This window comes from Sinohyriopsis cumingii, chromosome 6 (genome assembly GCF_028554795.1).
Source record: "Sinohyriopsis cumingii isolate HCF-2022 chromosome 6, ASM2855479v2, whole genome shotgun sequence".
NCBI lineage: Eukaryota > Metazoa > Mollusca > Bivalvia > Unionida > Unionidae > Sinohyriopsis > Sinohyriopsis cumingii.
In genome coordinates, this window is record NC_142966.1 from 50,955,748 (window position 1) to 51,080,904 (window position 125,157).

The 125,157-nt window shown below is 36.1% G+C and overlaps 2 protein-coding genes across 9 annotated transcripts in view; both read right to left on the minus strand.

Annotated features, from left to right (window-relative positions):
- Nucleotides 1–23,992, minus strand: part of LOC149796913 (uncharacterized) — a 64,675-nt gene extending 40,683 nt beyond the window's left edge. For 2 of the 4 annotated variants that reach the window (XR_016421752.1, XM_089961590.1), the window contains exon 1: nucleotides 20,839–20,978. The gene's annotated coding sequence lies outside the window, so the exon portion shown is untranslated. Of the gene's footprint in view, nucleotides 1–20,838; nucleotides 20,979–23,863 lie in introns of those variants that run through there. The other 2 variants (XM_089961591.1, XM_089961592.1) reach the window with 2 other exon arrangements.
- Nucleotides 23,993–41,002: 17,010 nt separating this feature from the next.
- Nucleotides 41,003–114,123, minus strand: LOC149796914 (uncharacterized). 5 transcript variants are annotated; one of them, XM_089960301.1, is made up of 12 exons: nucleotides 114,024–114,123; nucleotides 102,375–102,526; nucleotides 95,880–95,958; nucleotides 90,109–90,260; nucleotides 82,681–82,759; nucleotides 79,858–80,009; nucleotides 72,377–72,455; nucleotides 66,596–66,747; nucleotides 55,175–55,253; nucleotides 53,561–53,816; nucleotides 50,054–50,212; nucleotides 41,003–41,183 (listed from the first exon to the last, which is right to left on the minus strand). In XM_089960301.1, exons 2-12 carry the CDS (start codon nucleotides 102,524–102,526, stop codon nucleotides 41,146–41,148), a joined length of 1,377 nt encoding a protein of 458 aa, XP_089816427.1. In that variant the 5' UTR covers nucleotides 114,024–114,123; the 3' UTR covers nucleotides 41,003–41,145. The 5 variants fall into 5 exon arrangements, with proteins under 5 accessions (XP_089816427.1, XP_089816426.1, XP_089816425.1 ...); XM_089960300.1 differs by lacking the exon at nucleotides 41,003–41,183 and adding an exon at nucleotides 47,599–48,533 and having other exon boundaries at nucleotides 53,561–53,750; XM_089960299.1 differs by lacking the exon at nucleotides 41,003–41,183 and adding an exon at nucleotides 47,599–48,533 and having other exon boundaries at nucleotides 53,561–53,813.
- Nucleotides 114,124–125,157: the final 11,034 nt, after the last annotated feature.

The window sequence follows — 125,157 nt, forward strand, 5'->3', positions numbered from 1 at the left end:
CAATAATGAAAGAAACGACAATTTAGAATGAACTAATTTATCAAATCTACGCCCTTATATATACCCTTATGGCTCTACATCACAATAATGTCCTACTCGATCCATGTTGCAATACTTTCTACGTAACTGATGTCAAAATAACCCACATCGTAAGAGAATCCACGTGACTGAATCGTCCATCCAACCCACACTTGCACACATGTTCATCATTATGATTAATGTTACAAATAGTAAACACCTATTTTATAATTTAAATACAATCAACAATGATTCTATTTTTCGCATTTTCATTTAATTCCCAAATGAAAAAAGACTTAATCATGAAAGCATAATTCTGGCTTCCCGATTATATACCTCAAAGCAAAATTTTACCTTTCTTGACCTTTTACAACAGTCAGCCAAATTGGTACTCGTCAATGTGACAGTTACAAAAAATATTTTCCTGGCGGAAGTGCTAGCAGTATTTGAGAAACCTAAATATTATTATTCCAAGACTATGTATGTTTGCCACTACACTTGACCATGTATGGACATGTATATAAAAAGCCTTGGAATATAATTTAAAATGGCGTGGGTTTCATATTAGCTTATTATAGGGATCGAGCACATGCATGTTTTCTCAACAGGCTCTTGACTTCAAATTTGAGATATTTTATTTACTTGCGAAGTGTGTTCGGTGGCTTAATCAGTCGACTCTTTTTTAAACCCGCGTTTACCGGTGGACCCCAACGGTCCGACAAACGTGAACTTCATTTATCCACGCCGAATTCATGTTCCGGTAATTGAAGCTCTTCCATTACGTGTTTGAACCCGCGCTGGATTTGCAGCACATGTTTTCGTGTGGCATCTCACACAATGTGAAGACACACTTGTGTTATACAACATGTGATATTTAAATGTGTGTCCCAACAACCAACAAAACTTGTATGGACCAAGTGGGTATACGTGGAATTTACTGGATTTAAATTTGCTACTGGCGAGTTGTTTGACTTTTATAGTAGAGTAATTGACACAAATGAAGCTGGAAAACAGGACGAAGATCATGAACTATTCAAAGATTTTATGCAACTGCAAAGCATGGACCTCCACCTCCACTTAAAGAATTCTTTCCAACCCATGAAGCAGATAAACATGCAGAGGCGACAAATCCACATGGGCCTGTACCTGCACACGAATGTACGTGGAGAAAGAAATTTGAAATGCTTCGAGAATCAATTAAAGTTCGTAGGACACCTGCACCTTCATGGGGACCTGAACCCTCGAATAAATCCTCGCCCGAGTTTGAAGAATTTGCTACAATAATGGAAGAACAATAAAAGAAAGGAAGATGCCTTGATGGACTATGTGACCCACAACAAGGCACCAGATCCATTAATGAGACCGCATCAATTTTTCGCGGTTGCTCGCTAATGACACCATGAACCCGGAATGTTTCGCGCGTTGATACATGAAGAAATCGATGATGTATATAACAAACGCGCATACACCGATGATGAATTCTGCTGCACTTCGTATTTTACGCGAAAGTGCTGTAGTGCAGTCTTGTTGCAAATACAACCCAGAGCCTTATCTCTATGATCTTTATCTCATCAACGAACACTGAATTTTATGTGACGTTTTCAACACGAATCACCGAGGCTGGAATGTCGCACGATCAAGATCTCACTAGCATAGAGTTGCGCGTTTATCTCAGTTGGCCTAATATTCTATCGCAGCCATTTGTAGGTTTCCCGGCAAATAACTCGCTTGTGATTTTGGCAAACAGTGGTGCCACCAAAGAAGAACGTTATTGGACTTCTCACGGGTACATGGAACTGGAATCAATAAATAATGAGATTCGATGGAGGATCGCACTGATGGCTAGAAATGAACCTACCATTAAAATACACACACACGAGATCACACCAGATCACAATCAGCTGTACCATCTTGATTAAATCTTAAGAGTATGCGGTTGATACCGCACAGTTGTCATATAGCACAGTTGTTGGTTGACCTGAAGATAGTAATGAGATTTCCCTAAAGGAACGAATTTTTTGTGCAGGTAACAACGATACCAGTTAACATTTCGCTCCAGATATTGTCAGGATCGTCACCACATAACAGGTCAATCTCACCCGTAACGCCATAGTAGTAGTTATGAAGCATACCATATTTGTGTATTATTTAGGGTTTTCTCCGAATGACGCTTCTAGTCATCTGACATCAATTAGTTCCGCGGCTACCGAGTATCATCCATCTTATAAAGGTTGGCTGACATAATCGTTTAACCTTTGTGGACCAAGATAAGCAAACTGTATATTAGAATTCGACTTGATATTTAAATACATTAACAGTCACAAGTGGACGTGTGATACCAGTGCGTTCTGTAAACAAGATGAATCAATTTATACCACATCTTAAGTAACTGGTCTAGGAGATGTTGTTTGTGGATTATTTACAGGCGCACCAAAGATGCTTGCGGAATTATCATCGCCAGCCGCACCAATAGCCAAGCAAGTTGTAAAGCGAATCATTGATAACATCATAAATGTTACTGCGCATGGTTTGAAAAATCTAAGATTGCATGCGATTTAATCGCTTCTAGATCGACTACAGCGATTAATGACTCGACATTCAAAGGCGGTTACACTGCCATCAACAGCAACAATGCTATCCCCAGCTAGTAATATCATCCATAAATCCGCTCAATGAAGTATAGAGGATTCAGCGATTGCCAACATGATAATGAGAAGCGGATCGTCTAGCAAAAGGTATTACACGAATAGAAATCGAGTGAAAACTGATACAGGCGGACAGAAGCGATCACTCCGTCTATATCTGGGTTGGATTTGTTAACACTGTCATAGCAGCAGGGAGGGCGAACAGACCTAAGGGTTCCGACAAAAAATAAAGCTTCTATAGAAATCTAATCCGTAGAAAGACTCCGTTTATCAAATAAAGGCTTCCTGGGAGAGTTTTATTTTTGTTGGACCCCAACCTGGAAATGAACTCTTAGTTCGAAGCATAGCTGCAGAATAAATTATATATGACTTTATTTATTTTTTGTTTAGATTTTATACGACCAGCTGTTGGTAGCGCCCTCCCTGCTGCTGTAGTGTTTAAATGAAAAATTTAACATGATCAGTATCAAAATATCCTATCTAGACCGATTCGATATCTGGTTCTAGGATCACATAGATTTACTGTCACAAATCCATACGGAGTTGATTGAGCTCGGCCAAAGAAATTCTTGAATTTATTTAGATCCATATCGCCGCTACACCAGGTTTGGTGAATATTTCTTAGTGTATGTGTATCAACTCCGTTAAAGACAGCTAGCATATTACAATTATCCCTGATCACTTTAGGAATTTGAGTATACCTCTGAGTTACATAAATGACATCGGTGTTTTTATGTCGTCCACGTGAGAAGATTCTGGCTGGGTTGGATTGTTTATCTAACATCACATCGTCGTAGACTACTAAATTATTAGTCGAACCATCCAGAGCATCAACGGAAGGAGCTTCTTCTACATCGGTGATAAAATCGATTATATTTTCTCCGTTATTTAGCAAGGCTGCGTTTTCATTAAACTCTTTTAATACCTGATAACATCGTTGATCATCTACAGATGGTGCAACCAAATATAGTTCATCCCATTTTAGCCATCTCATTATTAAATTCAACAACAACTGAGTTTTACCTGATCCAGATGGGCCAATTATTATCATTCTAATTGAATTTGGTAACACAGCATGATGTTTGACTGGTACCGATTTTTTTTGTAGCTGAAAAATCAATTACATTCATGATATAATTATATTATGGATTTATATTGTGTGAGATGTAAAACGCGTACACCAACGACAAACTTGACTACAGTTACCACACGCAACAATAGATCATCTGTTACTGGTACATGTGAAATATGTGGCACAAAAAGGTTTAGATTCACCTCATCAGGTCAGAAATCAACTAAATCAGAAACAATTTAAAAAAACGAAGAAGATACGGAGGTGATGTTGCAGCAAAGTTAATGTCAGTACCAGGATTTTTTTGGTCTAAATATCCTGGAGAAAAGCATCTACCGGGATATAATTATTGTGGACCAGGAACACGACTCGATATCAGATTAAATAATCAGGATCAACCGAATCCTGGTGAGGATCCTATAAATGCAATTGATCGAGCGTGTTTAGCTCATGATATCGCTTATAGAAGTAAAGATCTACAACAACGACATCTAGCTGACGTAAAATTGATTCATACATTAAATTCTATAAAAAATAAAACCGTCAAAGAAAGATTGGCTAGTTGGATAATTAATACTGCTATGAAAGGTAACTTAGTTCTAGGTGCTGGTAATTAATATTATGGAAGAAATTTATTATTCTCCTGTTGGATTTTGGAAGGGTAAATCAGCAATTAAAAAACTAGCAAAGGCTGCTAAGGTAAAACCATCAGTAGCTGCTGCGTGGTTAGCTAAGCAGGCAATTTGGCAGATTTATTTGCCACCACCTAAACGAATAGAATACGCACACTTTGATGTTAGCGTACCAAATGAGGTTCATCAGGCTGATATAATGTTTCTGCCATACGATACTGTCAACGATAAAACCTACAAGTATGTACTAACTGTGGTAGATATCGCTAGCAGATACAAAGAAGCTGAGCCGCTAATAACTAAAACAGCAACTGAGGTTGCTAAAGCATTTGAGAAAATATATCAACGAGGTCCGCTAACGTGGCCAAGATTACTTCAGGTTGATTCTGGAAGAGAGTTTCTTGGTGCTGTTACTTTTTTAATGAAACAGAAAAATACAAAAATAAGACGAGGAAAAGTTAATATTCACAACGATCAAGCTATTGTTGAGAGATTTAATAAAACACTAGCTGAGCGGCTATTTGGTTATCAATATGCTATGGAGTTTATTCAAAATAAAAGATCCAATGACTGGGTTATTAGGTTACCAAGTGTTATATCAGCAATAAATAATGAAACAACAAGAGCAATAAATATGAAACCGTCGGTTGCTATACAAAAAGATTTTATACCAATCCGTAGAAGAGATTTTTCAACTCGACCGGTATTAGGTGATGTTATTGTTAGATATTTATATAAACCAGGTGAAGCTGAGGGTGGCAGAAAAAGAGCAACAGATCCTATTTGGAGTGTAACAACACACAGAATAGTATCTGTAACAAGATCATCAGGTAGACCAGCAATTTATATGCTTGATGTATTTGCTCCTCAGCGCGGTTTTACACGTGAACAATTACAAGTAATTCCAGTTGATACTCAGTTACCTCCTCGATCACTTAAATAATCAACTCCAAGTCGATTGCATTCTAAGCATGCTAGAGTAACATTTTTTTCTGTTGTGGCCTAGATTATTATTTATTCTGTCTACGGTGAATTGTCTTGAATAATTTTTTTGATAACTCTAAGTCATAATACAATTACAACCACTACAGTGGTTATCCTGTTTCTCTTTCAGTGATAAAATGAAATCCACATCCAAATCGAATTCATGATCATTTTTTTTTATCAAATTGTTTGTAGCTAAATAATTTTTTTATTATCACGTACTCGTTTGTTTCGTCGTTGATAATCAATCTATCTAGAATAATTCTACCTAATTGAGATATTTTTCTCACTCTAGAAACAACTAAATACACCAAATTAGACTACTCGATGTAGTCATCGATAATCCAGACTCTGGTATCAGAGATAGTTAATCCCTGTGAGGAATGAATAGTCATAGCATATCCCAGGGTCCACGGAGATTTTGTTGTGTTTAGTGCTTCTTCAGCTAAATTAATATCGACGGTAACGATATCATTTAATACTAAATTCTGCTTCCCTCGTCCAGGTATATCAACATCAATATTTTGCAATCTAGTATCAGTTGGTCTATAACATAATGGTACAGGCGTCAATGGAAATTTTTCTTGATGTAGCTTAAATAATTTTTGTTGAAGTACATCTCTGATTATTTTTCTGCTAGCTACTATCAGATCATTTGGAGTCCACGTTAATAAAAAATCTTTCATTGATGTTTCTGGAATTACTTCTCTCATCACATCACATTTAATTTTATTAGATTTTAATCGAAGTAGTTTTTTTAAATTCACTTAATCTACCGTCGAGTGATCTGTAATCGGTATCAACCTCTTCATAATAGTCAACAACATTCTTTAGCCATTCATGAGGTGATTCTCCATCAATAGGATTTGGTTGACCGTGATCGCCGCACATTATTATAGCAACATTTTTTGTTAGCAACCAGTCTAAGAACATTTTAATACACCAACAAATACAGTACAAATCTCATCCCAGATAATAACTTTATTTATATATTTTTCTCCCATTCGAGATGGACTCCATGCACCACCGTTTTATTTGAAAAAACTGTGATACGTGGATGAATTAACTCCTCGCTGTTTCATCTCCCGCGCTAACCGATGTGTTGGCGTCAGAACAATTACATCAGAGTTCTTAAAAAATTCTATCATTCTAGTTGTTTTTCCTGATCCACCTGGTCCGTTTATGTAGACTATTTTATATCTCGCAGCAGGGTCATACACATTTGGTGCTGTTGATGTTTCTAACACACTATCTGAGTAGTATTATTCTTCAGCAACTACACCAGCGTCTTCACAGTAATGTAAAATGCATTCATCTTTCACTCGCCATGTTCCCCATGAACCATTTCCTGTTAATTTTTCTAACTCTGGTAGGTATTTTTTATCAATATAAAATGAATCAGTAGCTACTCTGACTGCGGTATCAGGGAATCTGTTTATCATCGATAATAAATTTATACTTGCATAAGCTAACATTGATGATCTTAAATGAGTATACTGCGGTGACTCTCCCTCGAGATAGCTAACCACGGTACCTAATTTTGTTCCATCTGCGATATAAATATCTTCTCTGCTACAAAATATTCCTCTCTCAGCGGTATCAGCTATTGTAAAATCCAACTCAGCTTCATCCATAATTAATCTACAATGATGTCGTTGATGATCATATACACCACCTTGAGTAAACTTACCAATAATTTTTCTACCTAAATCCTTAGGGTCGTCGTGCTCCGTTGGTAGCCAAACATCAAATTGTTTCTGATATGAAATGATTGCTTCACTAACTGTTAACGACGTTAACATCGCAGAATCCAACATGTACCTCAATAGCACTATTGGAACCCATCTTTGTTCTGAGAAATGTTCACCAAACCAAACGTAGCATATTTTATGTAACCCTGCAGCAAATTCATATGATACAACTCTAGCAAATCCTGTTAAAATCAACTCTAGCAACGGACCGTTAATCGATACTCTTGTCATCTCGTCGGTAGGATGACCAAATTGAGTGAAATATTTATTGCACTCGCCGTATCCTAGAAAACTACCTGGATAGCATGCTATCATATCAAACGAAATCATATTAATAAAATTATAATCTGTGTTCCATAATCCTCCATGACCGTATTCAACACAACTCTGCTGAATATCTTTAAGATATTCTTTTCTAGTTGGCTTCCACGAATTTTTCTCTCTTGCTGCGTGAGCAACAACATATGGAATCGTGAAACAACTAACAAGTAAATCTTTATTTACTGAGTATTTTTATGCTATTGCTGTCATTGAGTCGTGTAATTTTTCACTTCGATACATGTCTCCGTTGGGTCTGACAAATTGATCGTATCGCTCATCACTAGAAAATAACCAGACAGATACTGGATCTGATTTACTCACTTCATAAATAAAATCAAACATGTTTCCCGTAGATTTATCTACGGAATAGAATTTAATATTACGATCTCGAGGAAAAATAGTTACTGATCTACTCCAAGCGTGAGAGTTGTGATCAATTATTTCGATACGAGTTCCTTTCGATTTATACGCAGATGAATATAATATCTCACCCGATAGAGTTTTTACCGTTATAGGGAATTTTAATTTCGCTGATAATGCAGCAACATCACTTATTGATGCACCATCAGCAACTGATTCGGCCCAATTATTTATTTTTTCTAGCCGTAAATCTGTTAAACCGTTTCCACGTTTTATGTTTGTAAAGTGCTCTATGACTCGCTCAGCTACACAGTTTATTTTTACCAACATTTTCATCTTAGCAAGATTCTCAGCAATAGGTTTATTTAATCTGTAGATGCCATAAACAACATCTGCTACAGGATAAGCTCGTACATAATGTGGTTTATCAATACCTGTTAGTAATCCTGGTCTAGAATTATTACTCACAGTAACAGATTTTTTGCCATTAATTACTGGATCGCGTTTATCACGTGTGATCCAAACGTCGTTTTCGTTGTTCACAATAAATTTTATTCTGAATATGAATTTATCGTTACTGAGTTAATCAATTATCTTTTTAGCTCGTGTATCATTCATTGTGTTATCAATATCTGTTGTTTTCCACGTAGACCACACATGAGCTGCTCCATCATCGTAGAATTCTTTTTTAGCTTGATCTACTTCAGGAATAATATACTCTGCCTCATCGAGATCAAATAACATTTATTATATTTTAAACAAGTATTTGTTTAAATAAATAATGAATCAGTGCAAATGGCTCATGGTTGGCTCGTTTACTTGCTGTGGTAGATCGTGTAAAAAAGAATACTGTGGGATACATCTAGCTTATATGCGACGAGGTGGAGTTGGTCCAACGAGATGTATCAGATGCAACATTGGAATCAGAGGAAAAACCAGAATCTGTGCAGGATGTGGTGGAAAAAAATACAGAGAACTGAAACGACATTACGACAAAAAAATCTCCTGATAGTGATACTGCTATCAAGTGTGAGGAGGATTATTTAAATAGGTTTTCAGACAAACTTTGATTTAAACAAATGGAATATAGTATAATGAATCCCATATACAGGAAGCATCCTATCTATGATAACTACGAGGCATCAGCTGATGGTACGGTCAGACACGTTAGAACAAAAAAAATCTGTTGGTAATGTTAATCAACATGGTTATCTTAGATTTACGGTTGGGAAAACACATTGTTATAACCACAGATTTATTTATGAATGTTTCAATGGACCAATCAAAGATAATCTTGTGATAGATCACATCGATGGAAATCCACTTAATAATTCCATAGATAACCTTCAAGCAATAAACAAAGTAAAAACCTACAGAAAGGCGATGCAGGTGGACGCAGAGTTTCTAAGGCGGTTACATCAATCAACATAGAAACAAATGAAGAATTATATTTCCAATCTATGTATTCGGCTGGTAAATACTTTGGTATTAATTCAGCTATGGTACGAAATGTTGCAGAAGGAAAATATAAATCAGCCTTTTCTTATGAATTTGGTAGCTGGATCGAATTTAGTTATTATCCACTTATATTAGATAAATAAATTATTTATAAATAATGAATCAGAAAAATATTGACGAGATAATTAAATCTATTGAAATATTAAAAATCAAAGAAATACCGTTATCAGATGATCTAGATTCTGATAAAATTGCTGCGGATTTTGATACCATAATACAACACAAACAACAAGGTAGATACACTCTGTCGTCCGAATACAGATTCATAAAAAAAGATTCAATCTGCTATGTATAAATCACTGATTAACATTGATGAGGCTGAGATAGCAGATTTTGTTCCGTTAGCTCGTGCTGTTGAAAAGATTCGATCGGTATTATCTGATGAATATGAATCTAAATAAATGATTGATACACGTGCAAGACAACTGAGAAAGCTGATAGAAAGTGAAAATCAATAAATTTTATTTTATTTTATATAAATTTTTTTTTTTTTTTTTCTGTAATTTTCTGTTTTTTTGACAGAAAATTTGACTGTTTTGGTCGATTTTTAACTATTTTGGTCGATCTTGCCCATTAAATAGGTTGGGTAAAACTACCTGATTCTCTAACTGATTCAATTAAATAAAATACCAAAACCTATAAAAACCAGTAAATCAGCGATTTTTTGAGCTAATTTTACTGATTTTTTAGTTAATTTTACTGATTTTTGAGTTAATTTTACTGATTTTTGGTGATTTTTATCGGTATTTATTGACTTTGGTATTTTATTTAATTGAATCAATTAGAGAATTAGGTAACCTGCCCAACGGATCTAATAGATAAAATCGACTAAAACAGTCAAAAATCGACTAAAAAAATAAAAAAATCGACTAAAACAGTAAAAAAATAGACTAAAACAGTCAAATTTGCTGATTTTTTCAAGAAATTCACTAAAAAAGTAAAAATCAATAAATAATATATTTTTTTTTACTTATGATTTTATCAATAAATTTATGCTCAGAGTCTCTCCACGCAGATCAAGTAAATGTCCAGATTGATCAGTTAGTGAAAAATTTACTCGCTGTATCAAACTATTATGACATCTAAGATAAACAGGATTGATTGGTTCTTGTATGACTAAAAATCCTGGTGGATCCTTTGGTGAAAATGAATACAAAACGAACCCCTGCTTAGCTTGATCTGATACTGTTGCATCAGCGACGTAGCTGTTTTCAACGATATCACAATTGAGATTAACCGCGATAACATTGGTTATATTAACTATTTCAGGTGAAATATGCCGTCCGGTACCGTCTTCAGCGTTATCACGTTTAAAAATATCTGGTGGTGGTAATTTTTCTTTCCATGCGGCGTGTAATTTAGGAAACATTTCATCAATGGTTTTAGTGAGAGATGTTTTCATTTCATCTACGTTGTATCCAGGTAATTTAAAATTTGGTAATGTTTCTTCAGTTAATGAGTACGCGGCTAAAAATCTATCTTTACTTCTTCCCGTTACATCAGCACCATACATTATCATCTGAATTAATCGTGTATTAAGACGTCCATATCGAGCGCAATTTTATTCAGTATTTCTATGTGTTTGATAATTTCATCACATGAGTTTGATACATCAAAACACACTCAGTAAAAGTTGCAACTAACATTTTTAATTGTTGCTCATGAATTTGATTCAGATATTTAAATACCTCAATAACATCATCTAAAGTAACCGATATCACTGTCATCTAAAGTAACCGATATCACTGTCATCTAAAGTAACCGATATCACTGTCATCTAAAGTAACCGATATCACTGTCATTTTTCCAATTTTTTATGCTCATCAGTAAAAGTCCATTGAAAGGTAGATTCATTTTTTGTATTTATAAAACTGTAAAAATCTCCATCAGATAAGTGTTTTATATCAAATAAAACTGAGATATCTGCAAAAGTATTGGTACATGAGGATATTTTTTTAGTTATGACGTTAAATACACCAGCCAGCGTAGTGGTTGCAGAAACAATTATGGTAATAACCACAGGAGCTGTCATGGTTACCGCAGATAATATTCCAGCACCAGCTATTACAGCTGAAACAGAATAAACGGTAACATCAATGATATCTAATCGTCGTTGATATTTTTTTTATTTTTACCTGATAGACGTCGATGATACTCTTCAACGACATCTGCCATGCACGAGCCTGATTATATCTGTATTCTGCCATTTATTTTATTAACTAGAAATTCTAACACGTATGAGTAAGTTGCTCCAAATAAAATATTATCAATTGGCTGTAATTCAAATGCTACTTCAGTATCATTTTGTAATTCAACTGTTACTGGGTGAGGAGATTCAATTGATAATCCAGCTATAATTACTCTAAATTTCATTGGACTAATTACTGATAATCTGTATATGCCAGTAACAGCTGGAGTATATTTTATTGTATTATCCGCTCTTGTCCACGTTGCAGATGAAGATGATTCTACCACACGAACCACATTATCAAGTAAATTTTTAATTTCTGCGAGCTTTATACTAACCACAGGTGGTTTTCCAAAAAATTCAATAGTTACTTTGTTTAGTTCTAAAGTATTTCTTCTAAAACTTGTAAAAGCTGCGTATGTGCCTAGATGTTGATTATATTCTTCTTGTAGACCACGTAATCTTAAATCTACATCATCAACGTATTTTGTTGTCACAGCATCTTCACCTGCTGTTGGATCTCCTAGTGAAGATATTTTGTTTTTATTCATATTAATTTCTCCTAACATTATATCACCGGTGATTTTCACACGATTATTAAGTTTTACATTAATATCACGAACCTCTCCATCATATAATAATATATCGATTTTTTGACGCACTAAATTATTTATATTCCCTGTTAAATTACTTAAAATTTCAATATCTTCATTAACCTTTTTAATATTTTCTTTAATGACATTAAAATCACCTACGTGAGTATCATATTCATTTCGTTTGATTATATCACCTATTTTAATGTTACTTGTTTTTAGCTTGCCGTGTTCATCCTGAAGAACAGCAACCTCACCAGGATCTGCTTCTGCTAGCGATAAAAGATTATTAATATCATCCTTTGTTGCGTATTTAGATAAATCACCAGCATCAATTTTTTCTTTTTCTAATATTTTTTTTATTGTTCTTGTTAGTAGAGATCTACCGTAGATGTCAACCATTATACTTTTGTTTTTGATTTAATTTATCTGACGTGTACTCGTGGACTGTTTTATGATATGGTTTATTCGACCTAGATATCGCTGCAAGAACATTTATTGCTTCAGGGCCACATATCGGAGGATCAGTTAGTGTTTGTGTTGGTAGCGTAGAATACCACGTTGGAATATTTAACTGAGATACATAATTTAAAAATTCTCTGGGTGGAGCTAATCCATACGAGTCAGCGTAGATAACCTCGTGTGGATTTATAGCATAAGCTACCCAGTGAGTACCCGGTCCGGTATTGTTATCAAGATTTATAATTCCTGTTTCATATTTATTTTGATGCGCTGGTAATTTATCTCGCATAAATACTCCTCTGAAAAACTTTATTTTTAGTTTTTTAGCAGCCTTAATTAGATCATAATTTGACATCGGTGTCATTATTTTCTGTACCATGACGGGGGTGTTCCTGGTAGTCGAAGGCCTTTTCCGTACCATGACGGGGGTGTTCCTGGTAACCGGTAGCCTTGTCCTTTTTTTTTGCTATATCTCCCACCAGTGATTTTTTCGAAAACTTTTTTACCCGCCGCTCCAGCAGCACCTAATGCAGCAGCTTTTGCTAACGCCGGTGCAGCAGCAGCTGCTATCGCAGGTAACGCAGCAGTTTTTGCTGAAAGTAGTGCTGGTATTGCAGCTAATAGTGGGAAAAATCCGCTTATTTTAATCATATCTTTTATAGCGGCCGGAGATAGTGTAATTTGTACTCCGGTATCAGATAATTTAGCTTTACTGAACTGTTTTTGTTGCGTTTTAGTTATAGATAATTTATTTGGTCCACCTTGAATCTGATCATGCTTTAGCGTCAATTTTGTCCCACATGTTTTTGTTGTATCCGATTGAAGCTTTTTTTTATCTGACTCGGAGTCAGAGTCACACTAACATGCTCGTACATTTTATAGATAACGTGATTGATTTAAATTACATTTTCTCTACAGGAGCATCAATGATTCTCATTCTGCTATCGGTACCCTCAAGTATCATGGTTCTTTTACTGAGTATAACAGCAATAGCTCTGTATGGAATAACTACATTTGGATGAGCTGGATTAACTGGATTAACTCTGGTTTTAAAATGTATATCAACAACAGATTGTTTTAGCAGATCCATGTGTTCCAGTGAAAAGTAATAAACTGGATAATAATTTTTAAAATCTAACTGAGATATCTGCAAAACAGTATCAATATTTTGATCTCGTCGCATATAGCTCCATAAACGATGATAACCACGTGCTACTGAATTATTTCTGTAATCTAGTGATATCTCTTCAACTGGTTCTTGATGTCCGTTTATTCTGATCGAGATTTCGCAAACATTGAAATGATCAAAAATCATATGAGTTTGAAGTTGATTATTTAATCGCTCAGCTTGCTGAAGAGCTACAAAGATATGTCTTGGTGCAGAAACACCCTGCTGAGATGCTATATGCCAAGTAAAATTACCGTTGATGTTGCTCTGAATGCTATCTGTGAATGTTGTCAACCACGACATCACTGATTTACCAGCCTGATTCATGAAAGATAACAAATTTCTTTCTTCTTCTATCGATAGCGTCATCGAAGGCATCTACAGAGTCAGTTTTTCTAATACAACTTTACCGTTATTATCTGCAGCACCCGTCCTCCAGATAGCATCGTTGCTATCACCTTTTCGATAAAAGACAACAGTGTGCTTGGCTCCAAAAATGACTTTTCTAAAATCTCTGCCGAATCCAAATATGTGCGACAATGGGATAGCGCATGAGAATCTTTTATTATCACCTGATAACATATCTTTACGCGCCCTAAATCCAAGATTATAATTAGTATTAGAATCATAAGCCACCGGGAAGGCTGCAGTTGATTTATCTATTGTTACTCCAGTCACCGCATCAGCAGCAGCACCAACAACTAATTGCACGAGTTTAAATGGATTAACATCAGCAACATCGGAATTATCCTTGGTAAATATCATACTAGGACCAGCTGATCTAGTAAAATCATCTGAGTATCTTGCTAGGCCAATAATTGTTGTTGCTACGTCAACGTTATCACTAATTGATTCGATTTCTTTTCCATCAATCATGTACGCGGCGCTCTTGAATAATGCCATGATACCATTGTTGACAAATCCAACCTCGACATCTGCAGCATGATTGGTATTATCATTTTTTACAATCTTACCAACAACCTCGATAAATGCTTCATGTGGCAAAAAATATCTTTTTGTATCCTGTACTTGTAACTCAATTCTACTGCTGCTGTTTGGCGTTATCGCGTCATACGAATAATACTGATAGTCTCGTACTGAATCATCTCTCTCTGCTGGTTCATCTAATCTAAAAGCGTCATTAGATATCCGCGAGAACATTTTTATAATAAAAATATTTTACCGTCTAAAACGAAGACGACCTCCGTATGCAGAGTTAATAATTATTTCTTGCTGTTGTGGTAGTACCCGCACTCAGGGTTGTTCTAACGCCAACGATGCTAATTTTTGATTAGCTGCGTTATTTATTATCATGCTAATATCACCAGGCATCTCAGTGGTACTCGGTAATTTAGCAGCTGTTTTTTTCGCCTTACTAATCTTAGTATTCTATCTTTGATGGCATCATATGCTTTACTAGTAGAAGAACCAACAGTATATATAACCTTATCGCGATTAACCCCTATAGCTTTCATTGATAGCTGCTTAGCTATAGGACCAACCTTAGGAGCTATTCGCGTGAAAAATTCACCTAATCCCGATCCGTGTTTAAATTTATCTACAGGTAACCTTGAGTTCATGATACGAACCTGTATCGGTCTCTGATGACTTTTATGCACGATCATTTTATTTATAATCTAATTATTTAATCGCTGTAGTCGTTCGAAGCTCATCAATAAGATCGCGATAAATAGCTACGTCGATAACTTTTCCTTGAAATAATCTTCGGCAGATATCAGTTGCCTCATAAATTATTTCATGCGAATTATTTCCAGCTCGTTTCCCCCCAATAAGGACCTCCAATCGAGATACATCATTAACAACGCTATCAGGACAGATAGAATTATATCCACTACCAGTGGTTTCAGGTGCATCTTGAAATTCTTCTGGTGATTCTGGTCGCTGAGTTCCAAAAAAGACTAGAAATGCTTGGTTACCATGAGCTACTTTTTGCCGGTGGAGATTGTTGTACCGATGAGGGTTGTCTATATCTATATACTTCTTTTCTGAATTCTATATAATCTTTATTAGTGAGATCAATTCTAGCATTTTTTTGAGCAAAAAATACTGCAGGAATCCAATCAGCCTCAGTAATATCAGTTGATTTTTTTTCTCAAATATTCACCTTTATTATCATATTCAAAATGCAGCAATACGAGTTCCATGTATACCAAATTTTTTTAAAGCATCAGCAAGACAAAATTCTCTAGGATTTATACCCTGCATCGTTGATTGATCCACTGGAATATCTGTAGATTGAGATGATTCTGGATCTCCTGGAGATAATTTTTCTTCTTCTACCTCACTAACAAATTTGTTATAATCTGGATCATCCAGATTTTGTTTTTTATTATAAAAAGTAAAATATAACGCAGGAATCCAGTCAGACTCTTTTACATGATCAACATAGTCCTGTGACAGATATTTTTTTCTCTCACTATAATCATGTGCAGCGATCTGAGTAACTCTTTTACGATCTACAGGAAACTTAGAAATATCTGGTCTAAATATCCATGAACTGATTTTAGGTAATTCCACCTGCACAGGTTGAGATTTTAATTCCTTAAGAAACTCTAAATAATCTGGATCTTCTCTTTTTATTTCTGATCTTTTAGAAGCAAAATATAACACAGGAACCCAATCATCTGATGAAATTCTTGTAACATACTCGGGTTTCAGATATTGATTCCTTTCATTGTATTTTTTGGCAATTTCAATTAATTGATATTTATCTTTGATGATATGAAGAGTATCTTCGGTAAATACATTATGTGGCATAAATGCGGGTTGAGGTTGCTGCACAGGTTGAGGTTGTTGTCTTAATTCTTTTATTATATTAAGATAAGCAATATACCTAGGATCCTTAGTATCAGCCCTATCAAGATTATATAATGTACATAATAGATCCATTTATACCACTTCTCACGACCAGTAACATCATCAACGTACTCGGGCTTTAAAATATTTCTTCGCCGAAGAAATGAATTAACAGCAAATCCAGCAAGAGTGTTAACATCCCTGGCTGCTTTTATTGTTGTTATTCCATCATCGGTAAATTTATCAACAGCACGGATCCTAGCAGTAGTTTGTTTCTCAATTCTTTTCAACACAGGAAGGATTCCCTCTCTCTTTGCCTCAGGATCTTTTATATCACCTAAGAAAGCTTTCTCAGTTGTTTCTGTTACTGGTTTAAATAATTCTTGCGCCGTTTCAGCGAATCCTTTCTTTGCTTCTTGAGCGGCTCGTATTTTTTTCTTAACTGACTCTCTCACTGGTAGATATTCTTCTATCGCTTTTAATCGTTCTCGTGCTATTCTACTTCTTAATGATTCTCCTACGTCCATTGATTATTATTTTTAATTTGTATCTTGAAATCAAAATCCAAATTTTTCATTTAAACACGATAGCAGCAGGGAGGCGCCTACCCACGGTTGGTCGTATAAAAATAAATAAAAAAAATAAATAAAATGGTATACAATTTATTCCGCAGCTATGCTTCGAACTAAGATTTCATTCCCACGTTGGGGTTCAACAACGATAAAACTCTTCCAGGAAGCTTTTATTTGATAAAATAAACCTTTCTACGGATTAGATTTCTGTGGAAGCTTTATGTTTTTGTCGGAATCCTTAGGTCTGTTCGCCCTCCCTGCTGCTCTGACATCTTGACGTTCTTCTCTTGTACACATTTTTTCATCGATGGAAAGGAAATCAAAACAATTCTCGACAACGTTGTCACTGCCACGATTATTATCGGCCTCGCCAGATACAGCGACAATTATGCGATGTCTGCTGACCCGTCCGTCATGTTTCACAAGAACTCCTATCGCTCAGATCATACACTGTATACAATAGCTGTTGTTGATCATAATTATTTTAAGTCGCCTTGTTGTTCACTCCGCCGTAGTCCTTAGTAGCAGCCCAAATTTTAACCTTGGATCTGAACAGCGTCGACAACAACTTCATGGAGGTTCATATAGGTTTTCATATGCAATTCCCCTCATTCGCATATTTATGTTTTGCAGAGATCTTCGCAAAGTTATTATCAGGGTTAAAGTTCAAGTTGTCTTGTCATTGGTAACTTTGTGGATACCTGTGTTAACCCTTCAGGAATGCAGCATACGCTTACTAATTGTACCTTGTCACTTAGAATCTACTCATCTACTCTCAGTAGTATACAAAATGACTGTTGATATTTAATATTTACGGACTCTCAACCGCCTGACAACGCGGCCTAATGTGCACCTGCCATGGTTTTCCACCAAAGCGAATTATAATGAGTTTACCAGTCTGGTGGATGTCGACGCCCACCACGGCGAGCTTGTGATTTTTGAAGGTCGATCGGGAAAACTTACAACGTATAGCTACACATTCAAGATATTACAACGCTGCAAAGCCATGTAGAAAAGAAGTTGGTAGAAATCAATGAAATCGGAGGAACCCGAAACTCTGGTATGCCGATTGCATATATTAAGATTTGCACTGAAGCTGCAGTAAAGCAATACATGGATACAAAGCTGCATCCCCCACGTAAAGGCGCGTGAGTCTTATCATATAGATTAATCTTACATGGATATAGATGTAGGTGGTGTAAGATGACAGTATTGTATTGGCAAATGGTCATCTGCGCATTGTTACATCAATAACACATGCTGATGCAGACACATAGATTCGAACAAATTTCATACCGGAAGGGTATTCAACCGTCCGTAATGTTTGTGTTTAAGAATACGTGACGAGGCTGCAGAGTCTGCAGATGGAGTGTCAGACAAACGGAAAGCGGATGCTAATATGGGTCGCAATTATTTGTTCCGTTTGTCAACGAATATCTGCATCACAGTGGTGTTACCAGACCCTATTATACACTCAAATATAATTTACGTGAGGGCAAGATAGAAATAGACCGTTGGAACTACCCTTATGTACTACTACCAACTCGAGGAAAGCTGGGAGTCATGTCATTAGCACATGAAACACTCTGTCGAACAATATACAGCCAGGTGTAAAACATTCAGGGATTGTTTCTGCAACAACGAAGTGGAGTTCACCAATTGATAATGTTCCACCAAAATTGAAAAATCTCGACTATTAATCAACAAAAGCGCTAGTATCATAACTCTTGTGTTATACTGCTAAGGTATATTAACTTTGGACCAAAATCAAAACATGATATAACTATTTCATAAGTTTTAATCGCCATATATATTATTTTAATAGACCTATAATATACAGCTTAAGAGTTATAATTGTCTGCGCTGCTCCTTTGGCTATTGCACGCGCTAACCTATGGAGCCTTTAGCATGTGCAACCTTTTGCCGGCTTGGTGAAATATTATTAACTATTTTCTCCACTTTTATTCTAACACTGTTTTGAGGTACAAGAATCTATGAAACTGAAAATGTATAGTAACACATTTAGAGTGTTTGACTCGACTGGAATATGCTTTTATTTGGAGTAAATCAATGGGAGGTGTTCTCTAATGTACTATCGGGTACGATTTATCCTAAATAAATATACATAAAGAAAAATAGGGATACATGTTGTTAGCTGCTTTAATTCACTTGTTCAGGGTATGAATATCACAGCATTTATTTAGTTTAACGCATTATAAGATGTTGCCAGTCTGTGCTCGTAAGCTAAGTAACAGAAAGAAGCAAAACATACATTTTTTTAAAAAACTTCATAAATAAGTTCATTATCAACATTATTAAATAAAAATGCAAGAGAAGCATACTGTGTTATGAAGTGAATCAAAAATAACACTGTTCTGTTCAAGTTAAAAAGAAGGCAAAGTTAGGTATAAATTTTAGATGCACGAATCTACTGGTCCGCCAACAGTCCTGACGTGTCAAAACGGCGTTGTCCAGAACTTCTTTGAATAATACAAATAGTTCCAAAATAATATTATAGTTCAATGAACAATTTCTATTTCCACTGAATAATCCAAACAAATGCTTTTCCTCTCAAAGAATATATGAATACAACATGAAATAGTCTGCAGACTTGATGTTACAACAAGAAGACAAGAATTAAGAATGAGAAAAATGACCAGTCTTAGCAATGTATATACATGCGAAAAGGCTAAAACACGCATATTATCACTAATCCCACATGACAAATCGCACATTTCCAGCACAATAAAATAACTGCCATGATGTAACCCATCCAATGGGAATTAACTTAATTCTTCAAATACACCACCTGACCGAGCAGTCCAATGGAAAAAAGGCAGAAACTTCTAAACATATTTACTAATAATTTTATTATTATTAACTGTCAACACGTACGTAAGCATCATGAAAGATCCGATGCAATTTCACATTCTCTAATGTCTTGCACGTACAAAATTTCAAATAAAGATAATACTACAATTTACGACACGAATACAAATTACAAAATTATCGATATACATAGCAAAGAAATGTTTTCAGTTCTGACATGTTTGAAAATTTCCCATTTGTTGAAGAGAAAACCGTTGATTTCCTAATTATTTAAGTTATATACCTTGATTATTTTAGATTTTAATTTTTGGTCAGTTTCTCAAAAAATAATTTAAGAGTTATGGCGGGAAAAAAATAAACATAATGAGACCCGGGTAAATCAGAAAAGCACATAGTACTCCATGAAAATGCTTTATCAAAATACCCAGCTCCTTGCTAACGATAAACCAGATGTGACGCATTGCCGAATCGAACTTGTTTTGTAGTGAAAAAAAAATAGATTAGGTCATCCAAATCCTACCGCTCTCTTATGTCACTGATATTTATATGATCTTGAAGTGAATTTACGAAAAGGGTGGGGTGTGGTGCAGAGGAATTAGTTTCATGCTCTAAACTTCGATTTTGGAGCAAGTGTTTGGTTATATAATTAAAGGAAAAATTTCTTTTTGTGCGTAAATATCGCATATCTTACATCGTGTGGTACCAGAAACGATATAGTTTAACTCGTGGCTCAGTACTTCATAGCCGTGACGTAAGCAGGCAAGGCTGAAACTTTGGACCTAATGGCAACATAGATCGATCAACATGTTGTTCTCCGCCTTCTTCTGACCACCATTCATGTTAGTAACAAAGGCGGAGAACAACTTGTTGATCTAATGATGACGTTGATTATATATATGTATACTTACTGCTTGAAAGAGTCTGCAGTGATTCTCACCTCTTCTCAGTTACAATTCCAGTACCAAACTGCCCTTTTCCTCTCATAGGTCGGTATCCTACCAGGTATATGAGAAATGCTCATCATTAGAAACATACGTATTCATGTATCGCTTTACGTAACGAAATGGTTATTTTTAGACTACAACGCATGTGCCTTATTTTAAAATGTCACATGACATGCTCTATCATTAGTTTTACTTTTACATAGGGATTGAATAAAGTGAATAAAATGTGTATACTCACATCAAAAGAACGAATAAACAAAATAAGGTGTGCAGATGAAATAATTGTTTAGCTACTTGAAATAGAGGTTTACAACCCTATTACCTCCTCTTAACTGAAATTTTCCACCTACAGAGGACAACAACCAGAAACGACGTACATTTATCCCCAAAAGAGAAAGTAGATACTTCTTGTTGACAAGAACTCGGGGAAACTATGGATGGGGAACTGTTTGATACAACGCTTGAAAACGAATTTAGTGTTCAGTCTTATATTGTGTTAGACAACAAAGAAACAGCCTCTGAATCATCAGACTTGACTGATGATCAGCAACACAGGAACGATTAAGTAAACACACAAGCATCTGATTATATAAGTTTAATGGGAGACGATACCATCTGCTACTGCTAATCAACGCAAGGTAACTAACTCTCGCAGTTCCCAACCCTGTCCTAAACCAACAAGTAGTTGTCTGCACTTTTTTCAGACATTACTGTGGCGGAGACCAACGGTGCTTAGCTCGATATGCCCTAGTAATTAATGAATTAATTTCGACTGACCTTTGAATGCCGACGGCAAGTAAAATCCCTTTTCTTTTGAACCAAGGCATTCAATCCTACAGAACTCTCACTTTTTAGTATTAATCTCTGTAAGAACAGAACAAATGTATATCCACCGGTTAATGCGTGGAAAGCAGCATCACCTTAAGGTAAGAGAAACTTCAGCTCAAATAAAATTTTCATCAATGTATTTCGGCCTTGACATTACTCCATGGATACCAGCAAGATGCATTTTCGGATGTATGTGTGTGAAGAAATGCACAACAGCAGGGTCAAACATGTTATTTAATTTCCCCAAATGACGGGTTTCCACATAGCGTAACTGAATAAAAAACGTTAAATTTTTATATTCTTCAATTGTAAGCAAGAATAATCTATGCTCCTATTAGTTATTGTTTTCAGAATGAGATTAACTGGCAATGCCAAAGAGGTTATACAATAAAATATTAACCATTATAGACGCCGCACATTTTCTGTATACCTTTGTCTAAATCCCCATTTGAGCCTCTCCAAAAATATTGAGCCATGTACACAAGGCAAGCTAAACTTTTGAAACGTTACAAATGTTAGACAGAAATGAATAAGATTGTTTAAAATATCTTTCCGTTGTTTTTCCTGAATATTTTGAGTTCAGTACTGGTAGGAATATAATAAACTGATGTGGAAGCTGCAGTACTATATATGAAGACTATTGAAAACAACACCACTGAACACGTATTCATTTCATTATTTGCCGGTACAAATACATATTTGCCACCAAAAAATATCCAGAAACAGATTCAAATTTAATCTCCTGTAGATTAATTTACTAATTTTTTCCTGTTGTGGGCTGTTTATTTGTCTGATCTGGCAATATCATGCTGTGTCCCATTAGAAATGGTCTTGCCTATAAGTATACAACTCATGACAATCTATCAAGCTTAACTGTATTGCGACAGTTGGCTGGACGCTGTCCGAACTTCTGTTTTGCAGGATGAGATTGTCTTTTTATTCTGGTGCCCCGGGTTGTGCTTAGGCTTTTGTGAAGTAAACATTAGCCTACCTAAAACTGAACGTTTCAATCCACATAAAGTCACACCAGACACTCAAATGTCTGCCATAAATCATAGAATTACTATGTCCTGGCTTAGGGTATTTTCTTGTCCCCAACTCAAAACAGCCGAAATCTCTTTCCAAAAAAACCTACAATATTAAGAGGCACATTTAGATAGAAATAGCAAGCTGATCTGGCAAGAGGATATAGAGCTGTATCTGAAAGGGATGGGACAAGAAGCAGCGCCACACGTAACTATTATACTTTATCAGCAATTATTTGGATGACAATTATCCAGATTATTTCATTGTATGGATGACTACCGTATCTCCCAAATTCGTACTAATTACAATGCACATGTATCTGTAAATGAATCTAATTTGCTCATCATGACACCAACTAGAACAGAGTAACAGAAGTCAGAAAAAAATAACATAATTCAAAACCACAATTGAATAGTATCTCGTACACGTATAATAACAATGTAATTATGAATAACTACTATTAGTTTTAGAATATAAATGAACATAATTAGGTCAGAGAGAAATGCAAAGTTTACTTTACAACCAGTTGCTAAGTGAGAGCTGTAATAGTAATAAATACTTTGCATGCAGAAATACTAATCAAATCAATCATATCTAAAGGCTCGCAACGATCCCATCAAAAGGCTTCTGTAGTCCAAGCTAATGTAATTAAGCGTTAATCAGAGATTAATAGCGACTTTTTCGGTGATAAAACAGGTGATACACAAAATGATGACGTACCAATATGGAACTTATCAGATCATGCAACTTTAACAAATAACCAAACAAGAATACTAGTATGGGCCTTTATAAAGAAATGTCATTGATGTGTCGATTTATCACCATGGACGATCAATGCAGATATTTTATCAACAAATATAAACAAAAGAATCATTTTATTACCGAGGGAATCGAACTATGAAAATAATACACGACCATGAACAATGTACGATTGCGTCACCAATAAATAGAATTTGTGAAAACTTATGACATAATGTATGTTTCATCGGCAAGTAGGATATATGTATTATTGATTTCAAACAGAGTGATATTAGAAAATAATAATTCAAAATAGGAAAAATGTATCTCGACATTTGTTCTCTTCCACAGCTTTTGTCTAATGCTCTAGGAGCCTGCATGTATTGCCTTGCCGTACCAGTCTTCCTAAGGATCCCTCCAAAGCCTCCTTATTCACTGTAGACCCCTTGGTCCCAAAAGTTTGGTCCATCACTGTGAGTAAACCAATAATTCGTCCGAGTTGACGTCAACATCGACCTGCAGCATACGGGTACAAGAAACCCCTCTCAGAGTTCTTCAGCTCCCCGTCACCAAAAGCAGCTAAAAATATAACGACTTTGCAGTGTAATGGATGAGACACGGTTAAATACAAATACAATATACATTACGCATGTGCGCACATAAACTGGCTTCGTCACACGTAAACAAAATCATCATTTCATGGGAACTACTGTACACTATTATTATTATTATGATGATGAGATGAGTACATCTGTACACGAATCTATGAAGCCCATAGTTAGTACTTGGTTTGGTTGGGCTGAGCCAGCTGTAATATATTTTACCTAAAGAACTTTGTTTGGTCAGGTAATTGATGTACGTCTTTATCAAAACACAGTCAATGACTAGTTTGGTTGGGCAGAGTCCCTGTAAGATAGTTTGCCGTACAGGTCTTCTCGTTTGTTCCAAAAGCCGTTCAATAAGATTTATTGGTGTGTGTCAGAAACACGTAATCCGTATCTGGTTTGGATGGGCATGTATTTATTGTTCAGGAACCTCTCCGTTAAGCTTATTGGAGTATGTATTTTTCAAACACGCAATCAATACTTGGTTTGGTTTCGGCAAATCACGCATTAAGATATTTCGCATTAAGGGCTTTTTCTTTTGTTCAGGAAGCCATCTGTAAAGTGTACAGCTTCTTACTACAACATTGTATTAGATAAGACCCACAATTCCATGACAAACGGCACGGGTTTGTGCAGAATCCATGTCAAGGTCATACATGACCATAGAAAACAAAACAAAAAAATTAAAAAAATTGTGAATGTTTAAATTTGTTTGAAGGTTAAGCTCTGGATTCTCAACTTGATACACATGGTTTAAAATCTGAAGACAGTCAATTGACCTGCCTTTTCCCCCACTCATAATCCTGGTTGTAATAAAAGAAATAATCCTACGGGAGGCATAAAAAAAGAAATTTTTCCGTATTTTTATATCTTATTCATCAGGGTCAGTTTGTGTTTGAAAGATTACACAGTCAGGCTTACTTCTTATATTCATGTCATAAAAGATCCCATGCTCTATATAACCATGTTCACATTCTGAAAGTTTTTTTTTTAAATTATTGAAACATAAGACAGTAATAAAGAAATACCAACATCTGTGAAAAGTTTTGTGTTTCAAAGAGAAGCCACATTAGTGTACTTTATGTTATTTCCAGTATGCTTCCTAAGCACAACAACCAGAATTATTTTTATCAGCAAGGGTATGTGAACTTGATATACATCGTGAGACTTGCAGAACAAATAATTTTTAACCTATACCGTCCCCGCTTTCACTGGTGCTCCAAATTGCTGGAGCTGAACCTTACATGGAATTAGAAAGTGTTCATGTCATTGTCTTCTTGTTGCATTACCATTCTGAAGATCACTAGAGGGAAACTGTGTGAAAGATTGTACTCGCCAATTCTGAAATTTTATCCACAAGTGCAAGAATATTGGTACTCCTTGGAGCACTGAGTAGTTGTTATGAAATAAACATACTTATTTAATTTCTTGTATAAAGATTGAAAAGAAATTTTGGAACTACAGAAACAAGTAATTGTCTGCAAGTCTTAACCCTTGAAGAACAATGGCATACATCACATCAGGATTTTTATAAAACATTCCTATATTGTTCAATGTACAATTAAATATTACTGAATTCTACTCACTTATGTCAGCAAAGAGAATAATAAGTATACATTTTCAGGACAATGGAACCATTTTACTTCATTTTACTCCCTGATATTCTTGTTCCCTAGTAAGACTTAATTTCTATTGATTTATCAAAATAACTCTAATTTTATTCTGAAAATCCTAAATATCTCCCACAATTGTGATACTATCATTTTATAATTTTTATTACGTACATTGACTTTATAACAAGGTTTATAAACATTTTTAATGTCTCATCCAGCTTGTACGAATATATATATATATATATATATATATATATATATATATATATATATATATATATATATATATATATATATATATATATATATTAGAAACTTGAAAATTATTAATATGGGATAACGTAGCGTCGGGGCTGGTGGGACATGTACCTATATAACACGTACAACATATAGACATAGATTGATCAACATCAAAGACATATATGGCAAAGAGAATGCCTATCTTTTCGAGGCATATGGGTGTCCCTGAAAAGGGAGTTTTTTTATGTTAACACAATTTCGTTAACACAGAGGGAATCGCATAGGTCTTCTTCTCTTCCTCAAACTTCTTCTGACGTTTGGTCCGTAGATGAGAACTCGCTTTATACAACCTTGTCTCTCCACATAAATTCTTATTTTCCCAATGCTCGTATCGGTGATCCGGATAATTGTCCATGATGATTCCATATACATTTGTAATTCCGTACGGAACAGCATCGACGATACGAGAGTAGATGATTCAACATTAGCCCACATCTTGTGATAAGAACAGCTGAAGGGAATGAAGTGAACGGGGTTATTTATAGTGGAATAGCTGATCGAAATGGACTGAGATTTTTCACCAATCCCAATACGCGTCACAAACTTCAGTCACGGTACGGAGTCTCCCAATCCAAAGAGAGCTGCCTGTGACGTCACATTCCCTATATAGATACGCTAGCGTCTGTACGCAGTGAACCAACACGACAGAGGTTTCAACCATGACGGAAGCTAAAATGCTGAGTTGAGGTGCACCGGCCGTGGGGACTACTAAAGTCGACACAGTCCTATTTCCAGCAGAGACAATTTTAATTGGGATTTAGTCGAATTTCTCTCTTCTTTGCAAGAATTTGTTCCGGTACCTTCTCCATCTTTACCACACATTGAGTATTTTAAACAGAGACAGAAAGAAGAATTGGAGAAATTAGCAGAAAATAGCAGAACAAGCTTTTATCCTTCAACAGCAAAAGCGAGAAGAAGAAGAGGCAAGCGGGAAACGAAATGAAGATGAAACAGCTGAGACGAAACAATGTCAAAGAGAGGAGGACAGGGAAAGACGAGCGGTGAAGGTACTCGTAGATATTTTGGCAGAGTTAAGGAGTCTGAAACAAATGTATCAGACTTCTTTTATACGACCCAAAAGAAACAGACCCGAGCCAAACAACCCAACTCTATTACTACACCTGATAAAACACCCCTAGTGATTTCTACCAAATCATTGACAGGAGCATGTCCAGTAATAGGCATTGGCCGTGGCAAAGGCTTAAGGCAGTTAAAGCTCAATACGTCCCGCTAAACAAAGACCCAACGGTTCTTTTCATTGCCACTCATGTCTCTCGAAAAGAAATAGCATTAAATTTGCCTAAATCAATTAAAACTCAAATACCTTTTTTGGCCTATGATGTACCTATGCGAGTGCGTGAGTGTAGATTTATATTCTAAAAAATTAAAACCAAGAGACACTTACGTTTTCTGTCTGGTCTATTCTGGTACAAATGTTACAGTCTAAATCACAACACAAAACTTGAACAAATTCATAGACTTCTTGTGTATCCTTTTTCTCTCCCTCTCTGTCTTTTAAATTTCTTAACTTTTACAGATTTTCCTTCCTCTTTTTCCTCACTTTCTTTTGGGAAGGTACATCTTCTTATTGTTCGGAAGCCCTTTCTCCCGTTTTCTCCTGTTGTGTTTTAGGACATTCTGAAGACCAGTGTCCGTTCTCTTGACAATGATAACATGTATCTTGACTTCTGTCTCTTCGCACACCTGTCTTGCTTTCTGGACGGTCTGGACACTCTGTAGCACAATGCTTTTTCTTCTTACAGATATAGCAAATATCTTGACTTTTATCTCGAAATAAGTGTGAGTTGTCCGTCTGCTTGTCTGAGAAAAAAAACTTTAGTATAGTACCTTGCACAGCTTTGATCAGAAGTTCTCTCTGTGTTGGTTCTTCCATCATTCCGGTCGGTTTGAGAGTGAAATGAATACTGGAAGGGAAGAAACTGACCTTTTATATAGGGAAGACACTGGTTCGATATTAAGTTAAGTGAAAGGATTGACTCTCAATTATCGCACCAGTCGAATGGTGATCTTTGGCATATTGAAAGAAGCTTTGCAGTCTGGACAGGATGGAAACTTTAAAGTGACCACCTAAGAACCCTACAAAATTATACGTTTACCCACACACCAAATGTTCAGTCGGCCGTTGGATAAAGTGTATCAAATGGTGTACCAGCAGCGAAAGCGGCTTCCCATTCACTTCACTTTGCCGTACGGACACATCGATATTAGGCATCATATAAAAAGGGACAACGTCCAAGACCGATAGTTCATTCTAACTACCATGACCAGGAGAGAAAGTTGAATACGTTTAAACAGACATCATTCAAATTCAGTGATTCTCAAGTGGAGTGGGATGTTGTGCCTTGCGATAAGAGCGATGCCGTACGCTGTGACCTCACCAATTCAGTACCACATCATGGGAACTTTGCTGTGACTACTATTACTACTACACCTACCATGGAAAGTGATGATGTGCGTGTCAAATCTGACGTATGTCAAAGCGAAAGCGATGCCACTCCTTATCACTTTACTGGTTTTCATTGTCAATGTCACCTCCACGTGAAACCATGAAGCAACCACCCTACATATGTCATGTAACCCTAAGTAAACTACTGTAGATTTCACCGTACCCTTATCAAAATGAACCCGTGAAAGACTAATATTCGTTCCTTGTGCGTTTGCCTGAATACTGCGAATTTGAAAGTCGATTCCAAACGTTCTAAGAAAAATGGCCTAAATATATGAGAGGACCTACCCCGAGAGAATTATCCAGAGTCGGAATGCTCTACTTGATAAAGTCAAGTGCTTCAGTTGCGGTGTGTCACTTCACGAGTGGATCAGAAACATTCAGCTTACCTGGAACATGCTCTATGGTCTCCGCACTGTCAATACCTATCTTTAGTGTGACCCTAGTCATTGGAGTGGCATTCCATGTCGTTTAAGAAACCAGCTTGGCTAGGAGTCAAACGTTGGACAACACCGAGACAAGTATTTAACCTCCTTTAGAAATGTAATATTCAGGGATTACCAAACGATCTGCAGGAGCAGATCTCAAGGATGTTTGTTAGGGATTTGACAGAGCAAAACCTCAATTGGTGACTGTATAACTATGATGTCGAGAAATTCACAAGAGGAAAGTGAAAAAAGTCAACAAACTCGTCAAATTTCTCTGGATCAATTCTGCGTTAATCCCATTATTTCGCTTTAGACTATTTACATTAGAAGATTTTATTGACATTCTTGACCGTTACCCTGAATGTCCATTACTTTCGCTCTAGGAGAAGAGTTTGAATAAAATAAGGATAATTTGAAGTGACCCCTAAGGTGGGTATACATATTGACTGACATGATCATGGAATCTTTACAAGCGAACATTCATGGTTCGCCTGTGGAGTTGAGAGAACGTATTTGCCGAGAGCTAGTCAAAACGCAAGTGAAACGCAAAGAACAACTGCATCCGTCACGTCACCGAAGTTTAAACCACTGGTACCCGAATGCTATAAGAAAACTTATTCAGATGAAATTGTTCCAGTGGTCAGACATTGTTAAACTGGATGTGGGTGATAAAAATTGGTTTGTTGTTTCTGGTTCTTTTTACTACAAGGTAGACATACTGCAACGAATTCCGTAGGAAGAGTGAGAGGGCTACAAAAATGTTTTACACAATGTAAACTTGGTGGAAGAAGACACTTCTGAACTGTGTGTTGTGATGTGCAAAGTTAGTGTCTAAACCATTTCGATTCGTCGCTGGTGTACAATCATCTCACTACAGAACGTAAACTTATTGTTTCTGACAAAAAGAGATATAAAAACGACTTACCGTGCTACGACATTTATCAGTGGTAATACAACAGATTCCGTGGAAGAAAATCAACGAGAGTATTAAAACGGTGAAGGATTATCAACACTTATTACGAGAACTGATTCCCATGAGTTGGGGTCGACGTGTGCTATGTGTCTTGCTTTCTGCGATTTCGATTAGCAGTCGATTCTTTGTGGACTCTTGACGAACAGTACTTGCCACCAAATAAAACATGAAAGTGATCCCTTTAGACGAACACGAGAAACTCGTTCTGCTAAAAGCACTGCGTTTTCAACTGGATACTTCTCGGCTTCAACGGAAAAAAAGATTCGTCAACTTTTAGGTACTGAAGATGTGTACAACGATGTGTGTGTAACTTGTGACTTACCCCCTCACTGGAAAGATGTACGCGACTGGAAATATTGCTGTTTCGAGGCATGGACCAAAGAAGTGGCCAATTGTTTATATTCTGCTTTGACCATTGTGATGTTTATTTTTTTGTGAGCAAAATAAGAGCAACTGAGTCAAGACCCAGTCAAAGCTTAGAAAAACAAAAGCACACAGAAAAAGAAAACAAAGTCCCCAGAAAAATAAAAGCTCATAGAAAACAGCTTCTACCCGCAAGAGAGACACTTAGGCCAGGACATAACCTTACATTCACAAACCATGACCTGCAACAATGGTGACCGCGTCTCCACTTCTCCGTTGCTGGTGATTCCTGTCCAAACCAATTTGACACCCATTCTTCCTCCAGCAGTGACACCCTCCTCCTCTTTAGCTGCAGTGGCGGCTGCGCACAAAGTACCTGCACTCAAAATCAAAGTCCAAGGGAGATCGGGCATTTTATAGAGCTTAATGGATTTGTCCAAGCAAGAACTCCGTTGCGTACCCCTCTATGACGTGTGATGCCTGTCATCAAGTTTATACGAAGTAAAGACAATCAGTGGATACGCTTTTTTTTCCAGTAACCATTGAAATCGAATGGAAGGACGAAACCTTGCTTTAGTGCATTACAAATGATGCATGGAATACCATCGTTGGCAAGAACAACGGACACAGCCTTTACGACCAAATCCTCATTTAACCGAGAGTTCCCAGTTACAACACAAATTATAATCGTTATTAGATTGCAACAATTTGTCCGAAACAGAAAAATGCAAAAGTACGGCCAACTACTGCAACGTTTGCATCTCATTCACCAGAAAGATGAAACAGCTCTGCCAACTCTGAAAGATTCTACGACCCTGTTGAAAAGTCCATCACCACCACCACCACCACCTCCAGAAGTCAAGATAGACGCAGCCCCACGAATACCTGAGGAAGAAGAGGTACGATAAGTCTTTCAAACACCTTCAGCAACTCCTATTCATAGTAAGATTGCAGCGTCCTTGTTGACCCCTTCACCCACTCCACAACGAGAAGAAATTAAAGCTTGGGTTAATCTTTTGTATGTCCACTCCTCCTTCGACAGGAGTAAAAAAGAAGGAACTGAAGTGTAAACAAAAATAGAATACCATTGCCATTCCATTTCCACTTTCAACAACGACCATTACTTTCAACTCCTACTCCCGTGGCACATCGGACACTTAAAGCCTTTTCCAAACCACCAGTTTTAACCATCCAAAGTAGAATCAGCGAAGAGTGGGTCACTTATTAAAAATTGATAAGGTGTTAGCTAGCATTTACTAATATTCACCTCACCCTGCAGGTTATGGAGGAGTTCAGAAATTAAATCGTGCTGCCAAAACTCGACTGAAAAGTCTCCGTTTACCTCAAATGAAACTATGTTACAAGAACAAGCCACGGACACTTGACATAAACCCATTAGATGAACATTTTCCAGAAGTCGCACCCGAGTGGAGGGCATCGATCGTCAATGGCAAGCCCATTTAGCCGAAGTCTCTCAACCCTTGTGAGTGTGACGTGGAGAACGTGTGCCTAAAACGCAAATCGTCTTTTTCTGCCTAATCTTTGTAGAGTATTGTGTTACCCAGTTTGAGTTAGAAACAAGGAGAAAAACAATTGTTGCAGTATGCCATCCAAAAATATCGTTCATATTTATAGGTTACTGCGTTTGTATGGGAAAATATGAACGAGTTCTGGGATGCAATACTGCACGAACTTGTGAGTGCAGTATATCCTTCCAACAAAACGAGTTCATATTTTCCCATACAAATGCAGCAACCTTTTTATTATATGGTCATTTTTTAATTCTACCAAAGGTTTAATTATATAAACAAATACACCACAAGAAACAACATAAATGAATGAATACCGTATTCCAAACTAAATACACAAGCATAGATTTTTCATTAACTCCGCCCAGATAAATTTGAACTTAATCGCGCGCTCAACAATTCTTTTGAAAGAAAATGGCGTGTCTAGTTAAAATTGAAATTTGCAGTCATATTGTGAATGAATGCGCATTGCAACAACTTTTCCATTTGATCTGGAATGACTATATTTTGGTATTTTGTTTCGATTCGACAAAAGTTGGTGATTTTGGACTGGATTTATCTGTGCAAATTATACATGAAATACATCAGATTGAAGTGTGTTTACGTCTGCAAATGTGTTTCTGTTTCTGTCATTAACTGTTTGAAATCAAAACGTGGGAAAAATATGAAGTCTTTCAATTGCAATTATCAAAAAGACGCTATGGAATTTAATGCTTATTTCATTTTGAGTGCAGTAAAGAGGATGCAATCGCACTTATCATTGAAATTACAGCACAATTTCGAAATGTGTAATCCAGATTGAAAACCTATGACGTGGCTCATGTAATTCGGATTTGCAGAATTAAGAAAAAACATTTTGAGGAAATTCAGGATGTAAAACTGTAAGTATATTTTATTTTGCCATTCCTATCACCAGATAAAGAAGACAGTATATGCCTTGTCACTTGTATGTTACTTGTAAGGACCTAATCGTATCAACGCGGAATGTGCTAAAACAGCTGGGTTTTTTGCAGTCCACGAAGCATGTTTTAGTTCATTCAGAAACAAATTTAAACAACCACAACGTAAAGAGCCTCTTACGCGAGTCTATATGATTTGTTTACAAATCAAAAGTGCTGGCGTCTGCGTCATTGTTTGTTTACAATAGAAAATAGTTCCTTTATTCACGTGAATGCTATATGTGTATTGTCGCTCGCGTTCAGTATCGGGGAATATTGAACGATTCTGACAATGTAAAGTTAACGGGAGAAAAATGAGCATATAATAATTTCCCATACAAATGCAGTAACCTATAAATACCACAACAAAGGTTTCATTTTATATGGGAGATAAAACTGACGGCCACAAACAGTGCACTTTAGGGAAGTGAACCATTCACAACCCCTTGCATGCATGTACGCTCAAAAAAGAAGTTCTTTAGTGATTCATAATTTCCTGTACAGTTCATTCATATTAATTCCTATGTTTCCATTAGCAATATTAAATGAAATGAAAACACAAGGCTGATAGTTAACATTCAAAATATTGTTAATAATATGCATGCAAACATTGAATTTGCAGCGTTCATTTTCATGAGCAGTATCAGGGCGGCCATTTGCATCTATAGCAACAGTACGATTCGAGCCAAAAACATCAAAACAAAGAAGGAACAATAGGTAATTAAACAATTTAACCGTAACCACCTTTCATTGATGTCCATATTTCGCTATTCCTACTGACTGTCAGTGTCTCCTACGTTTCCGCTGTTTGGCCTATGTTTGAAAATTCGCCTGTTGAAAGAAGCTGACCCCGTTAGGGATCTCGTTCATGTTTTCCATTAGGTTCATAACAAACATATTTTGTACGGTGATGTTTGATCCGTAAAATGAGTTGCTGATAATCTGATTCTGCTGAATATTACACTTTTGGGAACTTGATATACTACAGTCTGTTGCTGTGCAGTTGGAGATTTCTTTGTTGTGGGGGTGGGGGTTGACAGCATCATTACTTGGGTGGCCGATATTGCTCAGGTAAATGGAATACATCTGTTGTTGTTTTTCACTAATGTTTGAGTAGCTTTTTATAGACTTTACGTCACTGTGGCCCGAAATTTGCATAATATCAGTTGGGGGAACGCTTTTGTCTCTTAACGTCTGAATTAAGTATTTTCGGCTACTTGTGCTTGTTAATTTCTTTTTTTCTGTAATATTTGCCTTTTCTTTCATTTTTTTCATGATGCATCCAAGTTTGTTAATTCCAAAGACTTGTTTCCTAAACCATTGTGGGTCTGTCGCTGAGACTGGCATATTGATGAGCGCAAAATAGAAAGGATCTTAACGTTGACAAAAGTCTGCTGGTCTTAGCTCTGCATACCGTTTGTAGATAACAAATGGATCTCTCTCTCTCTCTTTGTTGTTTTTGTTTTCATACATCTTAGGATTAATATCCCTGATGTCCTTGACATTGTCTCCTGTTCTTGTTTTTGTCTGCCTTTCATTGAGTTCAAGATACTCGAAGCCATTCACATCTTTCTTTAGTGAAACATCCCCCCATTTCAGATTGTAATGTTCGGTCACTCCCCTCAAACCAAAATGCACAGAGTTGTTAAACCACAATGTGTCAACAATTACTTCAGGTGTTTCCATCCCCATTAGTTTTTTACTATACAAGGGATTTATTTCTTCGTCTGTGATCGGTTGACTCCGATTGGGTTTATTTCCTTTTCCTTTAGATTTTACATCTCTTTGCTTATCCCGAAGAGGTTCCTTTGGTAATGCAGTATTTGTGTCTGTTATTCTCATGATTGTACTTGCATATTTCTTGATTTTAAGGTGGCGATCAATGGAGCTGATGATCCTTCTTAAGCTGTTCGGTTCAAACTCAGATCTATCTTATCTCCTAACACTGAGTATAAAACCAGCCAGGTGCTGATCCAAGTCAGATGGGTGTATCATGTGTAAATTTCTGAATTCATTTTTGACTGCAAGATTTCTGTCACTAGCCTTACATCAAAAAGTGTCTTTTCTAAAGTGTGTGCATTCTGCTTACTTTCTATTAATTTCAGTATATCATCAGGCTCATGGTGTACAAATCTGTCTTCCCTAACACAATGATCATTTTCATATACAAATATCTCAGCCATGTCTCAATATCAAACTCTCCAATTGACTCACAGTTTAATAGGTTAATGTTGCTTCATCATCTTGCTCCTTATCTGATGTCATTGTTTCCTTTTTTCCACAGATTTCCAGTGTTTGAATTTTACAAGAGGGAGAGACAGGAAACAGTAATGTTGACAGAGATGACAGCAGACGACACAGGGTGGAACTCAAAAACATTTATTTCCTGGAATGAGAATGGTTCGGTTTTTTGTATAAAAATTTTAGTTTCTATAAAATATATTTTAAAAGAAAATCATTTTCTTGTTATTTTTTCCTTTTTAAATGTAATATTACAAGAAATTCATATCCATGTTTAGAGAGTATAATAGCTATAAAAACATGTTCATTGTGCGTATTCATACGCCATGGGCAAATCACAATTTGATATACAAATACTAATGGTGTATCAAGTTGCTTTATACCAACACTTCAAAGGTCATGTTATTTTTAATATATGTGGTATATATATATATATATATATATATATATATATATATATATATATATATATATATATATATATATATATATATATATATATATATATATATATATATATATATATGTACACCACTTCCATCTAACTAATCTGCAGTCGACCTTCCGGACCTGTTTGCAAATTTCTTCCGTGACAAAGTACAACCCATTAGAGATTAGCTTGATAGCACAATTTCAATTGACTCGTCGTCACCATACAGCTGCGATACAGAATTTTAGCGGTAACCATTATTAGCATTTGAACCTGTCTCTATGAATTTAGTACGTACAATCCTGATGAAGAGTGAACCAAAGTCATGTGAACTTGATCCAATTCCAACATCACTGCTGCTTGAGTGCTTAGATCCAGTACTGTCTACACTAACTGATGTTATTAATACCTCTATCTCATCAGGGGAATTCCCATCATTTTTGAAAACTGCCACTGTAAAGCCTCTACCGAAGAAACTAACACTCGATCATAAGGATTTAAGGAACTACCGCCCAGTTTCTAATCTCCCATTCATATATAAAATCTTAGAAAAAGTTGTTCAAGAACAACTTGAATCTCATTTGAATTCAGACAGTATTTTCAGCAATGTACAGTCTGCATATCGTTCTTGCCACAGTACTGAAACTACTCTTCTGAAAGGAGTTAATGACATTATCTCTGCTTTGGATAGCGGAATGATTACAGTCCTCACCTTCCTTGAGTTGTCTGCAGCATTTAACACAGTAAACCACGATGTATTACTTTACCGTCTCCAGCATGTATTTGGCCTTCATGATACAGCCTTATTGTGGTTCAAGTCCTATTTGGTCAACAGGACATACATTGTGTCCGCAAATGGAATACGATCTATCCCAGGTGATCTATGTTGTGGTGTTCCAAACGGGTCTGTACTTGAGCCCGTTCTCTTCGTTATATACACTCAGCTTCTCTCAAGTGTCATAGATCATCATCCAGTGTCTCACTAATCGTACGCTGACGACAACCAAATAAACAAATCTAGCAACCCAACTGAAGTTGATGCTACCATACAAGGTGTAGAGAGGCGCATTTAGGCTGTGAAATCATGGATGACAGGTAACAAGCTGCAGATGAATGCTGATAAAACTGAAGCCATTCTGATCACAACACAAATTGTTTATCATTCACATCCTTTACCTCAGACAATAAATATCAGCAACACCAACATTAAATTCACACAGCCAGTATGAAACCTGGGTGTTACTCTGGACTGTACTCTCACATTGCACCGACATATGAACATATGCAAGGCTGCATGTCTTGAGCTGAGACGCATCAGCTCGATTCGCAATATCTTTCAGTTGATGCCACTGAAACACTTGTATGTTTATTAGTACTTTCAAGACTGGACTATTGTAACTCAGTTATGTCTGGTTCTTCTCAATAACTACTCCAGAAACTTCAAAAAGTTAAAAACACAGCTGCTCGGATCATCAGAGTACCACGATCAGAGCACACCTCCCCGCTGCTCTGGCTATACACAAGCCATCCATTCGATCCAGAATCAAATACAAAGTTTGCTCTCTGTGCTACATTTCACTGACGGACTCCAGTGCAACATATCTATCCGACCTCACCCATTTGCACACACCAGAAATATACTTACGCTCCTATTCTGACAATCGTATACTCATTATTCCCACTATGAAAACAAAGTCATATGGACAAGATTCTTTTGCATACAAGGGCCCAGCAACGTGGAACGAATTGCTCACTGAACTTTGGCACAAAGACACAGTGATCCCATTCAAGAGTGCTCTTAAATCTCACCTTATTCGACTGCGAGAACAGACTTAAAGACCTAATAATGTTTCCTGCCTTAAATATTCAGCCTGTTTTATGATTTCTAATTTCATGGTGTTTGTTTTTCGTAATCATATCATTATATATGCTTTTTATGTTCTAGGCGTTGTCTAATGTCGTATAGCGTGCCTTTAACTAACTCTTTGCAAATATGACAACATTTTCCAAAAAAATTTTAACAGAGGAATATGACCTTGGTCTGACAATGATTTGTTTAGGTCGGTGTTGACAGTGGTTTCAAGGGTTCCTGAGAATTATATATTTTATGTGTTTAGTATCAGGGCTCGGGCTCGGGAAACGCGTTTGATTAAATAACCTACGAACTGACTGGGTGATTGGAATCCAGTTTGCGCTAACATCCGCACCGTGTACTGCTGGTGAGTTTGGTAGGTTGATCATGACAATAGCTTGATGCGTTCCTGAGGTATTCGAATTTGTGTGTTTAAATAGGGTTATTGTTAGAGTTACGCATTTCGTTGAATGACGGACGAACGCATGGGTGATTATAGTACGGTTTGTACAAGCATCTGCGTCTCATTATAACGGTGATTTTGGTAGGTCCATTATGAACATAGTTTGAAGATACACATGGTTCTACTTGCATTGAAAAATGGGTACCAACCTTGAAATGGGTGAACGCAGAATAGAATATATACGGATTTGACTGGCCAGGATTGAATGATAATGAAAGTTATTTTATGGGAAGAAAGAATCTTTTGAGAGCTTATCCTAGTTGTAACTGAAACAATAGAGACACTGCTTTCTTGATGAAATTTTACTTTTATAGCAGGCGTGAGTTTGGAGCACTCATTACTGAAATTAAATTAGCACCTGACCCTTTGGTGCGGAAATGTAAGCACATGTTTCAAACACATTTAGGTCCAGAAAATGCCTCGACTCAGTTTTCATCTATAGTGATAGTATAGTTTTGATCATGAGCACTCAGAAATTTAAAATTTGTGCATTTTTAATAGCATGGTCTTTGCAAATGTTAAGTATAGGAACTGAATTAGTACCTTAAGTCCTGAAAGGTTCCTGAGATAATCTATTTTGCTTAGTTAGGATTAGGGTTAGGGTTAAATCTGTTGTTCGGTGAATAATGTACGAACGTACAAGGTGAATGGGATGGTTTTCTTTGTCGGATGTGTCTCCATGAATCATATCACTAAAGGTTCGTTCGTCTGTGTTTTGGACGTATAGCGTAGTCTACAATGGGAAAATGGGAAATTAATGTCTTGTACCGTAGGGATGGGAGGGATGATCCGACGTGGACAATGTCTATACATGTGGAAGCGTTGAAAACTTCGACTGTGACCATGATACAAAAGTACAGAAAAGCGGGCGGTATTTATTTTACTCGAACTATTCAATTGTCTAAAAATGTCATCCATTTGAGACATTGATTATGAAAAGAAGAAATGCTATTAGCCTGCCTTATGTCTCTGGGAATTTTGTTCCGTACCAGTGGACCAGTATATTGAAAACCTTTCTTCTCTCAACAATTCCTTCTTTGCCTTGGTATAATGTACTTTTTACGTCTTATCGACCTCGTATTTGGTGTACCATCATCATCTCTTTTGCACTTTGCATAAGAAGTAAACCAGTTTAGGGAGTTTTCACTGTATTGATAGATTTTAAGTTTTTCAAGCAAAATGTCACTGTCTACAAGATCAACAGCTTTACGAAATCAACAATAATATTTATATAATAGTGTACCCCTCCTTTATCTAATGCTTTCAGCCGTTTATCAATCAAATATATAAATCCAGTTTCACAGGAATGATTCTGTCGAAAGCCAGACTGATTATCATGAATAAGATCGTAAGTGTTCAAATAGTTGAAAAAGGAATCATCTACATGTTTGTGTATTAAAAAAATTTGGAGAGACAAGGAAGGCTATGGGTCTGTAGTTATTTGCATCATCTTTTATTCCAGCTGCATGCAGTGGTGTAACCTTGGCAGTTTTCCATGTTTGTTGAAATTTATTAGAACTAATACTTTCATTGCAAATGGAAGCAATACTGTCTGCTATTGCAGGTGCAGCTACCTTTAGTAGCCTTGGTCCAATCATATGAAGTCCTGTAGCTTTACAATCCTCCATTTTTTGAATATATTTCAACACAAATTCAGGACTCATTTCAGAATTTATATTGTTTGGTAGTTTTGTTTTAGCACAAGAAGGTTTGGGTTCCAAATAATTAGATGAAGCGCTGGGTTCATTACGTTTTCCTCAATTTGAACGGAAAAGTCATTAAAAATATTTGAGATGTCAGTTGGATTATGGGCATAAATGCTCTCATGACTGAGGGAGAAACTTTCAGTTTTACTTTTTCATATTCCTGTACAAAACTCTGTAAACACCGACCAGATAGCTTTCGAGTTATTTCTGTTTTCATCCAGCAGTTTTTTGTAGCGCGCTTGTTTGTCTAGAAGTATCATTTAATTAACTTAATTCCTCCACACTCTGTATTCAGCTTGATTTCCTACTGATTTTAGTTGGTCTCTGAGCTTTATTGCTTCTAAATTTCTGGAGAGATCCAGCCTGGCTGGTGGCCTTCCTTTATCCTGTGTGCCTTTAAAAAGGTATGATTGTTCACTATTCTGATGAGCAAAATGGTCCCAATATCTTAAACATCATCAATATTTTCAAAGATTGTGATGATGGGGTCTGTACAAAAAACCAACTAAGTAGGACTTCGCTTTCTCTGGAGCGATATGTAGCCAAAGGATTATATTTCCTCTATACCTAGGTCTTCCCCTCTTTTAGTACCAGTTCTAACATACACAAGAAGCCCACCGCGTCCTGCTTTCTTATCCCTACGATAAGGTTTGTCATAGTCGTTGATATACAAGAAATTGTTATCCTGATTTTCTGACAACATTGTTTCCCAGAATCCAAATAAATGCATATTAATATTTGGAGAGGTTAACAGTAATTTGTCTTTATTCATCTTTCCACGAATTCCCATGAAATTCCTAAATTCATGAGATTAACATCAACGTCACTAGATGCACTCAAGGAGGCATTAACAATATTAAAACTACATTTACAATAATCATAGCTGAAATTATTATTACATTATAAAACTATGAAATTATCATTACATTATAAAATATCAGTCTTTATACAATAGCGTTTTCTATATTTTCTTAAATATCTTCTTAAATATCAGAAGATTACTGATATATATATATATATATATATATATATATATATATATATATATATATATATATATATATATATATATATATATATATATATATCCCCATTTTTTACCACCTAATTTATCCAACGATAATCTCACAGCACCAATCCTTCTTCCAAGACAAAACCCCATGCCCCGGTTAACTTATCTTATAGATGCAAGAAAAAAATATGTTTCCTAATTAAACTTCAGTGAGTTGTGGTGGCTCAAGAGTTGGGGGGAAAAGCTGAGGCAGGAGTTGGACTGGGACATGAGAACTCATAATCTCAATGGAATATTTAAACATCCAGCCAACCTTACAGGCACTAATGTACAACAATAAGCAAGAATTTAGTCACATCACTATCAAGGCCATCTCTTCTGTGAGGTGTCAAGACACACTCTCAAAATGGTGGCTGATAAATATAGACTCATGGACATCTTTAAGTTTCAGTATAATAAAAAATACATTTTTATGTGAGCTGGGTTGATCAGATGAGGTGATTAATCATACCATAACCTAGATATCACAAAAATCTATATGTTGTAATAATTTTAGTTTTTACAAAAAAATTCTTTATCTGGAAAAAATGCTACCAGCACTTCATGACCAGAAGGTTTTGATTGATTCCTGAATGGGCTTTCTTCAGATGGGGCAGTCATTCAGAGGGACAGGCACAAGCAAAACAGCAGGTAAAATGACCACATGGCAAGAACGTAACTCAAATTTCCTCATCTATGCAGATTTTACAGACGCTGATCCTATAGGCTTTGGTTATCTTGGAGAATTGTGTTGACATCTGTATTGGAAAGAAAGCCATTGAAAACAATTACTATAGGGAAAATTCCACAGAATGGGTACTTGGATTTAACCTTGTCCTTTTTAAAATCTTGTAATTTAACAACAGGCCTAAATCTGTTTTTAATGGAATTTAAACGATTCTTCGCTCTTTTTATAATATGACAACATAAAAAAACCCACAATATCACAGTGAAAATTAAAACATAAGGAAATACTGTTGTATTTGTGTTTTTTTTTTTAAAAACCCTTTCATTTTCTATTAATTTTTGTACCATTAAAGCCAATAGCCGATAACTGAAGATATAAAAAAATAAGTACATAAAGAAAGGTATGTTAATTTGAAGAAAAGGAAGGGGCAGAATGTATGTATCATTAAAAGGCATTGACAGACATGCAAATATATCGATAGATTAGCAGAGAGATAAGGTTTCTGATAAAAACTGAAAAATTAAACAACTATATTTCTTTGAAACAAGTTCATCAGAGTCTTTATGAAAATTTAATTTTGATTGTATAGATATGCTACTGGGCTCGTCTCTTCCACAATCTTTATACTCACAAATGAATGATTCATAAACATTTGTTTTGTTCATTTGTTTAACAGTGATGACCTAGTCACCCTGAAATCACTGACATGCATAGTAACAACCTCTGACAAGCCGGCTTTTCTGAAAGATTTGTGGACACTTATTTGTATCCTTTTAATTATTTGACAAACATGTAAGCAGTTACCTCTCTCCTGTAATTATCACATAAACAAGCAGACAATAAATGATAGACACCACTTGGGAGGGCTAGATTTTCCCTAGATCAGTCTCAAATGTAATGAAATCCAAGTGGCTAATCAATGTCAACAGGTGCTTTATTTCCAAACACCTGTCAAAGAAATCACACAAAAGTTATATTATTAACAATTATTACCTAATCACTATCAACTTGGTGACATGCATCAAAACAATATCTGAGAAGCCAGTTGTTTAGAGCTGGGAAGCTTGGCACATATCAGGAAGTCAAGAAATGCGCAGTGCTAAGATTTGGATTTGGAATTTGGTGAATTCAATACATACATGCATATATTTCAATTCAAACATAACTGATAAGTGAAAGATATAAATATTTGTCAAAATTTGCTTCCAATAGTAAATATTTACATTATCAGGTCGGTGTGAAAAAATGCGAGACTTATCGCAACAGTGACTACCAAATGGAAATGACTGATTTTGATAGCATAATTTTGAAATATGGGATCAACAGATGAAAAAGACTGCATACAATTATGTAAAAGAAGAATGTGCTACATGAAAACCCTAAATATATGAGCTGTGTCAAGATTGCAGAGAATACAACTTGCAGAATATAAAGCATTACAAATGTATAAAATGAACTCGACATTGGTCTCTCTCAATTTTTTGGTCCTGCCTGTGTGCAAATACCTTGCAAACTGAATCTTGCTTGAGTACATTTTGAGATTGTCCTAGGCATGAGGCAAGTGAATTTTTAAAGCCTTGGCAAGGGATTGGTACTAACAGAGATGCATACAATCGGTCACCAGTCAGTGAATAATGAAATGTGAGTTACAGTAACGATTTATTTTGGTGATTACACAGTACTCATCAAGATGCACTGCCTAACCACTTTTCATGATTTTAGATGTAATAGCATGCATAGAAGGTTCAAGAAACCTATTTGGGTATGATCTAATTATAAAACTTGCACTAAGAGAGTAAAATGTGAAGTGGAAGTCAGATATTTTCTTTTTTGTTTTAAGGGTGTGGTTCAAATATGGAACAGATGCATGCAATGATTTAGTTTGATAATTAGTATGAATAGAGCATGAGAAATACACTTAATATATAAAACGCAACCAGTGCCAGAAGGAGAAATTTGGGTCACTATGACCAACTTTTATGATTAATCTGTAGTCGTCCTCAATACGCTTTCTCTTAGGCCGATAAATCAGGCCTTCACCCGTGATGATATTGATTTTCCGGTATGGGGGTTGATATCACCTATTCATTAAGAGCTGCCATTGTCTGCATCCAAAATTGGCTGCACACATCGGTGTACATGTCATACACGTGCCAGTATTTCTCGTGGCTGTGCAGCTACCGCCGGCTGAAGGTTCTTTTGGTGAAATGTAGATTATATTTTTTGAGCAACTCATATGTTAGGTGACTTGAAAATCCACTTGGAATAACACAACCATATGTCCGGTGACCATTTTGAATTTTGCACTTGATATGGCCAATTACCATTATATTTCTAAAGTATACGCGGGTTTGTTCCGGAATAATTTGCATGCAGCAAAAGTACACATTTTAATGAACAGGTAACATCAGACCCACAACATCGTCCATCACTATCAGCACAGATTTGTGGGGTTGATTTATCGGACTAGCATTCTCTCAGCAAGCTTCATAATTGCATGTACTGCATTATTTATACATGATGCAAACAACCTAAGTACAAAAGTTTAACCAATCAGCACGGAGGATGAACACACAACGTTTTAGAAGAGTACGTTCGCGAAAAAATAGCTTCCTACGTGAAAATATTGTTATGGCCGAAGTCAACAATGTTTATCGGAGCTCCTTTCGATTCGTACACAATCTCTCCGGTTATTGATTTATCATTATTGGAAATTTTAATTTCTTTCCTAGTTCAGCGACGTCTTTGATAGACGCTCCAGTATCTTTAACTGTTTCTGCCCACTCATTTTTTTTTACGTCTTATATCTGTTAAACCTCTTCCAGGTATCGCGTTTGTGAAATGTTCAGTAATTTGCTTGGCTACACAATTCAGCCTCAAATATTTCATCGGTCTGAGATCATCAACGCTAGGTTTATTATGCAGCGGATTTATCGCATATATAACTGCATACGCAGGATACGCTCGTTCATGATTCGGTTTGTCAATACCAGTCAACATTCCTAGTTTGAAATTTTTATTAAACGTTAAATATTTTCAACAGCGTTTCCAACGTCCTTGTGTAATCGAACATGGTCACGTTTGTCACGGATAATCGAAGTATCGTCTGGCTCCGCAATAACTTTTTATTCTACAAAAATATCTTTGATTGTCGAGATAATTACTAATCTTCGCCGTTCGTTGGTCACTCATTGTAGCATCGATAACACCTTAGGTATTATGCATGATTCTGAATGTTGACCACACATGAGCTGCAGCATCACCGCGAAATTCTTTCGTGGCGTCATGAAAAATTTTAATCAGAATTTTCGTCGGATCGAGAAGAGCTCGTCTTGGCAAGTCATGGGTTTCTGTCAAGATCGAATCTAGCTTTCATGAAGGTTCGATTGTAGATAGTCTCTCAAACTCCTCCTTATTATAATTAAGACAAATATATATTTAAAATGAAGTATAAATATATACATAATGATTCAAACAAAACGGAATAACTGTAAATGGTTAATGATCGGTTCTTCTGTTCATTGTAACAAAGCTTGCGTAAATGAATTATGTGGACTTCATGTGCAAAGCGGACGAAGAGGGAGTCTAGGATCGAAACCGTGTTTGAAGTGCGGTGTTGGGGTTAGAGAAAAAATGCTATTGTGTGTGCAATGTGGTGGAAAAAAATACAGAGAGCTGAAACGCTATTATGATAAAAAATAACGGCGATGAATCTCCCGTAAACAACGATGAAGACTATCTCGCCAGAATTTCAAAATAAATATTTAGACAAAAAATATTATCATTTAAAATGGAACAAAATGAGTCTCAGGGACCAACTCAACCATTTTACGATTCATTTCTTAACTAAATCATAGTCTGTACTTTACTGTAGTGTCAGTGAATTGTAAATATCACTAGCTTTATCAGTAAGTATACATTGTAATAATAGAGTCCAATGCTCCCTTGGCCATTTCAAATTTTCATCAATTTTTCAAACTGAGGAAAATAATTGTCTACTTCTTTTTCTCTACAAGGAGGCACAAGCTTAATATTCTTTGCAACATCAAAACTCGAATTTTTATGTGAAGTGGGAATTTGCATTTCACTTGCCAGCTCAATTTCTTTTATTCTAAGTTGATAATCCCTCTCTTTCTTCTCTCTTTGCATTTGCATTTGCATATGCCTCTCTCTTCTCTGTCTGAAAAAGTAACTCAATTTGCGCTTTTCTCTCTTCTCTCTGTAACTGCAAATGTTCTTTCTATAACTGCATTTGTCTCTCTATCTTCTATATGTGCTTGTAACAGCGTTTGTTCTTTCTGTAACTGCATTTGTATCTGCTTTTCCTCTTTCTCCAATAACATTTGTTCTTTCTCTTTCTCCAATTGCAAACGCATTTGTTCTTCTTTGTCTTTCTGAAGTTCTAGCTTTCTTAAGTCTAATTCCATCTTGTATTTTAATTTTAATTCCTTTACTTTTATGTCAGAGTCTGATATAGACTTCCTGATCGAAACCAAAACACTTTTATCCAAAACATTCTTTTCCACCAAATACTGGACCAAAGTATGTATTATTTCTTGCTTCATTAAAGAAGCTTTTGCTTCAGAAAGATCATATTTTCTGGCAAGTTGAATCAATTCACCTTTATCCAAACAGTCAAACTGCTCCTGGGAAGGATTTGGAAGAAAGATCTGGACGTTTGATGACATTGTATAAATTTCCTGTTGATTTCAATAAAGATTTTTAAAATGTGAATTAATACTTTGGATCTAAAATACTTAAAAAAAGCTAGGGGAATTTAAATTCAAAACAACAAAGTTTTCTTGAATATTTTAGCCCAATATTCATATATCCCAAGGGCATGAACCCCAATGTTCTTGTTATGAGTCTAGTCTCTTACAAAAAGTAACAGGAAAAAGTGAAGACAACAAGCTTTGTAAAACTTCACAACTAATTTATTTCCCTAGAATATCAAGTGAAAAATGAGGCAAAAATATATTACGGTTTTACAAATCAAACCCAAAAGTAATCAAAGAATTAAAATCTAGAAGTCCTAGTAATAAAAAGTCCTGAATGAGACTGAGTTCGAGTGCTGCAGTTTCAATTGTCTCTTGTAGAATCACAGAAAATATTATTCCAGTTTTGAATTGTTTATAAATTTCGACAAATGTCCTTATCCAAGAATTTAATTTAGGGCACTTAAGTATTTCCAGGGAATATAATCACATGAAATCCATTAATTAGAAAAAAAAAATAAATCCACAGCTCAAACTGGTGAAAACAGCACAACTTAACGTGTCAAAAGCTTAAAGCTCACTGACTACTTGTATATAAAACATTAGGTATAAGGCTAACTTAAGACGCAAAACAGATTCCCGAGTCATATGGTAATCCTTCCAGAACAAAACAGAAGCTTTTTACATGCCTAGCATCACGTACTCCCAGTATGACCGTAACTAAAACAATGGTTCTTACTCTGAGAAAGAATATTTATTAAAACAAATAAAACAGTTATTTACCAGAACTCCACTGTTTCTGAATTGAGGTCAGAAACTAGATACATTGTTTCTAGTATTATAGCAGTCAGATCATACAGAACTGAACTGAATTTCTGGAAAATGTCCAATCCAGTAAATAAGGTTACCATACAGTAGCATATAATGGAATAAAAAAATTAAAAAACTAACAAACAAATAATTAAATTAAATATACATAACACAATTAAATATGTATTGTCAAGTGATATCTGTGTTTTAGTTGTATTTTTTAATTTGGTTTCAATGTAATGATAAAAGAAATATGTAATGATAAATGAAATATGCTCTACTGTATTCGCTCATGAAAAGTCCCAATTGACCATCACTGTAATACCCGTGAGTGTTTCTATGACAACCTAATCAACCTAATCAAGTACCAACTGCGTTTCGATCTCTGCCTTGTAAAAGTGTTGGTTTAATTGTTACAATCAATTAATAGCTGACCTTTAATGTATTATGAAGTCAATATTTTTTGTGTGACGTCAACAAAAGGGGTAGATAAAAGGTATAAGAAGGTATTCAGTTGATTAACTGTGACCCTTCTTCACACTTGAAATGTCCATCCCATTTCTAATTTTTTTAAAGAGTCTCTCGGTAACTTGTGCCTCCTCATTTGCATCAGTCTATGCTTATGAGATCAAATGAGCACCAGTTATCGAGGGAGAGATTACTGTGAATTCTCTTTTGATTGTGGCATATCAATATTCATGGACGTGTTGGTTTCTTCAAACCAGGAATTTAAAACCCACCAAATATTCTTTCTGTGGAAAATATAAGAACCATTTCTACGCACAAAAATGTAAGTACCAACAAAAATTATTTTTGACAAAACCATGAAAACTGATACTCATGAAAAGATAAATTCACATTACCAGTACTTGGTGTTTACTTAAAATTAAAAAGAATTCCCGAAGAAACATCTGCTCACTATCCCTATCAGTGTTGTGTATGCAACTCATTTTATAATCCTATTTTAAACAAAGTAAAACGAGTGACCTTGAGAAATGAACGTTTGGGTCAAATAGATATACATTGTCCCTAGCTGATAAGAATCTTCTTTTCATCTCTTTTTCAACATACTTGTTCTATGGTCCAGTTTCATCAAATGATTTACCTCCCTGGAAGAACAGCTGCAGTGTTATAATTCTTGCTTTCTGAAATGCACATCCATCAGCCACTTCAGGGGCATGCAGTTTCACCACCACCAGCCACTTCCATGGGAGCTTAATAACTCTTAAATGCGACATAAGAGTTTATACTTATTGTCACGTGCCCCCTACGGAATTATTACTAACCCCGGAGAAGGACGGACAATTCAAAGGTTAAATAGCTCCGAGCCCCAAGTCATCAAAGCCTACGGTCTAGGTTTTAAAATATAAAATGAATAAGGTGAAGGTATTGTAGTGTAATAAACTATATAAAAGTATGCCCAATTACAGGGCAATTTTAAATGCAATTGGTTCCAATCAATCCACGAACTATACATTTCCAATTATTTCATCCCGCAAAAGTAAAGGTGAGAGTGTTTCCTTCCCGTGTCCCTTCTACTCATCTGTAACTTCCACCTTGTATTCCTTGCCCTGCTCTCCTTGTCGATACTTCCGGTACCCTTGTTTCTGTTCTCTTGTCCTCTTCGGTATTTCTAGTACCCATGTTTCCGTCTTTGGCCCTCCTTCCAGCACAACAGCCTATCTTTGCCTGCTCTCCATATCTTCTCTCTAATCTTCATGTGGCATCAGTTCCCACCTGGAGAGCTTCCTCAGAAGACTTTGTTCCAGTCTCATCGGAAGTTCCTATAACTAACTTCCTCTTATTTTTAACGGGCGCAAAACTTCGGCACTCGGAGCACTGTCTAGTCTCTCCAAGTTTCCTATGAGCTGCACTCTTCAATATCCAGACATGGACTTGTTAAAATACAAAATACACAGAATGGAAACTGTCTCTTAAAATTTATATAATATTTCTTTGCACATGAAGATGATATTTATGCTAATTTCACATCCCGGAGAATGCGCCCACTTTCTCACGTGCCCCCTACGGAATTATTAACAAATTTTCTCCCAAAACGTAACACCCATATACCTAGAAAGAGGCTTGCCACACCATCATTATATTAACAAAAGCTACTGTCTAACAATTTATATCCTTTTATTCATATGACAACCATAAAGAATCAAACATTCTTAAATAGGTATTGAAATGGTCAATGGTCTTGAACATTCCATGTAACTACTACCAAAAACGTCCTTAATTATGCAGAGCAACTGAATCCTAATCCTATTTATTAAAATGTAAAGGCATTAAGGAAGACAAATTGGTCAAGTACATGAAAATTATTTCAGTTATCACGTGATATTTCAAATATTATTTTTGAGCAAATACCTTATATTAATTTTCTTTCCATCTGCAAAAAAAAGTATTTCAATGGAGCCATTTTTGTAATGAATTATCAGGTCGACGTGAACGACTTAAGCATTTTACATGTTTCAGATCAAGTGTCATGATTTTCTGTGATGTCAAAAATGAGTTTTGGGTCTCTTGGATAAATACAGTTAATATTATGCATAAAACGTAGCATAAAAATGTTAACTCTCTGTAACTCAATAACTGTACAGTAATAAATACAAATATTTTAGGTTTAGTCTTAATTAAATTATCTGCTACGACTATGTTTATTTTGGGGGAGTATAACATGTCAAACTCAATGAGCAGTCCTACTCTTTTGCACTCATAATAAGTTTCGTTTACTGAGTTTTCAGTCCTTACAATTATTTTGATGCATTCTATGATATATAAACTTATTACCATGATGGACTTTATACAACATAAACACTGCCTTTCAATATTCACTTGCAAATTATATAATCTTTTCTGAAATTCTTACATTTACATGTTTCATGTCAGAGACTAATGTTGCAGAAATTTGAATAAACTGTGCAGTAATCATTAATGCGTCTTTTCTTGCTTGAACTTGGTATATTAGCTATTTTTGGGTATTACCCCCAGGAAGTGTTAATATATTATGTTCTTACCTTCGGCAGCAGAACGCGTGTAAAGGGATATAATTTCAAGACATGTTTACTAAACTGGGCCTTAACTAGTAGCTGTTCTTTAGTTATTGCTGGGATATTGTTCTAATGTGCCTAACTTGCCAAACTTTGTTTAAATAACCTTTCCAATACTTCAGTCAAGTACATCAGGGTAAGAACTGCATCTGGATAATGTGATGGTCTATTACGAGGTTTAGAGAACTAAAACTAGACGATGTACATGTCTAACCAATAAACATGTATTAACTATCTTCATGTAGTCTCTTTTTCTTCTGATTTTGTTCACGCCAACAATGGCCTCAAAGTATTTTCTTAGAATGAATAATGTAAATTAATTAACTGATAATTTGAGAGCTACATAAACATCAGTGTACCAGAACATTCTGGATGTACTTGACAGTTCTCTTCCATCATCGAGATGACATAGCCACATGCAGGGAACCACTTGACATGCTCTTCCCAGGGGTCATCCTGTGGATCCCAGTCATACAACTCTCCTCCACACCAGAAACATTTTACTCTATCTTCCTTACCTGATGTAAGACAAGTAAATACACTAATTACCACACATTAAATTTTCTTCTCAAGGTAGACAGCAGTTATTGTTTGAATTACGAGTTGACCATAGCCTGCATGTCGACCTGAGCCCCCAAACCAGTTGTAAATCAGACCTTCCAGCCCTAGAAAGACGTAAGTAAGGAAGTCAATGGTCTGCATTTCAATTCAACCCCAAGCTGTGATAAATCAGACCTGCCAACCATAGCAAGACCTTCTTAGGCAGTCAATAGCTCGCATTTAAACCCAGCCCCTAACTAATGGTAAAACAGATCTGCCAACCTTTGTTTAAGTACGGCCATGAATAGCGTGGATTTCAAACCAGCCACTAACAAGTGGTAAAATAGGTCTGCCAACCATAGCAAGATTTAATTACGGCCATGAACAGCATGGATTTCAAACCAGCCCCTAACAAGTGGCAATCAGATCTACCAACCATAGAAAGATCTTAGTAAGGCAGTCAATGGCCATCAATTCGACCCAACCCCGAACTAGTGATAAATCAGACCTGCCAACCATAGCAAGACCTAAGTAAGGTCATCAGTAGCCTGCATTTCAATCCAGCATCTAAAGAATGGTAAAACAGATCTGCCAGCCCTAGCAAGACCTAAGTAAGGCCATCAATAGCCTGCATTTCAATCCAGCCCGTAACTAGTGGTACATCAGACCTGCCAACCCTAGCAAGACCTCAGTGAGCTAACATATATGTTTATAAAAATTATAAGAATTTTTAGGAAGGTGTAATGAAATATTATGTCTTTCTTTGTTGGCTTAGAAAACATGCATTTGAAAAGTTCACAAATATGTTCAGATGCAATGAAGGCAAAAATGATTTAAAGCTAAAAGGTTTGTAAAGTACACTTAGACCTTAATTACCTCCAGCACACTTTCAGAAGCTGGAGTTTCAAACATCAAGGAGTTCAATAAATTCCTGCTTTATTTCTTAATCTGACAAATTTGTTTTTTTAAATTTCACACAGTGATGGCAAACATCTCCCGCCACACAACATGCTCATGATGTCCAATAAAGCTAATATGAAATCTGGATTAAATCCAGAGAAGCCAAGACCAAATTTGACTGCAACAATCATATATTCACATCATTAGGTATAATTTCAAAAATCTTTAATTTAAGGGCCATTTTAGTAAGACTTGCTGTCAAACTGTAAGTATAAGTGTGGCAAGTCTGATATCAGTAAATTTACACATCAAGATGTAAACACATACCAGGTACCATGATTGTGGCCTAGTGTAATTAAGAAACTGATTCAGTCATTTGTCAAATACTGAATCGCCTCTAGACTAGATTGTTTTCTGTCAGAGTTGTTTACTTCTGTTGTTGTTTTCTTGTGATAAAGTTCGATAAATGTTTTTCTTCCAATGTAAAGATCACCATATTTAAGGGTCGATTGGGATCAGTTTTATAAACGTAAATGCCATGGAAAAACTATCCCTTCTGACAAATTCTGTCAAATCATTTTCAGGAGCTTCAATGAAGTTCTAAAACATAATTTGTTTTTAGCAGCAGCCATATTTGAAAAATTGCAGTTTTTGTACAAACTTAAAAGCACTTCATGCAAATATCCTTTCTGTCAAATATATTGGTCAGATACTGTTTAGTGGTTTCTCAAAAGTCATTAAAAGAATTTTCAAAGTTTTGTAATGGTGGTCATATTTAATTAAATTAAGCATTGTGTGTATATCTGAAAGTCTTTCTTGCCAAAATGTTTTTGTTTGTTAACTATAGTCCACTCCTGATATGCTGTTTACGGGTGTGTACTTGTGTATAGACGTGCACACTGATTCAAAAATAATCCTTAAGTTAAGCTTCTGGCATAGTGGGCTGTACACAAATCAGCACCAGCACTCACCAAGCAACTATTAATGTGCAGATGATAACAAAGTTTTCAAGTAAAATAATTTCATCAGTCATGGATTATAATTATTGTTATTATACTGCAATGGATCCATTGAGCTTCACATTCTGAGTTTGTCAAATGAAATCTCATTATTTAGAATAATACTCAACACTGAGGTATACTAAAAAGAATCAGTGAGATAAACAAACCCGGTGAGATACTGATCTGCATGTTCCATTTCATAATCAAAAGTCTGTATCAATATGTTTCTAAATGCACACAGTCTGAATTAGAAGGTTTGAGCAAAGCAATTTAAGCAACTATATTTTACGAGCATTAATACATTGAGCATAAATATGAGGCTTTATTGCCACATTATGATGCCAAAGGGAAGATGCCAACATATTTTTCTATACTTTTGGAAATACTTTTCACATGCAAAATGCTGCCAACTTTCATTTGAAACAAACTGTAAGCACCTGAGCAAATTCCCATCAATTGTTGCACAATGGATGCTGTTGTACTCTATGTTTAACGCAGACAGTGATGACAACAACTGACTGGTTGAAATCTAATTGGTAATGACACAGAAATGTTCCAATTCTTTTGTTTTTTTAAGCAATTGTCTTTTATATGGTGCCCGTATACAGCTCTCTAAAACTTAGGTTTGACCAAAATGAATCACTTAGTATCCAAGGTGAAGGAAACTGAGATTGTTAGAATTCTTCTTTTAAATGCAAGTTACTGACATATTTGTGTGTGAAACGTAATTGCATATTTTATAAATATCTCCTGTCATCATTACTTAACAATGGCGTAACAATGAAAATATTGGTGATCTAAAGGCAGGCATAACAATGTCTACCAAGATGAGAATCATAAAATACTGACATTTTATCTTAACTTCTCATGTACGAAAGCTGTAAATATGTGTGATAACTCACTGAAAAGGTAAATTATAACAACCAGTTCACTACACTGTGTCACTGTTAATGCGAGTATCACTAACAGTGGCCATTTTTACAGTTACAATTTTACAGTTACAGGCCTTGTCTATTTTTTATCTTTACCTATATGTAGGAAGCTATGGAGTAGAACATGATATTTTTTTATGACTTTTTCCCAAGTTAGTATAAAGTTTGCATTAGGTATGTACCCAAGTTAGTATATATTTTGCGTTAGCTAGGTACCCAAGTTAATATATATTTTGCTTTAGATAGGTACCCATGATTCTTCAGAAAAGGCATAAATAATGAAGTATATCCATCCAGACTATAATGAGGATAGGGATGAGTGACTTGCAACTCACTCGTCCCAGGGATAAGAATCTGAGAAAATTTGTCCCGATCACTGTGCCACTTACAAAGTAAAAGAGCATTCTGTATTATTAACACTATGACAACCCTATTAATCCTTCAATACTATTAATATCTCTGTAACACATCTGTGTTACATTTGACCACGTACCCATGTAGAAAAATCCTGCTTTAGCCAGTACCTGTGGTTTCTGGTTAAGTTGGGAAGGCCAGGAACTGTATGTAGCAAGTCGAGTTGATTCCAGGTTCAAGTCTTGATACTTAGCTTGCCTGTGCTGGAGAGCATTTGAACTTGCAAGGGCGATATGTCCATGAGCATCTGGTGGGTGAAGATGAACCACCTGGTCAAGATCACCAGAACCATTACAATAACTGCCGCTTTGCGTTCTTGGTGCACTCTGATTCTGCTGTTTAAAATGAATAGTCTAGAATATTTTCTTATTCTTTGCTCCTGTCACTTTTTGTGACCTACATATGCTACCACAATTGACAATTCAGTTTTATAGACTTTATTAATTAATGAATTTTGAGTTTAAATCTCAAAACACTTGCTTGGTTTTCTCATAATGGGTCCATGGTAAATAAACTATATGCGTGTAATGTGACTGTCAGTCATAGGACCAGGTTGATTGAAAGAAGACTAATATGGCTTCCCCCATTACATGGAATTCTGATATTTGCCATGTGAAGTGTAAAACATGGCCCAGTGTATATGAAATATGTAATACTCATTGCATTTTGGAACAGGACAATTGCAATGCAATAACTCTACAGGGCAAAAAACTGCAATATCAATATGAGTCTTTTCAGTTAATAATTTAGAACTATTCACTTATTACAGACTATAAATATCATCAAATAGGCCTATTCTCATTACCATTAGGCTTAAACTGTTTCTGCAAGGTATGACTAAGTGTTTCATTAATTTTCAGTCGGATATATGTGTACATTAGTAGTGATAACTGGTAGGGAGAGCATGATTTATACGTAAACACTCCACTCTTCTTTCTTCTGTATCAAAACTGGTAAATGGATAGAAAAAATAACTACCAACAGTGAAAGTAGAGACATGGATCTAAATATGCAATTGATCCATCTAATATTCAGCGAAATATTCTAAAAATGATTTAAATCTTTTTTTAATATGTGCCGTATATAGATAAAGATCATTTAATGAATATTTAATTGAGTTTTTGGAAAGGTGGTAATTAATAGAATCTTGCATGTGGGTTCATGCAGTGATGTAACATGAAGTGCCTATTTGAACATAGCTGCACTCATGAAATTGACGAGAGTCACGTTTTCTCTGGTTTCTTCTACTGGGATTTAGTTGTTGTCTTATTTTGCAGATAATTTAATTTTTCTATAACTTAAATGACTGAGAGATGTCAACCTTTCATTAAGTAGACAAGATATTCGGGAAGAGTACATCAGTTATAGTAGAAAACCTGTTCCATCGAAGGTAAAACGACAAAAAGAAGATTAATAATAATAGTTTATTTATGGAGGGTAGCATAATTTGAGATACAAACATTGAAATCACAGTGCGGCCTATGAAAAAAGTAAAGTTTTTCTTAAATCGTAATTTGAGATACAAACATTGAATTCACAATGTGGCCCATGAAAAAACCTCAAATTTAATATGCATGCAAGCTTATAGAGTTTTGCTGAAGTGTTTACTTGTCATTTATCGTAAAGATTTTGCAGTATGTAAAATTAATCAAGATGCAAATGCATCTAAGTATTCTGTATTCAATAATCTTACCTGTTCCTGTGAGGCTTGTGATGTAGTTGTTCCAACTGTAGAAGTCTGGGATGAGGGTTGATCCATGTTCAACTCCAACCTATATGTGAGAAAAAGATAAACAATGAAAAGATGGATTAATGAGTGAGGTTTATATAGCCAATACAGGTAAACAAAACAACATCCCCCTAGAAACATTGTTACTTAATATGGGTTCACTTGTGCATAAATCTGGAAAGAAGAGCATTCATTATATTTAGGTATGAAGGGTCCTCACAATGTTTGGGTATGAAGGGTCCTCACGGTGCTTGGGTGTCTGGATATGAATGCTCCTCGAAGTGTTGATTATTAAAGATCCTCGCAATGTTTGATATGAAAGGTTCTCAAAGTGTTTGTGTATGACGGGCTTTCGCAATGTTTAAGGCAGTTTATTGCTTACTGTGTATACCTGCTTGAAATGCATGTCTAATGGCAATCACATAATGCACAGTCAGATCTGAGTATATGCAGTTGTTAGGACTAACTTATGGAACAAATACAGAACCTAATTCACTGAAACGTATGCAGTCAGATCTGGGTTGTTAGGACTAACTTATGGAACAAATACAGACCCTGATTCACTGAAACGTATGCAATGGCAGTTTCCAATTGGACTGGATAAACGGGTGATTATGTATGGTAACAAAAGGATATGAAGAACAGTTTTGGCTATCTTCAAAATTATTTCAATATTATCCTTTGCTTTTATCCATGGGTCTGGACAAAATGTTTTGTTTATATAACTTGGGCATGTCTTAAAGCTTAATAATCAGACATCATATCATGCAACATGCTGATTTTATGTTAATTAACAATTAGCTTAGATAATAAAAAATAACAAGACAAAAAGATGAGAGAAAAAACACCCCACTGGAAAATATAAATATATATGATTAATCACAAAATCTTCTTAAAATAGTGTAATTCATTCCGAAGAAAGTGGAGGTTATATATCTGTGAAATTATAATATGAAAACATTAAAATTAGGTATAACAAGTTGAGGCCAAAAAGAAAACATTGATATACCTAATTATTACATGCAGGGTTCATCAAATCCCACAGTGTTCTGGAATATTCATTTTCGAAGTTTGAAAACTAAACGTTTCCACGCCACTAATCTGGAACAAATACATTTTTTATTTTTTTAAAAAAGGCAGACAAGTAGTTTTTTATGATTAATCAGTTTGCCTTTATCTGGCCATTCATGTAGTCTAGGTGTACTTACTGTATGTTCGATTCAACTCCTGTCTATGTATACCTTACATCCTGTATCACACCTACTGCTGGTAATTGACAACTCTCACATGTTTTATTACTGCTTGACTACGTATTCATTTGGCTACTTAAAATAATAATAATAAGAAGAATAATGAGGACTTTGTATAGCGCATAATCTTTAGAAGCTCTAAGCGCTTTACAACTTTAGACAACACCTATAAGATAAAAAAAAACATATAATGAGATGATTAAAAACACAAACACCATGAAATTAGAAAGCAGAAAAAAACATGCTGATAATATTTAAGGTAGGAAACATTATTAGTTCTTTACATTTGTTCTTGCAATCAAAATAAGTGGGTTCTGAGAACACTCTTGAATGTGGTCACTGTGTCTTTGCGTCTAAGTTCAGTGGGCAATTCATTCCACGTTGCTGGGCCCTGGTATGTAAAAGAAGGCTGTCCATATGACTTTGTTTTCATAGTGGGAATAATGAGTATACGATTGTCAGAAGAGGAGCGTAAGTATCTTGCTGGTGTCTACACATGGGTGAGGTCGGATAAGTATGTTCGACTAGAGTCCGTCAGTGACACGTAGCACATATAACCAATGTTGTGTTTGATTCTGGATCGAATGGATAGCCAGTGTAAGGTACAGAGCAGCGGGGAGGTGTGCTCTGATCGTGGTACTTTAGGTGTGATCCGAGCAGCTGTGTTTTGAACTTTTTCAAGTTTTTGGAGTAGATATTGAGATGAACCACACAGAATTGAGTTACAATAGTCCAGTCTTGAAAGTACTAATGAAAACACAAGTGTATTAGTGGCATCAACTGAAGGATCTTTGCGAATTGAGCTGATGCGTCTCAGCTCAAGATATGTAGCCTTGCATATGTTCATGACATGTTGGTGCAATGCGAGAGTACTGTCCAGAGTAACACCTAGGTTTCGTACTGATTGTGTGAATGTTGGTGTTGCTGATATTTATTGTTTGAGGTAAAGGATGTGAAAGAGAAAGTCTTTGTGTTGTAATCAGAAGGGCCTCAGTTTTATAATCATTCATCTGCAGCTTGTTACATGTCATCCATGATTTCACATCAGAAATGCACATCTCTATACCTTGGATGGTAGCATCAACTTCAGTTGGGTGGCTAGATTTCTATAGTTGGGTGTCATCAGCGTACAATTGGTGAGACACTGGATGATGATCTATGGCCCTTGAGAGCGGTTGAGTGTATATAATGAAGAGAACAGGTCCAATAACAGACTCCTTTGGAACACCACAACATATATCAACTGGGCTGGATTGTATTCCATTTGCAGACACACTTTGTGTCCTGTTGACCAAGTAGGACTTGAACCACAGTAAGGCTGAATACCAAATACATGCTGGAGACTGTGAAGTAATATATCATGGTCTAATTTGCAAAGCAAAGAGAATGTCATTAACTACATTTAGAAGAGTAGTTTTAGTACTGTGGCAAGGGCGATATGCAGAATTTACATTGCTAAAAAGACTGTTTGAATTCAGATGAGATACAAGCTGGGATAAAACAAACTTTTCTAAGATTTTTTTATATCAGTGGAAGATTGGAAACTGGGCGGTAGTTCTTTAAATCGTTATGGTCTTGTGTTGATTTCTTCACCAGAGGCTTTACAATGGCAATTTTCAAAAATGATGGGAATTCCCTTGATGAGAGAGAGGTATTAATAACATTAGTTAGTTAAGGCAATACTGGATCTTAAGCACTCAGTCAGCAGTGATGTTAGAATTGGATCAAGTTCAAATGACTTTGGTGCACTCTTCATCAGGATTGTACGTACGAAATACGTAGAGACAGGTTCAAATGCTGCTAATGGTTGCCGCTCAAATTCTGTATCCCAAATGTATGGTGACGATGAGTCAATTGAAATTGTGGTGTCAAGCTTATCTCTAATGGTTTATACTTTGTCACGGAAGAAATTTGCAAACATGTCGGAAAGTCGACTGGAGAGAAGGTAGCTGGAAGTGGTGTAGATTTGTTCCTTGACATTAGCTTCTTAGTATTCTTGAAGAGCTCTTTGCAGCTGGAGCTTTCCATGATCTTAGTAGTGTAGTGGGCTGATTTGGCTGCATGAACTATATTTGTGACATTCTTTTTAGTGGCTTCATAGATTTGCTCATGAATAGTGAGTCTGGTGGAAAGTCAAAGCCTTTCAGCATTACGGCGATCTCTTTTAGCAGTGCGAAGCTGGTCCCTAACACTGCTATACCACGGAGAACACGATGAAACTGATACTCTGCACTTGGTAGCTATGGATTGTTTGTCGAGTAATGAACGCAGGCAGTTATCGAGTTGTTCTGCTTTAGGTGGTAAGCAAATTGTTAGGTTTCCTTGGATGTCATGCATTAGTTTGGTTCTATTTATCATACAGAGGTTTCTCTTAGTAGCAGATAAATGTGGACGGTTAGGGACTTATACGTCAAGATGGCATATAATGCAGAGGTGATCTGATGCAAGTTCATGGGATACCAGGGTGGACCGCAGAATGTTATCATCAGGTCTATGAAGAATCCAGTCTAAAATGTGACCATGTGTATGGCTGGGTTGGTTAACTCAGTGTTTGAGGTTGAAAACATTAATCCAATCTATGATTTTTGATGTGTTTGGTTTTTCGGTACAGTCAAAGTGAATGTTGAAATCTCCAAGAATAATCAGGTTGCCACCTATCGAATTTCCATACTCCAGAGATTCGGAAACTGCCCCAAAAAGAGAGATTTAGTCAGCTTGTTTTGTCTACTAGAAGGAGGGCGGTAGAGGCAGCAAAAAATGGATTGACCTTTGCTCCAGTGTGAGTGTGGTTTGGACTACTTCAAATGATGTGTAGTCGAAATTGAATATTGTGGTGTGGTTAAGACGTTTGAACATGCAGTTCTTTGTGATGACAGCAATTCCACCTCCGAGAGATACGGGGGAACGACTTGATGGAGTAACCAGTGGGTGTTAGATCCGCACATTTGGGCTCATCGCATGATGTTTTTAGCCATGTTTCTGTCAAGGAAAAGACGTCAATAATATGGTCGTTGATAAAATTAACTTTTTCTGTGCGCTTGTCCGGTGATCCTACGGATTGGGCATAATACAATATGCAGAGGTATCTCTTGGATAGTTGCCACGAAGGTTGACTAATTAATACGGATTTGAATAAGGCTATCTAAATTAACGGTCGAATTTTTAAATTGTCGAGCCGGAAAGGGCATAAGGGAGATAACTGGAATTCTTCTTCCTGTTCTACGCCGGCCAGCTTTGAAACAACGTTTCTTTTATCACTTTTACATTTAGCTAATGATGAATGTAGTCCCAGTTGCTTTAGTCTAGAGCACAATGTAGTGTGGTCATTTAAAGCAATTAATGAGGGTCCGTCATAGCATAATCTGGTTGACTGGCGAGTATCACGTGATGGCGGTTTGTTCAAATGGAAGTTGTAGAAGTGGAGCAAAACAGCCGAGAAAAAGTCTAATTGTTCTCGTTTCCAAAACAAGGAGAGGAAGAAACACATACGAACTGAAAAGCCAATACATAATGAACACAAAAACGTAGACGAAGAGAGGCAACAAGCACAAATATCATGAAAAAGGCACAAAAAACGGAACAACTGCATCAAGCCGGTTAAGCGATAGCTGCCATCTTATTTTTTCAAAACACATCGATCAAAACAAAGCCATTATGATTAAATTAGCAGTGTTATAAGCAGTTATGTTGTAATGTGTTTACTCAAATAATGAACGTTTCACTCTGATTTTAATTCACTGAGTCAGTTAAATTAAATTAATGAAAGGTACTTTGCTGAGTGTCAGTTTCCTTTATGAATTGACTAAATTATCGTAGTGATTGTTTAATTTTAATTGATTATCAAGTGAATTAACTTAAGTGTGCTAAAATCCCTGTATGTGCCAGACATCAAAGATCCTAAAACCCCTGTATTTGCCAGACATCAGGGACCCTAAAATCCCTGTATGTGCCAGACATCGAAGATCCTAAAACCCCTGTATTTGCCAGACATCAGAGATCCTAAAATCACTGTATTTGCCAGACATCAGAGATCCTAAAATCACTGTATGTGCCATACATGTCCGATCTATCCAGCACATCAGTCATGGGAGTTCTCATTTTTCATTATATCTAAATGTTTCTTTCCCAGACAATCAACAGAAGTGTTGCTGATTAAGATTGTTTGGCAATTATGTTTTACCCAATTGTGCTGACACAATGCAACACAAACCCCATGATGTCAAGGTCAGGCACAATGTCTATCGCAATTCAGGCAAACATTTAATTATAAGGTTTTGATAACTTCAGCAGACATGCTTTCACATCTCTTTTACCCTGTTTTGTAGCAATATATTCTGTGAACAATTTGGAAAAACATTAATTACCAAAAGAAACTTAATCTTGAGGGTAACTGCTGTAGTTGACCAGGTAACCAGAATAATCTGCTGGACAAACAGATTTTCAGAGCGACAAGCATACATGTTCGAAATTATTCCATACCTAATAGTACGGTTTTCTGAAAGAAACATATTATTTTATAAATAATTGGTTTCAGAGGAAGCCAATTCATCACTCAAGGACAATAAAATCAAACAGCAGCAGACTCTGAAGAAAACTTTTGATATATATTAGGGTTTGTCAAAATTGTTTTCATCAACTTGTCCAGGACAATCTTTTCAGAACATTTACTTTTCCTCACTTACTTTTCACTTACAAAGCCTTGTTCAGAAAGATGCACTATAATCCGTTGTAAGAACAAGCAAAATAGAAAATAGCTTACGACATAATCACTTCTTTGTCAATTTAACTTTTAAAATCACTGATTGGTCTTATACATTTGGCAACAGAGGTATGTTTGTTTCAGCCGCTGGATATGAAAAAATGTCCAAGTACATGTCTTCCACCTGGACCAGCACTAAGCCAACAGATGATGACCGTGTCTGATCTGAGCTCCTTAAGCTCTGATCCATTTGTCTGGTTTAAAATACACGAATCTCTCACTTCCACTAAAAAAATATAATGACTGAATTTCCATCTTCTATCTCTGAGGGATATTGTTTGCAATAAGTGCAAAACATATTTCCTTCCAAGTCGTATAAAATCAAGCCTGGGGTAACAGTCACTCCTATGCAGCTGAAAATGCATATCTCTTAGTAGTGTCGTATTTGACACTGTTAGGTGCAAAATATTCTGGATTTCGTCTCTTTATTCTTTCACTTTCATATAAATTAACCTTCGCAGAATCTTCCTCATTATCTTCCTTGCGAAATAAATTAAGCAAACTCCATTTCATCAACAAAGCTTGCTTAATAACGACTTCCAAAGTGGTCATAATATATCTTTGTCTTTTAAATATGAAAAGAGATAGTACATTAATTAGTACGATTGTTACACTTCAAGCACAATATTGCACACTTAAGTTAATTCACTTGATAATCAATTAAAATTAAACAATCACTACGATAATTTAGTCAATTCATAAAGGAAACTGACACTCAGCAAAGTACCTTTCATTAATTTAATTTAACTGACTCAGTGAATTAAAATCAGAGTGAAACGTTCATTATTTGAGTAAACACATTACAACATAACTGCTGATAACACTGCTAATTTAATCATAATGGCTTTGTTTTGATCGATGTGTTTTGAAAAAATAAGATGGCAGCTATCGCTTAACCGGCTTGATGCAGCTGTTCCGTTTTTTGTGCCTTTTTCATGATATTTGTGCTTGTTGCCTCTCTTCGTCTACGTTTTTGTGTTCATTATGTATTGGCTGTTCAGTTCGTATGTGTTTCTTCCTCTCCTTGTTTTGGAAACGAGAACAATTAGACTTTTTCTCAGCTGTTTTGCTCCACTTCTACAACTTCCATTTGAACAAACCGCCATTACGTGATACTCGCCAGTCAACCCGTTTATGCTATGACGGACCCTCATTAATTGCTTTAAATGACCACACTACATTGTGCTCTAGACTAAACCAACTAGGACTACATTCATCATTAGCTAAATGTAAAAAGTGATAAAAGAAACGTTGTTTCAAAGATGGCCGGCGTAGAACAGGAAGAAGAATTCCAGTTATCTCCCTTATGCCCTATCCAGCTCGACAATTTAAAAATTCGACCGTTAATTTAGATAGCCTTATTCAAATCCATATTAATTCGTCAACCTTCGTGTCAGCTATCCAAGAGATACCTCTGCATATTGCATTATTCAATGCCCATTCAGTAGGATCACCGGACAAGCGCACAGAAAAAGTTAATTTTATCAACGACCATATTATTGACGTCTTTTCCTTGACAGAAACATGGCTAAAAACATCATGCGATGAGCCCAAATGTGCGGATCTAACACCCACTGGTTACTCCATCAAGTCGTTCCCCCGTATCTCTCGGAGGTGGAATTGCTGTCATCACAAAGAACTGCATGTTCAAACGTCTTAACCACACCACAATATTCAATTTCGACTACACATCATTTGACCTAGTCCAAACCACACTCACACTGGAGCAAAGTTCAATCCATTTTTTTTCTGCCTCTACCGCCCTCCTCCTAGTAGACAAAACAAGCTGACTAAATCTCTCTTTTTGGGGCAGTTTCCGAATCTCTGGAGTATGGAAATTCGATAGGTGGCAACCTGATTATTCTTGGAGATTTCAACATTCACTTTGACTGTACCGAAAAACCAAACACATCAAAATCATAGATTGGATTAATGTTTTCAACCTCAAACACTGAGTTAACCAACCCAGCCATACACATGGTCACATTTTAGACTGGATTCTTCATAGACCTGATGATAACATTCTGCGGTCCACCCTGGTATCCCATGAACTTGCATTAGATCACCTCTGCATTATATGCCATCTTGACGTATAAGTCCCTAACCGTCCACATTTATCTGCTACTAAGAGAAACCTCTGTATGATAAATAGAACCAAACTAATGCATGACATCCAAGGAAACCTAACAATTTGCTTACCACCTAAAGCAGAACAACTCGATAACTGCCTGCGTTCATTGCTCGACAAACGATCCGTAGCCACCAAGTGCAGAGTATCAGTTTCATCGTGTTCTCCGTGGTATAGCAGTATTAGGGACCAGCCTCGCACCGCTAAAAGAGATCGCCGTAAAGCTGAAAGGCTTTGGCTTTCCACCAGACTCACTATTCATGAGCAAATCTATGAAGCCACTAAGAAGAATGTCACAAATATAGTCCATGCAGCCAAATCAGCCCACTACACTACTAAGATCATGGAAAACTCCAGCTGCAAAGAGCTCTTCAAGAATACTAAGAAGCTAATGTCAAGGAACAAATCTACACCACTTCCAGCTACCTTCTCTCCAGTCGACTTTCCGACATGTTTGCAAATTTCTTCCGTGACAAAGTATAAACCATTAGAGATAAGCTTGACACCACAATTTCAATTGACTCATCGTCACCATACATTTGGGATACAGAATTTGAGCTGCAACCATTAGCAGCATTTGAACCTGTCTCTATGGATTTCATACGTACAATCCTGATGAAGAGTGCACCAAAGTCATTTGAACTTGATCCAATTCCAACATCACTGTTGATTGAGTGCTTAAGATCCAGTATTGCCTTCACTAACTGATGTTATTAATACCTCTCTCTCATCAAGGGAATTCCCATCATTTTTGAAAATTGCCATTGTAAAGCCTCTGGTGAAGAAATCAACACAAGACCATAACGATTTAAAGAACTGCCGCCCAGTTTCCAATCTTCCACTGATATAAAAAATCTTAGAAAAGTTTGTTTTATGCCAGCTTGTATCTCATCTGAATTCAAACAGTCTTTTTAGCAATGTACATTCTGCATATCGCCCTTGCCACAGTACTGAAACTACTCTTCTAAAAGTAGTTAATGACATTCTCTTTGATTTGGATAGCGGAAAGATTACAGTCCTCACCCTCCTTGATTTGTCTGCAGCATTTGACAAATTAGACCATGATATATTACTTCAGTCTCCAGCATGTATTTGGTATTCATGATACAGCCTTACTGTGGTTCAAGTCCTACTTGGTCAACAGGACACAAAGTGTGTCTACAAATGGAATACACTCCAGCCCAGTTGATCTATGTTGTGGTGTTCCAAAGGGGTCTGTTATTGGACCTGTTCTCTTCATTATATACACTCAGCCGCTCTCAAGGGCCATAGATCATCATCCAGTGTCTCACCAATTGTACGCTGATGACACCCAACTATAGAAATCTAGCCACCCAACTGAAGTTGATGCTACCATCCAAGGTGTAGAGATGTGCATTTCTGATGTGAAATCATGGATGACATGTAACAAGCTGCAGATGAATGATTATAAAACTGATGCCCTTCTGATTACAACACAAAGACTTTCTCATTCGCATCCTTTACCTCAAACAATAAATATCAGCAACACCAACATTCACACAATCAGTACGAAACCTAGGTGTTACTCTGGACAGTACTCTCACATTGCACCAACATGTCATGAACATATGCAAGGCTACATATCTTGAGCTGAGACGCGTCAGCTCAATTCGCAAAGATCCTTCAGTTGATGCCACTAAAACACTTGTGTTTTCATTAGTACTTTCAAGACTGGACTATTGTAATTCAATTCTGTGTGGTTCATCTCAATATCTACTCCAAAAACTTGAAAAAGTTCAAAACACAGCTGCTCGGATCACACCTAAAGTACCACGATCAGAGCACACCTCCCCGCTGCTCTGTACCTTACACTGGCTATCCATTCGATCCAGAATCAAACACAACATTTGTTATATGTGCTACGTTTCACTGACGGACTTTAGTCGAACATACTTATCCGATCTCACTCATGTGTAGACACCAGCAAGATACTTACGCTCCTCTTCTGACAATCGTATACTCATTATTCCCACTATGAAAACAAAGTCATATGGACAGCCTTCTTTTACATACCAGGGCCCTGTAACGTGGAATGAATTGCCCACTGAACTTAGACGCAAAGACACAGTCATCACATTCAAGAGTGTTCTCAAAACCCACTTATTTTGACTGCAAGAACAATGTAAAGAACTAATAATGTTTCCTACCTTAAATATTATCAGCATGTCTTTTTTCTGCTTTCTAATTTCATGGTGTTTGTGTTTTTAATCATCTCATTATATGTTTTTGTTTTATCTTATAGGTGTTGTCTAAAGTTATAAAGCGCTTAGAGCTTCTAAAGATTATGCGCTATACAAAGTCCTCAATATTCTTATTATTATTATTATTTTAAGTAGCCAAATGAATACGTAGTCAAGCAGTAATAAAACATGTGAGAGTTGTCAATTACCAGCAGTAGGTGTGATACAGGATGTAAGGTATACATAGACAGGAGTTGAATCGAACATACAGTAAGTACACCTAGACTACATGAATGGCCAGATAAAGGTAAACTGATTAATCATAAAAACTACTTGTCTGCCTTTTTTTAAAAAAGGAAAAAATGTATTTGTTCCAGATTAGTGGCTTGGAAACGTTTAGTTTTCAAACTTCGAAAATGAATATTCCAGATCACTGTGGGATTTGATGAACCCTGCATGTAATAATTAGGTATATCAATGTTTTCTTTTTGGCCTCAACTTGTTATACCTAATTTTAATGTTTTCATATTATAATTTCACAGATTCATGACCTCCACATTCATTTTCAAGAAACAATGTCAATCAAGAGCCATTGCAATTTAGGATGTCTGCTATATAGGCGTCTAAATTATTTTTTATATACATTCTTACATTTTCAAGAAGGATGAATTCAGAATGAAACCCCTGAGTTCACATGTCATGATTTCATCATACTTTTGTTCTGTACGTCATAAACCTGATTCAACATCAATGCTTGGGATGACTTAAACATAAAAGTGTTAATCAGGACAAAAATGTAGTCTATTAAGACGGCTGGTCTTGTGGGAACAGGTTTGTTACCTGCATTTATTCATTGATATTTCACCATTGTATTTGTGTTGGCATAAACGTTTAAACTGTTGTCATTCCATATCCGCATAAGACCTGATGTTTTTGACTTACAAGACTAATGCAGGCTAAATTGTAGATCTAATTTAACCAAGCTTCAGATGAAATATGACATACATGTACTCAACCACATGTGTAAAGAGGAATGTTCAATATTACCCTGATTCATCGGCCACCTGCTGCATCAAGCCTTGAACTTCATGTTGTGGGGTTCTTAATGTAGAGGCCTTACCCATGGTGTCGTGCATCACCTGTGACTGAACATTCAGGTTCTCAAACTGCTGCCCACACAGGTCCATTGACTGGGACATCTACAGAAGAATTGAAAAACAGAGCACTTGAAAATAAGCACCAGCAAATAATGAGCATTACTAAAGGACCAAAAATGTCAATCATTGCAGAAGCTATGTTCTGTAGAACCTTGAGTTATAACCATTGAATTGTTGAGTGAAAAGTGGTTTAATTACAGAGCACAAATTTGCTCATTCATATAAGGAATACGAATAAAACAGATGTTTGCTATTGCAGAGTGGTCTCATTATACAGGTGATTATGGATGGGATAGATCGTTACATAGCTATGAATGTGAACTGTTAAAGGATCAAAATATTGATAAAACAACAGAAGTAAAGTACATGTACTGGTGGACTTTACAGAGCTTGCTAGGAACATATTCTTGTCAAGGTTCTCAAAACGTAGATTCTGGAATTTACTTTTGCATTTTTCTACCCGTTGGGGCGTTTTAAAGAAAATTAGATGGGTAGTAAACAACAACAACTTTGTAATGCCCTCTCTGTACAATAGATGACAAATAAAAGGGGAAAAGACATTTTATCAACTGTTACAGAACATGTTGTAGACAACTAATTAAATAGATTGCAAATGTATTTCGTCCATGGATAATGGAAAGTGAACATTATTTTGTGATCCACTAGTTTGTAAAGATTTGGACAGACACTGCTGTTACTTATGAAATCACTTCTAAACAAATGTTGCATTGTGAAATAGTTATCCCAATTCAGTGCTCAAAGAAATGATTTAATAGATAGGTCCTGGGCTGGTGACTGAAATAAACTCACCAGCCCTGACTGAAATTCTACAAGTCCGGACTCAAATTTCCACATGCCCAAAAATTTCCCCTTTTTTCAAATTGTCAGACGAGGTTGCAGTAGCTACAATTCGAAAATAAATTCAGTAGGGTTTAAAAGGAGTTGAAGCTAACGCATGTGTCGTTAGTGTTCATCGTTACGCTGGCGTGCTTCACAGAGTAAAACTGTCAACCAAGAGTTCGGAAATTTAACGTTGTTGGGCTTTAGTTTGCTGATAGGTAATAGCTTCCTATATCGGCTTTAAAAATGAATTAAATTTGAACACCATTGCGATAACCAAAATGATCATGCTTTGCATTCCATATATGCAGTAAAATCCGACTTCAAAGAAATTCTGCCGATGTTCACATCCTTGTCAAAAATATTATACGTATGGCTTACAAATTCTCATTAAAGGCAGAAATATAGAACTTTTGTTCTTTTACATGCATCTAGCATCTCTGCGTTACCCATAATGGGTTGATACACTTCTGACTTCTATCTATGCAAATTAGCACAATGGGCTCACCCATTGCAGCTTTCAAACAAATCTCATTAGGTATTGTCAATCAAATCAAATGTCACAAATCAACACGATATGTAGTGTTATCCCATTCCACTATCATCACTGTTAGTCACTAATTCGATACACAGAAAATTAACAACTTTTGTTCAAACTTCACTTATAAGTAAATAGTTAAAGACATGTACCACATAAAATGTTAAATTTTAGTGACTTGGTTCTAGTGAAAGCCTTTAACAAGATCGCATGAATTATGTTCACCAATAACTAGAAAGGAGAAAAACCTAAACCAAGCAGGCCCCTCAACAAACACATGATTATCAATTTGTGTTCAATGAGAAGAAATAAAAGTCCTTGCATCAACAATTAGTCACACATTACAGCACCATACTGACAGTCTGCTTATCTCTCTGACGGCTTGGGGCTTAATCGTTACATCAACTAGAGATGACGAAACTGGTCTCTGTGTTCCCTTGCTTGTTAACCTGCAGCAGCAATCCAGTACTATGTTTCAAAATTTTGATAATCTTGAAAATAGCAACCCTAAATGTAATTTGTCTACCTTAATAAACTATGGAGGCTGAATTATATATAGATATCATTTCACCACCAGAATCCATCAAAGAGATCATCCAGCTCTTCCTCTGGTGTTGTATTGTTGCTGTAAATCACTGATTAAAGTTGCAGGGATATGGTACCATAATTGTATGAAAAGACTTTGAAGTTTAGACTGATAACGTTTAAGACTTACAGCCCAGTTACCAAGTAAGTCAGAACATGAATACCATCAGTTTCATTTTTGTCCAGTATAGGAGCAAATGTTACTCATAAAAGTCACCATATACCAGCGTAGCACAATATATGTGCGATGTATGACTTTATACGTTGATAAATATAGAATCCTTCAACTAAAAAAAAAACGAAATTTAGTATAATATTGAATAGAAAGCTCAGCTCATATAGAAGCATTATGAATAAGTGTACGCATTAAGAAGAAAGCTGAGCAGAACTGATGTACACAAAATTCCATCTTTCTTCCAAAATTGACTTTTGGAGTACGAGCACCAAACTTTCATGTGTGAATTAGACTATTCCGAAATGAATTAGACTAATCCCAAATGAATTAGACTAGTCCCAAAAGAATTATTCGAATCCCAAATGAATTAGAGTAATCCCAAATAAATTTCACTAATCCCGATTCCTTGAAGGATCAACACCAAATTTTAATGTGTGAATTAGACTAATCCGAAATGAATTACGCTAATCCCAAATGAGATTGACTAATATCAAATGAATTTGACTAATCCCATATGAAATAGACTAATCCCAAATGAATTCGACTACTCCCAAATGTAACTCTTTAATTATGCCTACTTAACTTTCAACCGGGTCTAACAACTTGGAAGATATCTTTTTAAGGGACAGAAGTGCAATAAACATTTTAAAAATTTGATGTTTCACATCCTTAAATAGATTTTCATGGCGTCAAGGTAAAGGAGTTGAAATGTCCAAGTTATATGCATTTTATATATCCTTGATGCCTTTCTTTTCTAAACTCGAAAAGGGGCTACAAGCTGCCGGGTGCAGGCTAAACAATAGCTTAGTTCAACATCTTTTAATTGTCAGTGGTATCAGGTACATATATATGTTACTTCCAAGAAATTTGAAAAGAAAGTTCGTCTGTAGCACTTATTCAGTTCGAAACTTGAGTTTACGGCTCCTTAGTCAAACATACTAGGGTAATAGTATAATCAGACATTCTTAATTACAGATGACTATCTACGGTTCAGCACCCCACCCCCTGGTTTCCAGGAATGTAAGATGCTGTAACACATATTGATAAAGGATGCTGTCCATTCTTCTCGGTTTCACTCAGACGATTTTCGAAACTTGGAATTTTGACTCCTCATCCTCTAACGCAGGATATTAGACTGAATAAAGAACAATCTATAGCAATAAATGTATACACCTTACGGTATGACTCTTCCTCAAGTGACTGTTGTTGTTTTACGCTTTTCACGATATTGAATTATGTGGGGTTTGTTTTTGTTTTCATTAGGAAGAAGTGATGATGGCTTCTAAGTGGAAAATCTTTAGTTTTAAATTTCTTGCGAGAGAAAAAGCTTGGCGCTGAGGATGCCTAAAAAGAAATGTGCTTTCTTAGTTAAACAAGAAAAGGGGACCAGGTACTGTCTTGTAAGAAGAGACGGTGTTTAGTGCTAGGACGCACAATTTCTGAAAGAGAACTGCATTAAGGTACACAATTTTAATTGGCCACAAATTTTTTAACTTTTTGATTGTTTGCTTTTTACAAATGTGGTAATATGAGTGGGATTCATAGTATGTAGCGTTTATTCAATTTCATGGAAATCTGTTCATGCTAGAGTTGTTATGATCTTTATATCTTTAATTTTAAAGTTACTAGTTCATTGACAGAATTGACGATTGCATACTATCCAAGTTTTCATATGTGTAGGATTTCATAGGGTTATATAAAATAATTTTCTTTGTCTGTTAGGACGATTTTGATCATCGTAAGTTAACGATAATCGCATATTTATATCTGATTTTGTAATGTTTAAATAATCTTATATGTTAGGGATTGCTGTGAGCTAGAAAGGTTTGAATTTTGTGCAATAGTAATCGAGCATTTGGTAGCGCAGGTAAAGAGATACATGGCAACGTTAGGTATACCGATAATGTGCTAATTTTGGACTGTTGCTGTGAAGCGAGGTTGATCTTCTATCGGATTAGTTCAGAATTTATGTCGTGTGGATAGCTATTATGCTTCTGAGTAACATCAGTGAGGGAATTTTATGTACATGTAGAAAGTGGTACGTACAGAGATCATGGGGTAATATTGTCCTTTAAGGAATATCTTTCTGTAGATAGACGGGACCGTCCGAAGAAGGAAGTCTGAAAAAGGGGTGACGAGTTCAGAATAAAGGACTAGACGTTCAGGAAGGGGTCAAGCGTAGAAAATAGGATTGTTCAACGAAACAGGAAGACGTTGATACGGTCAAGGAAGAAAGGTGATACAACCAGTCATGGACATTGCGCTCTTTTCACCACTCTTTATTACGATGAAATAAATTCAAATTAGACACTGCTATTGCATTCTATTAACATAAATTAAATTGAATAGGAATTGCCGCTATTAATTTGTTTTGATTAAATTTATTATTTTTCTTGTCTAAGGGGGCTCGTATGGTATTATTTCTTCCCAATTTTCTTGCTCATTACTCCGTTGAAATTCTATGTTCCACTCCCACAGCGCTGTAATATCGAGGGAGACCATCCTCTTGATAACGCCAACCAAATCCAATTAACCACCCCTCTAACTAACATGGCAACGTTAGAAATTGGGGTCTATTGTCCGGTTTATTTACAATCGTGTGAAGTAGGATATTGAATAGAAAGTAAAGTACCATAGAAGTGATAAATTTGGTTACTGTTTAAGAAAGCAATTACGAGAGTGAATCGAATAAATATTTATGCATTCTGTAGTTTGTGCATGTCATTGTTTGATATGTCTTTAATATATGTTATGACATTGTACGAAATTAAAATTCCGTACCTGAACCTCTTTCATAGCGTGGCCGTTGTCTGCATTCAAGTTATTCAGAAAGAAATATTGCCTTTAGATACTCATTGCGTGAAGAGATATTTAAGAAAGTCCCGAGTGAATAACTGCACATTGTTGGTGCGAGCAAGCTAACTTTGGGGAGATCATTTTATGAATATTTAATTGAGTTTTGGGAAAAAGCGGTAATTCGTAGAATCTTGCATGTCGCGTCATGCAGTAATGTAACATAAAGTGCATATTTTAGCATAGCTGCACTCATAAAAGTGACATTAGTCATGTTTCCTCCTGTCGCTTCTACTGGGATTTAGTTGTCTCTTTATTTTGTAGATATTTTAATTTTTATATAACTTAAATGACTGAGAGATGTCAACCTTTCATTAAGTAGACAAGATATTCGGGAAGAGTACATCAGTTATAGTAGAAAATCTGTTCCATCGAAGGTAAAACGACAAAAAGAGTATTAATAATAATACTTTATTTATGGAGGGTAGCATAATTTGAGATACAAACATTGAAATCACAGTGCGGCCTATGAAAAAAGTAAAGTTTTTCTTAAATCGTAATTTGAGATACAGACATTGAATTCACTATGTGGCCCATGAAAAAACCTCAAATTTAATATGCATGCAAGCTTATAGAGTTTTGCTGAAGTGTTTACTTGTCATTTATCGTAAAGATTTTGCAGTATGTAAAATTAATCAAGATGCAAATGCATCTAAGTACTCTGTATTCAATAATCTTACCTGTTCCTGTGAGGCTTGTGATGTAGTTGTTCCAACTGTAGAAGTCTGGGATGAGGGTTGATCCATGTTCAACTCCAACCTATATGTGAGAAAAAGATAAACAATGAAAAGATGGATTAATGAGTGAGGTTTATATAGCCAATACAGGTAAACAAAACAACATCCCCCTAGAAACATAGTTACTTAATATGGGTTCACTTGTGCATAAATCTGGAAAGAAGTGCATTCATTATGTTTAGGTATGAAGGGTCCTCACAATGTTTGGGTATGAAGGGTCCTCACGGTGCTTGGGTGTCTGGATATGAATGCTCCTCGAAGTGTTGATTATTAAAGATCCTCGCAATGTTTGATATGAAAGGTTCTCAAAGTGTTTGTGTATGACGGGCTTTCGCAATGTTTAAGGCAGTTTATTGCTTACTGTGTATACCTGCTTGAAATGCATGTCTAATGGCAATCACATAATGCACAGTCAGATCTGAGTATATGCAGTTTTTAGGACTAACTTATGGAACAAATACAGAACCTAATTCACTGAAACGTATGCAGTCAGATCTGGGTTGTTAGGGCTAACGTATGGAACAAATACAGACCCTGATTCACTGAAACGTATGCAATGGCAGTTTCCAATTGGACTGGATAAACGGGTGATTATGTATGGTAACAAAAGGATATGAAGAACAGTTTTGGCTATCTTCAAAATTATTTCAATATTATCCTTTGCTTTTATCCATATGTCTGGACAAAATGTTTTGTTTATATAACTTGGGCATGTCTTAAAGCTTAATAATCAGACATCATAACATGCAACATGCTGATTTTATGTTATTTAACAATTAGCTTAGATAATAAAAAATAACAAGACAAAAAGATGAGAGAAAAAACACCCCACTGGAAAATATAAATATATATGATTAATCACAAAATCTTCTTAAAATAGGGTAATTCATTCCGAAGAAATTCATTTAGATATTATGCTTTTTAATTTATCTTTACTTCAAAATCTTCATACAGATGTGTTCCTACTTGATTCTTTGGATTTGTATTTTTAACATAACTTTTGTAAAAGAGTGAAACTCCTTCTGCAAGCAAAATGCACTCTCTCAAGACTGATAATCCCTTATTTGAAGTAGGCACTTTGTATAAGAACCACACCAAGCAAAACATTCCATATAAATACAATATATTTTATTTATTGATAATGTGTAATATCAGAGGTCCTAAAATCCCTGTATGTGCCAGACATCAAAGATCCTAAAACCCCTGTATTTGCCAGACATCAGGGACCCTAAAATCCCTGTATGTGCCAGACATCGAAGATCCTAAAACCCCTGTATTTGCCAGACATCAGAGATCCTAAAATCACTGTATTTGCCAGACATCAGAGATCCTAAAATCACTGTATGTGCCATACATGTCCGATCTATCCAGCACATCAGTCATGGGAGTTCTCATTTATCATTATATCTAAATGTTTCTTTCCCAGACAATCAACAGAAGTGTTGCTGATTAAGATTGTTTGGCAATTATGTCTTGCCCAATTGTGCTGACACAATGCAACACAAACCCCATGATGTCAAGGTCAGGCACAATGTCTATCGCAATTCAGGCAAACATTTAATTATAAGGTTTCGATAACTTCAGCAGATATGCTTTCACATCTCTTTTACCCTGTTTTTGTAGCAATATATTCTGTGAACAATTTGGAAAAACATTAATTACCAAAAGAAGCTTAATGTTGAGGGTAAATGCTGTAGCTGATCAGGTAACCAGAATAATCTGCTGGACAAACAGATTTTCAGAGCGACAAGCATACATGTTCGAAATTATTCCATACCTAATAGTACGGTTTTCTGAAAGAAACATTAATTTATAAATAATTGGTTTCAGAGGAAGCCAATTCATCACTCAAGGACAATAAAATCAAAGCAGCAGCAGACTCTGAAGCAAACTTTTGATATATATTAGGGTTTGTCAAAATTGTTTTCATCAACTTGTCCAGGACAATCTTTTTAGAACATTTACTTTTCCTCACTTACTTTTCACTTACAAAGCCTTGTTCAGATATATGCACTATAATCCGTTGCAAGAACAAGCAAAATAGAAAATAGCTTACGACATAATCACTTCTTTGTCAATTTAACTTTTAAAATCACTGATTGGTCTTATACATTTGGCAACAGAGGTATGTTTGTTTCAGCCGCTGGATATGAAAAAATGTCCAAGTACATGTCTTCCACCTGGACCAGCACTAAGCCAACAGATGATGACCGTGTCTGATCTGAGCTCCTTAAGCTCTGGTCCATTTGTCTGGTTTAAAATACACGAATCTCTCACTTCCACTAAAAAAATATAATGACTGAATTTCCATCTTCTATCTCTGAGGGATATTGTTTGCAATAAGTGCAAAACATATTTCCTTCCAAGTCGTATAAAATCAAGCCTGGGGTAACAGTCACTCCTATGCAGCTGAAAATGCATATCTCTTAGTAGTGTCGTATTTGATACTGTTAGGTGCAAAATATTCTGGATTTCGTTTCTTTATTCTTTCACTTTCATATAAATTAACCTTCGCAGAATCTTCCTCATTATCTTCCTTGCGAAATAAATTAAGCAAACTCCATTTCATCAACAAAGCTTGCTTAATAACGACTTCCAAAGTGGTCATAATATATCTTTGTCTTTTAAATATGAAAAGAGATAGTACATTAATTAGTACGATTGTTACACTTCAAGCACAATATTGCACACTTAAGTTAATTCACTTGATAATCAATTAAAATTAAACAATCACTACGATAATTTAGTCAATTCATAAAGGAAACTGACACTCAGCAAAGTACCTTTCATTAATTTAATTTAACTGACTCAGTGAATTAAAATCAGAGTGAAACGTTCATTATTTGAGTAAACACATTACAACATAACTGCTGATAACACTGCTAATTTAATCATAATGGCTTTGTTTTGATCGATGTGTTTTGAAAAAATAAGATGGCAGCTATCGCTTAACCGGCTTGATGCAGCTGTTCCGTTTTTTGTGCCTTTTTCATGATATTTGTGCTTGTTGCCTCTCTTCGTCTACGTTTTTGTGTTCATTATGTATTGGCTGTTCAGTTCGTATGTGTTTCTTCCTCTCCTTGTTTTGGAAACGAGAACAATTAGACTTTTTCTCAGCTGTTTTGCTCCACTTCTACAACTTCCATTTGAACAAACCGCCATCACGTGATACTCGCCAGTCAACCCGTTTATGCTATGACGGACCCTCATTAATTGCTTTAAATGACCACACTACATTGTGCTCTAGACTAAACCAACTAGGACTACATTCATCATTAGCTAAATGTAAAAAGTGATAAAAGAAACGTTGTTTCAAAGATGGCCGGCGTAGAACAGGAAGAAGAATTCCAGTTATCTCCCTTATACCCTATCCGGCTCGACAATTTAAAAATTCGACCGTTAATTTAGATAGCCTTATTCAAATCCGTATTAATTCGTCAACCTTCGTGTCAGCTATCCAAGAGATACCTCTGCATATTGCATTATTCAATGCCCATTCAGTAGGATCACCGGACAAGCGCACAGAAAAAGTTAATTTTATCAACGACCATATTATTGACGTCTTTTCCTTGACAGAAACATGGCTAAAAACATCATGCGATGAGCCCAAATGTGCGGATCTAACACCCACTGGTTACTCCATCAAGTCGTTCCCCCGTATCTCTCGGAGGTGGAATTGCTGTCATCACAAAGAACTGCATGTTCAAACGTCTTAACCACACCACAATATTCAATTTCGACTACACATCATTTGACCTAGTCCAAACCACACTCACACTGGAGCAAAGTTCAATCCATTTTTTTTCTGCCTCTACCGCCCTCCTCCTAGTAGACAAAACAAGCTGACTAAATCTCTCTTTTTGGGGCAGTTTCCGAATCTCTGGAGTATGGAAATTCGATAGGTGGCAACCTGATTATTCTTGGAGATTTCAACATTCACTTTGACTGTACCGAAAAACCAAACACATCAAAATCATAGATTGGATTAATGTTTTCAACCTCAAACACTGAGTTAACCAACCCAGCCATACACATGGTCACATTTTAGACTGGATTCTTCATAGACCTGATGATAACATTCTGCGGTCCACCCTGGTATCCCATGAACTTGCATTAGATCACCTCTGCATTATATGCCATCTTGACGTATAAGTCCCTAACCGTCCACATTTATCTGCTACTAAGAGAAACCTCTGTATGATAAATAGAACCAAACTAATGCATGACATGCAAGGAAACCTAACAATTTGCTTACCACCTAAAGCAGAACAACTCGATAACTGCCTGCGTTCATTGCTCGACAAACAATCCATAGCCACCAAGTGCAGAGTATCAGTTTCATCGTGTTCTCCGTGGTATAGCAGTGTTAGGGACCAGCTTCGCACCGCTAAAAGAGATCGCCGTAAAGCTGAAAGGCTTTGGCTTTCCACCAGACTCACTATTCATGAGCAAATCTATGAAGCCACTAAGAAGAATGTCACAAATATAGTCCATGCAGCCAAATCAGCCCACTACACTACTAAGATCATGGAAAACTCCAGCTGCAAAGAGCTCTTCAAGAATACTAAGAAGCTAATGTCAAGGAACAAATCTACACCACTTCCAACTATCTTCTCTCCAGTCGACTTTCCGACATGTTTGCAAATTTCTTCCGTGACAAAGTATAAACCATTAGAGATAAGCTTGACACCACAATTTCAATTGACTCATCGTCACCATACATTTGGGATACAGAATTTGAGCTGCAACCATTAGCAGCATTTGAACCTGTCTCTATGGATTTCGTACGTACAATCCTGATGAAGAGTGCACCAAAGTCATTTGAACTTGATCCAATTCCAACATCACTGCTGATTGAGTGCTTTAGATCCAGTATTGCCTTCACTAACTGATGTTATTAATACCTCTCTCTCATCAAGGGAATTCCCATCATTTTTGAAAACTGCCATTGTAAAGCCTCTGGTGAAGAAATCAACACAAGACCATAACGATTTAAAGAACTGCCGCCCAGTTTCCAATCTTCCACTGATATAAAAAATCTTAGAAAAGTTTGTTTTATGCCAGCTTGTATCTCATCTGAATTCAAACAGTCTTTTTAGCAATGTACATTCTGCATATCGCCCTTGCCACAGTACTGAAACTACTCTTCTAAAAGTAGTTAATGACATTCTCTTTGCTTTAGATAGCGGAAAGATTACAGTCCTCACCCTCCTTGATTTGTCTGCAGCATTTGACAAATTAGACCATGATATATTACTTCACAGTCTCCAGCATGTATTTGGTATTCATGATACAGCCTTACTGTGGTTCAAGTCCTACTTGGTCAACAGGACACAAAGTGTGTCTACAAATGGAATACAATCCAGCCCAGTTGATCTACGTTGTGGTGTTCCAAAGGGGTCTGTTATTGGACCTGTTCTCTTCATTATATACACTCAGCCGCTCTCAAGGGCCATAGATCATCATCCAGTGTCTCACCAATTGTACGCTGATGACACCCAACTATAGAAATCTAGCCACCCAACTGAAGTTGATGCTACCATCCAAGGTGTAGAGATGTGCATTTCTGATGTGAAATCATGGATGACATGTAACAAGCTGCAGATGAGTGATTATAAAACTGAGGCCCTTCTGATTACAACACAAAGACTTTCTCATTCGCATCCTTTACCTCAAACAATAAATATCAGCAACACCAACATTCACACAATCAGTACGAAACCTAGGTGTTACTCTGGACAGTACTCTCACATTGCACCAACATGTCATGAACATATGCAAGGCTACATATCTTGAGCTGAGACGCATCAGCTCAATTCGCAAAGATCCTTCAGTTGATGCCACTAAAACACTTGTGTTTTCATTAGTACTTTCAAGACTGGACTATTGTAACTCAATTCTGTGTGGTTCATCTCAATATCTACTCCAAAAACTTGAAAAAGTTCAAAACACAGCTGCTCGGATCACACCTAAAGTACCACGATCAGAGCACACCTCCCCGCTGCTCTGTACCTTACACTGGCTATCCATTCGATCCAGAATCAAACACAACATTTGTTATATGTGCTACGTTTCACTGACGGACTTTAGTCGAACATACTTATCCGACCTCACCCATGTGTAGACACCAGCAAGATACTTACGCTCCTCTTCTGACAATCGTATACTCATTATTCCCACTATGAAAACAAAGTCATATGGACAGCCTTCTTTTACATACCAGGGCCCAGCAACGTGGAATGAATTGCCCACTGAACTTAGACGCAAAGACACAGTGATCACATTCAAGAGTGTTCTCAAAACCCACTTATTTTGACTGCAAGAACAATGTAAAGAACTAATAATGTTCCCTACCTTAAATATTATCAGCATGTTTCTTTTTCTGCTTTCTAATTTCATGGTGTTTTTGTTTTTAATCATCTCATTATATGTTTTTGTTTTATCTTATAGGTGTTGTCTAAAGTTATAAAGCGCTTAGAGCTTCTAAAGATTATGCGCTATACAAAGTCCTCATTATTCTTCTTATTATTATTATTTTAAGTAGCCAAATGAATACGTAGTCAAGCAGTAATAAAACATGTGAGAGTTGTCAATTACCAGCAGTAGGTGTGATACAGGATGTAAGGTATACATAGACAGGAGTTGAATCGAACATACAGTAAGTACACCTAGACTACATGAATGGCCAGATAAAGGTAAACTGATTAATCATAAAAACTATTTGTCTGCCTTTTTTAAAAAAGGATAAAATGTATGTGTTCCAGATTAGTGGCTTGGAAACGTTTAGTTTTCAAACTTCGAAAATGAATATTCCAGAACACTATGGGATTTGATGTATCCTGCATGTAATAATTAGGTATATCAGTGTTTTCTTTTTTACCTGAACTTGTTATACCTAATTTTAATGTTTTCATATTATAATTTCACAGATTCATGACCTCCACATTCATTTTCAAGAAACAATGTCAATCAAGAGCCACTGCAATTTAGGATGTCTGCTATATAGGCGTCTAAATTATTTTTTATATACATTCTTACGTTTTCAAGAAGGATGAATTCAGAATGAAACCCCTGAGTTCACATGTCATGATTTCATCATACTTTAGTTCTGTTCGTCATAAACCTGATTCAACATCATGACTTAAACATAAAAGTGTTAATCAGGACAAAAATGTAGTCTATTAAGACGGCTGGTCTTGTGGGAACAGGTTTGTTACCTGCATTTATTCATTGATATTTCACCATTGTATTTGTGTTGGCATAAACGTTTAAACTGTTGTCATTCCATATCCGCATAAGACCTGATGTTTTTGACTTACAAGACTAATGCAGGCTAAATTGTAGATCTAATTTAACCAAGCTTCAGATGAAATATGACATACATGTACTCAACCAGATGTGTAAAGAGGAATGTTCAATATTACCCTGATTCATCGGCCACCTGCTGCATCAAGCCTTGAACTTCATGCTGTGGGGTGGTTAATGTAGAGGCCTTTCCCATGGTGTCGTGCATCACCTGTGACTGAACATTCAGGTTCTCAAACTGCTGCCCACACAGGTCCATTGACTGGGACATCTACAGAAGAATTGAAAAACAGATCACTTGAAAATAAGCAGCAGCAAAAAATGAGCATTACTAAAGGACCAAAAATGTCAATCATTACAGAAGCTATGTTCTGTAGAACCTTGAGTTATAACCATTGAATTGTTGAGTGAAAAGTGGTTTAATTACAGAGCACAAATTTGCTCATTCATATAAGGAATACGAATAAAACAGATGTTTGCTATTGCAGAGTGGTCTCATTATACAGGTGGTTATGGATGGGATAGATCGTTACATAGCTATGAATGTGAACTGTTAAAGGATCAAAATATTGATAAAACAACAAAAGTAAAGTGCATGTACTGGTGGACTTTACAGAGCTTGCTAGGAACATATTCTTGTCAAGGTTCTCAAAACGTAGATTCTGGAATTTACTTTTGCATTTTTCTACCCGTTGGGGCGTTTTAAAGAAAATTAGATGTGTAGTAAACAACAACAACTTTGTAATGCCCTCTCTGTACAATAGATGACAAATAAAAGGGGAAAAGACATTTTATCAACTGTTACAGAACACGTTGTAGACAACGAATTAAATAGATTGCAAATGCATTTCGTCCATGGATAATGGAAAGTGAACATTATTTTGTGATCCACTAGTTTGTAAAGATTTGGACAGACACTGCTGTTACTTATGAAATCACTTCTAAACAAAGGTTGCATTGTGAAATAGTTATCCCAATTCAGTGCTCAAAGAAATGATTTAATAGATAGGTCCTGGGCTGGTGACTGAAATAAACTCACCAGCCCTGACTGAAATTCTACAAGTCCGGACTTAAATTTCCACATGCCCAAAAATTTCCCCTTTTTTTCAAATTGTCAGACGAGGTTGCAGTAGCTACAATTCGAAAATAAATTCAATAGGGTTCAAAAGGAGTTGAAGCTAACGCATGTGTCGTTAGTGTTCATCGTTACGCTGGCGTGCTTCACAGAGTAAAACTGTCAACCAAGAGTTCTGAAATTTAACGTTGCTGGGCTTTAGGTTGCTGATAGGTAATAGCTTCCTATATTGGCTTCAAAAATGAATTAAATTTGAACACCATTGCGATAAACAAAATGATCATGCTTTGCATTCCATATATGCAGTAAAATCCGACTTCAAAGAAATGCTGCCGATGTTCACATCCTTGTCAAAAATATTATACGTATGGCTTACAAATTCTCATTAAAGGCAGAAATAAAACTTTTGTTCTTTTACATGCATCTAGCATCTCTGCGTTACCCATAATGGGTTGATACACTTCTGACTTCTATCTATGCAAATTAGCACAATGGGCTCACCCATTGCAGCTTTCAAACAAATCTCATTAGGTATTGTCAGTCAAATCAAATGTCACAAATCAACACGATATGTAGTGTTATCCCATTCCACTATCATCACTGTCAGTAACTAACTCGATACACAGAAAATTAACAACTTTTGTTCAAACTTCACTTATAAGTAAATAGTTAAAGACACGTACCACATAAAATGTTAAATTTTAGTGACTTGGTTCTAGTGAAAGCCTTGAACAAGATCGCATGAATTATATTATTTCTTCCCAATTTTCTTGCTCATTACTCCGTTGAAATTCTATGTTCCACTCCCACAGCGCTGTAATATCGAGGGAGACCATCCTCTTGATAACGCCAACCAAATCCAATTAACCAACCCTCTAACTAACATGGCAACGTTAGAAATTGGGGTCTATTGTCCGGTTTATTTACAATCGTGTGAAGTAGGATATTGAATAGAAAGTAAAGTACCATAGAAGTGATAAATTTGGTTACTGTTTAAGAAAGCAATTACGAGAGTGAATCGAATAAATATTTATGCATTCTGTAGTTTGTGCATGTCATTGTTTGATATGTCTTTAATATATGTTATGACATTGTACGAAATTAAAATTCCGTACCTGAACCTCTTTCATAGCGTGGCCGTTGTCTGCATTCAAGTAATTCAGAAAGAAATATTGCCTTTAGATACTCATTGCGTTTAGAGATATTTAAGAAAGTCCCGAGTGAATAACTGCACATTGTTGGTGCGAGCAAGCTAATTTTGGGGAGATCATTTTATGAATATTTAATTGAGTTTTGGGAAAAAGCGGTAATTCGTAGAATCTTGCATGTCGCGTCATGCAGTGATGTAACATAAAGTGCATATTTTAGCATAGCTGCACTCATAAAAGTGACATTAGTCATGTTTCCTCCTGTCGCTTCTACTGGGATTTAGTTGTCTCTTTATTTTGTAGATAATTTAATTTTTATATAACTTAAATGACTGAGAGATGTCAACCTTTCATTAAGTAGACAAGATATTCGGGAAGAGTACATCAGTTATAGTAGAAAACCTGTTCCATCGAAGGTAAAACGACAAAAAGAGTATTAATAATAATACTTTATTTATGGAGGGTAGCATAATTTGAGATACAAACATTGAAATCACAGTGCGGCCTATGAAAAAAGTAAAGTTTTTCTTAAATCGTAATTTGAGATACAAACATTGAATTCACAATGTGGCCCATAAAAAAAACTCAAATTTAATATGCATGCAAGCTTATAGAGTTTTGCTGAAGTGTTTACTTGTCATTTATCGTAAAGATTTTGCAGTATGTAAAATTAATCAAGATGCAAATGCATCTAAGTACTCTGTATTCAATAATCTTACCTGTTCCTGTGAGGCTTGTGATGTAGTTGTTCCAACTGTAGAAGTCTGGGATGAGGGTTGATCCATGTTCAACTCCAACCTATATGTGAGAAAAAGATAAACAATGAAAAGATGGATTAATGAGTGAGGTTTATATAGCCAGTACAGGTAAACAAAACAACATCCCCCTAGAAACATAGCTACTTAATATGGGTTCACTTGTGCATAAATCTGGAAAGAAGAGCATTCATTATGTTTAGGTATGACGGGTCCTCACAATGTTTGGGTATGAAGGGTCCTCACGGTGCTTGGGTGTCTGGATATGAATGCTCCTCGAAGTGTTGATTATTAAAGATCCTCGCAATGTTTGATATGAAAGGTTCTCAAAGTGTTTGTGTATGACGGGCTTTCGCAATGTTTAAGGCAGTTTATTGCTTACTGTGTATACCTGCTTGAAATGCATGTCTAAGGGCAATAACATAATGCACAGTCAGATCTGAGTATATGCAGTTGTTAGGACTAACTTATGGAACAAATACAGAACCTAATTAGCTGAAACGTATGCAGTCAGATCTGGGTTGTTAGGACTAACTTATGGAACAAATACAGACCCTGATTCACTGAAACGTATGCAATGGCAGTTTCCAATTGGACTGGATAAACGGGTGATTATCCTTTGCTTTTATCCATGGGTCTGGACAAAATGTTTTGTTTATATAACTTGGGCATGTCTTAAAGCTTAATAATCAGACATCATATCATGCAACATGCTGATTTTATGTTAATTAACAATTAGCTTAGATAATAAAAAATAACAAGACAAAAAGATGAGAGAAAAAACACCCCGCTGGAAAATATAAATATATATGATTAATCACAAAATCTTCTTAAAATAGTGTAATTCATTCCGAAGAAATTCATTTAGATATTATGCTTTTTAATTTATCTTTACTTCAAAATCTTCATACAGATGTGTTCCTACTTGATTCTTTGGATTTGTATTTTTAACATAACTTTTGTAAAAGAGTGAAACTCCTTCTGCAAACAAAATGCACTCTCTCAAGACTGATAATCCCTTATTTGAAGTAGGCACTTTGTATAAGAACCACACCAAGCAAAACATTCCATATAAATACAATATATTTTATTTATTGATAATGTGTAATATCAGAGGTCCTAAAATCCCTGTATGTGCCAGACATCAAAGATCCTAAAACCCCTGTATTTGCCAGACATCAGGGACCCTAAAATCCCTGTATGTGCCAGACATCGAAGATCCTAAAACCCCTGTATTTGCCAGACATCAGAGATCCTAAAATCACTGTATTTGCCAGACATCAGAGATCCTAAAATCACTGTATGTGCCATACATGTCCGATCTATCCAGCACATCAGTCATGGGAGTTCTCATTTTTCATTATATCTAAATGTTTCTTTCCCAGACAATCAACAGAAGTGTTGCTGATTAAGATTGTTTGGCAATTATGTCTTGCCCAATTGTGCTGACACAATGCAACACAAACCCCATGATGTCAAGGTCAGGCACAATGTCTATCGCAATTCAGGCAAACATTTAATTATAAGGTTTCGATAACTTCAGCAGATATGCTTTCACATCTCTTTTACCCTGTTTTTGTAGCAATATATTCTGTGAACAATTTGGAAAAACATTAATTACCAAAAGAAGCTTAATGTTGAGGGTAAATGCTGTAGCTGATCAGGTAACCAGAATAATCTGCTGGACAAACAGATTTTCAGAGCGACAAGCATACATGTTCGAAATTATTCCATACCTAATAGTACGGTTTTCTGAAAGAAACATTAATTTATAAATAATTGGTTTCAGAGGAAGCCAATTCATCACTCAAGGACAATAAAATCAAAGCAGCAGCAGACTCTGAAGCAAACTTTTGATATATATTAGGGTTTGTCAAAATTGTTTTCATCAACTTGTCCAGGACAATCTTTTTAGAACATTTACTTTTCCTCACTTACTTTTCACTTACAAAGCCTTGTTCAGATATATGCACTATAATCCGTTGCAAGAACAAGCAAAATAGAAAATAGCTTACGACATAATCACTTCTTTGTCAATTTAACTTTTAAAATCACTGATTGGTCTTATACATTTGGCAACAGAGGTATGTTTGTTTCAGCCGCTGGATATGAAAAAATGTCCACGTACATGTCTTCCACATGGACCAGCACTAAGCCAACAGATGATGACCGTGTCTGATCTGAGCTCCTTAAGCTCTGGTCCATTTGTCTGGTTTAAAATACACGAATCTCTCACTTCCACTAAAAAAATATAATGACTGAATTTCCATCTTCTATCTCTGAGGGATATTGTTTGCAATAAGTGCAAAACATATTTCCTTCCAAGTCGTATAAAATCAAGCCTGGGGTAACAGTCACTCCTATGCAGCTGAAAATGCATATCTCTTAGTAGTGTCGTATTTGATACTGTTAGGTGCAAAATATTCTGGATTTCGTTTCTTTATTCTTTCACTTTCATATAAATTAACCTTCGCAGAATCTTCCTCATTATCTTCCTTGCGAAATAAATTAAGCAAACTCCATTTCATCAACAAAGCTTGCTTAATAACGACTTCCAAAGTGGTCATAATATATCTTTGTCTTTTAAATATGAAAAGAGATAGTACATTAATTAGTACGATTGTTACACTTCAAGCACAATATTGCACACTTAAGTTAATTCACTTGATAATCAATTAAAATTAAACAATCACTACGATAATTTAGTCAATTCATAAAGGAAACTGACACTCAGCAAAGTACCTTTCATTAATTTAATTTAACTGACTCAGTGAATTAAAATCAGAGTGAAACGTTCATTATTTGAGTAAACACATTACAACATAACTGCTTATAACACTGCTAATTTAATCATAATGGCTTTGTTTTGATCGATGTGTTTTGAAAAAATAAGATGGCAGCTATCGCTTAACCGGCTTGATGCAGCTGTTCCGTTTTTTGTGCCTTTTTCATGATATTTGTGCTTGTTGCCTCTCTTCGTCTACGTTTTTGTGTTCGTTATGTATTGGCTGTTCAGTTCGTATGTGTTTCTTCCTCTCCTTGTTTTGGAAACGAGAACAATTAGACTTTTTCTCAGCTGTTTTGCTCCACTTCTACAACTTCCATTTGAACAAACCGCCATCACGTGATACTCGCCAGTGAACCCGTTTATGCTATGACGGACCCTCATTAATTGCTTTAAATGACCACACTACATTGTGCTCTAGACTAAACCAACTAGGACTACATTCATCATTAGCTAAATGTAAAAAGTGATAAAAGAAACGTTGTTTCAAAGATGGCCGGCGTAGAACAGGAAGAAGAATTCCAGTTATCTCCCTTATGCCCTATCCGGCTCGACAATTTAAAAATTCGACCGTTAATTTAGATAGCCTTATTCAAATCCGTATTAATTCGTCAACCTTTGTGTCAGCTATCCAAGAGATACCTCTGCATATTGCATTATTCAATGCCCATTCAGTAGGATCACCGGACAAGCGCACAGAAAAAGTTAATTTTATCAACGACCATATTATTGACGTCTTTTCCTTGACAGAAACATGGCTAAAAACATCATGCGATGAGCCCAAATGTGCGGATCTAACACCCACTGGTTACTCCATCAAGTCGTTTCCCCGTATCTCTCGGAGGTGGAATTGCTGTCATCACAAAGAACTGCATGTTCAAACGTCTTAACCACACCACAATATTCAATTTCGACTACACATCATTTGACCTAGTCCAAACCACACTCACACTGGAGCAAAGTTCAATCCATTTTTTTTCTGCCTCTACCGCCCTCCTCCTAGTAGACAAAACAAGCTGACTAAATCTCTCTTTTTGGGGCAGTTTCCGAATCTCTGGAGTATGGAAATTCGATAGGTGGCAACCTGATTATTCTTGGAGATTTCAACATTCACTTTGACTGTACCGAAAAACCAAACACATCAAAATCATAGATTGGATTAATGTTTTCAACCTCAAACACTGAGTTAACCAACCCAGCCATACACATGGTCACATTTTAGACTGGATTCTTCATAGACCTGATGATAACATTCTGCGGTCCACCCTGGTATCCCATGAACTTGCATTAGATCACCTCTGCATTATATGCCATCTTGACGTATAAGTCCCTAACCGTCCACATTTATCTGCTACTAAGAGAAACCTCTGTATGATAAATAGAACCAAACTAATGCATGACATGCAAGGAAACCTAACAATTTGCTTACCACCTAAAGCAGAACAACTCGATAACTGCCTGCGTTCATTGCTCGACAAACAATCCATAGCCACCAAGTGCAGAGTATCAGTTTCATCGTGTTCTCCGTGGTATAGCAGTGTTAGGGACCAGCTTCGCACCGCTAAAAGAGATCGCCGTAAAGCTGAAAGGCTTTGGCTTTCCACCAGACTCACTATTCATGAGCAAATCTATGAAGCCACTAAGAAGAATGTCACAAATATAGTCCATGCAGCCAAATCAGCCCACTACACTACTAAGATCATGGAAACCTCCAGCTGCAAAGAGCTCTTCAAGAATACTAAGAAGCTAATGTCAAGGAACAAATCTACACCACTTCCAACTATCTTCTCTCCAGTCGACTTTCCGACATGTTTGCAAATTTCTTCCGTGACAAAGTATAAACCATTAGAGATAAGCTTGACACCAAAATTTCAATTGACTCATCGTCACCATACATTTGGGATACAGAATTTGAGCTGCAACCATTAGCAGCATTTGAACCTGTCTCTATGGATTTCGTACGTACAATCCTGATGAAGAGTGCACCAAAGTCATTTGAACTTGATCCAATTCCAACATCACTGCTGATTGAGTGCTTAAGATCCAGTATTGCCTTCACTAACTGATGTTATTAATACCTCTCTCTCATCAAGGGAATTCCCATCATTTTTGAAAATTGCCATTGTAAAGCCTCTGGTGAAGAAATCAACACAAGACCATAACGATTTAAAGAACTGCCGCCCAGTTTCCAATCTTCCACTGATATAAAAAATCTTAGAAAAGTTTGTTTTATGCCAGCTTGTATCTCATCTGAATTCAAACAGTCTTTTTAGCAATGTACATTCTGCATATCGCCCTTGCCACAGTACTGAAACTACTCTTCTAAAAGTAGTTAATGACATTCTCTTTGCTTTAGATAGCGGAAAGATTACAGTCCTCACCCTCCTTGATTTGTCTGCAGCATTTGACAAATTAGACCATGATATATTACTTCACAGTCTCCAGCATGTATTTGGTATTCATGATACAGCCTTACTGTGGTTCAAGTCCTACTTGGTCAACAGGACACAAAGTGTGTCTACAAATGGAATACAATCCAGCCCAGTTGATCTATGTTGTGGTGTTCCAAAGGGGTCTGTTATTGGACCTGTTCTCTTCATTATATACACTCAGCCGCTCTCAAGGGCCATAGATCATCATCCAGTGTCTCACCAATTGTACGCTGATGACACCCAACTATAGAAATCTAGCCACCCAACTGAAGTTGATGCTACCATCCAAGGTGTAGAGATGTGCATTTCTGATGTGAAATCATGGATGACATGTAACAAGCTGCAGATGAATGATTATAAAACTGAGGCCCTTCTGATTACAACACAAAGACTTTCTCATTCGCATCCTTTACCTCAAACAATAAATATCAGCAACACCAACATTCACACAATCAGTACGAAACCTAGGTGTTACTCTGGACAGTACTCTCACATTGCACCAACATGTCATGAACATATGCAAGGCTACATATCTTGAGCTGAGACGCATCAGCTCAATTCGCAAAGATCCTTCAGTTGATGCCACTAAAACACTTGTGTTTTCATTAGTACTTTCAAGACTGGACTATTGTAACTCAATTCTGTGTGGTTCATCTCAATATCTACTCCAAAAACTTGAAAAAGTTCAAAACACAGCTGCTCGGATCACACCTAAAGCACCACGATCAGAGCACACCTCCCCGCTGCTCTGTACCTTACACTGGCTATCCATTCGATCCAGAATCAAACACAACATTTGTTATATGTGCTACGTTTCACTGACGGACTTTAGTCGAACATACTTATCCGACCTCACCCATGTGTAGACACCAGCAAGATACTTACGCTCCTCTTCTGACAATCGTATACTCATTATTCCCACTATGAAAACAAAGTCATATGGACAGCCTTCTTTTACATACCAGGGCCCAGCAACTTGGAATGAATTGCCCACTGAACTTAGACGCAAAGACACAGTGATCACATTCAAGAGTGTTCTCAAAACCCACTTATTTTGACTGCAAGAACAATGTAAAGAACTAATAATGTTTCCTACCTTAAATATTATCAGCATGTCTTTTTTCTGCTTTCTATGTTCATGGTGTTTTTGTTTTTAATCACCTCATTATATGTTTTTGTTTTATCTTATAGGTGTTGTCTAAAGTTATAAAGCGCTTAGAGCTTCTAAAGATTATGCGCTATACAAAGTCCTCAATATTCTTATTATTATTATTATTTTAAGTAGCCAAATGAATACGTAGTCAAGCAGTAATAAAACATGTGAGAGTTGTCAATTACCAGCAGTAGGTGTGATACAGGATGTAAGGTATACATAGACAGGAGTTGAATCGAACATACAGTAAGTACACCTAGACTACATGAATGGCCAGATAAAGGTAAACTGATTAATCATAAAAACTACTTGTCTGCCTTTTTTAAAAAAAGGAAAAAATGTATTTGTTCCAGATTAGTGGCTTGGAAACGTTTAGTTTTCAAACTTCGAAAATGAATATTCTAGAACACTGTGGGATTTGATGTATCCTGCATGTAATAATTAGGTATATCAATGTTTTCTTTTTTGCCTCAACTTGTTATACCTAATTTTAATGTTTTCATATTATAATTTCACAGATTCGTGACCTCCACATTCATTTTCAAGAAACAATGTCAATCAAGAGCCATTGCAATTTAGGATGTCTGCTATATAGGCGTCTAAATTATTTTTTATATACATTCTTACATTTTCAAGAAGGATGAATTCAGAATGAAACCCCTGAGTTCACATGTCATGATTTCATCATACTTTAGTTCTGTACGTCATAAACCTGATTCAACATCAATGCTTGGGATGACTTAAACATAAAAGTGTTAATCAGGACAAAAATGTAGTCTATTAAGACGGCTGGTCTTGTGGGAACAGGTTTGTTACCTGCATTTATTCATTGATATTTCACCATTGTATTTGTGTTGGCATAAACGTTTAAACTGTTGTCATTCCATATCCGCATAAGACCTGATGTTTTTGACTTACAAGACTAATGCAGGCTAAATTGTAGATCTAATTTAACCAAGCTTCAGATGAATATGACATACATATACTCAACCAGATGTGTAAAGAGGAATGTTCAATATTACCCTGATTCATCGGCCACCTGCTGCATCAGGCCTTGAACTTCATGCTGTGGGGTCGTTAATGTAGAAGCCTTTCCCATGGTGTCGTGCATCACCTGTGACTGAACATTCAGGTTCTCAAACTGCTGCCCACACAGGTCCATTGACTGGGACATCTACAGAAGAATTGAAAAACAGATCACTTGAAAATAAGCACTCAGCAAATAATGAGCATTACTAAAGGACCAAAAATGTCAATCATTACAGAAGCTATGTTCTGTAGAACCTTGAGTTATAACCATTGAATTGTTGAGTGAAAAGTGGTTTAATTACAGAGCACAAATTCGCTCATTCATATAAGGAATACGAATAAAACAGATGTTTGCTATTGCAGAGTGGTCTCATTATACAGGTGATTATGGATGGGATAGATCGTTACATAGCTATGAATGTGAACTGTTAAAGGATCAAAATATTGATAAAACAACAGAAGTAAAGTACATGTACTGGTGGACTTTACAGAGCTTGCTAGGAACATATTCTTGTCAAGGTTCTCAAAACGTAGATTCTGGAATTTACTTTTGCATTTTTCTACCCGTTGGGGCGTTTTAAAGAAAATTAGATGGTTAGTAAACAACAACAACTTTGTAATGCCCTCTCTGTACAATAGATGACAAATAAAAGGGGAAAAGACATTTTATCAACTGTTACAGAACACGTTGTAGACAACGAATTAAATAGATTGCAAATGCATTTCGTCCATGGATAATGGAAAGTGAACATTATTTTGTGATCCACTAGTTTGTAAAGATTTGGACAGACACTGCTGTTACTTATGAAATCACTTCTAAACAAAGGTTGCATTGTGAAATAGTTATCCCAATTCAGTGCTCAAAGAAATGATTTTATACATAGGTCCTGGGCTGGTGACTGAAATAAACTCAACAGCCATGACTGAAATTCTACAAGTCCGGACTCAAATTTCCACATGCCCAAAAATGTCCCCTTTTTTCAAATTGTCAGACGAGGTTGCAGTAGCTACAATTCGAAAATAAATTCAATAGGGTTCAAAAGGAGTTGAAGTTAACGCATGTGTCGTTAGTGTTCATCGTTACGCTGGCGTGCTTCACAGAGTAAAACTGTCAACCAAGAGTTCTGAAATTTAACGTTGCTGGGCTTTAGTTTGCTGATAGGTAATTGCTTCCTATATCGGCTTTAAAAATGAATTAAATTTGAACACCATTGCAATAACCAAAATGATCATGCTTTGCATTCCATATATGCAGTAAAATCCGACTTCAAAGAGATGCTGCCGATGTTCACATCCTTGTCAAAAATATTATACGTATGGCTTACAAATTCTCATTAAAGGCAGAAATATAGAACTTTTGTTCTTTTACATGCATCTAGCATCTCTGCGTTACCCATAATGGGTTGATACACTTCTGACTTCTATCTATGCAAATTAGCACAATGGGCTCACCCATTGCAGCTTTCAAACAAATCTCATTAGGTATTGTCAGTCAAATCAAATGTCACAAATCAGCACGATATGTAGTGTTATCCCATTCCACTATCATCACTGTTAGTCACTAACTCGATACACAGAAAATTAACAACTTTTGTTCAAACTTCACTTATAAGTAAATAGTTAAAGACATGTACCACATAAAATGTTAAATTTTAGTGACTTGGTTCTAGTGAAAGCCTTTAACAAGATCGCATGAATTATGTTCACCAATAACTAGAAAGGAGAAAAACCTGAACCAAGCAGGCCCCTCAACAAACACATGATTATTAATTTGTGTTCAATGAGAAGAAATAAAAGTCCTTGCATCAACAATTAGTGACACATTACAGCACCATACTGAGAGTATGCTTATCTCTCTGACGGCTTGGGGCTTAATCGTAACGATGACGAAACTGGTCTCTATGTTCCCTTGCTTGTTAACCTGCAGCAGCAATCCAATACTATGTTTCAAAATTTTGATAATCTTGAAAATAGCAACCCTAAGTGTAAGTTGTCTACCTTAATAAACTATGGAGGCTGAATTATATATAGATACCATTTCACCGCCAGAATCCATCAAAGAGATCATCCAGCTCTTCCTCTGGTGTTGTATTGTTGCTGTAAATCACTGATTAAAGTTGCAGGGATATGGTACCATAATTGTATGAAAAGACTTTGAAGTTTAGACTGATAAAGTTTAAGACTTACAGCCCAGTTACCAAGGAAGTCAGAACATGAATACCATCAGTTTCATTTTTGTCCAGTATAGGAGCAAATGTTACTCATAAAAGTCACCATATACCAGCGTAGCACAATATATGTGCGATGTATGACTTTATACGTTGATAAATATAGAATCCTTCAACTAAAAAAAAAAACGAAATTTAGTATAATATTGAATAGAAAGCTCAGCTCATAGAGAAGCATTATGAACAAGTGTACGCATTAAGAAGAAAGCTGAGCAAAACTGATGTACACAAAATTCCATCTTTCTTCCAAAATTGACTTTTGAAGTACGAGCACCAAATTTTCATGTGTGAATTAGACTATTTCAAAATGAATTAGACTAATCCCAAATGAATTAGACTAGTCCCAAAAGAATTATTCTAATCCCAAATGAATTAGAGTAATCCCAAATAAATTTCGCTAATCCCGATTTCTTGAAGGATCAGCATAAAATTTTAAAGTGTGAATTAGACTAATCCGAAATGAATTACGCTAATCCCAAATGAGATTGACTAATATTAAATGAATTTGACTAATCCCATATGAAATAGACTAATCCCAAATGAATTCGACTACTCCCAAATGTAACTCTTTAATTATGCCTACTTAACTTTCAACCGGGTTTAACAACTTGGAAGATATCTTTTTAAGGGACAGAAGTGCAATAAACATTTTAAAAATTTGATGTTTCACATCCTTAAATAGATTTTCATGGCGTCAAGGTAAAGGAGTTGAAATGTCCAAGTTATATGCATTTTATATATCCTTGATGCCTTTCTTTTCTAAACTCGAAAAGGGGCTACAAGCTGCCGGGTGCAGGCTAAACAATAGCTTAGTTCAACATCTTTTAATTGTCAGTGGTATCAGGTACATATATATGTTACTTCCAAGAAATTTGAAAAGAAAGTTCGTCTGTAGCACTTATTCAGTTCGAAACTTGAGTTTACGGCTCCTTAGTCAAACATACTAGGGTAATAGTATAATCAGACATTCTTAATTACAGATGACTATCTACGGTTCAGCACCCCACTCCCTGGTTTCCAGGAATGTAAGATGCTGTAACACATATTGATAAAGGATACTGTCCATTCTTCTCGGTTTCACTCAGACGATTTTCGAAACTTGGAATTTTGACTCCTCATCCTCTAACGCAGGATATTAGACTGAATAAAGAACAATCTATAGCAATAAATGTATACACCTTACGGTATGACTCTTCCTCAAGTGACTGTTGTTGTTTTACGCTTTTCACGATATTGAATTATGTGGGGTTTGTTTTTGTTTTCATTAGGAAAAAGTGATGATGGCTTCTAAGTGGAAAATCTTTAGTTTTAAATTTCTTGCGAGAGAAAAAGCTTGGCGCTGTGGATGCCTAAAAAGAAAAGTGCTTTCTTAGTTAAACAAGAAAAGGGGACCAGATACTGTCTTGTAAGAAGAGACGGTGTTTAGTGCTAGGACGCACAATTTCTGAAAGAGAACTGCATTAAGGTACACAATTTTAATTGGCCACAAATTTTTTAACTTTTTGATTGTTTGCTTTTTACAAATGTGGTAATATGAGTGGGATTCATAGTATGTAGCGTTTATTCAATTTCATGGAAATCTGTTCATGCTAGAGTTGTTATGATCTTTATATCTTTAATTTTAAAGTTACTAGTTCATTGACAGAATTGACGATTGCATACTATCCAAGTTTTCATATGTGTAGGATTTCATAGGGTTATATAAAATAATTTTCTTTGTCTGTTAGGACGATTTTGATCATCGTAAGTTAACGATAATCGCATATTTATATCTGATTTTGTAATGTTTAAATAATCTTATATGTTAGGGATTGCTGTGAGCTAGAAAGGTTTGAATTTTGTGCAATAGTAATCGAGCATTTGGTAGCGCAGGTAAAGAGATACATGGCAACGTTAGGTATACCGATAATGTGCTAATTTTGGACTGTTGCTGTGAAGCGAGGTTGATCTTCTATCGGATTAGTTCAGAATTTATGTCGTGTGGATAGCTATTATGCTTCTGAGTAACATCAGTGAGGGAATTTTATGTACATGTAGAAAGTGGTACATACAGAGATCATGGGGTAATATTGTCCTTTAAGGAATATCTTTCTGTAGATAGACGGGACCGTCCGAAGAAGGAAGTCTGAAAAAGGGGTGACGAGTTCAGAATAAAGGACTAGACGTTCAGGAAGGGGTCAAGCGTAGAGAATAGGATTGTTCAACGAAACAGGAAGACGTTGATACGGTCAAGGAAGAAAGGTGATACAACCAGTCATGGACATTGCGCTCTTTTCACCACTCTTTATTACGATGAAATAAATTCAAATTAGACACTGCTATTGCATTCTATTAACATAAATTAAATTGAATAGGAATTGCCGCTATTAATTTGTTTTGATTAAATTTATTATTTTTCTTGTCTAAGGGGGCTCGTATGGTATTATTTCTTCCCAATTTTCTTGCTCATTACTCCGTTGAAATTCTATGTTCCACTCCCACAGCGCTGTAATATCGAGGGAGACCATCCTCTTGATAACGCCAACCAAATCCAATTAACCACCCCTCTAACTAACATGGCAACGTTAGAAATTGGGGTCTATTGTCCGGTTTATTTACAATCGTGTGAAGTAGGATATTGAATAGAAAGTAAAGTACCATAGAAGTGATAAATTTGGTTACTGTTTAAGAAAGCAATTACGAGAGTGAATCGAATAAATATTTATGCATTCTGTAGTTTGTGCATGTCATTGTTTGATATGTCTTTAATATATGTTATGACATTGTACGAAATTAAAATTCCGTACCTGAACCTCTTTCATAGCGTGGCCGTTGTCTGCATTCAAGTAATTCAGAAAGAAATATTGCCTTTAGATACTCATTGCGTGAAGAGATATTTAAGAAAGTCCCGAGTGAATAACTGCACATTGTTGGTGCGAGCAAGCTAATTTTGTGGAGATCATTTTATGAATATTTAATTGAGTGTTGGGAAAAAGCGGTAATTCGTAGAATCTTGCATGTCGCGTCATGCAGTGATGTAACATAAAGTGCATATTTTAGCATAGCTGCACTCATAAAAGTGACATTAGTCATGTTTCCTCCTGTCGCTTCTACTGGGATTTAGTTGTCTCTTTATTTTGTAGATAATTTAATTTTTATATAACTTAAATGACTCAGATGTCAACCTTTCATTAAGTAGACAAGATATTCGGGAAGAGTACATCAGTTATAGTAGAAAACCTGTTCCATCGAAGGTAAAACGACAAAAAGAGTATTAATAATAACACTTTATTTATGGAGGGTAGCATAATTTGAGATACAAACATTGAAATCACAGTGCGGCCTATGAAAAAAGTAAAGTTTTTCTTAAATCGTAATTTGAGATACAGACATTGAATTCACAATGTGGCCCATGAAAAAACCTCAAATTTAATATGCATGCAAGCTTATAGAGTTTTGCTGAAGTGTTTACTTGTCATTTATCGTAAAGATTTTGCAGTATGTAAAATTAATCAAGATGCAAATGCATCTAAGTATTCTGTATTCAGTAATCTTACCTGTTCCTGTGAGGCTTGTGATGTAGTTGTTCCAACTGTAGAAGTCTGGGATGAGGGTTGATCCATGTTCAACTCCAACCTATATGTGAGAAAAAGATAAACAATGAAAAGATGGATTAATGAGTGAGGTTTATATAGCCAATACAGATAAACAAAACAACATCCTTCTGGAAAGGAAGTTACTTAATATGGGAAAAATTCTGCATACATCTGGAGAGAAGATCATTCATTATGGTTAGGTATGACGGGTCCTCACAATCTTTGGTCATGAAGGGTCCTCGTAGTGTCTGGGTATGAATGCTCCTCGAAGTGTTTGGTTGTTAAAGACCCTCACAATGATTGGTATGAAAGGTCCTCAGAGTGTTTAGGTATGAAGGGTCTTCATAACGTTTAAGGCAGTTTATTACTTACTGTGTATATCTGCTTGAAATGCATGTCTAACTGCAAACTGCAGATCCAGATTGGCAATCACATAATGCACAGTCAGATCTGGGTATATGCAGTTGTTAGGACTAACTTATGGAATAAATACAGACTCTGATTCACTGAAACGTATGCAGTCAGATCTGGGTTGTTATGACTAACTTATGGAACATATACAGAACCTAATTCACTGAAACGTATGCAGTCAAATCTGGGTATATGCAGTTGCTAGGACTAACTTATGGAACAAATACAGAACCTGATTCACTGAAACGTATGCAATGCCGGTTTCCAATTGGACTAGACATACAAGTGATTATGTATGGTAGCAGAAGGATCTTCAGAACAGTTTTGACTATTTTCAAAATTACAGTTTATTTCAATATTATCCTCTGCTTTTATCCATGGGTCTGAACAACATGTTTTGTTTATATAACTTGGGCATGTCTTAAAGTTAAATAATCAGACATCATATCATGCAACATGCTGATGTTATGTTAAATATCAATTAGCTTAGATAATAAAAAATAACAAGACAAAAAGATTAGAAAAAAACCCACTGGAAAATATAAATATGTATGATTAATCACAAAATCTTCTTAAAATAGTGTAATTCATTCCGAAAAAATTCGTTTAGATATTATGCTTTTGCGTTAATCTTTATTTCAGAATCTTCATACAGATGTGTTCCTACTTGATTCTTTGGATTTGTATTCTTAACAAAACTTTTGTAAAAGAGTGAAAACCCTTCTGCAAACAAAATGCACTCTCTCAAGACTGATAATCCCTTATTTGAAGTAGGCACTTTGTATAAGAACCATACCAAGTAAAACATTCCATATAAATACAACAATATATTTTATTTATTGATAATGTGTAATATCAGAGGTTCTAAAATCCCTGTATGTGCCAGACATCAGAGATCCTAAAACCCCTGTATGTGCCAGACATCAGAGATCCTAAAACCCCTGTATTTGCCAGACATCAGAGATACTAAAATCACTGGGTTTTTTTTTTTTTTTTGGGTGGGGGGGGGGGTACCAGACAGATCCTCCCCCCATCTTGTCCAAAAAATGAAAAGTGTTTATATGTATGTGTTTTCCCCCAGGTGTGTTGTATGTTTTTTTAAAATAAAATAATTCCGATCAAAAATTTATTTTAAGATAATTTTTGATGGGGTATTTGTTGGATTTCCTAGTGTTTTCTACAGGGTGGTTCTTCTGAGTAGGTTTCTATCACCTTACTCGAAGTCCCATTCCTGATTTTCTAGTTGACCTTGGCTAGAGGTCACCTATATCCCGTGTTTGCTATGTGTATATTGCTATATGTATGTGTGCTATATATAGTTTTCTTTGTAGGGATAACCAGTTATTTCAAATTTTGTCCCATTTGTCTTACAGTCTTATATTTTATTAATGGTTATATTTATTTCAAATTTGGAATTTGGCGAAGAAACGGTAAACTATTGGTTTTGAAAGAAAAAAGAAGCTATTGTTTTATGTGTTTGTTGGTCTGTGTCGTTCTTCGCTTAAATTAATATGATTAGGTCGGTTGGGCTCGGTCATGGGAGTTCTCATTTATCATTATATCTAAATGTTTCTTTCCCAGACAATCAACAGATTGTTGATACAATCCAACACAAACCACATATGTCATGGATTGGCACAATACCTGTAGCAATTCAGGCAAACATTTAATTATAAGGTTTTGATAAGTCCAGGAGATATGCTTTCGCATCTCTTTTGCCCTGTTTTTCAGAAATATATCCTGTGAACAATTAGACTAAACATTAATTACCAAAACAAGTTTAATCATGGGGGGTAACTGCTGTAGTTGATCAGGTAACCATACAAATCTGCTGGACAACCAGATTTTCAAAGGGACAAGCATACATGTTCGAAATTATTTCATACCTAATAGTACGGTTTTCTGAAAGAAACATATTAATTTATAAATATTTGGTTTCAGAGGAAGCCAATTCATCACTCAAGGTCAATAAAATCAAAGCAGCAGCAGATTCTGAACCAAAATTTTGATATATATTAGGGTTTGTCAAAATTGGTTTTATCAACTTGTTAAGGAAAATGTTTCAGAAAATTCACTTGTCCCAACTTACTTTTCACTTACAAAGTATTGTTCAGATGTATGCACTATAATCGGTTGCAACAACAAGCAAAATAGAAAATAGCTTACAACAGAATCACTTCTTTGATAATTTAGCTTTTAAAATCACTGATTGATTTTTATACATTTGGCAACAGAGGTATATTTGTTTCAGCTGCTGGATATCCAAGTACATGTCTTCCACCTGGACGAGCACTCAGCCAACAGATCATGGCCTTATCTGGTCTGAGCTCCTTAAGCTCTGTTATATATGACTGGTTTAAAATACACGAATCTGTAACTTCCACTGAAAAATATGATTTAATTTCCATCCTCTATCTCTGAGGGATCTTGTTTGCAATAAATGCAAAACATATTTCCTTCCAAGTTGTATAAAATCAATCCTGGGGTAACAGTCACTCCTATGCAGCTGAAAACGCATCTCTCTTAGGAGTGTCGTATTTGACACCTTATGGTGCAAAATATTCTGGATTTCGTCTCTTTATCATTTTACTTTCATATAAATTAACCTTCGCAGAATCTTCATTACCTTCCTTGCGAAATAAATTAAGCAAATTCCATTTCATCAACAAAGCTTGCTTAATAACGACCTCCAAAGTGATCATAATATATATTTGTGTTTTCAATATGAAAAGAGATAGTACATTAATTAGTACAATAATTTATCCAGTTCATAAAGGAAACTTACACTCAGCAAAGCACCTTTCAATAATTTAATTAAACTGACTCAGTGAATTAAAATCAGAATGAAACGTTAATTTAATCATGCCGTTTTTGTTTTTATCGATTTGTTTTGAAAGAACAAGATGGCCACTATCGTGTAACCGGCTTGATGCAGCTGTTCCGTTTTTTGAGCCTTTTTCATGATATTTGTGCTTGTTGCCTGTCTTCGTCTATGTATTTGTGTTCATTATGTATTGGCTGTTCAGTTAGCATGTGTTTCTTCATCTCCTTGTTTTGGGAACGAGAACAATTAGACTTTTTCTCAGCTGTTTTGCTCCACTTCTACAACTTCCATTTGAACAAACCGCCATCACGTGATACTCGCCACTCAACCTGTTTATGCAACGACGGACCGTCATTAATTGTTTTAAATTACCATGCTACATTGTGCTCTAGACTAAAGCAACTGGGACTACATTCATCATTAGCTAAATGTAAAAAACGATAACAGAAACGTTGTTTCAAAGCTGGCCGGCGTAGAACAGGAAGAAGAATTCCAGTTATCTCCCTTATGCCCTATCCAGCTCGACAATTTAAAAATTCGACCGTTAATTTAGATAAGCTAATTCAAATCCGTATTAATTCGTCAAACTTCGTGTCAGCTATCCAAGAGATAACTCTGCATATTGCATTATTCAATGACCAATCAGTAGGACCACCGGAAAAGTGCACAGAAAAAGTTAATTTTATCAACGACCATAATATTGACGTCTTTTCCTTGACAGAAACATATCTAAGCACATCAGACGATGAGCCCAAGTGTGGTGATCTAACACCTACTGGTTACTCCATCAAGTCCTTCCCCCTCATCTCCCGGAGGTGGAATTGCTGTCATCACAAAGAACTCCATGATCAAACGTCTTAACCACACCACAACATTCAATTTCGACCACACATCATTTGACCTAGTCCAAACCACACTCACACTGGAGCAAAGGTCAATCCATTTCTTATGCGTATACCGTCCTGCTCCTAGTTGAAAAAACAAGCTGACTGAATCTCTCTTTTTCGAGCAGTTTCCGAATCTCCTGGAGCATGGAAATTCGATAGGTGGCAACCTGATTATTCTTGGAGATTTCAGCTTTCACTTTGACTGTCCCGGAAACCCAAACACATAAAAACTCATAGATTCCATTAATGTTTTCAACCTCAAACACTGAGTTAACCAACCCAGCCATACACATGGTCACATTTTAGACTGGATTCTTCATAGACCTGATGATAACATTCTGCGGTCCACCCTGGTATCCCATGAACTTGCATCAGTTCACCTCTGCATTATATGCCATCTTTATCTGCTACTAAGAGAAACCTCTGTATGATACATAGAACCAAACTAATGCATGACATCCAAGAAAACCTAACAATTTGCTAACCTCCTAAAGCAGAACAACTCGATAACTGCCTGCGTTCATTGCTCGACAAACAATCCATAGCTACCAAGTGCAGAGTATCAATTTCATCGTGTTCTCCGTGGTATAGCAGTGTTAGGGACAAGCTTCGCACTGCTAAAAGAGACCGCCGTAAAGCTGAGAGGCTTTGGCTTTCCACCAAACTCACTATTCATAAGCAAATCTATGAAGCCACTAAGAAGAATGTCACAAATGAAGTTATGCAGCGAAAACAGCCCACTTCACTACTAAGATCATGGAAAGTTTTAGCTGCAAAGAGCTCTTCATGAATACTAACAAGCTAATGTCAAGGAACAGATCTACACCACTTCCAACTACCTTCTCTGCAGTCGACTTTCCGGACATGTTTGCAAATTTCTTCCGTGACAAAGTACAAACCATTAGATAAGCTTGACACCACAATTTCAATTGACTTGTCGTCACCATACACTTCGGATACAGAATTTGAGCTGCAACCATTAGCAGCATTTGAACCTGTCTCTATGGATTTCATACGTACAATCCTGATGAAGAGTGCACCAAAGTCATGTGAATTTGATCCAATTCCAACATCACTGCTGCTTGAGTGCTTACGATCTATTATTGCCTTAACTAACTGATGTTATTAATACCTCTCTCTCATCAAGGGAATTCCCATCATTTTTGAAAATTGCCATTGTAAAGCCTCTGGTGAAGAAATCAATAGAAGATCATAACGATTTCAAGAACTACCGCCCAGTTTCCAATCTTCCATTCATATAAAAACCTTAAAAAAGGTTGTTCTATCCCAGCTTGTATCTCATCTGAATTCAAACAGTCTTTTTACCATGTACAATCTGCATTTCGCCCTTGCCACAGTACTGAAACTAATCTTTTAAAACTAGTTAATGAGATTCTCTTTGCTTTGGATAGCGGAAAGATTACAGTCCTTACCCTCCTTGATTTGTCTGCAGCATTTGACACATTAGACCATGATATATTACTTCACCGTCTCCAGCATGTATGTGGCATTCATGATACATCCTTACTGTGGTTCAAGTCCTACTTGGTCAACAGGACACAAAGTGTGTCTGCAAATAATGGAATACACTCCAGCCCAGTTGATCTATGTTGTGGTGTTCCAAAGGGGTCTGTTCTTGAACCTGTTCTCTTCATTATATACACTCAGTCGGTCTCACAACGTTTAGTTTTCAAACTTCGAAAATGAATAGTCCAGACCACTATGGGATTTGATCAACCCTGCATGTAATAATTAGGTATATCAGTGTTTTCTTTTTTGCCTGAACTTGTTATACCTAATTTTAATGTTTTCATATTATAATTTCACAGATTCATGACCTCCACATTCATTTTCAAGAAACAATGTCAATCAAGAGCCACTGCAATTTAGGATGTCTGCTATATAGGCGCCTAACTTATTTTTTATATACATTTTTTCGCTTTCAAGAAGGATTAATTCAAAATGAAACCCCTGAGTTCACATGTTATGATTTCATCATAATTTAGTTCTTGACCTCATTAACCTGATTCATCATGAATGCTTGGGATGACTTAAACATAATAGTGTTAATCAGGACAAGAATGTAGTCTATTAAGACGGCTGGTCTTGTGGGAACAGGTATGTTACCTGCATTTATACATTGATATTTCACCATTGTATTTGTGTTGCAAAAAGCGTTTAAACTGTTGGCATTCCATATGTGCATAACACCGGATGCCTTTGTCTTACAAGACTAATGAAGCAAAAACTGTAGATCTATTTTAACCAAGCTTAAGGTGAAATATGACATACATGTATTCAACCAGATGTGTAAAGAGTAATGTTTAATATTACCCTGATTCATCGGCCAACTGCTGCATCAGGCCTTGAACTTCATGCTGTGGGGTAGTTAATGTAGAGGCCTTACCTATAGTGTCCTCCATCACCTGTGATTGAACATTCAGGTTCTCAAACTGTTGCCCACACAGGTCCATTGACTGGGACATCTACAGAAGAATTGAAAAACAAAGCACTTGAAAATATGTGATGTGTTGTGATTTTGTTTTTTTAACGTAGCTTTAACAATTTTTCAGTCATATCGCTACGATGTCCGCAATGTGGCAGTTTATAGTGATGTCTAGCACTGGGGCATCATGCCGCAGACATGTAGCATGATGTCCCACCCAGTCACATTATCCTGACACCAGGCCGACCAGTCCTAACACTAACCTCTTAATGCTGAACGCCATGCGAAGCAGCTGTTAGTACCATTTTTTAAGTCTCTGGTATGACTCGGCCGGGGATCGAACCCACGACCTCCCGCATCCGAGGCGGACGCTCTAACCACTAGGCCACCGGAGCGGTTAGCACTTGAAAATAAGTACTCAGCAAATAATGAGCATTACTGAAGTACCAAAAATATCAATCATTACAGAAGCAATGTACTGTAGAACCTTGAGTTATGACCATTGAATGGTTGACTGAAAAGTGATCTTTGCAGGAGGTGGTTTAATTACAGAGCACAATTTTGCTCATTCATATATCGACTACAAATGAAATATATGCTTGCTACTGCAGTGTGGTCTCATTTTAGAGGTGATTATGGATGGGATAAATCGTTACATAGCTATGAATGTGAACTGTTAAAGGAGCAAAATGTTGATTAGTCAACAGAAGTAAAGTACATGTACTGGTGGACTATAAAGAGCTTACTAGGAACCTATTCTTGTCACGGTCCTCAAAATGCAGAATCTGGAATTTACTTTTGCATTTTTTCACCTTTTGGGGGCGTTTTAAAGAAAATTAGAAGAGTAATAAAAAACAACAACTTTGTAATGCTCTATCTGCACAATAGGTGACAAATAAAAGGGAAAAATACATTTTATTAACTGTCACAGAACATGTTGTAGACAACTAATTAAATTCATTGTAAATGCATTTCGTGCATGGATAATGCCAAGTGAACATTATTTTGCGATCCACTAGTTTGTAAAGATTTGGACAGACACTGCTGTTACTTAAGAAATTACTTCTAAACAAATGTTGCATTGTGAAATAGTTGTCCCTATTCAGTACTCAAACCAACTCGATACACATACAATTAACAACTTTTGTTGAAAATCAACGTATAAAGTAAATAGTTAAAGACATGTACCACATAAAATGTTATATTTTAGTGACTTTGTTCTAGCCTTCAACAAGTGTCATGATTTATGGTCATGAATAACTAAAAAGCAGAAAAACATAATCAAGCAGGCCGGTGAACAAACAAGTGGTTACTAATTTGTGTTCAATGAGAAGAAATAAAAGTTCCTGCATCAACAATTAGTCACACATTACAGCACCAGACTGAGAGCTTATGTCTCTGACGGCTTGGGGCTTAATCGTCACATCCACTGGACATGACAAAACTGGCATATATGTTCCTTTACTTGTTAACCCGCGAAAGCAATGCAATACGATGTTTTAAAAGTTTGATAATCTTGAAATAAAAACAACCCTAAGTGTAAGTTGTCTACCTTAATTAACTATGGCGGCTGAACTATACACAGATGCCCTTACACCAACAGTATCCCTCAAAGAGATCAGCCAACACTTCTTCTGGTGTTGTTCTGTTGCTGTAAACCACTGACAAAGTTGCAGGGACATAGGACGAATAATTCTACGAAAAGACTTTGATGATGAGACTGATAACTTTCAAAACTTACAGCTCAGTATGTCAGAAAATGAATACCATGACTTTCATTTTTGTCCAGTATAGGGGAAAATGTTACTCATAAAAATCACCATATGCCAGTGTAACATAAACCTTCTACTAAAAAAAGAAGAAACTTAGTTTAATATTTAATAGCAAGCTCATATCATATGGAAGAATGCTGAGCAGAACTGATGCTAAAGAAATTCCACATTTCTTCCAAAATTAACTTTTCAAGGAAGAGCACCAAACTTTCATGCATGAATTAGACTAATCCCAAATGAATTAGACTAATCCCAAATGAATTAGACTAATCCCAAATGTATTAGACTAATCCCAAAAGAATCACACTAATCCCAAACGTTTGAAGGAATAGTATCAAACTTTGATGTGTGAATTATGCTAATTCCAAATGAATTGGACTAATCCCAAATGTGATAGACTAATCACAAATGAATTAGGCTAATACTAAATGAATTAGACTAATTCCAAATGAATTAAACTAATCCCAACCTTTTGAATGAAGAGCACCAGACTTTCATGCATGAATTAGACTAATCCCAACTAAATTAGACTAATCACAAATGTAACCCTTCAATTATGCCTACTTAACTTTCAACCGGTCTCACAACCTGGAATACATTATTTTTCAGGGAAAGAAGTGCAATAAAAATTTCAAAAATTTGATGTTTCGCTTCCTTAAATAGATTTTCATGGCGTAAAGTTAAAGCGGTTAAATGAAGTATAGTTAAAACTTATAAATCAATGAATGAAATGTGTAAGTTATATGCATTTTATATATCCTTGACATCTTTCTTTTCTAAAATCGGAAAGGGGCTACAAGCTGCCGGGGTGGAGGCTAAATTATAGTTCAGTTCAACATTTCTTAATGTATTGCCGGTGGTATCAGGCAGATATTTGTTGCTACCAAGAGATTTAAAAAGAAAGAACCTCTGTAGCACTTATTCAGTTCCAAACTTGAGTTTACTGCTCCTTAGTAAAAAATACTAGGGTAATAATATAATCAGACATTATTATTTACAGATGACTATGTAACATACGATACCCCACAACATCTGGTGTAAGATGCTATAACACATATTGATAAAGGATATTGTCAATCTTCCCGGTTTCACTCAGACAACTTTCGAAACTAGCACCTTTGATTCCTCTTCCTCTAAGTCCGGTTAAGTGACTGACTAAAGAACAATCGATAGCAATAAATGTGTACACCTTACGGTATGATTCTTCCTCAAGTGACTGTTGTTGTTGTACGTTTTTATGATATTGAATTCTGTGGGGTTTATTTTTGTTTTCATTAGGAAGAAGTGGTGGTGGCTTTTTGCCCATCCCTCAAGTAGTTAGTCTACAAAAACTTCAAGGCAATATATACATAATGTTCTTAGAACATTTGTTTGAAGAGTTAATCTACATGTAGTATTGAAAAATAATAAAGTTTTATATTCTTTTAGTTATATACGCTTGTACAGAGACAAGAAGTTTTACAACTGATTTCAAAGTAGAAACGTTTATCAATTAGTAAATAAAATGCTATCCTGAAATATTCATGATTTACAAGATGAGTTTGGAAGTTGAGTAACTCAAATAATTTGAACAATTTCTGATACCACAGGTTTTAGGCTTAGTGGGAGTGTAATACCTATGACCTTGAATTTTTTCATTCGCTCATTTGCTCTTTCAACGTGAATAAGAACACGCGCAATGCGCTTGGTAATAATTTGTCATAATTTCTTCTTGAGGTGTCAATCAATCTCTCTCCCTTGCCAGTAATGGTGGAATGTTCAAATCAAACTCTGCAAGACATTAAAACATCTTAAATAAAAAATCCTCCATCCGCAATCATCAAATATCATGCCTCAGGTAAATCTGCCAGTGCAGATTGAACAAAAACAATTGTCCGAAATGCTGCTTTCCTATACTTTTGACAGAAATGTTATTGCTCCTGTCGGTTCAATTCCTACAAAGTATTTTAGTGTAGCATGATTTTTTTTTATAGGAAGATTACACGTTCCCTTGTTAAGCAAAGTTCCTAGATGACTAAACAAATATTTCAAAGCAGTCTCTGATACTCTTTCATTTTTTTTAATGATTTGAAACAGGCAAAGGAGAGACGGAGGAGGAACGTTTATGGATCAGACCACTTGATGCTATGCCAGTAACTTAATGGTCATTCATGCTTTGCACACATTTTATTAATCAATATTATAGAAATAAATTGTTTTTCCTGATAATATTATGTTGCTCAAATGTGAACGACATATAAAAGCTATCGATAAAGTTATACATAAATGAATCGTAATTTAGCTTCATAAATATAACACACTAGCGGTGACAAAAATAAAGGTATTGCATACTTGCTATTAATCAATATTATGAAACTAAATTGTGTTTTAGATATAATCTTGTTAAGCGTACATGATAAATATATATAAAATTATAATTACATTATCAATCTATTTGTTTGTTTAGTAAATCATTTTAGAGTCATGGTTGTCTTCGTCAACGTCACGGAGAGGTGTAACAACCACATTTTGTAAAGCAAATGACAAGGTGTGGTTGGCTAACTAGGCTCATGTTCGTTCCGTACCCAAGTCGTTTCGTACCCAAGTCGATTCGTACCCAAATGAGTCGTTTCGTACCCAAAACAATGGTCGTTTCGTACCCATGGTGCTGGTCGTTTCGTACCTAGTGATGTAGTCGTTTCAAATGTAACCACAAATATCATACAAAGATATTTCATAAGCATTTTCTATGTTGCTTTTTTCCTTTGTGATAGATATACATATAAATAATAATAATAATAATAATAATAATAATAATAATAATAATAATAATAATATGACTTTGTATACTTTAACGAGAATCATATTTTTTTCATTTTATAAGGATTTATTTAAAGGCAGATTTGAGGTTAAGACAATTATTACGTTTCTTACAATTTGATCATAAATTGTTTTCCAAAAGCATTCCTGCATGTAATATCATCATCGATTGGATATGATGATCATATAGTTATAGTATTCAACACAGTTTATTGTTATTATAATAGTAGTAGTAGCAGTAGTAGTAATAATACAATAATAATAATAGTAATAATGTTATTATTATTATTATTATTATTATTAATATTATTATTATTATTATTATTATCATTATTATTATTATTATTATTATTTCATGTTGTAATGTTGCATATTACAGTAATTTATCTCGGTCTTTTTCATTGTTTGCAATTATGTATACAAAGCGCTGAAGCGACTTCTCCCGTCTCCTCCCACTGTCAAAGGTATTGTTGCAGACTTTGAAGCAGGTTAGTACAGTGGCATCACTAGGGTTGGTGTCACCCAGTGCGGCAACTCATGATGTCACCCCCATGGACCTCCTTCCAGCACAAAAATTCTAAATGTTTATAGACAGTCATGTACAATAACTCATGGTGTCACCCCCATGGAACACTTCCTGCACAAAAGTCGAAAATTTTATAGACAGTCATTTGGGTGTCACCCCCTCTGATGGTGTCATCCGGTGCGGTCCGCACCCCCCTCCCCCCCAGTGACGCCACTGGGTTAGCACAGTAGTAGTAGTAGTATAAGTTATAAGTAGTAATAGTGGCTTTAGTTGTTGTTGCTACTCGCGTAATATTAATATAAAGAATTTTGTTATTCTTCTCCAATTACTAGCCAACTAAATATTTTTTTATTTTTACCGATGAACTATTTTCAAGATTCTGACTAGCTGTAGCCAATTTATACATTTGTATACCCTCTTTTCATGTTAGCTTTCGGTATTATTTCATTGCACCTTTAAATTGAAACATAGTTGCAAACAATTATTTATGTATATTAATTAACACACGCACAGAGTTCTTCATCATCATCACATTCAATTTTTAATTATTTAGGTATCTGACTAGCATTCCGGCGTGTGTATCCAGGAGTGCCTATCCACGGCTGTGCATTTCACCAGGGGCAAGCTATGTGGCGAAAACTTCAAGAATTGGGGTTGAGAACAACCAACATTCAAGAAAAGAGTGTTCATCAGTTTTGCACGAAGGTAAGAAATAATACCGACACTCGAATAAATTCGCTAATGTGTTTTTTAAATTATATATTTGACATTATTATGTGCTATCTTATTAATAAATTGCTTTCATTATGTGTCTCTTTTTCAGGCGAATGCGTTACCATTTTTGCCTGCAGAACATATAGCACCTGCCTTTGCCCGTCTTAAGGATCAGTCCAAGATGATTCCCTTGTTATATAGTTAGATTGACTATGTAGAGTCAACCTGGATTACGAACATCACATTCCCGGTCGACTCATGGTCTGTGTTCCGAAAATCTGTACGAACCAACAACGATGTAGAGGGTTGGCATCGTATCATCAATGCGAAAGCCGGCAAAGTCATTCTTCCATTCTATGCGCTAGTCAGTCTTTTATATGACGAAGCCACTTCAGTTATAACACAGATTCAACTGGCATCGGAAAAAAAGCTAAGAAGATACCAGAAAATAATAACAAATGCAGGCGAGAATATTCTCGGTGTGGGAAGAGTATCAGAACGGAGTCATCTCCTCCTCAAAATTACTGAAACGTTGCAGCAGTATATATGGCCCGACAACTGAATAACAAGGCAATTTAATTGCATTATTATACCAAGCATATTGTAATTGTATTTTCTTCATGTATGCATGTAATAAAACTCTAGAATGTACATTTCGGAATAATGTTGTTAGTCTTTTGTTATTTAAGAAACCTTTCCGAGCTATTCTTTCGTCTTACTGAGACATCTCCTTCATTCATTCTTTGGATGGTAACTTACTGTTCTAATCTGGGAAAAATATATGCCGTATTACATAGGGTGCTGTATTGAATACGGTTCAATACTGGCTCAATCAAAGCATGCATCCATATCTTCGATTATTTAAATAATCAAATCTGTTTTAAAACAACAAAGTAAATATATGTAAAATGCAGTGCCAAATTAAATCTCTCTCTCTCTCTCTCTCTCTCTCTCTCTCTCTCTCTTATTTATGTGGAGGAAAACAAAAGTGAGCAAATATGTGCACAAGTATGCCAATGATATCGGCTGTCTCCCCCTCCCCACCAAAATGGCTTGGTTGCCTGTATAATATATTACGTTCAACACCTTTAAAAGCAGGCGACAAAATTTGTTTGCCCGGATATGCTTTGTTTAAGTTAGGAAATGGGAGCTGTAAATATGAAAATACTTGTACACTTGTAAATTAATTGGTATGAAACGACCAGCACCTTGGGCACGAAACGACCAGCACCATGGGTACGAAACGACCAATTTCCACTGGGTACGAAACGACTTGGGTACGGATCGACCAGGTACCGGCTAACTGAACAACCACTAATTCGTGCCACTTATCATTGAATGTTCTCAGTGTGGTTTCCAATGATCGATATTCCCTTAAACAAACTGAATTTGATATGTGTGATTTCTAGAAAGACAGAGATCTCTTTTCGTCGTCTCCAAGTCTTAATCCTTTTTGCCACATTCTACTGATCGCAGATGTAGTTTGATGATAAATGACGTTTTTTTAATAAACTTTTTTATTACACAAAACAATAATGCTTTTAGCCACATAGTTTTTAATTAGCATGCGAAATTATACCAAGAATGTAGTGTTACTGGACAGTCACTTGGTCTTGCTCAGCTCACTGGACAGCCACTTGTCCTGTCATTTGTCATGTAATATTCTCAATTTCCTTAAAACTTAACTCGTTATGCAATTTGAAACTGACCATAAGGATCAACTGAGATGGTGGAAGGGGTGGTGGTCCTCTCCCATTTCTGTCTGTCATCGTCACGGATAAGTGTAACAACCAACTTTTGTAAAATAAAAGGTGTGGTGGCTAACTGGACAGCCACTAATTCGTGCCATTTGTCATTGAATGTTCTCCATTTGGTTTCCTATGCTCGATATTTCCTTCCAGAACCGGAATTTGATATTTGTACTCTTCATTGTCTCTACTAAGACAAGGATCACATTAATTGGGGGAGGGAGATCCTCTTGCATCCCATCGGCATTATCGTCGTGGAGACGTGTAACAAAATTTTGTAAAATATAGACTTGCTAAAGAAAATATGGTTTTGCTTAGCATTATCGGAAACTCAGTATAAAAAACTCAGAGACAAAAACTTGGAGAAGCGTAATTCATAAACTTTTACTATTTATTCCATTTAAAACTGATATTCATGCACAACTTATACCATAATGTACACAAACATAATTAATTAATTTATATTGTATTTGTTAATTTTTATTCCTGTAAAAAATCTACTTTTTACACGGTTAAAGTAAAACAAAGGCGGTATAAAAACTAAAACGGAGTTACTTTGCTTTTTGTTGATTATTGAATAGCCTCCATTTAACTAAGGTGTAACAAATATGACAATGTTTACCATTGCAGAAATATACTTTTTACACGATTAAAGCAACACAAAGTTTTGGTATGATAATATATTGTTCTGTTTGATATAGTATAGTCGACCGTAACATCTATCTTTAGTTTGGCATTAATAGCTTGGTAAATATACATGTTAGGGAAACATCAAAGTGAGGGTCACAGAGAAGTATCGTAGGGAACCGTTTGAAGGAGATGCTGGTACCAGTCTTGGGAAGCGATATTAAGCGTTTAGGACTTAACGTTCAGACAAGCGAATTGAAAAGATGACCGTTCCTTTTAGAGTTTTCATAATAAGGTTCTAGAATTGCCATTTTAAATATTGCAGCTTTGGAATACATGGCTATGGTGTTGTTGTTGTTTTTTATTGTTGTTTTTTTATCGATTACTTAAGGTGGGCGGAGTCATACATTCAAGCAGATATGCGCCTATACAGGCGAGGGATTGAAACTGAATTAAGAGGTTCAGTGGCGGCACCAATGAAACCAATCTTGAAGGAACCACTTACATCTTAGAATCATTATGTGTATCTGCAGATTGGATTCAGTGACTTAAGGGACTCTAGAAACGCAGTTGTGATGCAAATTGAAGAAATTTGCAAACTCAAGAAGGTCTTGGTCGGACAGATTATACCCCGAAATAGATCGAGAGGTATGAGTGTTTCCGAAAATTGTGCCAAGAAAAAGATAACTAACAAGTTATTGGCAACGAGATTACAAAAACAAGACCGGATAGTGTTTTTGTTCTTGATTAAAGTTTACGACTAAATTTTGGATGCCGGATTCTACGCATTCCAATACGAAGGACAATATGTGGTTTCAAGGAAATATGTTATCATGTAAATAAACATGTTAATGAACAAAATTCAGATAAAACCCTCGATGAACAAACGGTTCTTTTAATATTAAACTGCAAGCGACGAGAAGCCCCCATTCATTAGATTCGGAAACATAAACGCTTTTTAAAACGTTTACTGGCTAACGTCGTCGCAATCAAATAAAATTAAACATCAAAGTCGGAATCTGTCGTCTTGGGGTACGATTTTGGTAGTTTCCTGTAGATATCTATTGCGCCCTTTATACTTGCTTAAAGGTGGCAGGGGACACCACTATTAAAGTACGTTATATTTTTCAAAATTGTCGCTCAGGGAAAGGACCTGTGCACGTGTTGGCACTGTGAGCGCCACGTGTTCTCAAAAATGGCCTTCGGACATGAAAAACGTGATTTACACTGGATTGAACAGCTGGAGTTGTCTCTCTTAACGGGACATTCAGGCTGAGGGCAGTGATCCCAGTGAGCGAGAGAAACCTTACGGACCCACTGTATTAATTATATGGAAAAATGGGAACCAGAATGGAAATTGGGAAACTTAAATTAAGAGTATATCTGGGTTTGGCTGGTCGGGATTAGTTAATAATGTAAGTTAATTTTAGGAAAAAGAATCTTCTGAGAGCTTATCTTTGTTGTAAATGAAAAGTGAGACATTGTTTTATTGATGGATTTTCAGTCCTTTAACAGTCTTGAGTTTGGAACACTCATTACCGAAATTAGCACCTGACTCTTTGGTGCGGAATTGAAAGCACGTGTTTCAAAGGCATGTAGGTCCAGAAAATGCCATCGCAATCGTAAATTTGACAAACCACCATGCATCGTTTACGTCCGCCATTTTCTTCCGACAATCTGACTGTAGCGATAATATTCAGAAAGTGTGCAATGATTAATCGATTTTCCGATTGATAATGGTAAAATAATTGCCCATAATTATTACATATAGTTGTATACTTCTAAGCACTAACTATTTACAAGCTTTGTTATATATTTATAATTCATTTCCCTCTAGGGCAGCATCAACAAAAGTCAGTTAAACTTAATGAAGATACGACTGAATACTAAATACAATATCATATATGTGTGTTAAATTCAGATTTTTCAACATCGGGACCAAGTTTTGCTGTGCCTGCACATGTTGGAAAGATAACTGGCTACGATCCTTCATTGGAAGCATACGTATCAACTTCATAAAGGTCCAGAAATTGCCGCGGCTCAAATCCTCTTCTCTACATACAAGCTGACAGGAATGTTTCATCTGTACTAATAAATATAGGTTTGATCGCGAGCACCCAGACATTTGACCCCACGCCCCATGCCCAAGATATCTAATGTTTTGATACATATATCAGTTATAATATATGAGTAGGTACAGTAATAATTTTGAACGTTTAATTTTTTCAAATCCACGTTGAGCAAAACTCTTGTATGTACAAATTGAAGGAATATATATGTATATTCTCTGTTGAAATTCTATATTCCACTCCCACCACGCTGTAATATGGAGGGAGGTCATCCTCTAGATAACGCCAGCCAAATCCAATTAACCACCCCTCTAGATGGGCGACGTTACACAAGTATAGTTCCCGACAGCACGTAATTGTATATATCTTTTAATTAAGGAAATATATGATCTACGTAGTGAACATTTAATGAACCAGTATTGCTCTTTTCAACACCATGACTCTAATGAACATGATGTATTCTTATGTTTTAACTGTCATTCAAAATTATTTGGTAAGTGGATGATGACAATAGATTGGTGCGTTCCTGTGATATGAAGTATGCACTTGTCTTAATTTAAATGGGTCACTTGTATTTATTAGTGGTGGTTGAACGTGTCTTTATATTAGATGTACGTGTTTACAAGTATTCAGCAAAAAATAACTCGTGAAGGAGTGTTATGCAGATGGAAGAAAGGCAAGAAAGAAAAATGAAAGAAATTGAGAATGTGTTTGCATGTAATTGGACTGCTGAAAGTGTTTGTATGCAGAATCAGAATGTGTATACATGTTTGAAATGCTGAATGTTTGTGCATGTCATTATACTGCAGAATGTTGTATTTGCAAGCATGCTTGCGATTTTGTCTGCAGCATGACGGTTTTAATATTGGATAGTTGGACGTGAAACGATAGCGAGTCATGTGGAGAAAAAAGAGCTATTAGTAAACTCTTTATCAAGGCCATAAATAATACCTATCGTCAAATTAATACCTACAATTAAAAAGAACAAAAAATAAGGTGGTCCTTGATTACATAATACAAGCTTGTTTTACAAAGGTGTTTGGGAGCAGTTGAGAGGGGCGAGTAAGAAAAGCACAGCTGCCAAACTAGATTTCGTCTGTACGACTACACGTATATGCTATGGTGATATCGTTGTATAAGTCTCCGTACATAACTCCCCCGACTGTATTCACACTAAACAGTTTTGACAACATTGCTGTCACAAATGTAAATTATGACACATCAGACATACTTCGCTTTGCCAATTTCATGAAAAGGTTATTGACAACTTTTAAAATCTTACCTGGCGAACAGCTCAGTAGCTGAAGGAAACAAAATATTTGTTTCGCTTGCAATGTGCGAGTCTTTATCAGAAAACGCTGGTATGAGGAAGGACGACAGAGTCATGTATATTGATTGTAAGCAAATAGGTAAGCAGATATATAATTGGTATCCAAATGGGTCATCTATAATCAGATGGCTGGTTAGGTCTTATGAACAAGGATACGTGTGCAGAGCTGTACCTAAATGTGTATTATGATCTCATAGAGAGGTGAACATCTGGTATGAGAGGAAATCCAAACGAGGTCGTACAGATATTATCTGTATGTATACTCTTGTTATCGTCATGGGCTCATGTAACAATGTACATGAATTGTGTGAACGGATGTAGTCTATACATCTTGTTTTATACTAACTGGTTGAAACGATCTGACCAATATATAGATCAATGGACCTATGTAATGTGTTCGCACACAATCTGTGGAGTTAAGTGAGGGTAAACAGATATATGATTGGTATCCAAATGGGTAATCTGTAATCAGATGTCTGGGTAGGCAGCGACTCAAGTTTAAACATTTAGAACTGTACCCAGAGGTCAATAATACGTTGAATTCTTTGCCATTAAATCTCTTGTTCATTTTGTCCCACCTAAACAACGGTAAACGCTAAACAGCGACAATATCATTTCTTTTAAGTACGAAAATATTCTTAAAGTATAACTTAAACGCTATTAGCAAGTTACTGACCAAATCACTTCCGAATAAGGGAGATCATATTCACAATGATTTCTATTTGTATAGATTTGGTATTAATATGTTTATCAGATCATTACGGGACATCAAAAGTGAGTTCGTTGAATGAACATTTGAATAATTATATATTTACCAGCATTTCGTAGTTATTAAGTGCTAGTTTATTTTCCTGTTTGTAGTGTAAATGGGACATGAAAGAATTTTACATCTTTAATAATTAATTGCGTGTTTTTAGTTCTTGTGCACTACAAAGGTATTGTTATCGTCATCTTCTGCTCCGCCATCTACGGTTTAGGAAAATCTAGAAGTTGACCAGATTTGTAAAAAGGGATGCTTGTAATTTGTACTTGCGTTTAGCACTGTAGTTTTTGCTTTCCATGCTGTCATGTAAATTAGGCTTATTTACTATTCTTGAAATCATATATGCTAAGTTGCTACCTTAATATAATTAATCTAATATGTCTTGGCTTCCGAAGCATATATTTATGACCAAACAATGTTGCTTACAGGTCGAAATAATTGACTTTTTTTTTAAAGATGGGCAAGTCACACATAATAGTACAATGCGAATTTAATCTTACGAAGGAATAAAACTAAATCTACACTGTTCAACATGTTTGAAATAATGAGGTAAATATAACGGTAGGATCATAATTTAAAATCCTAAACTATTTTAAGACTAATGGTAAGCTTGAGTCTTAGCAATTTTACTACAACGAATAGTTAATTACACAATTGGTGTATCGGTTTGACTGTTGCTCTTCATTTGTCTAACGAGGGCAACGCATGTCATACTACTGTATCAACCAAACATTTGTATCAATTTCTACTCGTCCGTTGTTCTGATCACAATATGTCAATTTTTCAACGGTAGAATTGTATTTTCCCCGCAAAGTAATTACTGGCTCAATTGGTGATATCATCAAAAATTTTTCGTTCTTTTTGTATGACTTGTAAACAGTTCCTCAAATCTATAATTTCTGAATGCGATCATGTCTTTTATTGGTATTAAAACACATCATATGTCGCTTGTTACTTTTTTAAAAACTCATGTTGGGATCAGAGCATACTGGTTCATGATTTTATTTCATTTATCTGAACTTTGTTCATGGGTTTAAACTGTAGTAATTTCTCATTACCATTAGTTAGATTTTGCCCCCGTGACTAGAGTCTCTTTGAGAATAGTAAATGCTTAAAATTACATAATATCTATAAATAGATGATTACGATAGTGTTGCCAATTACTAATATTATTTTTAATGATGAATTTCGGTTAATGTCTCATTGGATGACGGGGATTGGACGGTTCTAGAAGAATTAGGTAATTCCATGTTTTTTTGGTTAGGTCACAAGCATATGCGATTTCGAAATAAGTTGAGCTATATGATCTGTCACGGAGCGGCATGTTTTGAAATGTAGTCGTAATAAAAGGTATATATAAAGAGAGAACTGAGCAATCAGATTCATTCTTATTTTTGACTCATTTTATTTCTTACATTATTATTGCAACTCTGCAGACGTGTTTTATGTCGTACTTAGATATTTTTTGAGAGTTAAACATTTGTATGGCTGTTCAGTAGAAATAAAAGCTGCTCATGGTTTGGATTATAATATTATTCTTGAACTATTGTGAATTATTCAAAGGTGTTCTAGACAAAGCCATTTTTGTCAACGTCACGATTCTTGTCAGACCAGTGTATTTTTCCGGTTTTGAAATTTATACCGAACATTTCATTATGTTGGACTTTTATAATAGGATGACTTTGGATTCACTTACTGTACCTTCCTCCGACATGTTTCATGGTTAATTAAATCAGTTGCTAAATTTAAAAGAATAAACGTGTTGGCTTTGCTTCTTTATGTTACTTAGTTTGTGATCATGGAGTCGTAACAATAATTTCTATTCAAACTTTATAATTCACAATGACCTCATAGGAATGTCTGGCCAATTTTTTCTGGGCCTTTCAAACATACAACACCTTACAACGAGACCGAACTGCCTGAATCGACAGGAAGATGATATATATTCACAGAATTTGCCAGTATAATAATCGTTACCTAATCAAATGAGAGACAGATCGAAGAAACCTGAAATCACAGTGTTGGTGAAACATGACTAGGACATCCATTGTACATCGTTAGCAATACGATTATTCATATCTCCAGGCCTACGTGTCAATGGTGTAAATGCTCCAATATTCACGAGATACCAACCAAATTTGCATTGAAGTGTACCTTCTGCATGATGAATATGGCTTTTCGCCAGGGTACAGCGATAGCGATAGGTTTCATTTTGTTGTTTTCGAGATACATATATTGGAAATGCTATGTGTCTTTCAATGTGTTGTTTCTAAGAGCGACGTTTTATTTAATAGATTCGATTTTTTCTACAACTTTGGAAGGCCTGTTTACCGCTCATAATGAGTACTGTTTCTACCAAAACATCTGAGAGAAAAAGAATCGCATAGCAGAATACAGAGATCAATACAGGAGAAACACGAAAAAGAAAAAAGAAAACAATCTATATCTTACATTTTTACTATAATGACAAACATTTTAGGTTAATTCAATCAATATGAATACTATCTCTAGTGATACATTTCAGCAAATTGTACAGAGATTAAAAAGGACAAGAATAAAGATGCATAATTCACAATTGAAATCTGTATTATTGATTAAATTTGAAACGTATTGAATTGTCCTTTTTCTCTTTAAGACTGCATCACATAAGTCATGGTTACTTCCTTAAAGAAAGCTATTGTATATTTTGTGTATAAGGCACAAATCGAATGACAAAGTAATGGTGTTATCAAAATTTGTTTCGAATCTGAGTTCCATGTATCAACACAAACGGTTGCTAATCCAAAATGTAGATATTTTTAAAACAAATATATAGAAATATAGATTTACTTGATCGAATTGATCGTGGATGTATTGACTGGGTCTTTGTCAAAGTTACAAAGTAATTATTTTTTATTTTTCGTTCTATTCTTCCCGTTTTGTCCAGTCAGTTCATCTAATTTTCAAGCAGTTCTTGAGTCTGCCTTATATACAAAATCACTATATTCATATCTGTAGCTTTTCCTTTTCGTACCGGTAAACATTGCTATATCTCAGACCCGCATTCCGTTTGGGCACCATTCAATTGTATATATATATATATATATATATATATATATATATATATATATATATATATATATATATATATATATATATATATATATATATATAAAACTATGGTTTTGAAAAAGATGTCACATTTATGCTGTCCTTTGCAGTATTTTAGTCTTTCAATTTCCTCTGGAAAGTTACAACCGGGAATCTTTTCAGAAATTGTTTTGAATTCGAACCTACATTTTGTCACTATTTCTGTTGCAAATGTATCAGTGTTCAACTCGTCGAATACATGATTCCAGACTTCTCATCTGTTTTATTTTCTCCAGCTACTAGTATTATTGCTACCGTCAGTTAGGTTCGTAATACTGTATCCATTTATATCCTGTCATTTTCAGTGACATGCTTGTATATTAAAGTTCATTTTAAACATTCCACCAATGGTGATATTTATGAGCCCTAGACAGGGCAGTAACTGTTTTAAAGACGGTGTCTAAATGTATGTCTTTTCTAAGATATTTTACCAAACGCCACATTGAACAACTTTTGGTAATTTATGGCATGATTGTGTTTGCAATTGGACAATTTATTTAAAGTATGCGTTGGAATATGTTTGCTTACAACAAAAAAACTATTTACGAGAAAAATGAAAAATGGTAAAACTTTATATAAAGGGGCATTTTGCCCCTATTATGAAGCAACACGCCCCCTCCTGGGGCATTTTGCCCCACAATGCATTCGACATCTGTCAAAGTCTGTAAAACTACAGGGATACTATTGAACTATAAAATCAAGTATTATTCCTAGATGGACATTTTATTTATGGCAAAGATGCTAAAATTACATACTTACTGCTGCATCATTCAAATTAGCACAACAATGCGAATAAGTAAGTAGTTACAACAATGCTCAAGACTAAATAGCCCCTAATTTCCACCGTTAATGAAGAAAAAGACAAAGCCCAAAAGTCGTGAATGTTCCTGGTAAATTCTTTATTACTCACACTTAGCACAGCAAAACTGGTTCAGTCAATGTTTCTGCATTGTCAGAAGTGATCATAACGTTACTAAGCGATTGGTCATCAACTGATATATTTCCCTCATTCGATGTTTCTGTATCGCCTGCCCCACCTGTAATAACTATAGGAATGCCAACTGATTGTTTGTCAGCTGTCTTGTCTTCTTGAACAGATGTTTCTACATCACCCGACCCCTCCGACATGTATATGCAGTCAGTAACTGACAGGCGATAAGCTGTCTTATTTGATTCAATCAGCTTTGATGACATATGTAATGCTTGATGACACGCATTGGGCCAATCTGATAGTGGCTGAAGTTCATCAGTTACCACAGAAGGAGCAAAATCGTCATCTGTAAACTTATTTGGATTAAAAGGTCAAAGTTCGCAGGCTTCAAAACCAGTGTCAGTATTCTGTTAACTGGCAGATCGGTTATATGTTGCAGATTTTTATTTAGCAACTTCAAATACACTTATTCGACTTCTTGAATTGCTTGTCATCCAGTTTCCAGACTCCGAATTGAAAGCACTTTTTAGTGCCATGAAAAACGTGACATCAAGAGACTGGGGCCGATGGGTGCAATGGGGGAGGAAAGGTTATCAACACAATCCCGTTCTCGCGTGCATAGAGAACAGCTTCCAAAGTTGTATGGCTATGGTGCCCATCAAGAAGAAGAATGTGTCGAAAGTCTTTCGTACATTTCACAAAACAAGTGAAATGTTCCAGCCATTGCAAGAAAATATGACTGTCTGTCCACCCACTTGGGCTACACAAGCCCAGTGCTGGGGCTGGTGCACCAATCATCAGTGATGGAACCATTCGTTTACGTGGGTAGATAAATGCTGTCAGTGCAAAGGTACCGGCCGCATTCATGGCACATATTACAGTAATAGTTTGACCACGTTCACCGCTTGTAACTTTACCAACTGATCTAACACTTTTCGATGTAATGATGTTTACTGGCTTGTGGACAGTACTAATGCCTGTTTCATCCATGTTCCATATTCTCAGACCATCAGCAAGGGTTGCGTCAAGAGATTCATTATATACTTAGTAAAAATGGACTACCTGTGGCCTGTTAAAGCCCAAGGCTCTGCTGACACTGGTTGCCTTTGGAGCTCTAATGGCTAGACTTGGATGCTTTTCATAAAGCCATTCAGCCAATCAATACCTGCTGCATTGTCTTGAAATGCATGGTTTTTAATATTCAGATGAACTGCTAAGTCGTATGCCAAACGCAGTACGTCAATAGAGGTAAGTCCAAATAATGCCTTTTCCATGGACTGGATGTGCTCAGCTAGAAGTAAACCGTAATCAGGATATAAAGCAGTAGTCTAACTTCACAGTTTTGACACTCCAGTTTGCGAAACTTCAAATCTCTATGTCTGCGCAAAGTTTTAGCTGAAATTTAATAATTCCTGGAAGCAGCTTTCAGTGACGTTCCAGAATGAATTGCTTCAAGAGCCGCTTTTAGGGCTGAAGTCCCATAATTGCCTCGACAAGTTTTCCTTCTGTAAGTTAACACCATCTGCAAAAAGTATAGAATAATTTAAGCATATGACGGTTAGTTAAAAAGTGTACAGCATTTAAACAGTTACGGGGCAACACGCCCCTTGAAGGGGGTGTTTTGCCTCTATCGTACAACATTGACAATTTAACTATAGGCGCAATTAACAACTGCTGAAAATCATGAACTATTTATTATACATAATGCACCTCTGTACTATGTTGTTTAAATACATACCCTGTTTTCTTTAGGTAGTTCCAGTCAAAAATACTGCAAACAAATGGAATGAACACCTTTACAGGAAGATGCCAAAAAAAATAATATTCTTGCATAAAAACCATGCGTGCGGCTGCATCCAACACTGGCCGCCATTCTCAAAGCCTATGTAACCTGGACAAGCGTGCTGTATAAAGACCAGTCCATTTTGTAGCGCAGGGGCGTAAGGATGGCTTGGAGGCATTTTAAATGGCGACATTGTTGCAAGTGGCTGACCGCAATCGGGCGGCTGATTAGTAACAGTGTTGCAAGTGGCTGACCTGAATACGCGTTACTGTAGGTACGAACAAACAATGCATAGACATATTTATATAATGGAATGGCCCTACAAAGGACCATTTCACTTTTTCTCCTATCTTCTTATTGTGCACCATTTCTTCGTTTTCTCCATTTTCGTCTTTTTCTTCCCATTTCCCTCCTTATTCTTCTTCTCATTCTGTTCCTGCTTCCTCTCCTTATTCAAAGTAACAATTAGTTGCTCCGTTTGCTCTTTGTCCTCCTTTTCGTCTTTTTCCTTCTTTGTCATATCATAGAGGAGGCTTTTTAATTTCCATCCTTACTATGATAATAATGTAACATCCTGCATACCTTGTCTCTAGCACCTGCTCTCCCGTTACTACTGTATCTAACACCTCTTGCAACTTTGCAGTCTTGTTCTTGTTGCTTGCAGCCATCCTTCACTGATAGGGCAAAGCTTCTCCTTGTATGTCTCAATCATGGACTTGAATGAAAACATCTCCTCTCACAGATTACACATATCGCATACCAGGTATGTCAACGAAGTAATAGCGCAAACCTAAAATAAACTGTTTTACATATTTTTTACAAGCTAGTACACTATTACAAATACAACCCAATATACTCCATACCAACACATATTGGAGAAGTAAGTCTTTTTTAAACAACACAAACGAATGATCACATACAATCACCAAACCTACCAAACACACAATATCACACAAGCATGGGTAGTAAGTGTTTATAGTCACAACTTTAAACCTTACACACAAACATATGACCGTCCCCACTTTATACGACTCAAGCGCGGACACGAAGGAAACATCCCTTCGATTTTGTAGGAACGCTATAACTAACATAACCAAGAGGGATGAAGAGAAGTGAACGAGTATATGTTTTAAACCTAACAATAGACTCCCATTTTAAAATAATACATTTTTTATTCCAAACAACAACAAAAAATAGCAATCAATATAATATCAACAAGTCAATGTTGCAAGTCAAGCTCGACTTCCACTGATTTAAGTCCTTTTGGCCATTGATGATCGATACGTTTCCTATTTAAATATAGGAGATAAGCATAATGTTCGCAAATCACCTTTCTACTTTATCATCGTTTCCAGAATAGATACGATGAAAAGAAGTCACGAAATGTTCTAAGGGATACCCCAGACTGCGTTGATGAAGAAAATACTCAGAATATTGTCCGCACCATGGAATCTGTGCCTTGTAACTTCACAACATTGAATCGAGTTGTAATGGCATTTCTTCTCATAAAGTCGACTATGTCGCATTCCAAAGTCGGTAATCCTTAAGAATAAAAATACTCCACACTCTGATCGTTGGGAAAGTAGACGACCACCCAATGGATTAATGGGAGATAACTGCCGTCAGTGTTGATGACATGAGCTTGAATGTCTTTAGGTTTGCGATGTTGAAGTTCATCTTCAACTCACACGAGAGAATTCCAATGAGCTGTGTATGAACTGTTTTTCAAAAGGTAATGAAGTTTCCAGAGTATCCTTTGGTGTTTCTCATGTCATAGTAAGCCACCAATTCAATCCTGAATTTATCATTGAAATCTCTTTCAAGTAAATGGCGCTTCCCTTATTAATACTTGTAAGTCTTCAAGCGATGTGTTTTTAATGCCCCTGTGTTTGTTAAAAGCGCCTTACGTTGCAAGCCATCTAGTTTCCTTAGAAGGTTCTGGATCACTGGCGCATATTCTTGGTATCCGTAATCCAGTTTTGATCTAATTAAGGATAGATAGAGCATCAATACAGTGTTTTGACCTGCTCCCCAGTTCGTTCCTTGGTTATTTAGGACGGAGAAGTCCCTGTTACATCATTAAATCAATTCTTCTATGTGGTGTCGCATGTAAGATGTTCGTCAAACTACATACCCAGAAACCAGGCCACCTTTTCAAATGATATTGGGGTTTTGGTTCCAAAATAATATCGAGGGTCCCAGGTTACTCTTGTTTTCCGGGAAAAGAAGACTCCTATTGCTTTACATGGTGTTATTTAAAATCACCCCTTATCTACCGAATTACCTATGTTGTTTGAACCCCTCAGCCATTCCTCAATAACGGTTTTACTGGTTGAGTTACATACATCCCAGATACTGATATTATCTGAGAACTGAGAGTGGTTAGTTATGTCTTTGTTAGTTGATTTTTCTAGGTCATTGATACTGAATAATGTCAGGCTCAACGCTGCTTTGCGGTGTCCCGTTTTCCAAGCTAAATGTGTCACAGTATTTGTTGTCAATTCTTGTTCTGGTTTGGCAATCTGTCTGGAAGTGTGTTATCCATTTGCTAATACGGCCCAATATCCCGTAGTGATTACGTTTGGCGATAATACCCTTGGTCCAAATCAGGTAATAAGTTTTTCCTAAGTCTATGAAGATAGCTATAAGTTGTTTATCCATTTTTCATTTTGCGTTGACTGCAAATTTGATATGTGCTTCTAATCTAATTAGCTGCTCAAGAGTCTTCCACAGCTTCTATTCAATCACTTCTCTCAAACTGCTGATTTATATCGTATTGTCAAGGTCTGCATACAAGATGACGTTCACCGTGTGATCAGGATTTTGGTTTGAAAATTGAATTTACACAAGAATTTGGCCGGATTTTATAGGGTGGAAATGTCCCTCGCCGCTCTCTTTTACTAGAGTGAAATTAAAAGCCCACAAAGCGTAACCGCCTACTTGATCGTCATATGAAATGCTGTGACTGGTGCAGGTACCTATCCGTCCCGTGGCTTCGCACAGAGACAAGTACGATATCAAGTAATTCTTCTTGGTGGAAGGTTCAGATTCGAAGGGTTTGATACGCATGGTCGTGTCATCTCAACTGACTTCGATCAGATCTCGGACGCGCCGTGGTGTTGTTTAAGCTCGAAAAGATTGGTAGTGATGGATCCATTGAAGGCTGCATTGCTGACGATGATCATGATTACATGTCTGGATAACTGTCCTTGGAAAAGATGATTTTCGAACATGGATTTACGTCCAGTGGGAATGGCGAAGGTTTTCACTTCCACTCGTCGTATCGGATGCTTGGCAGTCGTTCGACTCAAAGTGTGACTGATGTCGTTTCCCACTTTAGGCTACACTTTCACACGACGCACGTAAAGTCGGGCTTCTTGGATATTTTTAACTTATGGACAGTCGCAGCCTTCAAATGAAACGTAACACTGCTTCCATTCAGTCTGAGAAGGATATCGACATCATGTAGCAAAATATGTCGGACTGACTGTCTTCCTCTAGACTTAGTGCATGACTTTGATTGGCCTCATATCGACTGCAGTCGCTGGTAGAATGAACTCATTCTTGCTGTCGGCAGTTTGTTGTGATTTTTATATACTACTCATTATTGGACTCTTTGTGAGGTCGTAGACCAGCAGCTAATCTTGTACGGTTAACCCAAATGAAACATTGACCAAAAACATGGAGCGGTTGAGTTCATTCGGTATTTCCTTTTCAAATGAATAGATTCTTGTCTTGAAAAGAATGTCAGAATACATTTCATCACAAGAAATAAAGAATCTCTTTCACATTTTCTATATGTCGTTTAATCAGAAGTGTCGGGCTGAAATGAATGTAGAGACCTCTATTCCATGTGGCGTATTAGTTACCAACAAAATACAAATTTGTGGATAAAAATTAACACTGTTTATAGCTTGTCATCACAGGCTGCATCTTACATACACAGTTACTAAGTCCTGTTTATGTTTTTCTGCGCATACAGGCAACAAAAGCTGTAAAGCTCATTTCCGTACCGTTATCGTCTGCTTACAGTCCGTCTAGAAACCGAGTGATCTCATGGAGGACCCTGTCATAATACCATTTGATGCATGCTTTCCTAAATGATTTGATTTGACACAAAGAAGACTCTCGACTGCTCGGGTTTTAGAATCTAAGTTCAAAATAGATATTCTCCTCGGAGGTTCTTTGTTGATGTCTCCATTCATACAAAGTCAGCTCTCTATATCATTCTTGAGAAACAATTGGATAAAACTGACACTAATCGATCATCCATTTTTGTCATGACATCATTAAAAAAATCCCCAATGTACGTGGTGAATTTTTATAAGTGATCTTCTGTCGTTATTTAACAGCCATAATTAAATGGGGCCATATACTTGAAATAATCAGTGTCTTTGAAATTTTCAGCTTCAGCCGATAACCGGGCCAACACAATTGCTATTGTCCAGCGGTTCACACATGTATACTGTATATGTACTTC

What these genes read in the sequence shown, in the direction of transcription:
- LOC149796914 (XM_089960298.1), bottom strand. Translation starts at nt 102,526, where the DNA reads ATGTCCCAGTCAATGGACCTGTGTGGGCAACAGTTTGAGAACCTGAAT. An exon ending in CAGTTGGCCGATGAATCAGG is followed by an intron (nt 95,959 to 102,374) that starts GTAATATTAAAC and finishes TCTCACATATAG; the next exon opens with GTTGGAGTTGAACATGGATC. An exon ending in CACAAGCCTCACAGGAACAG is followed by an intron (nt 66,748 to 72,376) that starts GTAAGATTATTG and finishes ATTCTTCTGTAG; the next exon opens with ATGTCCCAGTCAATGGACCT.